The sequence below is a fragment of the Amphibalanus amphitrite genome, unplaced genomic scaffold, assembly GCF_019059575.1.
Source record: "Amphibalanus amphitrite isolate SeventyFive unplaced genomic scaffold, NRLGWU_Aamphi_draft 000988F_arrow, whole genome shotgun sequence".
Lineage (NCBI taxonomy): Eukaryota > Metazoa > Arthropoda > Thecostraca > Balanomorpha > Balanidae > Amphibalanus > Amphibalanus amphitrite.
In genome coordinates, this window is record NW_024882482.1 from 10,415 (window position 1) to 154,593 (window position 144,179).

The window sequence follows — 144,179 nt, forward strand, 5'->3', positions numbered from 1 at the left end:
TGAGCCACCTTCCTCAGTCCCTCGCGCTATAGAATATACACCAGTTAATTGTGGTTTTAACCAGCGCCTCGTTGAAGTCTGGTGGGTTCCTGGTTTCGCTTGGGGGGGGGGAGGGTCCAAAGAGGCAAGGGCCCCCTGTCGTATATCCGGTAGCAATAGTCGGATCGGAAAAATTCAAAAGGCATTCAAAAGAGCTTATCAAGATGCACAAGATACGATATCTTTGACCTCGATATTTACCCCTCGCGGGCCGAGGGGGTGCCGCCCCCATTAGTTTTTTTTTCGCCATAGCTCCAACCACGCTGACGATAGAGAGCCGAAACTTAACCCTCGCCCGCACATGCCATTTTCCCATCCAAGAACGCACATGGAGGGGGGGGGGGTGGTTGCCACCCCCGCGCCATTTCGTTCCTGTTGGAGATAGAGCTTAGCGGTAAAGACCAAAAAGATTCTTTGGGAAGGGACAAATGATACCCAGTTTTACCTTCTCAGGTCAGTCATTGACCTTCCAGGTCAGGTCAAACTAAAAAATGTTGCTGTTTTGGGTCACCGTTGGATATCAAGTGCGCTGCTTATCATATACCGATGACGATGCCGTTTTCTGGTGCCAAGCCAGCTAGAACCTCTTTGTCACACTACCAGACCAGATTTTTGCTGCTGAGGTCATTTCAGGTCAAGCTAGGTCAAGGTCAATTATATGTGTTTGTATGTCTGTGTGTGTCTGTGTGTGTACTGATGTGTGCACCGATTATTTATGTGTCCATATTACATGAAATCATGATCAGAGAAGCTGTTACCAAAAATGCAGTCAAAAAAACTTCACAAAAAGTAAATTCAGCTTGCCTAAAACGCAATTATCTTAGATGACCTAGGTTGACCTTGACCCTGACCTTGACACCTGTACATCGTCGAACAACATGTTCCATGATAGGTGGGAGGTAAGACTGGCAAAAAAAGGCCGAAATCAAGGTGTCAAAAGCTCACAAGGCCCATAGCAAACGCAAGATGTTGAGAATTGGCCATTTGGGTCATGACATGACCTAAAAAACAAGGTCATATCTCCGAAACCAAAAAACACAGAAACTTGAAATTTTCAGTGGACATCAAGAAAGGACAGAGGAGCAGGTATACGAAAAATCAGCCTTCTACCTCTAAAAATGTCGAGTGCAGAGCAGAAAGACTACCTGGGGGGGGGGGGGTGGCAACCACCCCCTCCATACGCGGGCGAGGGCTAACCTACCTGACCTTTGATTCAAGCTGAATCTTTTGACACCAACCGCGTTTTCAGGCCAGGTCTGGTCACTGACCTATGACATCATAAGGGAACCTCTGCACGGTCTTCAGATGTCGCAACTTCGCAACGCCCTCACTGCCAGAGGAGCTTTCACAGGGAAATAAAACTTGAAGGATCTAGTATCTATTACGAGTCTCACAACTTGTATATCTCGGATTTTTCCTAAAGGTCCTATGAGGTCAGGTCATTTTCGTGACCTCACCATATTATAAGTCAATGGAAAAATATCCAACTAAGCCGGGAACGATCTCCAACTATTCAAGCAACCAGAATCGTGATTTGATGCACGTCTTGCAAGGTTAGATGCGTCACGTTTGCAATGTTGACCTTGCGTGACGTCATTTATGACGCATCAAAGTCATATTAGTTTTTGTCAATAACCCCCGATCAAATTGAGCTAGCGAGTCGGGAAAGCCGCCAATGGACTCGGGAAGACCTGCCGTCGCGGGGTATTCACAAGAAATCATGAGGGGTATGTGGAAACCCGCTCCCCTCAACAATTGCCCAAGTTAAAAAGTGCAACTATAAGCAGCGTCAATAAATGAATGCATTATAGTAGCGAAGTTGATTCAGTGCATATTGCTCCAAAAATTTTCCTCTGTTTTGCACACTTGCCTTGCTTTGTGGATCTTGCACGGGGTCAGTAGATCGCTCCTCTCTAGCCCTATTAGTGGCAGGCTCCTGGCTACCCCTATTACTGGCAGGGGGGTCTGTTTACGACCCCCCTTGATATCCCGAGATCTAACGGGCCGATTTTCAAAATTCAAACGGCATTCGATTTCGCTCAACGTGATCTACATTTCTAAAAAAATAAAAATTAAAAATGTCAATAGGGGGGTAGAGGGGGGTAAAAACGGGCAAATTGCAGATACATTTTAGACTGTTTATCACGGCCAGGTTTCTGAACCAATCTTAACGCAACTTTTGCCGATCGATAGAGAATGAACCAGGAATTCACATGGTTCCTAAAAATATGCATTTTCAAAAATCATAGGCGGATACAGATCATTGAGATTGGGGGTACACAAAAAGTATAGTAAATAAGGTTTTTGTTGGTACTGTTTCTAAAAAGGCTGGTAATGGTCTTGTTACGGAGCGAGCGAAGCGAGCGGAGTCTCATACTGAATTAAGGGAAAATCCTGAGTATGAGCGGCCGGCCGGCCGGCCGTGGGGACGCTCTTTAAAGGCTAATATCTTAGGAACGGGACATCCGATTGACAAGCGGTCTTCTTTACTGAATGTCACTGGGACGTAAAAGTTCTGTGGTGTGATGGCCACCATGCGTTCTTGCCAACCACCGCACGTGGCGCGTGGTAAAGTTGGACATTTTTTTAAGAACCCCCAAAATTGCAACCTCAATAACGGCACAATGGTTGGGCCGATTGAATTGAAACTCGGTACACAGTTAGGTCTCCATCAGATAATTAATCTGCATGTGTTATGGTTGGGGTGCTACAGCACGTGCGCACGTGCAGGGGGCGCTCCCAGATCTCGAGAACGGCTGGGCCGATTGCGCTCAAATTTGGTACACGGTTGGGGACCAGTTAGTAGGGTGCCGTGCAAAAGTCAGTTTGGACCCCGCTTGCACGTGCGCACGTGCAGTGTGCCGCTTCCAGATCTCGAGAACGGCTAGGCCGATTGCGCTGAAATTTGGCACATCGCTAAAGACCGGTTAGTAGGGTGCAGTGCACAAGTTAGTTGGAGGTACCCCTCGCAATTTCGCACGTGCAAGGCCCATCCTCTCGCTCGCTCCGTTGGTCGCCCAAAAGGCGTTTTACTGGTTATGTTACAATTTTCTTATAAGAGAACGACTACAATTGTATTGGTCATGCATAGGCGGTGTCAGGGCACCTATGTTGGGAGGTAAAACATAACCCCCCTTTTTGGACGCCTGGATCCGCCTATTATAGCAAAAACGTGTCAAAAGAGGATGCACAATAACTTGGTATATGTTATCACATGATACCTTTCATTCACTGTTCGTAAAACTGGTGCATACAGTTATAATACATCAGCATCGTGATCTTCGCCCAAATGACTCGCTTCACGAATAGGACCCCCCAAATTCCCAGTGCTCTGGAGCCGCCCCTGGTAAAGTTATGAACTTGAAATTTTAAGGGAATGTGCTCAATTTAGTTTTAGGAAAAGTCAGAAAATTTCAGCATCGTAGCTTCAGAAGTTTCGGAGATATTCCCGAAAAACCTGAGGGGTGGATGAAAACAACCCCCCTGCCACTAATAGGGCTAGGTCGCACTGTGCGACGCCCGGACCCTCAATGCCAGTCTTGTCCCTTCCGACACACCGCGCGGTGCTCTTGATACTCTACAGGCGATATGGTATCTTCTGCACCCGATAAGGTATCAGTGTATCAACTGGGAAAGCCGTAATACGGCTCAGACGATAAACGCGAGGCCACTTTGAGGGGCGGGGACTAGTTTGTTTATTTGTTTATTTCACAACATCGCCAACAGGCAGTACCCATTGAGAGGCGAAGTCAAAAACATACGAATGCATCGAAAGAAAGAATAGATAAGAGTCTACTAGCTTTGCATGCTACATGCCTACACAATAAAAGCATATAGTAAAAATAAATATGGTGAAAATATACCTGCTATAAAAATATACCTAATATAAATATGATTAATCAATAAAAGTATAGACTAAGAACAAGACGCACTGTGATAAAAGTATACAGCATGAAGTATGATGGATAAAACACTATGTCAATGGCATCGCTCTCACATACTTCCTAACATGACCTTTGAACATACAAAGGCTCGTGTCAAAAACATCGGCTTTAGGAACATCGCGCAGGAAGCTGTTCATCATCTCAGGAAGCCGGTTAACCCTAGAACGCCTAGGGGGGGTTGTATCAACCCCCCCCTGAGGTTTTTTCGAAGTGCACGCTAAACGGCTGTCGTAGCGGGCTGAAATTTTTAATACCCTCTGGGGCAACCTTTGCGCATCTTTTGCCGAAAAAAATTGATCGGGTCATGTCAGGTCACGGAGTTATGACGTCATAAGAGGTACAGCCTCCGGCCGACAGTTACCAAACGTGTGCGCCGAATCCCTAGGTTTTCTGCCGGTGATACCCACATTGTTTGATGGATCATAATGAAACTTCCCATGCATGTTGGGGCAAGCATTGGCTATCGTGTGGTGCAAGAAAATTGACCGGGTCAGGTCAGGTCACGGAGCTATGACGTCACAAGAGGAACAGCGTCCGGTACTATTTTTGAAAAGCGCCCGAACCACTATTTTGCTAATTCTTGTCACCTCAATGGGAATATGCAGCAATATTAGCTTCTATAGGGAGCAAATGGACCTCCCAAATCCAAAAATACAATCAGATTTCAAAAATTTAAATTTTTGATTTTTCGAATTTCTGCCGCCGACTGTGACCTTGCCGACTTCCGGCGCTCCCAACGCGCCATTTTTAGAGCTAGGGAAACGAAATACATACCAAACGATAGAGAATTGATCAAGAAACACGATAGTAAGGTTTCAAGTCGATATCTCCCACCGTTTTGCCGCAATCGTTGCGCAAAGTTGAAAAAGTTTGATTTTTTCGGAAAATTTGACCTTTGACCGGTCATAAGTAGGTCAAATGTTGACCTAGGACCAAAAAATAAACCACCAATCGCGAGATCTCGTTGAGAGCAATCCGTTGTTTTTTCCGCTAAGCTCTACGACCTTCCGTTTCGAAACGCCAGGGGGGGTCGTAACAACCCCCCCCCCCTGGTCGTTCGTGTTATGAGAAATGGCCTGGTCGTGCGAGGGTTAAAGATTCCCGTCTTCACAGCGTTCACACGGGCATACGGAGTCTCAAAGAGCGAAAGTCGGCGTGTGGTGCGTCCGGGTACATGAAGTGAAAAACAGCTGAGGAGGTATGGCGTATCCACCTGACCGCGACAAACATTTCGTAAAAACATGATATCGTATTGCATGCGCCTGGCTTTCAAAGTGGGCATCTCAAAGACCTGCAGCAGATGTTCATAGGACAGCGAGCTAAACACAATGTTGTTTGATTTAGACGCCATCCACATAAGAAATTTGTGCTGTACTCGCTCCAGCCTCTCCACATGTGACTTTGCCGCGCCGCCCCAAATGACGCACCCGTACTCCAAGATGGACCCAATGTTCGCAAAGTACGTAGCCTGCAAGGTTTTCATGCAGAATTTTTTATTCGGGAGGCCAGTCTGAAAAGACCTAATCAAAACGCCGAGAGCTCTGTTTGCTTTTGAAACTATGTGGTTGATGTGGGCCAAGAATGTTAATTTTGAATCCAGCATTACGCCTAAATCACGTACTTCGGAAACGCGCCCTGATGGGGGGGGCCATTTTGGCCCCCCCCCCTGTAGTTTTTCTTTAATAGCGAGAAAACGGCGGCGCGCAGCGCCGCCAAATTTTTGGTACCTTACCGGGCATCAATTTGACACCTTCACACAAAATTTCAAGTCACAGGTCACCTCAGGTCAGGAGTTATTGAGGTCAAACTGAGGTCATGTTCGAGTAAAAATGAGCAAAAAACATGACATCTTGAAACGCTCACCAATTCTACAGTTAACAAGCAATTTTAAAGTTCTTTATGTGGTTGTGTAGACAAAAGACGGCGCTACAAAACTGCTATCTCGGATTTTCGAAATTTTGGGATTTTGACCCCCAAAAATAAAAAAATTGATTTTTTTTAGAAAAACTCAAAAAATTTCCAAAAAAATTTCGAATTTCGAAAAAAAACGGAATATATGTGATAGCCCCTGCGCTCTTCGATATACATACCAAATTTTAGATCGATACCTCTTTTTTTGGCCAAGTTATAGCGAAAAAACTGTTAAAAATTGATGACGTCAAATTTTTGAACTCAATTTTTAGCAATTCTAGACCTCGTAGGGCAAAACGGAGACCACCATTGAACTCCCCGTGACGAGCTGCATCGAATCAATACCCATTTTATGCAAAAATATCAACTTTGAAATTTGACCTAATTTGACCTGACCTTGACCTGACCTTGACCTGACCTTGACCAAAACGTGACCTAAGCTGGCCCTAAAGTCTGTCTGATCCACATAATCGCATTTGTCATGTAAAATGGACCATAAAACATGTATCATACGACACTTTCATATTGTGACCCCCCAGTGACCTGACCTCTGTGACCTGACCTGGTATCAGTGACCTCAAATAGCAAAATATGTGTTTGAAGATCATTTCCCCATCGACGATTTTCAATGAAATGCATTTTACACGATTTTACAACGCATTTCTTGAAATGCCTGTAAACGGTGAAAATTCGACCTTTGACCTGACCTGTGACGTCATCGGTTTGACCGAGGTCAATGAAATTGGGTCACAGGGTAGTTCCCCGTTGGGGCTATCCAACACCGTTTACTGCTTGTCGCTATGTTGCGTGGTTCTCGAGATCTGAGGGGGGGGGCCAAAATGGCCCCCCCCCCCCATCAGACCGCGTTGCTCGGCAGACCCCATCTGGGCGCGGGTTAATTGTGGTTTTACCCAGCGCCTCGTTGAGGTCTGGTGGGTTCCTGGTTTCGCTTGGGGTGGGGGGGAGGGTCCAAAGAAGCAAGGGCCCCCTGTCGTATATCCGGTAGCAATAGTCGGATCGGAAAAATTCAAACGGTATTCAAAAGAGCTTATCAAGATGCACAAGATACGATATCTATGACCTCCATATTTACCCCTCGCGGGCCGGAGGGGGTGCCGCCCCCATTAGGTTTTTTTTCGCCATAGCTCCAACCACGCTGGCGATAGAGAGCCGAAACTTAACCCTCGCCCGCACATGCCATTTTCCCATCCTAGAACGCACATGGGGGGGGGGGGTTGCCAACCCCCCCGCGCCATTTCGTTCCTGTTGGAGATAGAGCCAGGGGCGGATCCAGGAATTTTCGGGAGGGGGGGCGGCAAGTCGAAATAGGGGCGACCTGGCAATCCGGGGGCGCTCCATACAAAGGGGGCGCCAAACCGTCAAAATCGGGAGCTAAAAGCCCGCGCCGTGCTAGGGGGCGTTATCGCGCTCCCCAGTGGCGTATCCAGGATCTTGAAAAGGGGGAGGCCAAACCTGCTCAAGGGGCCCCACCCTTACCTTAGGGGCCCCAGTAGTGACGCACTTAACCCACGCCCAGGTGCGGTTCTGTGTCACTTTTACCATGTGAGGGAGCCTTTTTAACCCGCGAGTTGCTGGGGGGGGCGTTAAACGCCCCCACTTTTTTCGCCGGGCCATAGCATAAAAACGGCGCGCCGCAGGCGCGCCAAATTTTAGGTACCTGTAGGGAATTGATTGAAGTTCATTGTGACAAAGTTTCAAAAAAAAATCGGTCCGAAAAATTTTGAGATATTGAGGTTTTAGTGACGTCATGATTTCTGAGTTTTCGACCAAAAACGGCATATGTTCAAAAAATCATATAAAATCACAAAACAGACATACAGACATGCAGTAAACGCCATTAGACTGCCAATACCATGAACAATTAAATGGCTATCTTCGATTATTGATTATCGTTCCGCATTTTCCAAAAGCTTGAACTGAATCTTGGCAATTTCTCGTGACTACTTCACGACCATGATACATGCATTTCTTAAATTGAACTTTTTGAGCCAAACACGTACACATATGATAAAATGAATGCTACCATCGTGTTCTACGCCCCAAATTACCCATAAGACATGTGTCACGGGCTGCGAATATCAGTTTTGATTTTCGGGGACATGTGCCTACCCGGTTGACCTGACCTTGACCCTGACCTATGCTTGACTGACCCCTACATGAAGCTGACACTCTTGTAGGCCTTATATGATGGATTGTGCACCGTTTTGACAGAGTTTATGACGAGAGGCGCCCATTGCGAAGTCCTGAAGTCCATGCTACTGAAAGCCCGATTTCAGGTGTTTGACCTGACCTTGACCCGACCTGTGACCTCAAAATTCAACTTTAAAGTACTCATCTGACGCGTCTCGTCGCGTTCTTTCGTTTGCCGCCTCGTGCGTTTAGCTGCGCCTATTGGTTCTCGAGTTATCGGCTGGGGGCGTTTAACGCCCCCCCCCCCCCAGCAAACGGTGGGTGGCGAAATACCCCAGCAACTGCCGGATTAAGCACACTCGGCAATCTAAAAAAGAAAAGAAAAACATGAAAAAGCCATCGACATCGATAGCTCTGTATGAAGTGTAGGTACATACAATTTATTTCAGCAGTAGGCATACAGTTTTTTTTCTTTGGTCGGTGCCGGGGCCACTAAAGATTATCAAAAACAAAATGTTTTGTCAATTTTTTTACGATTGTAACATTTTTCAAAGGGCAGATGTCAATCTCTTAGTGTCTTGCGCTGGTTGAGGGCTGATACCCTTAACTTTAGCAGGGTCCGACTCGGGTTGAGCTCTGATCTAGACTCTGATGGCCATGGGTGTAGGAGCGCCAAAAATATTGGTGAAGGATGTCACCTGAACCCTCGGAGAAGTCACCTGAACCTTCGGAGAAGGTGCAGGACCTTACCGCAGTGGAGGGGGGGGGGGAATTTCGTCAACTCCTCCTGTTTTTTTTTTCTCGCAAATGTCTCACGCCATTATCATCTAATTAACGCCAACTTTTCAGTACATGCCTAAAATTGAATTTTTAGGTATCCAAGCATACCTTTGGATACCTATTACCTACCAAAGGTATCCACTATCCAAGCATACCTTTGGAACCTAAAGGTATGCTCCACTGCTCTTTTTTCGTGACCAAAGTCTTACAACTTTCCCACGAGTAAAAACAAGCCAATATATTTTGATATTCACGGCATTTACTGAGATTAACGGAAATTTCTGAGTATGAGCGGCCGGCCGGCCGGCCGCGGTCACGGTTCTGCGACGCTTATATCTCAGCAACCACTTGACCGATTTACACGCGATAATTTTTGTACGGTAGCTTCATTCCTTCTACCAAGTATTGGACTATTCCCGATGCATGTGGGTGACCCCTTATGCACGTGCCACGTGCAAAACGAAGAGGTGTCACTTTTGTAATTGTTGCAATATCTCGGTAACTACTTGGCCGATTGCGCTGAAAGTTGGCATGTAGGTAGGCACCCACTGGGCAATGCATATCCATGTGACAGAGTTGGGGTGCTGCTGCACGTGCGCACGTGCTGGGGTCGATTCCAGATCTCGACAATGGCTGGACCGATGGCGCTCAAATTTGGTAAACAGTTAGGGACCGGTTAGTAGGGTGCCGTGCAAAAGTCAGTTGGGACCCATTTTGCACGTGCGCACGTGCAGGGTGCCGCTTCCAGATCTCAAGAACGACTGGGCCGATTGTGCTCAAATTTGGCACATCGCTAGAGACCGGTTAGTAGGGTGCCGTGCACAAGTCAGCTGGAGGTACCCCGTCGAAATTTCGCACGTGCAAAGCTCACCCTCTCGCTCGCTCCGTTAGTCGCCCCAAAAGGCGTTATACTGGTTTATTAACCCGGCAGTTGCTGGGGTATTTCGCCACCCACCGTTTGCTGGGGGGGGGGGGGGCGTTAAACGCCCCCAGCCGATAACCCGAGAACCAATAGGCGCAGCGAAACGCACCAGGCGGCAAACGAAAGAACGCGACGAGACGCTTCAGATGAGTACTTGTTGAATTTTGAGGTCACAGGTCGGGTCAAGGTCAGGTCAAACACCTGAAATCGGACTTCCAGTAGCATGGACTTCAGGACTTCGCAATGGGCGCCTCTCGTCATAAACTCTGTCAAAACGGTGCACAATCCATCATATAAGGCCTACAAGAGTGTCAGCTCCATGTAGAGGTCAGCCAAGCATAGGTCAGGGTCAAGGTCAGGTCAACCGGCCAGGCACATATCCCCGAAAATCAAAACTGATATTCGCAGCCTGTGACACATGTTTTATGGGTACTTTGGGGCGTAGAACACGATAGTGACATTCATTTTATCATATGTGTACGTGTTTGGCTAAAAAAGTTCAATTTAAGAAATGCATGTATCATGGTCGTGACTCGTGAAGTAGTCGCGAGAAATTGCAAAGATTTAGCTCAAGATTTTGGAAAATGCGGAACGATAATCAATAATCGAAGATAGCCATTTGATTGGTCATGGTATTGGCAGTTCAATGGCGTTTACGGCATGTCTGTATGTCTATTCTGTGATTTTATATGATTTTTTGAACATATGCCGTTTTTGGTCAAAACTCAGAAATCATGACGTCACTAAAACCTCGATATCTCAAAAATTTTCTGAACGATTTTTTTGAAACTTTGTCACAATAAACTTCAATTAATTTCCTACAGGTACCCAAAATTTGGCGCGCCTGCGGCGCGCCGTTTTTATGCTATGGCCCGGCGAAAAAGTGGGGCCGTTTAACGCCCCCCCCCCAGCAACTCGCGGGTTAAATGGCGTGAATTGTGAAGAAGGTGGGCATAACACTTCATAACTGAAAGGATGGGGTAATTGGGTACCTGTTGCCGTTTTAGCAATAGCCTTTTTGTTCATCCCATTCGGCATTGCTTTTCTTTTTTTAACATTAGATCGACCGTCGAACCCAGTCGTTCTAGCATTGGTGAAGACCCTCACCTGCATTGCTCAAGATTGGTGAAGGATCCTTCACCAATCTAAAACTTTGGTGAAAGGTATCCTTCACCAAAGAGATACGTTGCTACACCTATGCGATGGCTCTAAGTCGCCCACATTGGCCTCATTCCGGCATCTGAAGGCTCATTCTGGCCTCGGAAAGACCAACACCGGCAACAGAGTGAACCACGCTGGCCTGCGGGCCCCATAATGGCCTCAGTAGATCCATGCTATGGCTGACCTCATACCCCCCCCCCCCCGCCGGCTCTTCGGAGTCTTTGAGTCAGTCTGAGGACCCTATACCGCTCTCGAACGCACGCCGGTCCCTAGAACCCCATGATGCCCCCTGAGGGTCCCACGCCGGCCTTTATAAGGGCCACTCCTACCTCAAGGGGCCCAAACATGCATAAGATCTGAAAAGTGGTTGCCGAGGCCCTCGAGGTGGCCTCTAATGGCCCGACGCCAGCCTATGAAGGCCCGCGCTGGCTTCTGAGGGCCCAGCACCAGTCTCTGAAGTCTGAAGTCAGATGACAGATGGCCCCACGCTGGCCGCAGATGGTTCACGCTGGTCACAGAGTGCCCAACACTGGCCTAAAGGGGCTCCGCATTGTCTTCGGAGGGCCCCAAGCTAGTCTCGGTGGCCAATGGGCCTCAATCTGACCTAAGAAAGCCCCATGTCGCTGGGCTACCCCACGCTGGACATAGACGGCCCCATGCTGGACATAGAGGGCAAACACTGGCCTTACAAGGCCTCACACTGGCCTTAGAAGGCCCCACATTGGCCTTAGAAGACACCACAATGGCCTTAGAGGGCCCACGCTGGCCTTAGAGGGCTGAGCGCTGGCTCCTTAAGGCTCTACACCAGCCTCAAAGGATCCCACGCTCAAGTACATGTAAGCTTTTTTATGGCCGCCAAAGCGACCTCTGAGGGCCCACGCTGGCATTTTAAGATAGTTTGACGCAGTTTGACTTTAGTTATGCTTGGGCCAGTACTTTGGATGAGGCCCTGAAGATATCGTTTCTCTTGGGACACTCAAGCAGGCACGTAGTACAGTCACCAGCACTTGCTACCCATCACCCCCGGACGGCGGGGGAGCAAGCTACCACCGCCCTTGCGAGACTAGCGCCGCCATGCGCCAAGAAATGGAAACACCACGTGACTGAGGCCACGTGAGGGCAGGGTCACGTGATGGAGGGGCGGAGCATAGTAGCTTTTGCGCCCGACACTAACTGAAATGCGGCGCTGTGATTGGGCGCTTTAGCATGAATGAAGCCCCGGCACCAGAATCCGCCGTTCGCCAGCCGTTCGCCTTATATGGAAGATAAGCCTGTGCGTTTCGTTGGTTTGAGAGCCACGGCACCATACGAATTGTGAGCCCCTTTGAACGGGTCACCGCCCGAGGCACTGAGGCGACGGCTGTGCCGGGCAAAGCCTAGCCTGGTGGGAGAGGTGGGCCAGGGAAAGTGCGATCGAGCAGCCACACTGAGACGTGGATTGGTATTATCTAACCGCGACAAACGCTACTAAACGATTCAGTTAAGAAGTTAGCGAGATAACCAGACCCAATAAAAAGTTTGTAATTCGATTTTGATTGACAAATGACATACAAGCCCGCTGTGATGGACCAAAAAAGGAGCTGAACAGTTCATACAACTTCTAAAAAGCTCAACGGTAAAAATTTAAAAGTCAAATGTTAAAATTCAGCCTGCATGTTTAAACTCGGGTCCAGCGCTGGTGCAGGAAGCTTATATTGCCAAGCTTGCAATTCCACTACATTGTAATATAACCAAGAGTTATGTGAGAGCAACAACTGAAAGCCTCCAGCCCCGTTGGGGGGGGGGGAGGGGGGCGCGAAACAGCCCCCTCTCCTTTTCAGTCGATATCTCCTAAAGTATAGCGTAGGTCGCCACCAAACTTTCAAGACCCCTCCGGGCATCATTTTACACCTTGTGAACAAATTTTTCCAGAGCTCTTATGAAAGGTTAGTCACAAATGACGTCAGAGTGACGTCATGTTCTGTCATTTTCGACCCAATAAAAGGTTTAGCGGGAGGAGCTGTCACGCTTACAGTTTTGAAGATAACAAAAAATAGGTATTCAAGATAAAAAAGATGTAAAATAAACAGCGCTACAAAACTGCCAACTCTGATTTCTAAACAAAAATTGCTTTCGACCATCAAAACTATAGAAGTATAACACCCCGAAAATACAGGGTGTCCCAGAAGTCTTGAAGCTTTTTTATTTTTGTCTTGTGACCTTGCTATGCCACCGATTAAGGCAAATAGTGCCTTAAACGAAAGAGAATTAACTGAAGTTTTGTATTTGCATGAGTAGAGCACCACTTTAGTCAGGTGGTCCCCGTTGTGAGTCGCACAAGAACGAGCGCGAGAGATCACGTTCTTCGCTGCCGCCAAGATCTCCCGATTTGCGAAACACCGGTGTCGCCATGGCCGTTGCTTGTCAGCTTCAGAGCCTTATTCCATGAAGCGAGCCAGGAAGCAGCGTATTGACCCCAGACCCCAAGAAAACATTAGCAACATAATGATTTACTGATCAGTGATCAGGAAGTCTTCTGAAATGTTTTCACGCATCCATTACGAAAATAAGGCTCAGCTGCTTGAGCGCGCTCAGGAACAGCCCATTTTAATCCTTTGATTCGGCGCATTATTATGGGGCTAAGACAAATATCAACCTGTCGCTGGCAAATATATGTCGTAAATGTTATTTGTGACAGGTTGATATTTGTCTTAGCCCCATAATAATGCGACGAATCAAAGGATTAAAATGGGCTGCTGCTTAGCGCGCTCGAGCAGCTGAGCCTTATTTTCGTAGTGGATGAGTGAAAACATCTCAGAAGACTTTCTGATCAGTAAATCATTATGTTGCCAATGTTTTCTTGGGGTCTGGGGTCAATACGCTGTTTCCTGGCTCGCTTCATGGAATAAGGCTCTGAAGCTGACAAGCAACGGGCATGGCGACACCGGTGTTTCGCAAATCGGCAGATCTTGGCGGCAGCGAAGAACGTGATCTCTCGTGTCGTTCTTGTGCGACTCACAACGGGGGTCACCTGACTTAAGTGGTGCTCTACGCATGAAAATACAAAATTTCAGTTCATTCTCTTCCGTTTGAGGCATCATTTGCCTTAATCGGTGGCATTGCAGGGTCACACGACAAAAATCACACGAGTCACACGAGAAAAATGTTTTCTTGGGGTCTGGGGTCAAGTAGTCAATTACGGGGTAGAAGGGATGTAAACGGCCTTCTATAACTGATCCCCCATGGCGAAGGGAATGTGCGTCCCATATAGAAGGGATGTAAACGGCTTCAGAGGCCGCCGCGCCAGGCTAGTGGGGAGGATCTTTAAGGACCTTGGGGTCTGGGGTGGGGGAACGGTCTTCAAGACTTCTGGGACACCCTGTACCAATAACATTCAAAATTAAAGCTGGACTATATGTTATAGAACTATCTGCTCTAGATATGCCAAACTTAAACTCGACAGTTCCATTTTTAGCAAAGTTATGGCAAAAAAAAACACTACTCAAAATGTATTACGTAAAATTTTCAAACTCAATTTTTAGCCGTCACAGAACACACAGAGCAAGCCAAAGGCCACCATTGGATTTCCCGTGATGAGCTGCATCGAATAGATACCCCTTTTATGCAAAATATCAACTCTGAAATTTAACCTTTTTTGGCCTGACCTTGACCTGAACTCTACCAGAACGTAATCTAAACCGGCCCCAATGGCCGTCTAGCCCACACTAGAGGTGGCATAATGTGGACCCGAGGACCCGGTCGAAAGAACCAGCCTGGACCCATATGGGTCCAGACCGGTTCCTGGAAATTTTCTGACGGGTCCAACCGGGTCCTACCATAAACTACACATCTTGCACACTATACATTATAGCAAAATATGAAGTGAATGAAGTGAATGTGCCTTTGCACACAGTAGCTCATGAGTATTTCCAGTGGGAAATAGGCTGTTTTACATGATGCAACTAATGATACCTACAACTAGTTTGTATTAATTGACTTTTGGGGAACGGGTCCAACTGGTTCCGATTCCAACTAATACCGGGTCCAACTGGTTCCAGAAATGTCCAGCCGGGTCTGGTTCGAGTCTGGTTCCCAAAATTTTCATCTTTTGCCACCTCTAGCCCACACCATTGAATTTTAAATGTAAAATTGACCATAAAACATGTATCACGCGACCCTAGCAATTAGCATAGTTGGGTTCATATTGTGACCCTTAGTGACCTGACCTCTTTGACCTGACCTGGCATCAGTGACCTCTTTAGGCAACATATGTATTGGGCAACCACGCTCCATCGATGTTTTTTGGTAACATGCCTTTTATTTGATGTGTTAACTGACTGTAACGCATTCCTTAGACTAAATCGGTGAAAAATGCAACCTTTGACCTGACTTGTGACGTCATGGGTTGCACCTAGGCCAACGAAACCTGGTAACAAGGTTCGATACTATCGAACGTTTTTCGAATTTTCAAAATCGGTCGGTAGCTTTCCGAGATCTCAGGTGGAGGACGAAACGGCTGCACCACCCCATCAGGTGGTAGGGTCCGCCAATAGCCCAACGGGGCGCGAATTATTTACTCATTCATACAGTGTCATCTATATTGAGAACACCTTTCTCATGCCATGACATGGTCCTCTCGTAATAGATCGAGATGAGGGGAGTGTTTTCACGCCTCCTTACGAGTATGCACGGCTCTAGTGTCATTGAGCTATCAACTGTCAGCGGTTTTCGGACAATGAAGGAAGGCTTTTAGTCGTTTTTAGGTAAGATCTTGGGTCAGATCATTTCAGTGGCGGATCCAGAGGGAGGGCATGGGGGCCATGCTCCCCCCCTTGGGATTCCCGGGGGCCCATCACGGAGTTTTTTTTTTAATTCATCACGGAGGTCACCGACGGGAGCTTAACCCGCGCACCGACGGGGGGGCGGATATCCGCCCCCCCTGAGGTTTTTCGCGAATAGCGGGAAAACCGCGGCGCGTAGCGCCGCGAAATTTGGTATGACTATTCCCTCATCAATTTTACACATGGTGTGCAAGTTTGAACCTCCTACCTTTTAAGGTCAGGTCACCAGGTCACTTTGAATGACCCAACCTCAAGTCACTTTTTTGCAACTTTGTCACCGTGCCAGAGCTACAGTAGATGTCGGAGGCCTTTGAAAGTCGCAGGATGCTATAAGGTCATTAGTAGCTACAATTTTTTTTTATCTCGGAATTTCGATATCGGTGACCTAAGGTCAGGTCAATTTCGCGACCTTCCCATTATAAGTCAATGGGGGAAAAATCAACTCCCTATTTTTACCACTAAAACGGGTCGGAATGGCCCCATATACCATACATGACTTCATATACGATCAACCTTCACTACCTTGAGGTCTGTTTTGCTGTTGGGCAGCTGTGAGGTCATGTGACGTCATCAAAGGTCACCAAAGGTTTTTGGCCAATAACTCCGTACAGGAACAAGATACAGCCGCGTGGATGGTCTCATTGTGTTCAGCTCGTCAAGACGCATCGAATGATATACATGATGACCTCGAGGTCACGTGACCTGAGGTCAACCTTTGACCTTGACCTTTCGAGGTCAACATATATATCATTCGATGCGGATTGACGAGAGAATCACGATGATGCCCTTAGTTTGCTCCTATCTTGACTTATTCGAAAGTTATTCGAGAAAAACTCTCTCCATATCTAGCGCCGCCATTTTGAATTTTTCGACCCCTGTGACGTCATATTTGACCTGACCTGAAAATGACCTTAGTAAAAATTGTAGATCTTGACCGTGCGTATCCGATGCCGTTTACCGCTTGTCGCTATCTTGCTTCGTTTTCGAGATCTCAGGGGGGGGCGGTCATCCGCCCCCCCCCCGTCGGTGCGAAGTTGGCGCAGACCCCCGTCGGTGCGCGGGTTAAACCCAGAGGTCTCCTAAGGGGGCACCATCCAGAAGGTCTATCGGAATAGGGTACCGTTTTCGGGGTCTCCCGGAGGCCCATTTCTGTCCCTCGCCTCGTTTTTTTTTTTAGTTTAGTCGAGTTTTTTAGTTTTTAGTTTAATATTGTCCATCTTTTTCCATCCCGAGGTCCGCGGGGGCACCATCTCGAGTTCTCAGGGGGCACTATCCCGAGTTCTCCGCAGGCACCATCCCAAGGTCGGAGAGGGCACCATCTCGAGGGTCCGGGGCACCATCCCAAGGTCTCCGGCGGCACCGTCGCGAGGTCTGAGGGCACCATCCCGAGGTCTCCGGGGGCACCATCCCAAGTTTCCAGGGGCACTTTTCCGAAATCCGAGGTCTGAAGGAGCACTCTCCCCGGGTATGAGGGGGCACCATCTCGAAGTCTCAGGGGCACCATCCCAAGGTCTCAGGGGCACCATCCTGAGGTCTCAGGGGCCGTTTGATCCGCGCCGTCCTGGGGGGGGGGCGTTTTTACGCCCCCTAGGTTTTTCGCGAATATCTCAAAAACGGCGACGCGTAGCGCCGCTGTTTTAGATGCACCCGTTCCGACATCTTTTTCGCACATGCTATGAAAATTTCAGATCTCGGTCATTCAAGGTCAGGTCACCATGTAACGTCAAGTGACCTTACCTCAGAAAAAGTTAGAAAGCTCGCTGTAGCTACACCGACTGAACGATCACTTTGAAACTTTCAGTACTTGCTTAGGGTAACAGTAGGTATGTATAAAATGGATATCTCGGATTTTTTTATATCTGAGTTGTGACCTAAGGTCAGGTCAATATTGCGACTGCTCCATATAAGTCAATGGGAGAAAATTGAAATGAGCCTCTTTTGGCCGAATGTCGTTCTACACCCTCTCAAACATCGGTTCATATGTAAACATGACACTCTGAATCGGAAAATTGCACATGTGCCCCCTTTGTGTGCCCCCGAGGTCATCTCAGGTCTTGAAAGGTCTTCAGCAGTTTTTTTTTACTATAACTTTTGATTTGACAGAGACGTGCTAGAGCGGTGAAAACACTAAACTAAACACTAAACCGTTGATCTGAGGTCAAATTTGAGGTCAATCAGAGCGGTGCCCTCTGGGGGCTAAACCGTTGATCTGAGGTTAAATTTGAGGACATGTTGGCGAAAGAGCGTTAAAAGAGCTATTGAATGCGCTTTTCCACGGCGCTGTAGCTCTATTGGTTCCAGAGTTAGCCGTCGGATGTTTAAAATCGTTGAAATCGACAAAATTTGACCTTTGATGAGCTCTGGTGACCTGACCTTTGCCCTGACCTTAAAATGACCGAGTGTTTTCCTTCTTATTTTTGACGCTCTTTCGATTGCCGCTTACCGCGTGTCGCTACGTGGCCCAGGAGCCGAGTTGGACGGAGGGGCGTGAAACGCCCTGCCCCCCTCAGCACTCGACGGAAAGTTCATGCCACCAACACGGCGCGGGTGAATTGTTATGTTAGCTAGCTCCTGTTGTAAGCTGTGGAGTCGTGGATCTGATCTTGAAGGAACTGGGCCTAACATTTCCATAGCAAACGTAAAAAAATGTTTAATAGGTGATGCAAAAAATATAATCTCTTTTATGAAATATTTGCGAAACCCTGAACATCATCCCCATTAGTGCCGAGCTCCCAACGACGATCATAAAAACGTCCCCATCCCGTCAGCGTGGGTTTATCATAAGGATGCTAAGATTTAATTTCCAATCCGAAGCTGAAATGATGGAAAGCAAATTTACATTTTACATACGAAACAAGCTGACACAACTAAATATTTTCTCTCTCGCTCCCTCTCACTGATTTACCCATTACTCTCTTTCTCATTTTACCCTTCCTGGTTTTCCTTTTCTGTCTCTCTTTTCTCTCCTCCCGTCCTTATCCCTTCCCTCCAGTCTTTCTTCTCTCTCTCTCTCTCTCTCTCTCTCTCTCTCTCTCTCTCTCTCTCTCTCTCTCCCCTCTCTCCCTCTCTCCCATCTCTCTCCACCTTTCTCTTCCACTCTCTCTCTCCTCTCTCTCTTTTTCTCTCTCTCTCCCTCTCTCTCCCTCTATCTCCCTCTTTCTCTTCCACTCTCTCTCTCCTCTCTCTTTCTCTCGCTCTTCCTCTCTCTCCCTCTCTCCCTCTCTCTCTCTTTCTCTTCCACTCTCTCTCTCCTCTCTCTCTTTCTCTCTCCCTCTCTCTCCATCTCCCTCTCCCTCTCTCCCTCTATCTCCCTCTTTCTCTTCCACTCTCTCTCTCCTCTCTCTCTCTCTCGCTCTTTCCTCACAATATTCTCGACTGCCACAGCGTTGTAGAACTTGTTTCCAGACAGGTCCAGGCTCTCCCCACTCCGCAAGCCCCAGCCCACACGGCTCAACCGCCCAAACACCCTCCGGCGAATGACCTCTGACCTCGGCGACCTGACCCCAGCCGACCGGACCGATCGCGTCCCTCTCCACGCCTCCGCCCCGCTTCCCCCACTACAACTGCGTAGTAATTGTAGCGTGTGCAAAGGTCACGTGACACTATTTACTCCTGCGGTTCGTTCGGCTGACAAGAGATGGCACTAGTGGTCTGTGGATCAGAGGCGGGGCTAGGTTCTGCGACTTCTTGGGGCAACTTTAGGGCAGAAAAGACGTTTTTTGGCTCCTCATCCCAAAATGCTTCGAACATACAAAAACAAGTTAGATAATCGAAAATCGGAGGACCAAACCGATCGTTTGACGTATCTTGCGCGACTGAGAATTGATCGGTCTTCAAACTACTGAGCAAAAACGAGGTGATTAGTAGCAAGTGCTGGTGACTGTACGTACCCAGGATTTCGCCCAGGAGGGGGCCGCCTGCTCTCAAAGGGGCCCACGAGTCACCCGGATGCCGCTGTCAACCCAGGCAGGGGCGTTTCCAGAACCTTTCGATGAGGGGATTGGGCACAGTGGGTCCGGTCCCCCCTTGCAGACGGGCCTCTCTGTCCGTCTGTCTGCCTGTCTGTCTAAGTCCTGAGAAAATGTGCAAAATTGGCAGGTAAAAATGTCATTTCTTGCTTGAGAAGTATGCATAAAATGCTCGGTATTTTATGAGGAAGTGAAGCGAGCGAGCGCCTCAGAGTCACCTGTGTTAGTCCCTCAGAGGTGTCGGTAAAAGGCTATCAGATGCGCTGGTGTGGGGTCCTCACAGCCGCCGTTGTGAGGGCCTTGGGGCTTAGAGACACTGGTGGGGGCCATCACTTAGGCGTGTGTGGGGCCCTGAAAGTTACTGGTGGCCCTTCATAGGCCGGCAAGGGACCCTCAGAGGTCGGTAAGAGGCCCTCAGAGTCGCTGGTAAGTGACCGTCAGATGCGCTGCATAGGGCCCTCGGAGGCGCCGGTGTGGGGGCTCTCAGAGCCGCCGAAGTAGGCCCTTAAAAGGCACTGGTGAGTGGTGTGGGGCCCTTAGAGGTGGCAGTGGAGGCCCTCGCAGGCGCCGTTGTGAGGGCCCTCAGAAACACCGGTGTGGGCCATGGGGCCATAGCAAACGGGTATGAGGCCCTTACAGCTGATCTCTCATTAGCCTTCAAGGACCCTCAGAGGCCGGCAAGGTCCCTCAGAACCTGGCGTGAGGCCCCTCTGGAGATAAGTGTGGCTACAGAAAAGCCCATGGGGTGTTCTCACAAGCCCTGTGGTCTCCTTTCCAGTTGAAGCGTTGCCAGCGCGGGCCCTCTGCCGCCAATTGGCACCGCAGGTCCTCTCGGGCCCGAGGGGACCCTAAACCCTATAACGGACACGTGCCCCCTCGCCCCTGGCCATACCATTGAATCCAAGTGATCACGGGCCGTTCAGGTAATCAGGGGCCTCTCAGATGACCAGGGGCCTTTCAATTGACCAGGGCCTTTCAATTGACCAGGGGTCTTTCAATTGACCAGGGGACCCTCTGATAACCAGGGGACGGTTATACCAGGGGCTTCACGGGTAACTAAGGGCCTTAATGTGGCTGCAGGGGCCCTTCATATAACCAGGTACTCCTGGGGTAAACATGGGCCCTTCAGGTGACCAGGGTTTCTTCAGACCACTGGCCAGGGGTCACCCAGGGGATCAGGGGCCCCTCAGGTAGCTAGGGGCCCTTTAGATAGCTAGGGGCCCCTCAGGTAACCAGGGACCCCTCAGATAACCAGGGGTCCCTCATAACAAGAGGCTCCACTGGTAACCAGGGGCTTCTCAGAAAATCAGGGGCTCTCAGGCAATCACGAGCCCCTTAGGTAATCAGGGGCCCCTCAGGTAAGCAGGGGCACCTCAGGAAACCAGGGGCCCCTCAGGTAACCATGGGCCCCTCAGATAACAAGGGCCACTCAGGTTACCAGGGCCCCCGTAGCCAGGGGCCCCTCAGGTAACCAGGAGTCCTTCAGATAACCAGGGTCCCCTCAGATAACCAGGGGCCCCTCAGATAACCATGGGCCCCTCAGATAACCAGGGGGCACTCAGGTAACCAGGGGCCCCTCAGCTAATCAGGGACCCCTCAGGTGACCAGGGGGACCCTCAGGTAACCAGGGCGCCCCTCAGGGCCCCCATGGCCCCCCTTGGGTACGTCACTGCACTCAAGTGACCCAAAGGGTCCACTTGCATGTTTGATGCCAAAGGGGGAGGCCATGGCCTCTTGGCCTCCCCCCTGGATACGCCACTGGCGCTCCCCCTCAGGTTTTTCGCAAATATCTGAAAAACGGCTGCGCGCAGCGCCGCCATTTTCAGCATACCTTATCATGCATCTTTTTTGCACATGTTGTAAAAATGTCTGACGCGGGTGATGGAAGGTCAGGTCACCAGGTTATGCCAAGTGACCTAGCCTAAGAAAAAGTTCAAATGCTTACCATTGCTATACCGACTGAACGATTGCTTTGAACCTTTCAGCGATTGATGAAAGCAACACTATTCATGAAATGTATATCTCGGAATTTCGATATCTGTGACCTAAGGTCAGGTCAGTTGTGCGACGTCTCCTTTAGGTAGGTAGGTATAATTAAGTCTTTGGGAGAAAACTGAAAGGCATCTCTTTTGGACGAGCGCCATTCTAGACAATATCAAGCATTGGGATACATATAAAATTAACACACTGAATAAGAACATTGCACCTAGTGTGACCACTCATTATGTCCCAGAGGTCATCCCATGTCATGAAAGGTCCGCAGCATTTTTTTTTTTTTTTTTACTAACTTTTGATAGATTCAAGCTAGAGCGATAAAAACACCTCAGCTGTGTTCAGCTCGACGATACGCATCGACTGCTATGCAGCATGACCTTTCCCGGTCAGGTCATGACCTTGACCTGAGGTCAAATTCTCAAAATTACCCTTCATAAGGTCAACCTTTAGTTTGTTCGACGTGTCTCGACGACAGAAACGCAATGCTGGCAAACGTAATGTCGAGACTCCCTTGAGTCAAAAGTTATTGCAGGAAAACGTTCGTAAAAAGGCTATTTTTAGAGTCTTTTGCCCTCTGAAGGCTAAACCGTTGACCTGAGGTCAAATCAGAGCGCAGCTTGCAGAAACACCTTTAAAAGGGCTATCGAATGCGCTTTTCTGCGGCGCTATTGCTCTATTGGTTTCCGAGTTATGTGCCGCTGCTTCGAAAACGGAAAAATGTTGAAACAGGCAACATTTTACCTTTGATGACCTCTGGTGACCTGACATTCGACCTGACCTAAAAATGACCGTTTTGTTTTCGTCCTGTTTTTTTTGACGATCTTTCGAATGCCGCTTATCGCGTGTCACTACGCGGCCCAGGAGCCGAGTTAGACGAGGGAGTGTGCCCCCCCCCCCCCTCCCCAGCAGGACACGGAAAACTCAGACCACCAGCACGGCACGGGTTAAAAGTCGTAGATGGGCACCGCTACCCTAGCAAAAGATATTAGCAAAAAGGTGACCTCCATTTACTGGTGCAGTCCTCCTTCTCCCGGTGATGCCCCCTCCTTTTTCTGGAAGCGTCTCACTTATGCTGGTATGCCTCACTTCCCGGGGGCGCCCAACCTCTGCTTGGATCGCCTAATCCATTATGGAGAGACCCACTTTGCTTAAGTCGCCTCATTTCTTCCTTCTAAGAACGACCAATTTGCTGTAGGCGGCCCACTTATCTGGGACGCCCATCTTCTGCTAGAAGTGCCCCTCTTCTTCCTGATGCGTCCCACTTCTACTACGAGTGCACCTTTTCTGTTAGGACGCCCCTTTGCTGCTGAGGAGTCTTTTCTACTGTGAATAGGGCGGCCCTCTCCTGTTTGGCGACCCCAAATTCTGCTGGAGGCGCCCCACTTCTGCCCAACTTTTGGTGGGGTGCCCCTCTCTTGCAGGGGGCACTTCTCTTTTGCTGGAGACGCCACTCTTGTGGGGGCGCCCTTCCACTGCGGGGAACGTCTTTCTTCTGCCAGAGGCACCCCTTTTCTTCTTATGGGGCTCCTGTTTTTTTTTTCTGGGGCGAGGCGACCCTCTGCTGCTCGGAACGGGGCACACCTCTCCTTTTACTGGGGCACCGCCCCTCTGCTGGGGTTGCCCTTCCGCTGTCATCAGGGGCGCCCCTCTTGGTAGAATATACTCCTTTTCTTTTTGTAATGGGGCGCCCCTCTTCTACCGGGGGCGCCCATCTGCTGCTGGGGCGTCTGTCTTCTGCCGGATATTGTCAATGGGGCGCCCATATCCTGTTTGGCGGGCCCAACCTCTGCTGGAGGCTGCCTATTTCTGATTAACTTTTGCTGTGGCGCCTCTCTTCTGCTGGGGCGCCCCTCTTCTGCTTGGGGCGCCCGTCTCCTACTGGAGAACCCTCTCTTCTGCTGGGGCGCCCCTCTTCTGCCAGTGGCACCCATTTTCTTATTATGGGGCTCCTTTTTTGCTGGGGCGCCCCTCTTCTCGGAATGGGGGCGCCTCTCTCCTTTTGCTGGGGCGTCGCTCCTCTTCAGGGGGACACGTCTCCTGCTAAGGGTGCCCTTCCGCTGCCAGGGGCGCCCCTCTTGAACAGAAGGTATTTTATATTCTTGTAACGAGACGCCCTCTTCTGCTGGGGGCGCCCATCTGCTGCTGGGGCGACTCTCATCTGCTGGGAATAGGCAATTGGGCGTCACTCTCCTGCTTGGTGAGCCCAACTTCTGCTGGAGGCGCCCTATTTCTGCTGAACCTTTGCTGTGTCGCCGCTCTTCTGCTCGGGGCGCCCTCTCTGCCGCGGGATATGGGCGCCTTTTTCGGATGGCGGGGGGGGGGGGGGGCGGCCGCCCCCGTCGCCCCCCCCTGGATCCGCGCCTGGATAGAGCTTAGCGGTAAAGACCAAAAAGATTCTTTGGGAAGGGACGAATCCAATGATACCCAGTTTTACCTTCTCAGGTCAGTCATTGACCTTCCAGGTCAGGTCAAACTAAAAAATGTTGCTGGTTTGGGTCACCGTTGGATATCAAGTGCGCTGCTTATCATATACCGATGACGATGCCGTTTTCTGGTGCCAAGCCAGCTAGAACCTCTTTGTCACACTACCCGACCAGAATTTTGGGCTGCTGAGGTCATTTCAGGTCAAGCTAGGTCAAGGTCAATTATATGTGTTTGTAAGTCTGTGTGTGTCTGTGTGTATACCGATGTGTGCACCGATTATTTATGTGTCCATATTACATTAAATCATGATCAGAGAAGCTTTTACCAAAAATGCAGTCAAAAAACTTCACAAAAAGTAAATTCAGCTTGCCTAAAACGCAATTATCTTAGATGACCTAGGTTGACCTTGACCCTGACCTTGACACCTGTACATCGTCGAACAAGTTCCATGATAGGTGGGAGGTAAGACTGGCAAAAAAGGCCGAAATCAAGGTGTCAAAAGCTCACAAGGCCCATAGCAAACGCAAGATGTTGAGAATTGGCCATTTGGGTCATGACATGACCTAAAAAACAAGGTCATATCTCCGAAACAAAAAAAACACAGAAACTTGAAATTTTCAGTGGACATCAAGAAAGGATAGAGGAGCAGCTATACGAAAAATCAGCCTTCTGCCTCTAAAAATGTCGAGTGCAGAGCAGAAAGACTAACGGGGGGGGGGGGGGGTGGCAACCACCCCCTCCATGCGCAGGCGAGGGTTAACCTACCTGACCTTTGATTCAAGCTGAATCTTTTGCCACCAACCGCGTTTTCAGGCCAGGTCAGGTCACTGACCTATGACGTCATAAGGGAACCTCTGCACGGTCTTCAGATGTCGCAACTTCGCAACGCCGTCACTGCCAGAGGAGCTTTCACAGGGAAATAAAATTTGAAGGATCTAGTATCTATTACGAGTCTCACAACTTGTATATCTCGGATTTTTCCTAAAGGTCATATGAGGTCAGGTCATTTTCGCGACCTCACCATATTATAAGTCAATGGAAAAAAAAATATCCAACTAAGCCGGGAACGATCTCCAACTATTCAAGCACCCAGAATCGTGATTTGATGCACGCCTTGCAAGGTTAGATGCGTCACGTTTGCAATGTTGACCTTGCGTGACGTCATTTATGACGTCATCAAAGTCATATTAGTTTTTGTCAATAACTTCCGATCAAATTGAGCTAGCGAGTCGGGAAAGCCGCCAATGGACTCAGGAAGACCTGCCGTCGCGGGGTATTCACAAGAAATCATGAGGGGTATGTGGAAACCCGCTCCCCTCAACAATTGCCCAAGTTAAAAAGTGCGACTATAAGCAGCGTCAATAAATGAATGCATTATAGGAGCGAAGTCAAGGGGTATTGTTCCAAACGATTTCCTCTGTTTTGCACACTTGCCTTGTCTCGGTGCTTTGTGGATATCACGGGGTCAGCAGATCGCTCCTCTCTAGGTCCGGCTATCCGACGCCCGGGGCCTCAATGCAAGTGTTATCCACGCCGACACCCTGTGCGGGGCTCGGGACACTTCTATAGCCGATACGGTATCTCTGCACCCGATAAGGTATGTACCTGCAGTGTATCAACTGGGAAAGCCGTAATACAGCTCAGACGATAAACACGAGGCCAATGGGAGGGGCGGGCGGGGACACTTGGCGATCATAAATACATAGTGTCACCACTGAGGCAGTGAAGTGGTGACGATTGTTGTGAGTTCTAGTTTCAGACGTCAGCTGATGTTTGTCAGCTGTTTAGTCAGCTGTCTGACACTCAACAGCTGATACCAGCCCATGGCTATCGTAGAGGGCGTTCAAATATGCCTCAGTTCATATTTGCCACGTATATGCCACAGCAGATTTTGTAGGCTGTAGATTGAAGATCGTAGGTTGAAGGTTGATAGACAGTACGTTTTAGGTAAGGTTCGGTCAGGTTAGATTGTGTTTCGTTCTATATTTTGCTGTAAAAAGACTAGTGCGACGATCGCGAGACGTGGACTTTGTGGCATATATGATATACACCGCTATCGTCTGATGCGGCTCATAAAAACGGTTGATTTTGTTCAGGATTGCGATTATTCTAAAGCCCCTCGTTCTCCCCCCCCCCGGCCCTACTTATAAGAAAACGAGAAGACAAGATGAGAAATCAGAAGACGCCAAGTCAAATTTGATGCGGTATCCTGATGGAAGTTGTACTTGAAAGTATTAATTAAGCATGATTTGCCTAAACTTTGTAAACCTCGCCTTTCTGGTCATAGCGGATATATGTATATGTATTAGGTCGTTCAATAAGTAACGAACAATCGTTCATAACTCCTTTATTTCTTTATTTAACACTTTCAAACTTTCACAGATTATAGATCAGACATTTCTGAATGCAGCCTTTGCCTCAAACCAGTCGCCGCCCGCCTGCACACACTTCTCCCAGCGTTCCGACCAACGCCGGAATTCCGCCCGGAAAAACGCGTTTTCCGTCTTTTTCACCCAGTTCATGACAGCGCACATGACTTCAGCGTCGGTCTCGAAGTGTTCACCACGGAGGCCATCCCTTAGGGGACCAAAGAGGTGAAAATCTGAAGGAACCAGGTTCGGACTGCAGGGCGGCTGCCGGCTGGGGCATGATATTCAGCCCTGTCTCGCGATCTCCTCGCGTGTGGCGTGAGACATGTGCGGACGAGCGTTGTCATGGTGTCATCCTGGTGGGCTTTCTTGAACCTGGGCGGACTATGGACAGCGGGCCGCTACATCACAGTCCTGCAGGAGACTGAGAAAAGCAATTCTGAAGAAGAGGCGCGGCTCGGATGTCAACAACATCACCATACACCATGACAACGCCCGACAGCACTTGTCTCACGCCACGCGCGAGGAGATCGCGAGACAGGGCTGAATATCATGCCCCAGCCGCCCTGCAGTCCGAACCTGGTTCCTTCAGATTTTCACCTCTTTGGTCCCCTGAAGGATGGCCTCCGTGGTGAACACTTCGAGACCGACGCTGAAGTCAGGTGCGCTGTCAAGAACTGGGTGAAAAAGACGGAAAACGCGTTTTTCCGGGCGGAATTCCGGCGTTGGCCGGAACGCTGGGAGAAGTGTGTGCAGGCGGGCGGCGACTGGTTTGAGGCATAGGCTGCATTCAGAAATGTCTGATCTATAATCTGTGAAAGTTTGAAAGTGTTAAATAAAGAAATAAAGAAGTTATGACCGATTGTTTGTTACTTATTGAACGACCTAATATATAGGAGTGTTCATGCCCTTTACCAACGAGTATTCTATTGCGGTTCGTTTTATAGTCCGTTTATGATTCCTATAGCTCCACAGTGTGCATATATCCCCCACTGTTGGCCAGTAAGCCTTATCAGAGTTCGATTATTGTCCTTCTATCAGTGACCATCTCTGGCGTCTCAAGGCCGGGGGCGGGGCTCTAGATAACATAGACGTCCAAACCGAGGATGGTGCTGAATGTAGCGCAGGTGTGCGGTGACAGCAGCGAATTCGAACAGATTCCACAAACAGGGTGTGGTGAGTGATAATATTGGTGGGGTAGAGCAACAGGCTGTCATAAGTCAAATATATCAGTGTGTTGGATAAGGATACTAGTGTTTAACCCTCGCCGGACCTATTAGTTTTCTACACACGCGCAGGCCGAGGGGGGGGGGGGGGGTGCGACCCCGTACCCGATTACGGTAGGTACCCGATTTAAAGGTGTCAGGTCAAACGGTGACCTCTGAGGTCAGGTCAAGTGGTCCAAGGTACGGGTTCGGTTTTTGGCAAATAACTTCGCAAAAAACAGCCACAGGGCCGCAATTTTGACAGCATCGTGTTCGCCTTGCTCAAGCGCATCGAACGGTATACTTTTTGTTTGAGTGAGGTCAATTTAGGGTGTTGTTTGGGCGTTGACGTCAGATGTGGCTCTAGATCTATTGGTTCCCGAGTTAGCCGTTGGAAGTTTCCAAAATTGTTGAAATGGACTACAATTGACCTTTGATGATCTCTGGTGACCTGACCTGTGAACTGACCTAGAAAATGACCGCATTGGTTCCGTCATGATTTTGGACGTTCTTTCGATTACCGCTTAGTGCTTACTGCGTGTCGCTACATGGCCAAGAAACCGAGTTAGATGGGGGGGGGACGTGAAAGCGTCCCCCCAGCACGACACGGAAAACACAGACCACCAGCACGTCGCGGGGTAACATCACGTGTCTTACTCCTACCCCCAGTAACGAAAAGCTATGTATTTTCACAATCATGATCAATGGAAATAACAATTTGTTTTTTTTTCGAAATGCTGTATCCAGCTGCGCAACATCACCCCACACACCGCGTAACCGCGTCACTTCCCCTCCCTCCTTCTGGCCTCTACCCTCCACCATGCCCCAGCTCAGCCGTCCGCGTGGCTGCCGAGTTCAATCGCGTGGCAGCGCTGCTGGCCGTCCCACGGATCCTGATCTCGGATCCGTGGGGACCATAGATCCAGCTCTTTAATTTGTCGAGAGATCCTAGGGATCATAGATCCGAGTCTAGTATTTTTGCTTGAAATCCAGTAGGATCATAGATCCTCATTTATTTTTGGTCAACATAGAAATCCCAAAAGATCACTCGTTGCAACTCACAAACATTCTTATGTAGTGCTTTTATGTGATAAGTGATAACACGTCATAATCCATAGTTTTATGGCAATTATTGAACATGGAAATACTTGGAAACCTCCCCCTTGGCCTAGTGGATAAGGCGTCCGTCTCCTAACTCGGTGGCAGCGAGTTCGCGGCCGGGAAGCTCCACGCCGTTGGACCAGCGTTCCTATATTAAGCCAGCTGGCAGCTGGCGAGACAGGGCCATGCTAGACCCGGGAGGACCGTGTCGCCATCTACCTGCGGCACGTTAAACTTTCGATCCAAATTATCACCGGTGAAACGGGCGCGGGCAAGGCGGGGTGGTGGGTCCGTGGTGTCATTCGCAACAAGCACTGCTTAGCGGGGCACCCGGGCCCATAGCCACCCATTCATCCATTCGGACAAAATTTCTAAAAAAAAAAACTGGTTTCAACTTTCAAATGTTGTTCATGGTGGGATCCACTCAAATCATCGAATCGATTCATGCTTTTGGTTTATCGTCAGATCCTGTGAGATCATATATCCAGGCTAAATTGTTCACGCCGGATTCGGTGGGATCATAGATCAGAGCACTATTGCATAAACATAAGATTTACTCCACCGGAGTAGATCGTAACTTTTTTACGAAACGGCTATACTCTACGAAGCGCCGTAAGGCGTAAAACCTGTTGCATAAAGGCCGTGACCTACTTCGTAAATATTTGGAAAATCTAGGTATGACGTCATACATGAATGAAAATAGTGCCGGATCTCAGCACGAAATGCAGAAGAATGGTGACAATAATGAAAGCGATTCAAGATCCAGTGTACTGAAATGTGTGAATCACGTTGTCTGGATAAGTGGTTCAAATCACCTTGAATTGATAGCGACTTTAGAAAACCTTTCGTACTTTTCAATATTCATCCGCCGTCCCACATCAAGCGGCGGTCGGCTTGGTAAACATTAAACAACATCGATCGCGGCATCTTGGGAGTGTGGGATATTCTAAGATCATAAATAATTTGCCCTCACTATGGGTTTCAGTCGATATTCTACATAAATTTGCATAGAACTGAGTGCACTGCATCCGTCTAGAACAGTGCCGTAGCTGCTACTGCCACCTTTCGCCAATTAAGCAAGCTGAGATTTGTACACTCGCCGTCCGGTGGTTGCTAGGTAGGTTACGAAAGTAAACAACATTCCAAAGAAAAATTTCGAGACAAGTGTCCAGTTTGGCTTGCAACATCGAGCAAGATCATCATTTGGTGGCTGAAAATGAAGAATTAAGCTAACCAGGGCCCAGATACAAGTAAGTTTTCTATTATAGCGAATGGTTAGGTATTGGTTAGTGAACAATTGTGGCCGTGGGTTCATTGGCGGCGACAGTTCATTGCACACTGCTCACTGCTCAGCCCTTTCAGACTGTTTCAGACCAATCGTGAGCTTTTTCAATAGTTAATGGTTAAAGCTAATGCCGCTACAATTCCTGAACTATATTTTTTTTTTTTGGTGTATTTTGAATTTGGCATCGTGTTTATTAGCCTCAATTACTCGCGACATTCCAATGTTCTGTCGCTTTTTCTTCACCATTATCTACAATTAGGTATGTTGAAATGCCATATCATATTGATATGGTGTCTTATCAGTAAAATCATCTAAATATCCGCAAAATTACGCTTAATTATGTATTTGCAAGCAACAAGCCTTCGCGCGTTGAATTAGTAGGCATAAAACAGAATGCATACCTAAGCTATTACAAGATGTACTTATTCGTCTGTGGGCTTGCGTGATATTTTTCAGTTTCAAACGTAAAAGGGCATGTCAGCATACATAGCATCTAGACACCTACTGGACTATTGTGAATCTGCCAGTGGATTGCTTATTACTTTCAGTTCACTGGCTTTAATTAAATGGCTAATTAAATTTAATTAAATGGCACTGGCTAAAATTGGCTTTAAAAAGTCAACTTTGCACCAGTATAGCAGGGTACAGACCTCTATACTTGCATACAAAGAAGTCTGAGAGCGAAGAGATACATGGTGTCATAAAAAGTTCATTATTCACTCAAGTCACTTTTCCGCCCCTGTCTATGTATCGCCTCTTTCCTGATTCCCTCAGTCGTCTCTCCTATTTCATGCTCTGTCAGCCACTTTGCCTTCGAAAATGATCTCCTCTCAATCCAATCGTTCTTGTCTTTCTGGTACTTACCGACATCTTTATTTCTGTTTCAGGAATTTCTATCCGACTTCGTGGAGGAGTCTTCTGACCACGGTATTCGGCTGTTCTACATGAAGGTTGAAGAATCCCGCTGGGTTCAGCCGACAGAGGGCTCTGATAAATCGCCGATAGATGGCGGATGCTACGCCAAGAGTCACTACCTTCGTTGAAATCGTCCTATCAGCAGCGTCTTATCCCGGTGTTGGCGCACTCGGGAAAAGGGAGGCTGTGCAAGCTCTTAGCTCAGCATCATTTGTTCCCTTTTTTAAAGAAGCGCTCTGCGTGTTACGATTACAGTGACATGTCAAGTTTACATGGGTCTCTAGCTCAACTTGAATCGCGGCCGTATCGGTGCACAACAGACGTTCTCTGAATATGTATGGTATGTAGTTACGTACTAGCCCTCGCCGGCACAGGCCATTTTGCGTCCTTCGACGGCACAAGGGTGGAGGGGGGGTTGGTACGACCCCCCTCGCCTTTGGCCCCTGATCGAGCTAGAGCTTCGCGGAAAAAAAACGAGCGTGTTGCCCGTCACGAGAGGAAGCCGATGATATCCAATTTTAAGGTTCTAGGTCATCGGGTGACCTTCCAGGTCAGGTCAATGACCCGAAAATCGGGGAAATCGGGACCTGTTAGGAAGTCGTAAAGTGTGGCTGCTATGGGGTTTTCCGGGGTGCTGATCACGAATATCGTGTTAGTTTTGATCAGTGATGATGTCTTTAAAGGGACTGTCCCACCTTAACATTAGATTTGAGTTGAGATAGCCATCTTGATGGACGTTCTTTGAAAATCAGTGCCGTGAAAACCGTTTCTCCAGCAATTACTTCATCGCAAAGAAATTTGAGTTTGATTTTGACATCTGTGCAAATAAGTGCCACAATGTATTGGTATTGGCACTTAAATCTGATGACGTCATCAGGCTTTCGAACGTCCGTTAAATGTTTGACTAAAACGTTTTGTAGCACGCGGTGGTATATGCTGCGTTGCGCGCAACAAATGCCGCACTTTTAAATAAAGTCGCTAGGAACAGCGGAGATCCCAAAAAGTAAACAAAAGTAAAAGTCTAATATCCTGAAAACCGGTGAATATTTTTCGGTGAAATTTGGTAGATATTCGTTTTCGCTCTTTCTGAACCGAGCGACATCACTTTCATGCCAATTCATAAACTTTTTTAAAGGTGGGAGGGTCCCTTTAAGCATTTAGGCCAGGTCGGGTCAGGTCAGGCCAACCGATAGGGGTCGTGACGGGTATTCGTAATACGTGTCAATCGCCTCTGACAGCTTCGTAACATGTTACGAAGGCACCAAAACTACTTCGTAAATGTTCAAATGGTTGCTAAATTCGAAATCAGCTTAAAAAAACTAGCCTAGAAACATGTTAGACTCGAAAAAGTGAACCGAGGTCACCAAAGGTAAATGACCTGACCTGACCTTCAGGTGACCTTGACACCCACCATAATGCATGGGAGCAACATCAAATCACATGTTTGAACGTTTGAAACCACGAAAAGCTTGCAAACACGCGGCCAATGCGAGCCGGCATACGCCGAATCGCGATTCCGGCCAAACATGGTCTCGGAAAAGAGGTCACAGGTCAAAGGTCATTTGGATCAGGGTCATGCAATTTTCAGGGTAGGTGTAAAATTGATCAATGCGAGGGTACTAAAAGTTTCGTCGCGATCGTCCGCTTTTTACGCGAGTTATTTGCGAAAAACCTTAGGGGGGGTTGCATCACCCCCCCCCCTGTGCCGGCGAGGGCTAGAATCTGAGGCGAGTGTGTTTGGATGTTCACTAAAATCGTCAACGGAATGTGGGAACCACAAATAAACATCGACACGGCTGATATGTTTGATGACTAATGCGTCTGCAGTTCCTCAAACGAGCTACGAGCGTGCTTTAACGTCAGTCACCACCGTTGTAGTACGATTGTCAGGTACGACCATGCTTATATCATGCTATTGCATTGGTTGAGAAATGAGAGGTGCGGTTGCAGTCTTTCTATAATTTGTTCGAGGATAAGAAAGCATCAGTGTGTAAAGGAGTTACCTTCATATGCATTCATAGCTGTATAAAGACTCAAAAAGTTGGAATTCGGCGTCAAACAGCTGCAATAGCCGACTTTCGGTTAAAATCTAAGAAGCCCACCCCCTCCGTAGAATATTTTACGATTTTTACACATTTGGCGCATCTGCGACATTTTCTGCGCGCTTCGGCGAACTACTTTTTCGTAAATCGTAGCTTTTATGCAACAGAAACCCCCAAAAGTTACGTCACGTGCTGGAGTAAATTCCTTACTCTCCGTACAATTTTCAAGACCTTTGTGAAACAGATTGGCGTAGAATAAGTACGATTCTAAGACAATTCGTAAAATATCTGGTGCCGTAACTTTTATGCAATAGCGCTCTGAACCTACAATTTGCCTCGAAATCCACTGAGATCAAAAATCAATCACTCGGATCCATGCACATGTCTGAATGTAACTACTGTAGCAATGTAACTACTGTAGCAATGTAACTATGCAGCAATGTAACTACTGTAGCAATGTTACTACTGTAGCAATGTAACTACTGTAGCAATGTAACTACTGTAGCAATGTAACTACTGTAGCAATGTTACTACTGTAGCAATGTAATTACTGTAGCAATGTAACTACTGTAGCAATGTAACTACTCTAGCAACGTAACTACTGTAGCAATGTAACTACTGTAGCAATGTAACTACTGTAGCAATGTAACTACTGTAGCAATGTAACTACTGTAGCAATGTTACTACTGTAGCAATGTAACTACTGTAGCAATGTTACTACTGTAGCAATGTAACTACTGTGCCCGGTCTTTCACAGAATGTCGGCGTCATCAGAGACAGCCGATGAAGCTCCCGTAATGGTGTCACACACTGAGACAAATGACGTCACCTGCGGCTCCAGTGACGTCACCAAAACATCCAGTGAAGTCACGTGTGAGGTGCTGGTCATTGGTGCCGGTATATCCGGTCTAACGGCTGCCTACGAGATTCAGAAACGGAACCCAAAAACTGAGCTCTGCCTAGTAGAGGCTAAAGGTAGGAGATGAGGGAACTACTGCCATAAAGGATTGTTGCAGAGGTTAGGTATTTGGCATTCCCATACCTGCTCCATTGCATGTTAACCCGCGCCCTGGTGGGGTCTGTTTATAACGCGACCTGGTGGGGGGGGGGGGGGGGCTATTTTTTGCCCCCCTCATATCTCCGAAATTACTGGATTGATCCACAAATTTCAAACGGTGTTCGAAAGGCCTGTCAAATTTGTCGAAGGAAACCAAATTTCATTGACCTCGGGGTCACCGATGACGTCACAGGTCAGGTCAAAGATGAAATGTTTCACCGTTCACGGGTCTTCTAGGGAATGCGCTATAACACCGAGGAAAACGCATTTTGTCGAGAATCAGCGATAGGGCGTCAGTTGCCTAGTAGATATGTTGCTATTAGAGGTCACTGACAATACCAGGTCAGGTCAGAGGTCAGGTCACCAAGGGTCACAGGTCAGGTCACATGAACCCAACTTTACTAGGGTTGTGTGATGCATGTTTTATGACCAATTTTTCATTTCCAACTCAATGGTGTTGGTTATAAGACTATCAGGTACGGCTTAGCTCACTTTCTGGTGAAGTTCAGGTCAAGGTCAGGTCAAGGTCAGGCCAAAAAAGGTCAAATTTTAAAGTTGATAGTTTTGCATAAAATGGGTATTGATTCGATGCAGCTCGTCACGGGGAGTCGAATGGTGGTCTTTGTTTTGCGCTACGGGGTCTAGAATTGCTAAAAATTGAGTTTGAAAATTTGACGTCATCAATTTTGAACAGTTTTTTTCGCTATAACTTAGCCAAAAAAAGAGGTATCAATCTCAAATTTGGTATGTGGATGGAAGGCGGTAAGGACTATCACATATGTTCCGGTTTTTGCGAAATTCAAAAAACTTTTTGGATTTTTAGATTATTATATCCAAAAAAAATATTCTTTAATTTTTGGGGGTCAAAATCCAAAAATTTCAAAAATCCGAGATAGCAGTTTTGTAGCCCTGTCGATTCTACAGCTTTTATGTCTTTATCATTTTTCTGTATTTGCAAAGCTATAGGCCTGACAGCTCTTCCCGCGAAACCCTTTTTTGGGTCGAAAACGGCAGAACATGACGTCACTCTGACATCATTTCCGGCCAACCTATCATAGCCTTTGGAAAAAATTTTGATCACAATGTGTAAAATTGATGTCTGGGAGGGTACTGAAAGTTTAGTGACGATCGGCGCAGCGGTTCTGGAGATATATCGAAAAGTCTGGAGGGGGGGCAAAAAATAGCCCCCCACCAGGTCGCGGGTTAAATCGAGACATCCAGGCAATTAAACGGCACGTGCACTGTACCACACTTTTCAAAGTTTAATGCAATGCTTTAACCCTCGCCGGCCGAGGGGGGGCGGGTGCCGCCCCACCCCCATAGGGTTTTTTCGCGATAGCTCTGAACACGCTGGCGATAGAGAGCTGAAACTTAGCATACCTGACCTTTGATCCAAGCCGCATCTTTTGACACCAACCGCATTTTTGGGTCAGGTCAGGTCACTGACCTATGACGTCATAAGTGAACCTCTGCACGGTCTTCAGATGTCGCAACTTCGCAACGCCCTCACTGCCAGAGGAGATGTCACAGGGAAATGAAACTTGCAGGATCTAGTATCCATTATGAGTCTCACAACTTGTATATCTCGGATTTAAAGGTCATATGAGGTCAGGTCATTTTCGTGACCTCACCATTATAAGTCAATGGGGAAAAATGAAAACTGCTATTCTGGCGCCGGGAACGATCTCCAACTATCTCAAGCACACAGAATCGTGATTTGAGGCACTCATTGCAAGGTTAGATGCGTCACTTTTGCAATGTTGACCTTGCGTGACGTCATTTATGACGTCATCAAGGTCATATTAGTTTTTCGTCAATAACTCTTGATCAAATTGAGCTAGCGAGTCGAGAAAGCCACCAATGGACTCAGGAAGACCTGCCGAATCGAATGATATGCGACATGACCTCTTTCGACCAACTTCGTGACCTGGGGGTGCTGACCTGACCTTGACCTGAGGTCAACACCTCAAGTTGACCTGACCCGGACAAAAAGTATATCATTCGACGCGCCTGAGCGAGGCAAACACGATGCTGCCAAAATCGCGGCTCTGCGGCCGTTTTTGGCGAAGTTATTCACCAAAAACTGAACCGTACCCTGGGGCATTTGACCTGACCTCAGAGGTCACCGGTTGACCTAGGACCTTAAAATCGGGTACCAATCTCTGCGTCTCGTAACGGCGCACACGCTCGTTTTTTTCCGCGACGCGCTAGCTCCACCAGGGGCGAAACGGCGAGGGGGGGTCGTACCCGCCCCCCCCCCCCCCCTCGGCCGGCGCGTATGTAGAAAGCCAATAGGTCCGGCGAGGGTTAATATTACAAGCCGTGTGGTTCAAGGGGTGTGGTTAAACACGTTGAACCACACGGCTGCTGACGTCACTATCATATAGTTGTGAGCTTTTTGGCAGGTATGGGAAACACCTTCCAGCCTTAAGGCCGGGAATTCAATAAATGTCACCTCGCTTTTTTAGCAAGATCACCTCGTTCCTAGCGGCCCTCGGATTTTTCGCTAAAAAACCTCGGTGACATTTATTGAAGCATCCCGGCCCCGGGCAGGAATATATTAACGCGTCCCACCAAGGTTATATAAAGGTCGAAGGTTATAGGAGTGTGCATCCAAGTGCGTTATATGTTGATTGGTGATGTGATTATTAGTCAAGTGATGATTAGTGTGGGGCGAAAGCCAGTAATGTAAACCGAATGTCTAGGGTAAAAAAAAAAACTGGTTAAAAGAACATATCAACGTCATGGAGCTGTTTGACTGTCAGCGGCGAATGCCAGAGAACAGTGGCATCGGTCTGCAGTTTTCACAATATCGTGGCATTTCCAGTTCCGTGCCGTTCAGTTTGTACTGAATTACCGTAAAGTGGGGCTATTTGAGACAGTGGGGCTATTTGAGACAGTGCGGCAGTTGCTTAGTAAAATTGCTGTAAAATTAAAACCGTTTGATATATTTGATCAATTTTTGCTCAGGCTGATGTGGAATTTAACAATGAATTCCATGGATAGGGTTTTTTGAAAATTTTAAATTTTTTGAAAGAAATTTGGCATTTAACCCGCGCCGGGCCGGGGGGGGGGGTGTTTGAACACCCCACCCCCTTCGGTTTTTCGCAGATATCTCAAAAACAGCGGCGCGGAGCGCCGCCGTTTTTGGCACACCTGTTCGTGCATCTTTTCCGCACATGTTCTAAAAAATTCAGACCCAGGTCGCCTTAGGTCAGGTCACCAGGTCACGCCAAGTGACCTCACCTCAGAAAAAATAGGAATGCTCGTCATAGCTACACCGATTGATCGATTGCCTTGAAACTTTCAGCGATTGATAAGAGCAACTATATCTACAAAATGTATATCTTGGAATTTTGATATCGGTGACCTAAGGTCAGGTCAATTTTGCGGCCTCTCCATTAGGGGAAGCCGGGGGAAGCCCGGGCGCGGGGGAAGCCCGGCCACCCCGTTTCCGGCTAAATTATTCACAATAAAATGCTCAACTGTTTGTCCTTTCAGCGTGGCAGCTAAGGTAACGCCAGCAAAAAAGTTAAGGCTGACAAAAATTGCATATTGTTAAAGTTATAGCGCAAAAATGATATTTTAAGGGTTTTTAGCTAAAAAGTGAGATATCTTGCACTGTTAATGTTATACCACACAGTACTAATATTTATACGAATGTTATGTAAGGACCGTTTAAGTGTTTGTAGTGAGGGGTGACGAGGCAGGCTGGCTTAAGTATGACATTTTTTTCGAATATCGCTGTTCTAAAATAAAAATTAGCACATTGGGGTAACCCCGGGCGAGTGGCCAAGCTTACCCCCAACCGAGAGCAATGCCACTAAACCACTGTTTTCCATGAGATAATAGGTACTGAGCAGGTTTGGTTTACACCTAGATCAAAGATAAATTTCGAAAATAAACATGTTATCATAGACAAAGCCAGTCATGTCACTTAAGGTTAACTAGGGTCAAACTACGTTTTTGCTGATAACGCGACAGACAATGAAGCTAGAGCTTCAAAAATGGTGTCGTTGTGTTGTTCTTCATCAGCCGAGTCGAATGATATGCAATATGATGCATTAAGGTAAAAAGAAAAAGAAATTTTAAGGAATTTTGAAATACACATTTTTTGTCAATTTTGCATCACGATTTTCATCGACCTCTACTGTATATGTTGTAGACGCTAGCTAAAATACCAGTAGTGACATAAACTCTAAGATGTCCAGAGCTAAGCTAATCAGTACCTTAATATTTCACTTTCCGTTAATATTTGGAAAACACATAATGGTTTCATCAACTCGTTGTAAAGCGCTGGGGAGGTGGCCGGCGTTACCCCTATGCCGGGCTTACCCCAGAAAAATCAACACTTTTCTAAAACTCGATTTTCTCAACCTTATACTTATTCCACGAAACCGAATTTTCGGGAAAACATGGCCAATGAACTTAGCTAGCTAGCAGGATATCAACATTTTATACAGCACGTATGGTATGTAATAAAAATGAAAAAGAGCTTACTATGCCGGGCTTCCCCCGGCTTCCCCTATAAGTCAATGGGAGAAAATTGAAAAGCGTCTGTTTTGCACGAACGCTATTCTAGACACTCTCAAACATCGAGATATAGGTACAATTGACACACTGAACCGGAAAATGGCAACTGTGACCCCTCGTTATGTCCCCGAGGTCATCTCAGGTCACGAACAGAATCTATCAGTTTTTCGCTAATAACTTCTGATAGAGGCGTGCTAGAGCGCTGAAAACGCCTTAGATGTGTTCGGCTCGACGTTGCGGATCGACTGATATGCAACATGACCTTTTCCGGTCAGGTCATGACCTTGACCTGAGGTCAAATTTTCAAGCTGACCTTTCAAGGTCAAATTATAGTTCATTCGACGCGTCTCGACGAGAGGAACACGATGCTGGCAAAAGTAATGTCATGGCTCTTTTGAGTCAAAAGTTATTGCCAAAAAACCACTTTTCGTAAAAACGGCTATTTTTGGAGTTTTTGCCCTCTGGAGGCTCAACCGTTGACCTGAGGTCAAATCTGAGAACATTACCCAGAAAGGTCTGTAAAAGGGCTATCGAATGCACTTTTCCGCGGCGCTGTAGCTGTATCGGTTCCCGAGATAGCCGTTGGCAGTTTCCAAAATGTTGAAATAGTCAACATTTTACCTTTGGTGACCTCTGGTGACCTGACCTTTGACCTGACCAAAAAAATGACCGAAGTGTTTTCGTCCTTATTTTAGACGTTCTTTCGATTGCCGCTTACCGCGTGTCGCTACGTGGCCCAGGAGCCGAGTTAGACGGGGGGTGTTCAGACACCCCCCCCCCCCGGCCCGGCGCGGAATCTCAGAGCACCGGCCCGGCGCGGGTTAAAGGGACAGTATCATCGAAAAAAAAATCCATGTATGGAGCTGATTTTTTTTTACTAGCATTTCTTATTTTTCTGAATCAGAAAAACATAGTTTGAGGACCGAACTCGGTGAATAATATTGCAACCACATTTCATTTTCATGATTCATTTTCATGAGCGAACCACCACTATACAAGCATGGCCGCCAGTTTGGAAGCATGCAAAATTACTACAGAACTGGCGCAGATAATACATTATTGACGCTACGCTTACGCGGTCGTTCTTCTGATTGAGTTGTCCTTAGGGAGAGGTAGCCTTAGGTATTGCCTATAAAAATATCACGTGACAATTGGAGGGAGTGACAATTGGACGTGACAATTGACAATGGGAGAAAATATCACGTGACAATCACGTGATAAACGTCATACATTGGAGGGAGATTGTGATTCAAGCTGGAGGAATTCCTTTGTTGAGCCGCTAGAATCCGAAGGAAACAGCGGAAATTGCCTACGACTATTTAATGAATTTAACGGTGATGAATAAGTGCGAAAAACGTTTTGGCTTTATAAAATTTGATGAAATGACCAGGGTAAAAGTTTTATTACTGGCGGTCAATTCAAAACGGCGCAAACATTTAAACAGTGAAGATAGTGAAGCACGATTCAAAGTGTGGTACACCTTTCGTACTTTGAGCGGCGATAGCGGGATAACGGTGTGGAGCTTCGAGGATCGGTCTTCAGTTCCCGGACCAGAAAGGTGGGGCCTATGCAATGTCAAATTTCATCAAAATGGTGATACTGTCCCTTTAATGAGAAATACAGAAAAAAACACAATTTGAGTTATACGAAAAGCACCCCTACCTGCAGCTTAACATGGTTGAAGTTTTAAAAACTTTGCAACCGAATCTATCGTAACTATCGTTTTACTTATGGGCTAAGGACATTTTACATGAAGACATTATACCGGGTGGCCCAGAAAAAACGTTCCCAACTTTAAATCAATATTTCTCAGAAAGTGATAAAGATGCAACATTGAAACTTCGAATAGTGAATGCGGCACACATTTTCAGTAAATGGTGTGATTTTCATGGTGTTCGGTAAATTACTTTTTAAACGGTTCGTGTTTCAAGCATGCCATGTAAAAATTACTTTTTTGTTCCGATGTTTACTAAAAAAATGTGAGTGAACGGGTCACTTTCACACCGCGGCACCGCGGCCTAGAGCCATGACTTCTACTGGCAGCTAGTCTCATTGATGGTTCGGGTCTCAGGATGACACATTCCCTCAGGCAACCACGATGGCTCTGTGCCAGCGGCATCGGAAGAAGTTTCCAGTTTTCTAACCATCTTGTGGCTCAAATGCTTTCCTGGCTGACATTCCTGGGAAAAGGTAGCTTTTCAACCGTTTTTTTTTTTTGTCATCTGCTGGCAATGTTGTTTTTCATAAGCTATTCTGTGGTCTTCTGGCACAGGAACCAGTCTGCTTTAGTTTGTTTTCCTTATCCGGTCGATTTACTGTTTGATCTACTGAAAGGAGGGTAATCAGCAGTAATCCATGCACCGTGCCACTCCTGCTCGAAACATGATTTGGTGTTGAAACGAATGGCATCCATGAGCACCATTTTGGCTCAGTATTTGAATATTTGGCACATAAGTGAGACAAAAATATTTAAAATAAGAACATACGTGTTGGTTTCATTCACGTGCTCTATTTTTCATTCTTTTTTATAACATGGGACGTCTAACCCAATCATCACTATCGTTTGACATCGGTAAAAAAAGCAAAATCGTCTTGCCTAATTCAACTCAAGATTGCCAGCTTGAAAATTATGGTATAGTGTTATAATTTGGCATACAAATGCGCAAAGAAATGGCGCAAACTTGATAAAAATTTTGGCTCGTTATTTGTACTCGTATTTGATATATAGGCCTCCAAAGTTCGGAACGTTTTTTCTGGGCCACCCGGTATATTGTTAGCGGTAGTGACAATTATGTAACCCGATGTCTCAGAATCCCGATGATACCCACCTCGTCAAACCTCAACGCATGCCAAATACAGCTGATGATTGTGTTGCCAAGGCCATAAACACAGGTGATATGATGCATCTTATAGACTTACCGCCATCTGCCTAAGGTGTATCAAACGTTCGACCTAAGGAACACCGGTGAATCGGCCATGGGTTCATGGTACTTTTAGCAGCAAGCAATATTAACACATTGTAACCTAATACGATAATCCAGTTTGTGACGGCATTAGTTACCTTTATGAATATGTGCATAGAATGTGTTTCATCAGTCACTGACGTGGTCGGTAATCGACCCATGTCTACTCTGGTTGACCATAAGCACCATTGAAGGTTATTTATCATACATACTAACTGTTAGGTGAGCCTTCAGTATACGTACTTGATGCAGTGCGGTAACCGGCCATTCGATACAACATGCAGTGATCTAGGAAAATCGGTATAAAAACAAAACCGTTTGACCTTTTTCTGTTATTTCTTCACAGGTTGATGTGCAATGGAACAATCAATCATGCATATCATTCTTTCAACCATTTTGGAAACTGCTTTCCCTTTTTTAATGCATTACGGTACGTTTAATGCAGTAGCGAGACTGTCTCAAATAGCCCCACCAACTTTCGGCCTATGTGTTTTACGTCGCCAGAAATAAACACAACAACTTTATTTGAAAATTTCACTGTCATTGACTAAGAAATAGTCCTAGATAATCATCCTGTGCTTTTTAAAGCTTAGGATTACATCATATTATGACAGCCCTAGCATAAAGTAATGCAATTTTTTAGCAGACCAAAATGCTAGGTCCAACGAAAAACGAAAAGTTTGATTATAAGAATTATTTTACTGTAGTTGAAAGAAATGCTTTTTGCTAGAAGTATCAAAATTTAATTTCCAATCGCATGGCATTAAAAGAATTATCCCTAGCTTGACCAATTTTCTTCAATTTCCTTGCAACCAAAACTGTCTCAAATAGCCCCACACTATGGGGCTATTTGAGACAGGCTTCAAGCATAAAAAACTTTATTTATGGTTAATAGCTGAACCAAAATTGACCTATCTGAAAGCGGTTACAGAGAACTACGTTTTTGCAATTTACATGCTATAGGAAATATCAACCGTTTTGAAGGGAAAGGCCAAAAACTGTAAAATCCGTTTCAAATAGCCCCACTTTACGGTACTCTATTCTGTTATATTTATTTCCTCTCTATGTAATTATGTATTTCTCCACCCAACTTCTGCACTCTGTGCTCTATTCAGTACTTCTTTCTTCCAGTTTCTAGAAATACATGATGCACAGCGTTCCTTCATTATGTATTCAATTGCTCCACTTTGTACGCTATTCGCTCTTCCATTCGGTATTCTATTCCTCCAAATTTTTATCGATTCCTCAGTCTGTATTTAATTTCTTTTTTGTACATACAACATTTTCGAAATGTATCCAGTTTGTAATACATTTATCTACTTTGTTTAGATGTAAACATATACCCCTCTAGCAGATATGTCAAATGGTTCCTCAATCTCAACTCAACATTCACACAATCCGTTTTTCTCTCTTGTCAGACCGTGTCGGCGGTCGAACCCTGGCCACCCAGATCCGGGTTAGAGAAGGTCAAACGGAGACCTTTGACCTCGGAGGTCAGTGGGTCGGGTCAACTCAGACCGACATCATGGAGATGCTGGATGAACTCGGCCTGGAGGTCTATCCGCAATACATTCAGGTGATGATGTGATGATCCGTGGATCACTTACATCAGGTCCATCCACAATACATCCAGGTGGTGATGTGCAATGAGCCGTTTGCTATTATATTCGTATGTCGCGGACTGTTGAGATATGTAGTGTTAGTAGTAAAGTAGTTAGATTTAAATAGATATCTTATACATCTAATTATTACATATCTATTTGTGTATCTACAGAAAAAATGTATGTGTTCAATGGGTGGACAAGTAACAAGTCAAGTGTCCTAGTTGCCTGGATAACTAACACGATAGAGAAGATAAACAATGTGTTGGTGGGACTGAACTATCCAAAAATACACATCAACATTGGACATGATGCTGGTGTTTGTACTATTGTTATAAGTTATAACCATATATCATCCTTACATATACGCAGTGGCCTAAATGCTGTTACAACTCTTAATTGTTTGAATGTAAAATTAAAAAAAGAACAAAAAACGAATATAATACACTTAGTTTTAATTCATTTTTTTTTCCACAACACTATGATTTTTACCTTCATCAGTTTTGCAAGCTGTTTGGTGTTGTGCTGTATCGTCTGATAAGTCTTAGAAAGAGCGGATATAAAATACAATATTTTTCATGTCTTGTTTTTATGAATAGTATTCAGTCGCTCGAGATAAACAATCTGAAAACTACACATAAACACAGTTTGGCTATCTCCACTGACCAAGTTTAGTGCATGAAATCACTTGATCTCCGTTCTCTTTTTCTTACGTTTGCCAAACTAAATCTCCCTTTTCCTCCCCCGTTTCTCCCCGTCAGGGTACAAAACATATGCAGTTGGGAGGTGACGCCATTCGACGCTACAGCAGCACGATACCCAACCTTGGCTCGTGGTGGGGCCTGGTGCAGCTGCAGCTCTTCATCTGGAAGGTAGGTATATACACGCGCTTTTTGTATTTTTTCCCGGCCTTTTTAACATTGCTGTCATGACTTTTGTCTTTTGGAATTTGATTTAGATAAGTACACAAGTACCTACCCAATTGATTGGAAAAGCCCACGGGGCTGTATTTCGTTGACAGCATGTCATATCATTTTCTTTACGATAGCATGAAATTAGCTGTTTCGTATCAGTTCCCCAAAATGCCCATTACAACATCACTAATACCCACGCAGCATCTCTGCTTGTTCACATCATCTTATCATGTTCCCATTTGTCTACCTTTGACCCACCTAAAACCTCCCTCAGGTGGATCGTCTGGCCAAAAAATGCTCTCCTCTGAGCCCCTGCAGTGACCGGTCGATCCGTGACCTGGACGGTGTCTCGGTGGAAGCCTTCGCTCGTCAGAACATCAGTAACACGGCCGCTCTGGAGGCCATCATTGCCGCGTGTAGGGTGATCCTAGGTAGGCGGGCCGCCCAGGGGATGGGTTTGAAAACCACTGAAGATGAGTTTGAGAACCACTGGTATGGTTTGGGTCTGAAGTTGTGGTTTGGGGTCGGTAAAAAGTAAGAATTTCGGCAACATGACAGTTTTTGATATCATCATATTAGCCTCTGGGATGAATAAAGTAAAGGAAGGAGGAACATGGGCTATGGTATACAAAAGTCATGGTAGTCTGTGGGATGATCAGTAAAGCGATGAAGGAACGTGGGCTATGGTATACAAGCAGTGTGGCCAAATTGGTATAGCGTTAGGGGGAGGATGTATAAAAAAAAGTCGTATGAGGATGTCACTATTTTCAAAAAAAAAAACTCGTCTTCAGCCTCATCTTAGGTGCAGTTTTTACAAGTAATGTGGAAAAACTATACCTGACGTCAAGTCCTGGTGAAAAGAAAAAAAAAGAAAAATATTGTCATTAAAGATGTAAAAAAAAAACAACATTGCAAGCGCGACAGTACGAGTATGACGGTGCGAATCGTACATTGAAACATTTATTCCTACACTAGGCATGCTTTCACAACAAAAACGTCATGATGATGTAATTTTAAAATTTCTGAGGATGTCATTATACTTTTCATTGGGGGTGACTTTCCCCGCAACATCACCAATTTGGCCACACTGTATACAAGTGGAGGTATCTGTAATGGACATTGTGTAAGCAATGTTGAGTTTATGAACCACTGGCTTGATTCTGGCTGGCCATCGAGTCGCTCATCATATAATGAACATTGTCCATAATTGGTAGGGTATTATGGGTTTGGGTTTCACTAGTCTGACCCGTGCGGGGTCATTCTCCCAGGCTATGACGCCAGCATGAGGGTTATGAGTTTGGGAACCCCTGCCCCAGGCTGTGATGCTAACATGGTTATGAGTTTGAGAACCCCTGACACAGTCTGTGGCGCCAACATGGTTATGAGTTTGGGAACCCCTGCCACAGGCTGTGATGCCAGTAAGTGATGATGAGTTTGAGAACCCCTGGCGTGACCTGTGTCGGGTCATTCTCTCCAGGCTGTGACGCCAATATATGCCAATAAGTTTGAGAACCCCTGGTTGACCCGTGTCGAGTCATTCCTCCAGGCTGTGACGCCAGCCGGGTAAGCGTGGTTCACTTTCTGGCCTATACCCACGCCGCTGGTGGACTCAACGCACTGCTAGAGGCCACACCAGGAACGGCACAGGAGTTCAAGGTCAAGGTCAGTGCGGGATCAGAGTTCAAGGTCAGCGCAGGGTCCAAGGTCAATGTAGTTAGATGGTTGAAAGTTCTTTTTTATAGTAAAGAGTTACTGGTCAGAGCCGTAACTTAGCCGAAGTGGCTAAGCAAAGTGGCGAAGTGGCTAGATCATGGTCTATGAGCAAGATAATGATACGTGTCTAGGGTCACTTCACAGTCAGTGAATGCAGTGAGTATGTATCTTTGTTCATATGCATGATTCTGTGTATGCCTATGTACATTGTAATGTAGTATGCAGGGGCGTAGGATCCTATACAGTTGGAGGGGGGGGGGCTTCAGCCCCCCCCAACTTGCTGGTCAGCCCCCCCCCCCCCAATTTGCCAGGCAGCCCCCTCAACATCATAAAACATGGACAAATCAAAGAAAGCTCAACTTGGCAAGGTTAAATGGTACAATTTTGGGTAGTAGTAAAGCAGGCGTCACGCTTCTTTTTGCAACCAAGGAGAGGCGCTGTAGGTTAGGCTGTAGGTTATAGGTTTTAGGTTTTAGGTGGTAGGTTTTAGGTGGTAGGTTTTAGGTTGTAGGTTGCAGGTTGCAGGTTTTTGGTTGTAGGTTGTAGGTGAGGTTAGGTCAGGTTTGGTTAGGTTTGGTTTGGTTTGGTTTGGTCTGATTAGTAAACATCTCTGGAGTCTGGGTATAGAACCTCTTTGCTTTACGACTACCCAATTTTGGGCTTAAAACTAACTGGGGACTTCGAAAATGTGCATTGCAATGCAATGGAGGGAGTAAATTTAATTTATATAATTACTTTCGAGTCATTAGAAAGAACATACTAGCAAAACAAAACCAGGAAGGTACACATAAAAATCAACTGTGGTTTTAGCAAGCCTGAAATAATCAATTGGTCAGCATGTTAGAACACCAGTAGGTACAGCAGGCGTCAGCAAGCAATTTCGGTTGCAGTATTTTACAAGAACCAAGCACTCTGCATATTGATATCACTCGAAAACTAATTGTATTCTTAATAATTCCAGATCGTGCACACAAACGAGCACACACAACCTTCGCGAAAATAATGCATCGGTTATCTCACCTCCCGAACGTTGTCACACCGTTTTTGTAACAAGACTAGTAAAATCATAAAAATAAATAGTCTTTATATCTATGAGTAAGCAGGCGTTCGATGTCTCTCGGACGACGAAGATTCTACGTCGTTCGGCCAATCACGTTCCATAACGAAGCCGAGCCCCCGCTGACCTTGAACGGGATTGGCCGGACGACGTAGAATCTTCGTCGCCCGAGAGACATCGAACGCGGGGTAAAATAGAGGTGATATCAAGGAAGGTGAAATATCGTCAGCTGATTATGTTTATGATTAGGTATGTCAAATCGGCCTTGGATCACAGTGGTCCAGTGGTCTTTGAGCAAGTCACAATTCAGGTCACCGCAGATCACCAGTGGGACCCCGGGAAAGTCAACCAGTATATATACGGTGCAGCTGCATCTCCAGGTCATTGAAGTCGTCCTGCAGGGCAGCTACTGTGTACCGGGGCGGCCGGTACAGGGAGCCGATGACGAGCTGACGTCCCCGATCAAGCTTAACCCGCGCCCAGCACGACTCCAGCCTGCTGTTGGGGCTTCCGGAACCAGCGATCTTGAGGTTGGATGTGGTTAAACCGGTCTTGGTAAGGATGGCCACGCCGCCGTACCCCCGTCCGTCGGGCCGATCCGTACGGCTGATGGTGTAGCCGGGAAGAACGACCTGGTGTACCTGTCTCCACCGTTGCGGAAGGAGGGTGTACACAGTAGCGGTGGAGGCGGCGTTGGAGGTTCAGTCAGCGGTGCCGACCGGGTAGCTGGGCAGGCGACTACCGAGAGAGATGCCCGGTCCTGTCGGCCTCTCCACCGGACGGACGGCACACGGGCGGGAGATCTACTGGACGAGTTCGGCTGAGTCCGCCCCTGCCGGTGCCACGCCACAGGGCGGCTAACCCGCGGCGGGTCTAGTGAACTGGGGAGGAGGGGGAGTGGCAGTGAGTCGCAGAGGGAAGGGGCGATGGTGGTGACACCCTGACATAACATGTGTTCGACGTATTTTGGTGACACCCTGACATAACATGTGATCGACGTATTTTGGAGGGTCTCAGCCAGGAGTGGAGGGTCTAGCTAGGAGTGGAGGAGTGGAGGGTCTAGGCCACGTGCTAGGAGTGGAGGGTCTCAGCCACGTCTCGGAAAGGAGCACGGCATCGAAGTCGCGACGTCGCAGCACGTCCGAGAGCTCTAGGAGTTTGGGCTTCAGGCTCTGAATGTTCAGTGCCGCGATGTGCAGACAGGCGTGTGCCGCTCCCCGCCCGCGGCGGCGGCGGCCCCTCTGTCCGCGCGCACCGCGCCGCCGCGGTCTCCTCCCTCTACCCTGCCTCGGTCGCGGCCCGGCTCGGTCACCGCCAGGTGAGTGACAGGTCGCTGCCTCGGGCGCTGAGAGGTCACGGGTCAGGGCCGGCGCTGTGCCACCGTGTGGTCCGGGCGCACCGCGGGGACGAGCCGGCTGCCGGGTGGTGACGTCACGCAGCAGGCAGCGATCCGACGGTTGCAGACGCTGCACTCTGCTGCGATGCACGGCATCCGTCCAGGGAGAGGGATCCAGCGCCGGCTGCGGGGCGCAGATGAGCACCAGCACTCGCACGACGGCGAGCAGGGTCAGGCACAGCGGGCCAGGACTCGATGCATGAGGAGGTTCAAGTCCGTCACACGTGACACGACCGTCACGCAGCCAAGTATCGTCCAGTGCGAAGATTCGGGATCAGTCCTGGGCTGTTAGTACCACTTTCACTCCAGATGCACATTGAAAACACACACACCGGATAGGCAAAATGGGTACACGGGTAGGAGCGAGCAGCGCTCGCGTCCGCACAGGGCGGCGCGCTCAGCTGAACTGGTTTATACTCAAGGTTCATGCATTCTCTCCTTTCTCTCTCTCTCTCTCTCTCTCTCTCTCTCTCTCTCTCTCTCTCTCTCTCTCTCTCTCTCTCTCTCTCTCTCTCTCTCTCTCTCTCTCTCTCTCTCTCTCTCTCTCTTTCTCTCATCTATCTCCTCTTCTCCATGTTCTGATTTATGATTCTGATCTCTCTTTGTTTCTTTTTTTCAGAGACGGTGATTAACTAGTCTCGAACAGAGGCGTCACGGACGGGATAGTTCGTCAGTCGCGACCGGAACAAATATGACGTCATTGGTAGTCAGGAACCAACGTCACGGACGGGATAGGTCGTCAGTCGCGACCGGAACAAATATGACGTCATTGGTAGTCAGGAACGGAAATTATGACGTCATACATAGTCAGGAATAAACATATTGTCAACAAAAGTCAGATAAAACTTATCACGTCATAACTAGCTGTGAGGAAATATGATGAAGTCGTCAACAATGAAGTGCTTACATGATGATGGATCACCACAAATAAAGAGGAAATAGATATCATGCCAAGCCCGCAAAAGTCTCGAGAAATTATGATTACGTCTGCAAACAACAGCCCGAGACAGACATAATGACGTCACGAATAGTCACGAGAAAATGTGATAATGTTACAAAAGTCACAAGCAACTGTGATTAGAACCATCAATGTGTAGTCAATTCAAAACAAGACATACCAGAATAGCACTGTATGTCTTTTCTGGCTGTCTGAACATTTTCCACCGATCATAGCAGAAAAGCATTTGGAACTCACTCATGTAACCGAGATTTCGAAGTTATGCTATAGCATAACTGTGCCGACATCGTATACGACGTCGGCACAACGTATCGGCATAAAGTCAACAAAACGTAAAATGACGGACCTTCCGGCAACCCTGCCAACGCCCGCTTGTACCGTTGCCATAGCGTCCTGGCCATGTTGTACCATAACTTACCGAAATGCAACGTTTTGACAACGTTGTACCAACGACATCCGTGAGCTGGACAGGACCCTGAAACCCAATGACAACTTCACTGTACCAAGTTCTAGCAGCGCCCAATTTTTACGACCTTTGGGTCATTGACTTGACCTGTAAAATCAACCAATGAACTAGGTCATGGACAAATCTGCGAAGAATCGGCCTCCTCTGGACACATGCAACATGCTCGTTTTTTCGCGAAGTTTTATTTTCGTTAGGAAAGTATCACTATCCAGTATCCAACATTGCTATCTGCCGTTATCGACCGTTAACCTACTGGATAATGGATATTGCCGAAAAATGGTAATGGGAAGATTCTGTCCCCCCCCCGCCGCGGGTTATATAGCAAAAGAAAGTATTGTTGAAGAAAACGATGTGCCGCCAGACGGCGCGGGTTATGGTCCGCGGCCGATATAGATGTCGCGGCAAACGCGTGCCTTTGCCCCATCTGTATTTCGTGGTTATTTTTTGCCTTGTTTAATGTTCTAAAATCAATTGGTGTTTTTTTTATTGATTTATTGCTTTTAAGGGTAGTGTTTTCTGAGGTGGAATTTGTGATTTGCTTGTTTTGTGATTGACCGTTTTTTCCATCTCTTGCTTCTCTTTTTTTGCTGTCGTGTCATTGTTGTTGCGTGTGATGGGCGGTTAGCTGCGCGCCCGATGTTCGCTTTTTGCTCAGTGGCGAATTCGCCTCGAGACTCGCCGCTGCGCGAGGGTGGCGCTAGTGTAGTAAGAGGGATAGCGAACCTGGCGCGCATGAGATATTCAGGCTTGTATACGTTTTGAGTGCGGCGCGCAAGATAGGAACATTAGTTTTTAGGGTGATTAAGGAGGTTTGAGTGGGACTTTACAGCATTTTGGTCATTATTTTAAAAGTATTGATATTCACGCTTTTGTAAGGCAGAATAGCCACCGCTCACATCGACAGACAGCGAGGACAAGAATCAGAATCAAGAGTCAAGGTTTTTTGGATTCTAGAAGAAGACGGCGAGGTCTATGTTGTAGCCCACATCCTTTTTAAATTACATGTTCTTTTGCGTCAGTCTGGTTTCACTTAGGCCAATCTTGTCGGTCTGCTTGATGTTTCTCATATCTTGGTTGTAATATAGATTGGAATTTGGATGTTTCTGCCTTCTTAATGTGGTGGCTTAACGAATTCCATTTATTTAGGACTATTCGTGAAAAAAACCTTTCCCTCGTCATCGTCTAGGGCTCTCTCTATCGTCTGGATAAAAATAGGCCCCGCCCATCCCAATCAGCTGCTGCATGACGAGTTGATGACGACAACCACTTACTTACCAGCAACCAATCTAGGGATAGCGTACGTGACAGTAATGGTGCAGCGGTTGCAAAATATTACATTGTTATTCAAACGGTTTTTGCTTTTAGGGCCAATTGTTGTGTTTGATTGCATTGAGATATGTCATTAGATGAGGTGTTGATGAAGGCAGGTATTTTTTAAATATTTTTTGACGATTTTTTGCCCTTGTTCTACTAAATAACTGAATCCGGGACCACCTGAAGTCTAAACCTTATTTTAGATAACATGTCAATGCTGTCTTGAAATGTGAAATTTAGACAATGGTAATAGGAATAATGAATAGCAATTTCACCAACAACTTGTTAATCTCTAGAAAGTGCAATTAAAATTAAAATCACTGTTTGCCACACTGCTCCGATCCTGGTCATGCAATTAATGTTCATGGGTGGTGTTTCACGGCAGAGCACTGCAGTGCGCTGAGTGTGTCAGAGCATTGGATTTCCATGGTAGTGTCAACAAACTTCACTCTGACGCTAAGCTATGACAGCATCCCAGAATGCTAGCACGCTGCGGCGCCAGTGCCAGCAGCATGCTAGCAGTATTTGAACTCAAACCTCTGTTCTTGGTAGGTACTTAGTTTTTCAGGACCTCTCTCACTCTGTTCCAAACGCGATTCATCATAAACTAAGAGATCACATGCAACGTCATTTGAGTGACGCTATGGCATGCCGTAGCAACCAGCGCACACAGTGTCTGGGTGGTGAAACAGGGGCAGGGCCATTATTAATCACATTTGCTTTACTTTGTTTCAGTGGAAACCTGTCTGCAGCACATGGGAGGAGCGCAGCAAAAGCCCATCATGGCAGTCGATCTCAACAGGAGAAAACCAGAAAGAGCATAGATGCTTAAAGATTGCAGTTGTACGTACTGCTGTTATCACCTGATGTGAGTGGCTGGCATTGCTCCTGGCAAGAACCACCTGCAAGTGATGAGATGGCGCCTTAGTCGTTGAGTGTGCTGCAGTGTGAGAGGCGCCCTGATCTCTACTTCGTGATGGGTTTCCATTGGAGGTTCAACTGAGAAGTGAGAACTGACTGTGGCCATGCTGGAGCATGCCAGTGGACCTTCACATGCTTAGGGCAGCTTTTGAACAGATGCTGACCATGGCATGTCCCATCCAGTTATCACGTGCGCAGAATGGTGGGGGAGGGCAACTCTGGGCTCTTGAGTCAGCCCTACTGCACAGGGGGTACAGATGGCCGCTTACATTTGGTGTGTCCTGCACCGCATTATCAAGCCCAGTCTGCTGCCACAGGCAATGGGTCGGGCTGCACTATATTAAAGGCAGACTATCTTGCAAAGGAGGCTGGCATCCTCTCCCATAATGACACACCAATTGGCAATCATCGCTGCGATGATCACGAGGGTGTCCGCTTATCTGCCATGGTGAGGTGGAGAGGCAGCTGGCCTGAGGGATGGTTTTACCTCATCTGAGGCCCCCTTTCCCCGCCTGCCAGGTCCGGTCAAACGACCGCTTCACAGTGAACGACTTGCAGTGGATGCCGTCCCACAGCGCAACGAGCGCGCCGACCAGAGGCGGCGGCCGCGCTCCCCCAGTCGACGGTCCCGGTGGACGTCGGCAACGCCCACCGCGCGACCATCAGATCGGATAAGAAGGGGCGCGAAGCGGCGCCAGGCGACGGGGAGCCGCCAGCAGGACCCTCTCGTAGAGGGCAGTTTGGGTCCGTTTGGTTTCCTCCGCTGGTCGCCCCAGCGGGGGCGGGCTCGAGGCCCACACCTCCCACCGCGTGAAGGCGGACCCATCCGAGTGGGCGAGGAGACATGGAGAGCGGCGGGCATCTGCCCTCCGATCGAGCCCATCCTCCCCCTGCCGGATCCACCGTGGGAACCGTCACCAACGGTTTCCTTCGGTTTAGACATCGGAGCCGCCATCCCAACCGCGGCTAGCGACACCTGGAAGAGGAATGCGGCATCCCAGCACGTTGCGGCGCTCCCGCAGTGCGCCACCTGGGTGTGGACCGACGGCTCGGCCACCGACGGCGTCCTGAACGGTGGCGCCGGAGCCCTGATCGTGTGGCCGGACGGAGAGGAACGCTCGGTCCGCGCCCCGGCGGGCCGCCTGTGTTCAAGCTTCCGGGCTGAAATGGTCGCCCTCCAGACTGCTCTCTCGTTCCTACTGGAGAACCCTCTTCACGCCGATGACCCCGTAGTAATCTGCACGGACTCACAGTCCGCCCTCGCCGCACTCCGAGAGGGCCCGGCCGCTCAGCACTCCCCGCTGGGAGGGGCCATCTGGAGAGCCCTCCGGGGCCTGACGGCGGGAGACCGGCAGGTCCACCTGCAATGGGTGCCCTCGCACTGCGGACTGGAGGGGAATGAGAGAGCGGACTCGATCGCCAAGGAGGCCAGCAATCTCGCCCAGGACCAAGCCCCCATCGACGTCCAGACGGCCTACCGGGCTGCCGCCAGAGTGGCGAGGGCCCGGACCATCCGAGCCTGGCCGGCCGGCTGGTTCCGCCGACGAACATGGGACCGCCTCCCGCCGGCCGTGGCCGGCGGAGACCGGTCGGCGGCGGTGGACGTACACCAGCTCCGCGCCGGCCACTGGACCAGCTCTACGCAGTGGCGCCACAGAGTCGGGCTGGCGCCCTCCCGGCTGGCGGGGTGCGAGCAGTGTGACGATCAACACTGCAGGGCTGCGCTCTGCCCCGTCTGCCGGGAGGAGGCGGACACCCCCCAGCATGTCCTCCTGCGCTGCCCGGCCCTGATGGCCACCCGACACCGACTGCTGGGATCCATCAACCCCGACCTGGAAGAGGTGCGGAGCGGCGCCATCGTGGCGGCCCTGGGGGCCGCCCACAGGTCCCTACAGAGCCGGACGGCTACGTCTCAGCTGTGAGACGGAGGGACCAACAACAACAACAACCATCAGATCGGCTCACGACCGCGCCGTCGCCGACCTACCGCATGACTGGTATCTGTTCTTGATGTGGGACCGACTGCCACCGCCGGTCGCGGAAGGGCATCGCTCATCGGCCATCGGCGTCCACCAGCTTCGCGTGGGTCACTGTTCGGGCTGCCACCAATACACCGAATCGGATGGAACCCTGTCGGCGAATGCCGGCGGTGCCCCGACATCGACTGTGCGGCGGCCAGTGCATCGCGTGCCGGGAGGAGGCTGGCACCCCCGATCGGTCATCGGTCACAAACCGTGTCCCAGCTCATGATTGCATCCAGCGCAGCTCTGTGAGATGTTCTGCTGCAGTCTGCCGCGTGTGTTGAAAGAAGAATGAACATGAGAAAACCTCAAAACTTTATGCCTATTAGTATTTGACCAGTATTGGAATAAGTTTGGATTTTGAGAATTTTGTGTCCCTGTGCTTGTGCCTGTGTGGAAAGGCATGCTTTACGGTGTACCATCTCAATTTGTGCGGCTGCTGACAGGCCATCTGGGTGCCAACGTATGTGCGAATCTGCGAATATGTTGTGTTTCGTCAGTCGGTATCGTTTTAAAAATATTGACTGCAATAGGCTATATAGCGTATGACGGTTCAGCCCAGCAGTAATAACTGACCATTGATTGGGCGAATTTTGTGTGGTGGTTCGCTAATACATAACCTAAATAGTGTTTTGCCGGAATCGTTTAGTAGCAGAACTGACCGGAATATAAGTAGAATGCAACGGTTTGAATCGTGAATTTGTTGAAACGATTGTTCTCTGAGACCACTGTGTAGCTTTTGACCTGAGAACCACCAATTATAACGACAATGGTGGAAGCAGTAGGCACTATAGGCACTGTAGGCAGCACTAGTTGGCACACTTACGCAAGCACACGACTTACGCAGTGGACATCTGCATCATGCATGTTAAGGTTTACTGGGAAGAGTGAGAAATTAGTCAGAATATAACTGCCACTAAGGAAAATAGGCGATATTCTGAGTTGGGGCGGCAAGGGGGAGGGGACGTATGGTCAGCTATGCCAATAATTCATTCTTGTTATGCAGCTGTGTAAAAGGGCGTCCGTTTTTTGGATGAGACCTTCCCCATGCCATTTCCAAGCTAAATCGTGGTGGAGAGTCTGGAGACCTCAGCCTCGCTACCCTGCGCGCTGCGCCACCTTGCGAAACATAAAGCAGCAGTCCTGACATCTACAGGCGTTACTTTTCATGAAAGCGCGGATGTGTTCGCGCTTATACGAAGAAAATTCTTCCGAGTATGGTTGATAATGAGATTGATTGTTGTCATTGATTTGATAATTCATTGGCAAAAGTACCCTAATAAATAGGTAAAGTAGCTAAAACTGTATCGTTTTTCCTTGGGAAAAAATGACGAACTCATCCTAAGACATCCAGATTATTGGATGCGTTCGTCAACTGTGAGTAGTTCAAGTTTCTGGAAAAAGTTGCTTGTGGAAAATCATAATACTTCAAAATATGCCTATTCTCGAATCATTCATGCATTTATGTGCATTGAAAAATGATTGTAAAGCAAAAGTGTAAAAGATTATTGTCAAATTATTTTCTTAAATCACAATTTACGAACGCACAAAACTCCAGCTTTTAATTTAGTGCGTGTGCGAATTGAGGTCAAGAAAAAATTATTAAAACTGTCCATATTCCTCTTAAAACAATGAAGGATGAATGAGGAAAACGTTTCTTTGAATGATTGTATATTGCTTTTTCTGAATTAAGCAAAGGTACCAAATTTTAAACTATTATTACATTTGCTCTCACAAAACCCATCACTTTTAAGCATGACGTCATGGCAGCCAAACTTACTAGCGCCATCTCTGGAGAGCATCTTTCAAAACGTCCAGACGATAGAGAGAGCCTCGTCTAGTGGTGGGGCTTGTGCAATTTCAGTTAATCTCACTCTGTTCGGTTTCGTTCGGTAAATAGTTCACACTCATGGAGCTGATGGAGGATTTTGTGAGTCTCGTCTCCCCGTTGTCTTTCTCTCTTCTAGGGTGGTAAGCCTAGCCGACTCATCCGTTCTGGATACTTTAACCCTTGCATTCCCACAATTCTTCTGATAACTGCTCTGTGAACTGCTTCAATCTTCTTCATATTAGATTTCTTATAAGGTAATAAGGGGACCAAACTTGGGGGCAAAATTCAACTTGAATTGTGAGGGCGAACAAATGTTTTGTATGCGAGGCTAAACAATGCCGGACTCAGCTTTTCAAATGTTCTCCTTACCATGCCCCAGCTGGCATATGCTCGTTGAGTGCATAGCTTAACCCTCGCCCGTATTGGTGTTTTTCCAGCCGCGAACGTATAAGGGAGGGGGGGGGGGTCTGTTGGACCCCCCTTGCCGTTTCGCCCCTGATCGAGCTAGAGCTTCGCAGAAAAAACGAGCGTGTTGCCCGTGACGAGAGGAAGCCGATGATACCCTACTTTAATGTCCTAGGTCATTGGTTGACCTTCCATCTCAGGTCAATGACACAAAAGTCGGGAAAATTGGGATTCCGTTAGAACGTTGTAAAGGGTAGCTGCTATGGTTTTTTTCGGGGTGCTGATCACGAATATCATGCTAGTTTTGATCACAGATGATGTCTTCATGCATTGAGGCCAGGTCGGATCAGGTCAGGTCAGGTCAACCAGTAGAAGTCCTGCCGAGTATTTGTAGTAGGTGTCAACCGCCTCTGACATCTTCGTAACATGTTACGAAGGCCCCAAAACTACTTCGTAAATGTTCATATGGTTGCTAAATTCGAATTCAGCTCCAAAAACTAGCCTAGAAACATGTAAAACTCGAAAAAAGATCCGAGGTCATCAAAGGTCAGTGACCTGACCTGACCGTCAGGTGACCTTGACATCCACCCTAATGCATGGGACCAACATCATCACATGTTTGAACGCTTGAAACCACGAAAAGACTGCAAACGCGCGGCTAATGCGAGCTGACATACGCCGAATCGCGATTCCGGCCAAACATGGCCTCGAAAAGTAGGTCACAGGTGAATGGTCATTAGGGTCAGGGTCATGAAATTTTTAGGGTAGGTGTGAAGTTGACAAACGCGACGGTACTGAAAGTTTCGTCGCGATCGACCGCTTTTTGCGCGAGTATTTCGCGGAAAATTGAGGGGGGTTCCGTTCGACCCCCGCCCCCTCCCCTACGGGGGAGGTCGAACGGACCCCTAAACACCCTAACGGGCGAGGTTTAATACGTTTGTTGAAATCCAGCGAGGAGTCAACAATAACTCCTAGGTCTCTTTGTTCGTTAGTGTTCTCCAGCTTAGTACCCATCAAGCGTGAAGATGGGCCTATCGGAAATCATTTGCTTGGTAGGTACCTAATCGAAGAGTCTGACACTTTGAGGCATTATAGACCATATCATATCTGTTATGTAAACTTCATAATCAACCCCTTACAACCTTAAGTTCCCACACTCCTCTCCTCCATCGTACTCTCGCCGTGTAGCTGCGCGCGCGTCGCCGCTCGGCATCACTCTTCCTCCTATGCAAATTCCTGCCACCAGATGTCACCCACTTCGCTGTCTCGAGGCGAATAGAGTTGATGTTGAGTTCAGAAGTTTGGTTTCCTGAACATTTGGTGCCGAAACCCGGGACGTAGAACCAGTGATCTTTGATCGAGTACTTCTGGATGTTTGGTGCCCAGAAGCAAGATAGTACTGCGCTGGTTTCGTCTATTCATACCACGCCGGTCGGTTTGGTGACGACATGGACGTGGAGAGATTGAAGAGAGCGCGCGCCGCGGCTAGGGGCTGGGCCACGCGATCGTGCAGGGCCCTCCAGCTGGCGTGTAGCGCTCCAGAGCCGGATTGCTATGAAATCCAAGAGTTGAAAGCCGAGGTCGAGCAGAGGTTGAGTGCGCTAGATTCGTCTCAAGCTGCGCTGGAAATTGAGTTTGATGAGTCGGAGCTGCCAGAAGTTGTGGAAGAGGCTGCTGACTTTCGCAGCGGTATCAGCAAGGTGCTACGCACTGCTGGTAAGCTTCTCCTTCGTGATATTGATCCGAACCTGCCTGCTCACTCTGGTGGGGCCTCCAATGCTGGAACCTCTGGTCTGCCGAGACTCCCGAAGTTAGACCTACCCAGTTTTGATGGGGACGTCCTGAAGTGGTTGAACTTCTGGGAGTGTTTTCAAGCAGCAGTTGGTGATAAGGAGGAGTTAGCGGACATTACTAAACTGGCCTATCTTCGGTCCCTTCTGCGGGGTGAGGCTGCTCAGTGCATTGCTGGGCTCCCGCTGACTGGTGCCAACTTTGCTACTGCCAGCAAGCTGCTGCAGGACAGGTATGGCAGGACGGATTTGATCATCTTTAAACATGTGCAAGGTCTGCTGAACATGGACAGAGCAACTGAGGATGTGAGCAGTCTCCAAAAGTTGCAAGATGAGCTTCAAGTGCATGTGCGGAGCCTTGAGTCACTTGGAGTGAAAGGAGACAACTATGGGGTTATCTTAACTCCACTGTTGCTGAGCCGGCTTCCCAAGGACATTTGCCTGGTTTGGGCGCGTGACAGTGTTGGCAAGGAAGGTGATCTGGTGTTCCTGCTGGAGGTGCTTAAGGCTGAGGTGAACTCCAGGGTGAAGTCTGGGGTTTACAGCGGCCTGTCTGCAGCTGGTGAGAAACCGACTACAGCTTCAGGAGTGAAGACCCGGCCAGTGGACCGGGACAGCGGTCGGAGGAAGAGGCTTCAGCAGCCTCGGTCTGGGGCAGCTCTGCAGGCTGCTTCCCCTGGTGCTGGTGCTGGGTGTGAGTTCTGCTCAGGGCCACACAGAGCTACTGAGTGTCCTGACTTCCTCAGCTTAAGTGTAAGCGAGCGACAAGACAAGGTGAGAGGAGCTAACTTGTGTTTTGTCTGCCTAAAGGGGGGACATCGAGCCAGACACTGTCTAGAGAAGTGTGCTCACTGCAAGGGTAGACACAATGTGCTCTGTTGCTACAAACATGTCTTTGACTTTACTCACAAGGGTGTGAAAGCTTCTGATGCTGTTTCAAGTGATAGTGCTCATGTGGGTTCAGGCAGTAGGCCTGCTGCCACTGCTTCATTGTCATGTGTACCCCCAGTTCAATGTAGCGTACTGCCTACTGCTCGTGTGTATGTGAAGGGTAGTAAGGGGGTAGTTGAAGCTACTTTGATGTTTGACACTGGGAGTGATCGCAGCTATGTCAGCCAGTCGCTGGTGAAAAGAGTTGGTGCAACTTGGATAAGAGCAGAAAGGAACACTTACTGTGCCTTTGGTGGGGGCAAGTCTGCTATCGCTGAGCGTCAGTTGTATGAAATGGAGGTGTCAGGAGCCAATATGGCCAGGCCGGGTGCAGTCTGTTTGAGGGCTATGGAGGTTCCTGTGATTTGTTCCCCTTTGCAACGTCCGCAGGTGCCACAGGAGGTGGTTCGCTCCTTGGGTGGTTTGGAGCTGGCGGACGGGAGATTCAGTTCTGATCGACACCTGTCTGTGGACCTGCTGGTTGGGCTGGACCAGTACTGGCAGCTGCTGAAGGACGGCCTGCTCCGTACTTCTGCAGGTTTGGTCGCCCAAGAGACGGTATTTGGTTGGACAGTCTCTGGCTCTGTAGCTGGCAGGCCAACCTTGTCCACCTGTCAGCTCCTCTTGCTTAACGATGTCTCAGATGATGCCTTCCGCAACCTGTGGGATTTGGAAGCCATAGGTGTTTCACATGATGATGATGAGTCAGATCCTGTTCTTGCTCATTTTAATGCTACAGTCTGTAAGAGAGATGGGCGTTACGAAGTCAACCTTCCTTGGAAGGAGGGGAGTGCTCCTCTGGATGACAACCGTGACATGGCGGCTGGTCGTTTGGCAGGATTGAGACGAAAGCTGGCTAAGGACCCTGTACTTGCAGAGCGCTATGATGCTGCTTTACAGGAGATGGAGGATGCCGGGGTTATTGAGGAGGTTCCTGGCTGTGAGCTGCAGACCTCGTACCCGGTGTTCTACCTGCCGCACCGGCCTGTCTTGAAGGAGGACAGCTCCACTACTAAGGTGCGGCCGGTATTCGACGCGTCGGCAGTGGGCCCTGGCGGCGTCTCACTCAACGACTGCTTGGAGGTGGGTCCGTGCTTGGTTCCGAGCCTGCTGGAGATACTTCTGCGCTTTAGGCGCTGGCCGTTCGCCATTGCAGCGGATATCTCAAAGGCTTTTCTGCAGGTTCAGCTGCGTAAGGAGGACCGGGACGTGCACCGATTCTTGTGGTGGCGTAACGGAAGGGTACGGGTGATGAGGTTCATGCGTGTCACTTTCGGTGTGAGGAGTTCGAGTTTCCTCCTGGCGGCCACTATCCGCCACCACCTGACACAGTGCCCGTCCTCGCCTCTGATTTCGGATCTGTCGGAGAATTTCTATGTTGACGATTACCTGTCTGGTGCTGACACTGAGAGTGACGCCTGCTCTAAGCTGAAGGAGGCACAGACTGTAATGGCAGATGCTGGAATGACGCTGACGAAGTGCTCGTCCAACAGTACACCAGTGTTTGATATGGTGCATGGCGTGTCGTCGGCTGAGTGCGGGCCCGTGAAGGTGCTTGGGGTCCGCTGGATTCCGGGTCGTGACGCATTCTGTTTTGACGGCGTCTGTTTGCCGGCAGATGTCGTTCCCACTAAGAGAGCCGTGCTCAGCTTCATTGCGAGGCTGTACGACCCGCTCGGCTTTGTCGCGCCATTTACAATGATGGCGAAGCTGCTCTTTCAGGACATCTGGCAGCTGGGTCTGGAGTGGGATGCCGTACTGCCAGATGACCTCAGCCTGACCTTTTCGCAGTGGGTGAAGGGTCTGACCGAGTTGAAGGAGTTTGAGGTCCCGCGCTGTTTCACAGAGAGGCCTTGGAATGATGGAGAAGGTGTTGAGTTGCATGCATTTGGCGATGCGTCTCCGAAGGGCTATGGTGCCGCAGTATACCTGCGTGCCGCTCGTGAGGATGGATCATACGCCGCTTCTCTCGTGATGGCTAAGGGGCGTGTGGCTCCTCTAAAGGAGCTGAGTCTGCCGCGGCTGGAGCTCTTGGCTAGCTTGATGGCTGCGCGTCTGCTCGTGTTTGTACGACGGGCTCTGAGACTGCCGGAGAGTGTGGTTCTCCGCTGCTGGACTGACTCCATGGTTGCCTTGGGATGGATCCGCGGGGATCCCAGCAGGTGGAAGCAGTATGTTTCTAACCGGGTAACAGAGATCCAGCGGTTGACCAGCCCTTCGAGCTGGGCTCACGTGGCGGGAGAGGAGAACCCGGCAGACTTGTTGACCCGTGGCGTGTCGGCGAGCAGCCTAATCGGTTCTGACCTGTGGCTGGTTGGGCCCGAGTGGCTGTCCTCTTCGGCAGGTCGACCGCCGTCTGCAGACGGTGACGACAGCGCTTCACCGGAGGCGAGTCTTCCGAGGGAAGAGATGGCGCTGCTGTCGAGATCTGGCAACCCCACAGCTCTGTTTGAGGTGGAGCGGTGGGGATCGCTTCGTAAGGCGACTCGCGTCGTGGCGTGGGTCAAGCGGTTTGTGTTCAACTGCCGCAACCCTGGTCTGAGGCGACAGTCTGAGCTGTCTGGTGATGAGATTGCAGAGGCCAGGACAGCTCTGGTGAGGGACGCGCAACAGGCTGCGTTCCCAGAGGAGGTGAGTGCTGTGGAGAGGGGCAGGCCACTGCCCAAGAGCTCACCTGTCCGCGATTTGACGCTTTTCATGGGCGATGATGGGCTTCTGCGCATTCGGGGTAGGATCCAGCTGTCCGATTTAGCATATGAGGCGAAACATCCGGTTGTGTTGCCAAAGGGACATGTATCGGAGCTATTGGTGCGTGATCAGCACGTTGTCATGGGTCATGCGGGCGTCTCGGCTCTCATTACTGCGATCCGGGGAGCTTACTGGGTTGTTGGGCTGCGTTGTCTTGCTAAGCGGGTAAAACGCAGTTGTGTGGACTGCCGGCGGCAGGACGCTCCGAGTTGTAGCGAGCCAGCCGCTCCGCTGCCCGAGACCAGGGTCACTGAGGCGCCGGCATTCGCAGTGACTGGCGTGGATCATGCCGGTCCGGTGTTTTGTGTAGATTTTCCAAGGAAGAAGTTTTACATTACGTTGTTTACGTGCGCTGTTACGCGGGCCGTTCATGTTGAGCTAGTCGACTCGCTCTCTCAGGAACAGTTCATGCTGGCTTTACGGCGTTTCGCGGCCAGGAGGGGTATGCCGTCTATCGTTTATTCAGACAATGCTAGGACGTTTGTAGGCGCTGACGTTCTGTTACAGAATTATTTCGGTCATTTGGCTCCCGAGTGGAAACTGATAGTGCCTCGTTCCCCATGGTGGGGAGGATGGTGGGAGCGGTTGATCCGCTCCGTAAAGTCGGGGCTTAGACGGTCACTGGGGTCGCGCTGTCTCACTAGGGCCGAGTTAGAAACTGTTTTGTTTGATATCGAAGCGTGTGTCAATTCGCGCCCGCTGACCTTTGTGGGAGATGGTCTGGACTGTAGTAACGCTCTGACCCCTAATCATTTTCTAGTGGGGCGCGGCGCTGGCTTCCAAAGCAAGGTGTTAGAGGATCCGGACAGTGTGTGTGCTAAGGCGCTGTCTGAGAGAGCTAGACTTTGTGAAAAGCGTGTAAATAGATTTTGGTCCGTTTGGGCGAGGGAATACCTCCAGAGTCTGCCCTGCTCAGTTAGGAAGTTTTCAACCCGTGGCAAGCTTGTCGTGGGCTCAGTAGCAGTGTTCGCCACGGGCCGGGCCAGCCCAACGGGCCATGGGCCGGGCTGGGCTACGGGCTGGGCCGGGCCCCCAAATATCATTAGTTAACGGGCTATGGCCGGGCCGGGCCAAGAGCTTTGTGGACTATGGGTTTTGCGACTAATGTCAATTTAAGAAAATTTGGAAACTGATGCAAACAAAACCCACTGGGAAAATACTAAAACTAAACCAAATTTCAGCAATGTGAAAGAAAACCTACTTCATATTGAATTTTGGGAATCTTGAGAATTATCCAATATCACATCATGTCACACATAGGAGGGTTTTCATAAAAATTCCGAAACCAAAAAGATCAGAGAATCTCTAGCATCATTAGTTTGTTAATAAAAGTTAAAATGTAGTTATCAGAATAACTTACTTAGCACTACAACTCCAAAAACTAAGAAGCCACTCAACAATGATGGGCTACAGGGCTACATTAAGTTTAACACTTTTATATGGCGATAGTGAGACAATTCCAACAGTCTTTTTTCCTTCACCGACGGCTTTTTAACGAACAGAACCTTAAAAGGATACTCACGAAACACACTGTAAGTAACGTTGAATTCTACAGAGTATTTCGCGATGAAAGCTTCCTTAAATGTCCATAAATTTGTCAAAATAAATCACAACAACAACCCCGCCCCCTCTCAACAAGGCAATCATGGCGCTATGTTTATGTGGCGGCATCTATAGGTGGTAGTATACACCAAGATTACTTTACTACTCGTATACACAACAGTATATCAAATAAATACGTTTTTTAAGTTAGTATCAAGCTGAAAAACAAAATGAAACAAATAGAAAATAAAACCAAGATCACGAAGTCTGAAAACTCGAACGAAAAACAAAATAAGAACTTGATTATATATGTTTTATTATACAATTGGTCAGAATCGCTACCTGCCGCAGCTGCGACAATCAAGAAGTGTTCGCTCATTTTCAATTGATGGTGATGATGCGTAAAAGTCGCAAAAGTACCAAATGACATTTCAAACTTACCATGTTTTCTGCTTACGCTGCTAGCGATATCCATATCTTGAAAAGAGCCTAACATAAAATAGCAAGGAAAGCAGCAGATAGTTGTCCACAGAGATTCGGTTGACACGTGGGCATGAATTGAAAATAGATTAAATCAGTTTTGCTGATAAATGGATGGATTTTCTCTTTTGTGGAAGACAGTGCTAAAGCTAGTGTCACCTATTCTGTATGCTTTCTCAGGCTTTTGATATTGCAGCATCAATGGAGTGAATTTAACAGCAAGGTCAATCCCAGACATGAGACAGATTCATCAATTCCCATAAGTCAAGCTTTTTTTCTGCTGGTAAGTGCTGGGAAGTATAGAGTAAGTTGCAAATACTTCCTTCAAGTATGCATTAGAGTCACCAATTATGCATGATAATGTTCACACACATCAGCTTGCAAGATAACTTTACTCATAGAATGTGGTTAATATAATCATGTTAACTTTTTATAGGTGTGTAATCATGACCTAATTGACTGAGGTGCTTGCTGTTACTGTTAAAATTTGTGCCATAGGTACTTGAAATGATTATATTCATTGAAAAGAAGGGAGTCATGATTGTCATGTTAATATTCATGCAATTTGAATTGTTCTCAAAATAGTGTAATCAATCATACTTATTATAGCAATAGACTAAGACAATAACTAGATTGCTATTTTTGACGGGCCGGGCCGGGCTGGGCTTGGACATTTTGCCAAGAGCGGGCTACGGGCTGGGCCGGGCTCTGAACCCATGGGCCCGGGCCGGGCTGGGCTGGGGATTTTGGGGCCCGTGGCGAACACTGCTCAGTAGTCTTGTTGGGTGAGGACAATGTGCCGAGGATGCGATGGGTGACCGGTGTTGTTACTAAACTGTTCCCTGGTAGGGACGGCACTGTTAGGTCCGCCGAGGTTCGAACGGCAAAGGGCCTGAGAACACGCGCAATCCAGCGGCTGCACGATTTGGAGCTGGGAGCACAGCTGCAAATTCCCGATGCTTAGGATAAGTGAGTGACGTGCAGCGCTGTGCTCGTTCATCATATTCAGTCGCTCGTTGATGTTATCTTTCACAGTGTGTTAGGGTTGCTCGTATGTCTTGCCAGACTGTTATGCGTATTGGTTAGTTGTGTGAAGTAGTTACTTCAGGTGGGGAGAAAATGTTGAAGAAAACGATGTGCCGCCAGACGGCGCGGGTTATGGTCCGCGGCCGATATAGATGTCGCGGCAAACGCGTGCCTTTGCCCCATCTGTATTTCGTGGTTATTTTTTGCCTTGTTTAATGTTCTAAAATCAATTGGTGTTTTTTTTATTGATTTATTGCTTTTAAGGGTAGTGTTTTCTGAGGTGGAATTTGTGATTTGCTTGTTTTGTGATTGACCGTTTTTTCCATCTCTTGCTTCTCTTTTTTTGCTGTCGTGTCATTGTTGTTATGTGTGATGGGCGGTTAGCTGCGCGCCCGATGTTCGCTTTTTGCTCAGTGGCGAATAGAGTTGATGTTGAGTTCAGAAGTTTGGTTTCCTGAACAAGTATGGAAAAATATAGAAAAACGATATAACTTGCATGCATTTATTGCGAGCAATCACAAGCAGCAAAAGCATCATCATGTGAGTGAAGTGTAGAATTCTTGTCCTGTAAGAAAAAAAAACGCGTAGTTTATTCACCTTTCTCCGATACAGGTGTCCTAAAAGTATGTCTCGTTTGCATACTTTCGCGCTCATACATCACTCACACATTTGTAGACAATGTGGGAAAAGCCACTTATCCCTTATCCCTAGAGCCGTACATAGCATCGGTACTTAGCCATTAACCAGCGCCCTGGTGGGGTCTGTTTATAACGCGACCTGGTGGGGGGGGGGGCTATTTTTTGCCCCCCCCCCCCTCGTATCTCCGAAACTACTGGACGGATCCGCAAAAATCAAACGGCGTTCGAAAGGCCTATCAAATTTGTCGAGGGAAACCAAATTTCATTGACCTCGGGGTCATCGATGACGTCACAGGTCAGGTCAAAGATGAAATGTTTCACCGTTCACGGGTCTGCTAGGGAATGCGCTATAACACCGAGGAAAACGCATTTTGTCGATAATCAGCGATAGGGCGTCAGTTGCCTAGTAGATATGTTGCTATTAGAGGTCACTGACAATACCAGGTCAGGTCACAGGTCAGGTCACCAAGGGTCACAGGTCAGGTCACATGAGCCCAACTTTACTAAGGTTGTGTGATGCATGTTTTATGGCCAATTTTTCATTTCCAACTCAATGGTGTTGGTTATAACTTATAAGACTATCAGGTACGGCTTAGGTCACTTTCTGGTGAAGTTCAGGTCAAGGTCAGGTCAAGGTCAGGCCAAAAAAGGTCAAATTTTAAAGTTGATAGTTTTCCATAAAATGGGTATTGATTCGATGCAGCTCGTCACGGGGAGTCTAATGGTGGTCTTTGTTTTGCGCTACGGGGTCTAGAATTGCTAAAAATTGAGTTTGAAAATTTGACGTCATCAATTTTGAACAGTTTTTTCACTATAACTTCGCCAAAAAAAGAGATATCAATCTCAAATTTGGTATGTAGATGGAAGGCGATAAGGAATATCACATATATTCCGGTTTTTGCGAAATTCAAAAAACTTTTTAGATTTTTCGATTATTATATCCAAAAAAAATATTTTTTGATTTTTGGGGGTCCAAATCCAAAAATTTCGAAAATCCGAGATAGCAGTTTTGTAGCACTGTTGATTCTACAGCTTTTATCTGTTTATCATTTTTCTGTATTTGCAAAGCTATAGGCCTGACAGCTCTTCCCGCGAAACCCTTTTTTGAATCGAAAACGGCAGAACATGACGTCACTCTGACGTCATTTCCGGCCAACCTATCATAGCCTTTGGAAAAATTTTTGGTCACAATGTGTAAAATTGATGTCCGGGAGGGTACTGAAAGTTTGGTGACGATCGGCGCAGCGGTTCTGGAGATATATTGAAAAGTCTGGAGGGAGGGGCAAAAAATAGCCCCCCCCCCCCCACCAGGTCGCGGTTACACTTGTTTCTCACGTCAAACAGTTTCTGTTACATTTGTTTCTCACGTCAAACAGTTTCTATCACATTTACACCCAACAGCAAATTTCAACAGCACACGCCATGTGAATATACAGTCTCTCACAAAAGTACCGATACCCGGTAAATGTGAGGGGCGGAGAACCGCCGGTTAAACTCGCCCCGCCCCCTTCCCCTCGCTATCGTCACCCATCCCCAGGTCAGGCAGTTCGGTGGCCCTCAAACTTGGTAGTCCTCCCTCGGTCGGGTTTGTTGACACCGCCGCACCGTGTATCGATACGAGACACTGAGCGCACTAATAGCTTTTCAGTTTTCACAGGCGTCGTTCGAAAGGTAAATGACATTGGTGCGTTCATTCTATCGATTCCGTAGAGCAGGGTACTCTGACACTTTGTTAGATCAGTCTGTCCTAGCGGATGTGTATAGCAATGTCTTATACCAACGCCTTGGAAAAGTGTACCTATTCTATAAACTCGGTATGTACCATTAGGTTGCTGATATATTTCGACAAGCCGGGACTGGATAAGGCAACATTGACGATCATCTAACTGTGCATCTTATCCATAGTTTTATTCCCTAAGTCACACAATCTCTACAATTGCTCACATCATTTGAATGATTTTCACCGAACAATCACGTCATTGTTTCTCATCATACATGATACAGAAAACACATTAGCAGAAGCAGCATAGTAAGAACAAGCAGGCGTTATATTCGACCCCACCGTGTTCACCCGGTGCACGCTGGTGCTGAAGGAGCGCAGCTTCACCAGCTCCCAGTTGGTGATGAAGCCCGGCAGACTGTCGTCCCATTTGTCCGTCACCTCGGCGTCTTGTCATGCGAGGGTGAACAAGCCTGCCGGGCGGAGTATGTATGACGTCATTATACGTCTAGTAGTTTGGACTGGACTAAATTCTGCTATGGTGTATGTTTCAGCACCTTGCCTACAATGACATCCAGTCTGAAATGAGGATCACCCTGAAAAGGTATAACATAACCAAACCTATCCAAGTAATTTCGGACCATTTGTCTCCATTCATAGAGATGTTTCACATAAGCACTCTCATGTTGGATGCTACCAAGAAATGGAGCAGTATTACGTCACTGGATTGGCACGCTAGGATATCTGCACTTCGGGATATGACCTGCAAGTCCATGCCGCTAAATAGTGAGCGTGAGATACCTATATTTATTTGCATTCCGCTCACCTTTCTAAGTTATGGGTAGCAAGAAGCCAACGACCAAGCACTCAGGTGCAAAATTGGGGACATAATGTTACGTCAAATGGTCTATACTATCTGTTCATCGTCCTGCAACTGCAAGGTGCTACACCTGCTGTCATCCTGTGGGGAAATACGCTGGTGCTGCCACCTAGCTCAAAGGTGCTGCCACCTGGTGTACTCACCGAGAATGATCACCGCTGATACCGCTGTAGGTGTCGGCGAGTCGTTATAAGTGATAATCCCATCTAGTATTCGGGGTTCCACGTAACCTTGATGTTGCCGGTATTAGACGGTTTGCTCAGTTTGACATAAATGGCTACTGTGGATAAGACAACGAAAAGAAAGGTTACACGGCATAACAACTCATACGCCTTGTTTTTAATGTGACGTTACATATAGGCCTACACTTCATTCCGTCGTAACCATCCTCAAGGTAGTCAAATCCTTATCCTCCCTCCTCCGCCACCTGTTCCGGGCTGGATAAACTTTATCCCCAAGGCCTTTATCTCGTGCGGGTAGCTCCCCTAGGAGCAGCTCGTAGCCGGGTGCGGTGGCTGTTATGGGGCTGGGTGGTCTGTCCATGTGATGGGCTCAGCCCCGGCGGGTCACCAGGGTGCCTGCCCAGACCAATGCCTCCCCATAATTCCTATAATCTTTCCGGCTCTGAAATGTCTCGTTTGACCGAAAGAGCCTAACCTAACAAAAACAAAACAAGACATTACACATCATAAGTTCGGACTTCTGATGTGACGCCTCACAATGGCGCAAACAGCACAAGACCGGTTGCGTGCCCGATGTTCCATGCAGTAACTATAAATGCAGAAGTACGACCGTAACCGGAATTCACATGACTAGCAGTTGCCACCACACACTTGCACGCTATACATACATACCTTATACACAGAGCTGCACAAATAAACAGTGAAGACCACAGTAAGGTGAACATGTCAATAACATCAATTCATACCACACACCGTGTCAGAGCTCAAGCCATACCAATTAGCTACCTAAATACGATTGACGTCATCTTACTATACTAGCTAACCTATCAATAAAGTGCTTGGTATTGTCCATGCTCGAACAACCATTCACGCCACAGATGAGGTTATACTCATATACATATGAATGGCATCACTATCAGTTTATATCAGTTGTGGCGTCATATCAGCGTCATGTGCTCATCTCGACCCGTTGAGAGGGTGTACGACAGCGGCTCCTAGAGGCCGGTGGCGCCGTGCCGTCTGTTGTGGGACTGATCAGAGGCGCTGGGCGGCGCCGTCACTCACCTGGGACGATGAACCACAGTGTTCTCCCTGGGACGATGAACCACAGTGTTCTCTGTCTGCCGTCATCCTTTTCCCCCAGGTCTGCCTGGACCAGGGCGTCCAGGACCGTCTGACTGAGCTCATCCGTTGTTAAAAGAAACAGCTGCTCCAGTCTCCGACAGGTAACCACCAGTCTGCGACACAACAGGACACAGGCCAGTCAGCGACACCAGCCGGCCGACCGGCCGTCTGGAGGGGACGGGTCCGGTCTCCACAGGGCCAGTTCAAGTCAGGTCCGGTCCGGTTGGGGTTCGGCGTTCGGGTCCGGTCTGAGACTGGGGTCGATGCGGTAGACAGTGTGCTAGCTGATATAATATTACATGCAATTATACACATGGATGATTATAGCATTGTGCAGTGTGCACGTAATGGATACAACAATAGAACTCTGCATAATGATGTATTGATACTACAAAGTATGGCCTGGGTATGTAAATGTATGCAATAAATGGTTTTGCTGTGTAAATTTAACCCGCGCACCGACGGGGGTCTGCGCCAACTTCGCACCGACGGGGGGGGGGGCGGATGACCATCCCCTTGAGATCTCGAGAACGAAGCAAGATAGCGACAAGCGGTAAACGGCATCGGATACGCACGGACAAGGTCTACAATTTTTACAAAGGTCATTTTCAGGTCAGGTCAAAGATGACGTCACAGGGGTCGAAAAAGTCAAAATGGCGGCGCTAGATATGGAGAGAGTTTTTCTCGAATAACTTTCGAATTAGTCAAGATAGGAACAAACTAAGGGCATCATCGTGATCCTCTCGTCAATCCGCATCGAATGACATATATGTTGACTTCGAAAGGTTAAGGCCAAAGGTTGACCTCAGGTCACGTGACCTCTAGGTCATCATGTATATCATTCGATGCGTCTTGACGAGCTGAACACAATGAGATCATCCGCGCGGCTGTATCTTGTTCCTGTAAGGAGTTATTGGCAAAAAACCTTTGGTGACCTTTGATGACGTCACATGACCTTACAGCTGCCCAACAGCAAAACAGACCTCAAGGTAGTGAAGGTTGATCGTATATGAAGTCATGTATGGTATATGGGGCCATTCCGACCCGTTTTAGTGGTAAAACAGGGAGTTTATTTTTCCCCCCATTGACTTATAATGGGGAGGTCGCGAAATTGACCTGACCTTAGGTCACCGATATCAAAATTCCGAGATAAACGAATTGTAGCTACTAATGACCTAATAACATCCTGCGACTTTCAAAGGCCTCCGACATCTACTGTAGCTCTGGCACGGTGACAAAGTTGCAAAAAAGTGACTTGAGGTTGGGTCATTCAAAGTGACCTGGTGGCCTGACCTTAAAAGTTAGGAGGTTCAAACTTGCACACCATGTGTAAAATTGATGAGAGAATAGTCGTACCAAATTTCCGCCGCGGTTTTCCCGCTATCCGCGAAAAACCTCAGGGGGGGGGGGCGGATATCCGCCCCCCCCCCGTCGGTGCGCGTGTTATACGTGAAACAAGTGCTTCGGTCATAGGCAAAATAAAATACATGGCTCTACATACACACAGGCATTGCTATTTGTGTTGGTCTGGTCTGGTCTGGGTCTGATCTGGGTGTGGTCTGGGTGTGGTCTGGTCTGTGTCTGGACTCTGGTCTGGTCTGTCTGGTCTGGTCTGGTCTCGTCTGGTCTGAGTCTGGTCTGGTCTGGTCTGTGTCTGTGTATGATCTGTGTCTGGTCTGGTCTGTGTGTTAGCTAACTGACCTGCTGACCGCCGTGACCGGTATATCCGTACAGAGTTCACTGGGCGCTCCCAGCTGTATCTTACGCAGCTGGGAGCAGCCGTGGAGGGCGGCCAGTGAGGCGTCAGTGATGGCGCCGGACAGAGTGTCGTCAAGTGTGACGTCTTCCAGGCCGGTGAGGGCGGACAGCAGCCTCTGTAGGGCCCCGGCAGTGACACGCAGGCAGTCTGGGAAACACAGGCACATACAGACATGGTAGGTGAATGGTGTGGGAAATGACAGACATTATGCATATTGACAGCAGCTGCGCAATGCGCATACAGCAAAATACGTTATCAGCACAGTCAATAGCATTGTAAGTGAAACTGGATATATTCATTTAGAGTCACCGTGGATATATTCACATAGCTGGTGAGTAACTGTGCTGCTGATCACTTTTATACGTGTCCCCTAAACGTCACCACACCACTCCGCACATACTAATCGTGAGTGGCATCATACCCATTGACATACACGTCGTCAGCGGTATTAACATGACCGAACATACCACACATACACACATACAAACATATACGCATTGGTGACGTAATTGCCAATGCTGTCCATAGTCTATATGCCTATTGTTCCTTATTTACTGGTATGGTGCAACCATAGTGTAATGTAATACATAGGTATTTATTACACTATCGTGCAACCATGCATCGTTACTCAATGTTTATCATTATATCTAACTACTCGATGTCAATACCCTGTTCGGCCACTACTGCTCACCATGTATGACTTTTCAGAAATATAGCACGGTATGTAATCGACACAACTAATACCAAACAGCATCGTACATGAAAGACATATTCAAATATATTTGAGTGGATATATCCACTCCTGATATCGTCATATAAACCGTTGTCATCACACTACTCTGACGTACCCCCATGACCTGTCCCATGCATATGTTCCCGGTTCACCTCTGCTGGGACGGTGTTACCATGCACGACTACTCGGTGTCATCACTATACCTAACCATTCATACCGATAACCCGTCCGTGTCACCGCCACTCACTGAACATGGTCAGCTTGGTAACCCGTGGTCCCAGCTCCTTGGTCAGCTGGTTGATGACGTCATCTCCCGCCCTTTGTATGACGACATTTAGCCCATGGTCGAGCCGTCTTACCAGAGTCTGCGGCTTCCCCGTCTCCCCCGGTCCTGTCGGAGAGAGAGCTGTGTCAGCTGACTGCAGTCGGACGGAGCTGCCGCCGGGATGGGAGGCCGCTGACATTATGGTATCAAACACGGATATAGACGACACTTATACCTGACACAGCCGACACTGACACCAACACAGCCGACTTGACTGCTGAGCAGTTTTGCATTGCCTGTGCTTATGCGGTGCATTGCTATTGGTCAGTACCTTTACCTATAATAATCTGTAAACAAACACATAAATTGTTCAATTGTGCACTTGGAAAGTATGAAGGTGACCTCTGACCTCAACATGATGATTTGAGGAAATTTATCTGAAATATAATGTAACACAATGCAGGTAGAGTGCAAAACGACTGCAATTGATATACCTACAAATCTGCTGTAATGCTGATAATGCCTAATTGATACATGAGAAAGGCTACGATACCCCCATTGAAATTTGATAAAAATCGGATGCTTTGCTAAAACCGTTATTAAAAAATATTGCAAATGATGCTAGGTATTATAAAACATATATCTTCAGCTACAACTGTCTGCTCCCTTCTCTCCAGTCAGAATTGAACTTATTCGGTTCCTCTCTCTGCAGGACCTCACCGAAAACGTCCAGCCTTCCCAAAGACGGTGGAAGTAGTCGCACCCACTGCCCCGTTGAGTCGGAGGGTGCAGTCACGGTCAGTTCCTCCATACCCTCGGAATTCTGCAGGATGTTCGTCAGCGATTTCTCGCTCAGGCCCGGCGGGAAACATAGCTTCTTTATGCTGAAAACATAGCCATTGATGTCAGGATTAATTGAAGCGGTCATCTGTTGCTAACTATCAATCGTTAAATAAGCATAGCCATAGCGCTATAAGCATTAACTAAGCAAGCGCTACCCTGCAGAGGGGAGGGAGGGTTGGACAGAGAGAGAGGGGAGAGAGAGAGAGGGGGAGATAGAGGAGAGAGAGAGAGGGGGGAGAGACAGACGGACAGACCGATAGACAGACAGACAGACAGACAGACAGACAGACAGACAGAGACAGAAACTGAAAAATCAAAAATGTACACAGGCAAAGAAGATGCTGAAGACCACTGCAAGACAGACGCACAGATAGAGACAGCAGAAAGAAAGGGAGCCCTGGATAGGCCACACACAAATGGGTAAAGGTGCATGGAAGTGAATCTCAACCTACACATGGCAATGCTCACCCCATCGTCGGCGGCTGCACTAACTTGTTATTCTTAGACTCGAGCAGCTTGTTAAAGGCAGATACCTCCGCATCTAGTGCCACTTTGGTTTTCATCAGAGCCTGTTGCCTCTCCTTTTGCTGCTGTATCTCCTCCTGTTGACGCTTTATCACATCATCTTTGTCCTTGCTCGACGACCGCTCGTGATCCAGCTGCCGGGAAAGGTCAGGTCATTAGTCACATCTCAAGTCAGAGCATATGGTAAGGTGTGGGAGCAGAGGCCAAAGATGAGGTAAGCTCAAAACTCCGAGATCATATGTACGTTTATATATAACTATGTCAGGATTAGCTAAGGTCAATGCCCGACAGATAGGCTAACCTTCACCTGTATAGTGTGTGTGTTTGTGGGGGGGGGGGGGGGGGTCGAATGGACTCCCCCTCGGTATTTCTTGAACACCATAAAGATGCGGGGGTTGCGACCAGGATAAATGGTGGTTTCTGAGCCTGGCCGCAAACTTGGCTATCTCAACTCAAAACTAATGTTAAGGTGGGAGGGTCCCTTTAACCTTCGCCGGACCTATTGGTTTTCTACATACGCGCCGGCCGAGGGGGGGGGGGGGGCGGGTACGACCCCCCCCCCTCGCCGTTTCGCCCCTGGTGGAGCTAGCGCGTCGCGGAAAAAACGAGCGTGTGCGCCGTTACGAGACGCAGAGATTGGTACCCGACTTTAAGGTCCTAGGTCAACCGGTGACCTCTGAGGTCAGGTCAAGTGCCCCAAGGTACGGTTCAGTTTTTGGTGAATAACTTTGCAAAAAACGGCCGCAGAGCGCCGATTTTGGCAGCATCGTGTTCGCCTCGCCCAGGCGCGTCGAATGATATACTTTTTGTCCGGGTCAGGTCAACTTGGGGTGTTGACCTCAGGTCAAGGTCAGGTCAGCACCCCGAGGTCACGAAGTTGGTCGAAAGAGGTCATGTTGCATGTCATTCGATTCTGCAGGCCTTCCTGAGTCCATTGGTGGCTTTCCCGACTCGCTAGCTCAATTTGATGAAGAGTTATTGACGAAAAACTAATATGACCTTGATGACGTCATAAATGACGTCACGCAAGGTCAACATTGCAAAAGTGATGCATCTAACCTTGCAAGGAGTACATCAAATCACGATTCTGTGTGCTTGAGATAGTTGGAGATCGTTCCCGGCGCCAGAATAGCAGTTTTCATTTTTCCCCATTGACTTATAATGGTGAGGTCACGAAAATGACCTGACCTCATATGACCTTTAGGAAAAATCCGAGATATACAAGTTGTGGGACTCATAATGGATACTAGATCCTGCAAGTTTCATTTCCCTGTGACATCTCCTCTGGCATTTTTTTTTTTGAATTTTGCTCCCGACAGGCCGAGGCCCTGGTCGGGGTAGGGGGAAGTTACTAGCTGGCAATTAGCCAGATCTTCCGTTTTACTTTACTTTAATGCCGGCTATGTTATTCCGGCCCAAGGCAATATCAAGAGCAAAGTTTACGTTAGACCGGCTCATGTGACGTCCGGTGGAAGCAAGTGCAAGGGAAAGCCAGAAAGGGTGCCAGAGTGGCAGTACCGAGAGGATTTTGAGTACTTACATGTCTTGTTGCTGTATCTTGATGCTGAAATGTGGTAGTGTTGTAATGTGTGCTGTTGTTGTGTTGTGAGTTTCACAAGGAAAGTCCTAACTAGAAAAACCTGGTGCCTATCTTAGAGGGCAAAACCTGTGCGCTTTTGCCAAATTGCACAGGAAAAATCCCTTTGCTTTGATATTACGTTACGTTATATCGCTAATGTGTAAGTGTGTTTGTGGAGCTATCGCCTTCATCCACTCCCGGGGGCCATGCATGGCAAGCCATCTAGGCCACGCCCGGGGTGTCCGGCCAGATAGCTAGGGATAGACCCGCCCACGGTGGGCAGGTCCCGATTGCCGCCGCCGCCGCCGGAGGGACGCAACGCGCGCGCTCGCAAACGTAAACGAAATCACGGCGCAACAAGAACAATTGAAACAAAGACAATCACGATGAAAACATGAGAAAAAACCAAGAGAAACCAAGAAAAATCACGTGTGCAAGGAGTTGGGGGGAGGAGCCCGCCGCCGCGTGCCAATGGTCCCCGCGGCGGCGGCTGGTGCCCGTAAGCTCGGGGCTCCTACAAAACCCCACCAAGTGCTGGGTATTTTGATGAGAACGGACGTTTCAGGCTCCTGTGACGTGGCAGTCCAAATAGACTGGTCGTTGCGGACGGCATTGTGCCGACTCCTCTATTGTCTCCAAGCAGTTGGGGGGGCAGAGGAGCCCGCCGCCGCGTGCCAATGGTCCCCGCGGCGGCGGCATGCCCGTAGGCTCGGGGCTCCTTAATTGACATGGCCAGTATCGAATTCTTCAGGAAATCAGAAAAGATGGAGTCCCGCGCCCAGAACCGCTATCGACGGCTTGCCGACCACGGAACTGAGCGCGAGACTGCTATATGGATCGTTCAAGTTTAGTATTGTGTAGAAAAACGAAAAGAAGGTCAAGTAGGTCTGGATTTGAATCACCAAGAAGAGTAGGGAGCGTCATTGGAAGTTGATTAGTAATCGTATATCTTTTCATCGGTTGTCTTTCAACGTCGTATAGGGGGCAATGCAAAAGAAAATGTTGGATTGTATATCTTATATTACATCGATGGCATAGAGGAGGCGGAGTTTGCTCGAAAATATAGGTATGTGTGAGTTTCGTGTGGCCGATCCGGAGTCTTGCGAGAATCACTTCTTTTAGTCTGGTATTCTGATTGGATGAGGGCCATGGTTTGAGAAGGGGTTTGATTGGGTGGAGGTGATAGTGGGGATTGATGTGCCAATCGAATTGTACTGATTGTTTGAAGGCGGCGAATAGTGAATTTAGGAGGTCGGATGCCGGGCATGGGAGCGAGTCGTTTGGAGGGTCCTGGAGACTTTTCTTGGCGGCTCGGTCCGCTCGCTCGTTGCCCGTGATGCCTGCATGACCCGGTATCCATGTGACCTTGATTTCGCGATTTCGATTTTGAGTTATTAGTGAGTTAATTTGTTTCCTGATGTCGTGGATGATAGGGTTTGATGAGTTGTGTAGTGTGTGGAGTGATTGTACCGCTGCCCTCGAGTCGGTACATATCATGATTTTGTCGATGCTTCGATTGGCAATGTGGTGAAGTGAAGCCTTGATTGCGTATAGTTCGGCGGAGAAAACAGAATGATGATTGGAGAGGCGGAATGATTGGGTGAAACCGTCGATGCAGAAGGCGGCGCCTGTTTTCCCGTCGGCGCAGGAGCCGTCCGTATAAATGAATTTGTGGTCTGGATAATCGTATTTAAATTGGAGAAAGAGGCTATGCATTTCTTGATTGGAGATCTCACGTTTGGTGTCGTCGAAAAGAAGCATTGTTTCTATGTGATTTTGTGTCCAGAATGGACTAAGAGGTGGGGTAGGTGTTACCTCGTGTGGGGTTATCTTGTAGTCCCTTAGAATATTTTTTTATGTGTCTTCTTATTGTAGGGTACCCGTATTCTCTATGTGTTATTATATTATTTTCTGGAAGGTTCGTCATTATGTTGTATTTTATTGTGTTTGGTTTCGCTAGAGATTTTATGTAGAAGCGGAGAAGTTGATATTCCCGGCGACGTTCTAGTGAAGGAATATTGGCGTCAGCTTGGAGATTCATTGTTGGAGATGTGCGGAGACCGCCTGTGATGGTGCGTAGAGCAGAGTTTTGGATACTCTCCAGTTTGTTGCTGAGAGTAGTGGATATATTGGTAAATAGAAAGGCATTATAATCCAGGACCGATCGAATCAGGGATGTATATAGGTGTGTAAGTGTGCGTCTGTCGGCGCCCCAATCTGTGCCGGCGATAGCTTTCAGTACGTTGCGTCTACGTGTGCATCTTGATGAGATGTCTTTAATGTGTGCATTGAAGGTAAGTCTCCTATCGAGAGTTACTCCTAGATATTTGAAGATATTTACTGTCGGTATTATTTGGCCTTGCAATTGTGTACGAATGCGCGGGTTAATATGTTTGGATTGTTTTGAAAATGTCATAGTGGCCGATTTTGTTGGTGCTATAACGACTCCCCATCGTTTGCACCAGGAGTTCACGTCATTAAGGGCTATTTGGATGCGATTGTGAGCCGTATCGACACTGTGATGGGTGGCCCAGAGGGCCAGGTCGTCGGCATACATTGAATATTCTACGTTGTGGGCTGTTTGACTTATGTTATTAAATATATCATTGATGAAAATAAGGAAGAGTGTCGGGGAGAGCGGACTCCCCTGTGGGACTCCGTGGTCCATTTTGCGTGTGGGTGAGCATATGTTGCCTATTCTTACTTTGAAGGTTCTGTTTTCCAAGAAATTACTTATAAAGGCAGCCATTCTGCCCTTAACCCGCGCACCGACGGGGGTCTGCGCCAACTTCGCACCGACGGGGGGGGGGGGGGGCGGATGACCGCCCCCCCCTGAGATCTTGAGAACGAAGCAAGATAGCGACAAGCGGTAAACGGCATCGGATACGCACGGCCAAGATCTACAATTTTTACAAAGGTCATTTTCAGGTCAGGTCAAACATGACGTCACAGGGGTCGAAAAAGTCAAAATGGCGGCGCTAGATATGGAGAGAGTTTTTCTCGAATAACTTTCGGATTAGCCAAGATAGGAACAAACTAAGGGCATCATCGTGATCCTCTCGTCAATCCGCATCGAATGATATATATGTTGACCTCGAAAGGTCAAGGTCAAAGGTTGACCTCAGGTCACGTGACCTCGAGGTCATCATGTATATCATTCGATGCGTCTTGACGAGCTGAACACAATGAGACCATCCACGCGTCTGTATCTTGTTCCTGTACGGAGTTATTGGCCAAAAACCTTTGGTGACCTTTGATGACGTCACATGACCTCACAGCTGCCCAACAGCAAAACAGACCTCAAGGTAGTGAAGGTTGATCGTATATGAAGTCATGTATGGTATATGGGGCCACTCCGACCCGTTTTAGTGGTAAAAACAGGGAGTTGATTTTTCCCCCATTGACTTATAATGGGGAGGTCGCGAAATTGACCTGACCTTAGGTCACCGATATCAAAATTCCGAGATATACAAATTGTAGCTACTAATGACCTAATAATATCCTGCGACTTTCAAAGGCCTCCGACATCTACTGTAGCTCTGGCACGGTGACAAAGTTGCAAAAAAGCGACTTGAGGTTGGGTCATTCAAAGTGACCTGGTGACCTGACCTTTAAAGGTGGGAGGTTCAAACTTGCACACCATGTGTAAAATTAATGAGGTTATAGTCATACCAAATTTCGCGGCGCTACGCGCCGCGGTTTTCCCGCTATTCGCGAAAAACCTCAGGGGGGGGGGGCGGATATCCGCCCCCCCCCCCCGTCGGTGCGCGGGTTAATGCCAATATTGTGTATTTTTATTAAAAGTGTTTCATGGTGTACCCTGTCAAATGCTGCTTTTAGGTCGAGAAATAGCGTTGCGGTGACCTTATCATTGTAAAAACCTTGCTGAATTGTGTCTATTATGTGGATTATGCTGTCTGCTGTAGAACGGGCTGGGCGAAAGCCGTTTTGGTGTTGTGAAAGGAGATTGTTGGACTCTAGATACACCCTGATTCGATTGTTGACCATTCTCTCGACAATTTTAGAGGCACAGCTTGACAGGGATATAGGTCTATAACTAGCTGGATCGGTGTTTGGTTTATCTCGTTTAACCCTCGCCGGCCGAGGGGGGGGGGGGCGGGTGCCGCCCCCCCCCATAGGGTTTTTTCGCGATAGCTCCGAACACGCTGGCGATAGAGAGCTGAAACTTGGCATACCTGACCTTTGATCCAAGCCGGATCTTTTGACACCAACCGCATTTTTGGGTCAGGTCAGGTCACTGACCTATGACGTCATAAGTGAACCTCTGCACGGTCTTCAGATGTCGCAACTTCGCAACGCCCTCACTGCCAGAGGAGATGTCACAGGGAAATGAAACTTGCAGGATCTAGTATCCATTATGAGTCCCACAACTTGTATATCTCGGATTTTTCCTAAAGGTCATATGAGGTCAGATCATTTTCGTGACCTCACCATTATAAGTCAATGGGGAAAAATTCAAACTGCTATTCTGGCGCCGGGAACGATCTCCAACTATCTCAAGCACACAGAAATCGTGATTTGATGCACTCCTTGCAAGGTAAGATGCGTCACTTTTGCAATGTTGACCTTGCGTGACGTCATTTATGACGTCATCAAGGTCATATTAGTTTTTCGTCAATAACTCTTGATCAAATTGAGCTAGCGAGTCGGGAAAGCCACCAGTGGACTCAGGAAGACCTGCCGAATCGAATGATATGCGACATGACCCCTTTCGACCAACTTCGTGACCTAGGGGTGCTGACCTGACCTTGACCTGAGGTCAACACCCCAAATTGACCTGACCCGGACAAAAAGTATATCATTCGACGCGCCTGAGCGAGACGAACACGATGCTGCCAAAATCGGCGCTCTGCGGCCGTTTTTTGCGAAGTTATTCACCAAAAACTGAACCGTACCTTGGGGCACTTGACCTGACCTCAGAGGTCACCGGTTGACCTAGGACCTTAAAATCGGGTACCAATCTCTGCGTCTCGTAACGGCGCACACGCTCGTTTTTTCCGCGACGCGCTAGCTCCACCAGGGGCGAAACGGCGAGGGGGGGGTCGTACCCGCCCCCCCCCCTCGGCCGGCGCGTATGTAGAAAACCAATAGGTCCGGCGAGGGTTAAGGATGGGAATGACAATGCTCTCCCTCCAGGAGTCTGGGAAGGTGCCATCAACCCAGAGTTGGTTAATAGCCGAGAGAAGTTGATTTAGGCCGAAATCGGTTAGTTTTCTGAAAAATAGGTATGCTAGTTTATCTGGGCCTACCGAAGTATTGCCAGATTTAGAAATTGCAAGTTGAAGTTCATAAAGGGTAAATAGGTGATTGTAATGCTCTGTATTGTCGGAGTGAAAGGTAAGTGTTGCTAGTGTGGTGCTGAGTTCGTGGTGAAGTACTTGCGAGAAGCTGTTTTGTGATGAGGTGGATGCGTAGTGGGCTGCGAAATGTGTTGCTACTGTGGTGGGTTCTGTTGTGAGTGTATTGTGTATAAACAATGATGGTATTTTAAAGCTTGGCGTCTTTTTATTTTTGAAACATTTTATATATTCCCATATCTTGGATGTGGGAGTGAATCGGTTGAACTCGCTTGAGAAGTTTTCCCAAGCTTGCTTTTTGGCGTTAACCCGCGCCCCGTAGGGCTACCGGCGGACCCTACCACCCGTAGGGGGGGGCCGTTTCGGCCCCCCCCTAAGATCTCGGAAAGTTACCGGCCGATTTTCAAAATTCAAACGGCGTTCGATAGCCCCACCCGGGAACTACCTTGTGACCAAATTTCATTGACCTAGGTCAAACCGATGACGTCACAGGTCAGGTCAAAGGTCAGATTTTCACCGTTCACAGGCAATTCAAGAAATGTGCTGTGAAAGCGAGTAAATTGGTAATTTATTGAAAACCATCGATGGTACATTGTTCGTCAAACACATACTTTGCTATCTGAGGTCACTGATACCAGGTCAGGTCACAGCGAGGTCAGGTCACCGGGGGTCACAATATGAATGTGTCGTGTGATACATGTTTTATGGTCCATTCTACACGACAAATGCGATTATGTGGGTGAGGCAGCCTTTGAGGCCAGCCTAGGTCACGTTTTGGTGAAGGTCAGGTCAAGGTCAGGTCAAATTAGGTCAAATTTCAAAGTTGATATTTTTGCATAAAATGGGTATCGATTCGATGCAGCTCGTCACGGGGAGTTTAATGGTGGTCTTCGTTTTGCTCTATGAGTTCTAGAATTGCCAAAAATTGAGTTTGAAAATTTGACGTCATCATTTTTTAACAGTTTTTTCGCTATAACTTAGCCAAAAAACGAGGTATCGATCTGAAATTTGGTATGTAGATAGAAGACGGTAGGCACTATCACATATATTCCGGTTTTTTCGAAACTCAAAAAACTTTTTGGATTTTTGGCGAATATATCCAAAAAAATGCTTTTTTGATTTTTGGGGGTCAAAACTCAAAAATTTCAAAAATTCGAGATAGCAGTTTTGTAGCCCTGTCAATTCTACACCTTTTATGTCTTGATCATTTTTCTGTATCTTCAAAGCTGTAGTCCTGACAGGTCTTCTCGCGAAGGTCTTTTTTCGGTCGAAAATGACAGAACATGACGTCACTCTGACGTCATTTGTGGCCAACCTATCATAGCCTCTGGAAAAATTTTTGGTCACAATGTGTAAAATTGATGCCCGGAGGGGTCCTGAAAGTTTGGTGGCGATATCTCCAGCCCTTTAGGAGATATCGACCGAAAAGGACAGGGGGGGGCCGTTTCGGCCCCCCCCCTACGGGGCGCGGGTTAAGTATGGTGTCTTTACAATTTTTAATTTCTATGCGGAGTTCTGTTTCGTGTTGGGGGCAGGGGAACTTCCGGCATCGCCTGAGGGCTCTGCGCCTTCTGGCGACCGCGTTCTGACAACTGTCACTCCACCAGGGAGCGTGTTTGTACCCGGGCCTTTGGCCGGTAAGTGGAATGTTAATATTTGCAGCTTCGTTGATTATGTCTAAAAGATGTTGTATATCAATGTTATTATTGCTAATATTTACGTTGTTATTGTTATATTCCTCTATGTATTTGTCAATGTAATCTTGAAAGCCGTTCCAGTCGGCCTTCCTCATGTTCCATTTTGGAAGGAAGAAATCGTTTTGACTCCTTGAAGAGGACTCTCCTACTATGTGAAGAGGGTAGTGATCGCTGAAATATCTATCGATTTGGACTTGGGCCGAGAAGAGAAGACTAATGTCAGGGGATGCTAGAACAAGATCTATGACCGAAAGTTTGTTAATACCATTTTCAATTCTGTAATATGTCGGTGTTTTGTCGTTGATACATATGAGGTCATGCGCATCCATGATGTTGTTAAGTATGTGTCCGCGCTGTGAGGTGTATTGGCAGCCCCAGGCAGTATGGTGTGCATTAATTAACCTTCGCCCTGGTGGGGGGGGGGCCATTTTGGCCCCCCCCTGTGGTTTTTCAGCGATAACTCAGAAACCACTTGAGTTAGCGCCCTGAAACTTTGTATAGCTGTTTATTCAACATTTTTACATCATGTCCTTTTTTGGGGGGTTCGGGTCAGGTCAGGTCAGGTCACAAGGTCACCAAAACTGACACCACCTCTAAAAAAGTTCAAAGCTCTCTCAAAGGCACAGCTTTTATCCGATCGATGTAAAATTTACAGTACTTGAAGATGTCACCCAGCTCTACAAAATGGCTATCTCGGATTTTTTATAAATGTGACCTAAGGTCAGGTCAGGTCATCGCTGCTCCCCATTATAAGTCAATGGGAGAATCGAAAAGTAGTTGTTTTTCAGCTAAATCGGGCGTGATTGTTCCTTTATTTCGTTATTGAAGTGTCTTGGGTCAGCAAATCACAGCCCATGTGAAACCATTTGCTTGTGACCTCGCTGAGGTCACGCTAGGTCATCTCCCTGGTCACCAGAGGTCACCAGCGGTTTTTCTGCACTTACTTGTTATTGAATAGAGATAAAGACTCCGTTCGACGTTTATCGTGTTTGTCTCGTCAATGCGGATCGAATGATATGCAGCATGACCTATTTCGGTAAGGTCATGACCTTGACCTGAGGTCAAATTTTCAAAATGACTTTTCGAGGTCAAACTATATATCATTCGACGCGTCTCGACGAGCCAAGCACGATGGTGCATGAATCGTTTCTCTATTTTCTCGTGAATGCATGCTATAGTTAAAAACATTTTCAACGAAATTTGCCAAGTTGACCTTGCATGACCTCTGTAGGCCAAACCGTTGAGCTGAGGTCAAATCTGACGAACCTTGGCGAAAGAGCTTGAAAAGAGCTATCGATTGCTTTTTTCCGCGGCTCTCTAGCTCTTCTAGTTTCCGAGCTACAGCGGAATATGTCCGGCAACACCGAAAACACTGAAATTTGACCTATGATGACCTCTAGCGACCTCAATATTGACCTTAGCGAAAAAATGACCGAAATACTTTCGAACGTACTTGTTATGGGCTTTCGTTTGCTTTTTTCCGCGTCTTCCTAGCCCTCTTCGTTTTCGAGTTAGACGGGGGGGGTCATTTTGGCCCCCCCCACCAGGGCGAAGGTGGCTCAGACCCACACCAGGGCGCGGGTTAAAATCACCTAGTATCAATTTAAGGGAAGGAATTTGTTGGAAAAAGTGATCCAGTTGTTGAAAGGTTACATTATGGGTTGGGGAAAGGTAAAGGGATATTACGTTAATGTCTCGCTGTGCAATTTTAATGGTTGTTGCAACGTAATTTAGCGTCGAATTGAAGGTTATTTGTTGATGAATTAGATTGTTAGATACATACAAAGCCGAGCCGCCTCGGCGGGGTTGTTCATTAACCCGCGCGGGGCTGGGGTCTCCAGCCGAACGCGCGGGGCTGGGGGGGGGGGTAAATTTTACCCCCCCCCCTGTTATCTCCCGAACTAATGGTCCGATTTGGAAAATTCAAACGCCAATCGAAAGATCTCATCACGAACAACTAAAAACATGTACTTAATTTTAAGTTTGAGGTCAAGGTCAAGGTCAGGTAAAGGGTACAAATTGCAAGTTCCTACAGTATCGGCCTTGCACCGTAGTTGCCGAAGAATGGAGTCATGGACTGAGACTGATCGCCCAAAACGTGTTCTTAGGCTACCAAGACAATATTCGTTGCATACAATATCATTCAGAGGTCAAGGTCAAGGTCAGGTCAGGTCAGGTCAGGTCACCAAAAACAAAATATAGAAAAGGGCATGTGCGACACATGTTTTATGGGCCATTTTACTTATAGAATTCAGTAGGCACACTTTATAAGTGATATGGACCACCTCTGGATGAATTTCAGGTCGAGGTCAGGTCAAGGTCAGGTCAAGTGAGGTCAAATTTTGAAGTTGGTTGTTAGGGCCTAAAAAGGTGTCTATCTGATGCAGTTTTTCACGGCGAATCGAATGGTGCTATTTTGGTTTCCGTACAAGGTCTAGAACTTCCAAAAAAGTCATTTTTCCAAAATTTGTGTGTGTCGTGACGTCATACAATTTTGAATAACTCCCACATTTTTGAACCGATTCTGCTAAAACTTGGTATGTAGGTGCACATAGACCACTTCTCTGACATATATTCCGGTTTTTTCGATAAACCCAAAATTTTGGATTTTATAGTTATTTTCCCAAAAAAGTCAGTTTTTTGAAAAAATTTGGGCCAAAATCCAAAATTTTCAAAAAACCGAGATAGCCATTTGATAGACAAAGTAGAATTACGTATATCCTTTTTTGTTACGTCTTGATTCCTCTAAAAATGAAGATGTTAGCGGCGTTTGAACTTTTGCCGTTTTTGAGGCGAAAATGGCGAACATGACGTCACTAAAACGTCAATTTCTCAAAAAATTTCCGACGGATTTCGCTCAAATTTTCAGGGAACGTGTCAAATTGATGTAAGAAAAGGTACTGAAAGTTTGGCGGCGCTGCGCGCCGCCGTTTTTGAGATATTGCAAAAATTCGCGAGGGGGGGTAAAATTTACCCCCCCCCAGCCCCGCGCGGGTTAACGTTATCGCAATACAGTGAATAGCCGAAAATGTTGAAGTTATAGTTAATTGAATCTGAGTCGAGAAATCTGGTCTCCTGAATGGCGGCTACTAATGGCTTTTTGTTTACCATATATTCACGGAATTCCCCCCAGTGGCCCACAAGGGATCTTGTGTTCCACTGGAGAAGAAATTCCTCCGTGTGTTGTGACATTTTAGTGTTTACGTAGCGCTGACCGGGTGAGCGGGCCGGACCTGGCTGTCTCCAGCACATCCAGGTCGGCCAGGCTCAAAGGAACGGTGTTGCTCCGGCGGAGCGGTGGAGTGGCGTGGGGCGGCGGTGAGGGGGTGGGGGCGCTGACTATGGTGGTGTCTAGATCGTCGAGCTGTAAGGAGACAGTGTCGGCCTCTGACTGGCCGCTACTGAGGCTCTCCGCGGAGCTGCCTGAGTGTTTCGAGAGGCGGGACGGCCTTGGAGCGGGGTCGTCAGTGTCGGTGTCGGACGGGACGCTGTGCGTGGAGGGCGAGGCCTGAGGGGCGGCCGGTGAGGACATGGCGCCGGCTTCAGGGTCCTCGGCAGTGCGCTTGGGAGCGGGTGGCACGGAGCGTGCCGGTGGTGAGGCCACCTTCTGGGTCGCGCCTGGGGCCGGCAGGGGCGGCCAGTCGTCCCCGGCGAGAGGGGCGGTTGCGGTGTCGGTCGGGCGGGCGACGGCGGCGGCGGCGGCGGCCGGGCGGGCGGCGGCGGCGGCGGTCGGGCGAGCGGCGGCGGCGGCGGTCGCGGAATGAGTGGGAGGGGACCCGGTGTCCGACGGCGGGTGAGGGGCGGGGAGCAGCCCGTCGGGCCGCTCCTCCCGCCTCCCGGAACCGCGTGGCTCCGTTGGGCCGACCGTGGCCTTGGGCCCGGTGCTCCGCGCGGCTCAGGCCCGGGTGACCTACGCCCGGGTGGCCTACGCCCGGCTGACCTACGCCCGAATTGCCTACTCCATCGAATGTCTACGCCCGGGTGACCTACGCCCGGCTGACCTACGCCCGAATCGCCTACTCCATCGAATGTCTACGCCCGGCTGACCTACGCCCGGCTGACCTACGCCCGAATCGCCTACTCCATCGAATGTCTACGCCCGGGTGACCTACGCCCGGCTAACCTACGCCCGAATCGCCTACTCCATCGAATGTCTACGCCCGGCTGACCTACGCCCGGCTGACCTACGCCCGAATCGCCTACTCCATCGAATGTCTACGCCCGGCTGACCTACGCCCGGCTGACCTACGCCCGAATCGCCTACTCCATCGAATGTCTACGCCCGGCTGACCTACGCCCGGCTGACCTACGCCCGAATCGCCTACTCCATCGAATGTCTACGCCCGGCTGACCTACGCCCGAATCGCCTACTCCATCGAATGTCTACTGCTCCCCTCCTGTCCGATTAACGAGTGAAGATTTCGCATTCCAAAGTGACCCTTCCGGGGGAACCGGCACCCGCAGGTAGGTAACAATGGGAAGGGTCGGAGGGACCGACCGCCGCGCCGCATGGTGACAGGTGATTCCCGGGACGTCCGAGCGTCGCCTTTCAGACGCATCGCCGCCTTCCCCCCCCCCCCGCCGCACCGTGCCGCGCCGCACAAAGCAGACGGACCCTGTCGCGGAGCGAACTACCCGACCAGGCTGTCATCATCGGTGGAGAGCCTGAACTGCTTTTTTTTTAATCGTTGAGCTGATCAAGCTTGAGTAGCCATGCTTGCGTATGTCACGCTTCAGCCCTGCTGTGAGCCATGTTTTATGATTTCTCATTTCAGATCTTTACAATGATCTTAGGTAGGAAGAACCGTGAGAAACGCCCCTCCCCTTAGCCCTCACCGGTATAAGGGGGGGGGTCGAACAGCCCCCTCTCGGTTTTCGCAAATAACTCGCGTAAAAACCCGCTGATCGCGACGGAACTTTCATTACCCTCGCGTTCATCAATTTTACACCTACCCTAACAATTTCATGACCCTGACGCAAATGACCTTTGACCTGTGACCTACTTTTCGAGACCATGTTTGGCCGGAATCGCGATTCGGCGTATGTCGTCTCCTCTTAGCCGCGCGTTTGCACTCTTTTCGTGGTTTCAAGCGTTCAAACATGTGATATGATATTGCTCCTATGCGTTAGGCTGGGTGTCAAGTTCACTTGAAGCTCAGGACAGGTCACTGACCTTAAATGAGCTCGGTTAACTTTTACATGTTTCTAGGCTAGTTTTTTTAGCTTAATTCGAATTTAGCAACCATATGAGCATTTACGAAGTAGTTTTGGTGCCATGGTAACATGTTACGAAGCTGTCAGAGGCGGTTGACACCTACTACGAATACCCGGCAAAACCACTACTGGTTGACCTGAACTGACCTGACCCGACCTGGCCTAAAAGCATGAAGACATCATCTGTGATAAAAACTAACATGATATTCGTGATCGGAACCCCGAATAACCCCGTAGCAGCCACACTTTACGACCTAACTGGTCTCGATTTTCCCGACTTTTGGGCCATTGACCTGGCTTGGAAGGTCAACCAATGACCTAGGACCTTAAAATTGGGTATCATCGGCTTCCTCTTGTCACGGGAAACACGCTCGTTTTTTCGCGAAGCTCTAGCTCGATCAGGGGTGAGACGGCAAGGAGGGTCCAACGGACTTCCCCCGCCTTTATACGTTTGCGGCTGTCAAAACACCAATACTGGCGAGGGGAAGTGTGTCACCGCTAGACTAGTTATTTGACCATATACTTTTAGGTATTTATCTATATTTATTTATTTACGATCTCAAGCCTCCACGTGGTAGATTTTAAAGCTTACGTCATTGCACAGTATGTCTTAAAAGTACCGCGCAAAGTAGCAGTGGATCCATCAAGCCTGACCGAGGAAGGACTGCTAGTCACCGAAACAATGGATATCCTCGTCCATTCCTCAGGTCAATTGGTTCGGTGACTTTCAAATTATAGCAGGCCCTTCCTCGGTCAGGGTTGATGGATCCACCGTCACTTTGCGCGGTACTTTTAACCCTCGCCCTGGCAGGGCATTTTTCATAACACGGCCTGGCAGGCGGGGGGGGGGGGGGTCGATGCGACCCCCCTCGCGATTGGCTCCTATGGCACCTAGAAACACCAAATTTGGTAGGTAGGTGGGCCCCCTGGAGTTCTCACCCCTGTGCAAATTTGGTTGCTCTAGGTCAATATTTAGGGAGTTTTTGGGGGATATAAATGTAAAAATTTCGCAAAAATAGGTCAAATGTTTTTCGCTTATAACTTTTGATCTAAGATTGAGCAAAAAGAAAAGCAGACTGTACATACATTGGAGTGTTATGCATACATACATAGGTACAAACCATGGTCACAAGTTCATCGGTGCAAAACTCACAGCCTATATAACGCACTATTCCATATACTGTTTTAAAGACCTTATCTTTCAACCATTAAACAAAATAATGCATAAAGCACTGATATGCTGCATTCGAGCGTGAATGAGCTTTTCCAAGACATTTCGAAACGGGGTGTTTTATATTACCGTTATGGTAAGACGCTATACTTTGGTTGTCACCTGATTATGTGTTTCGTTTGCATAGAAAATGCAACTAATGTTCCGTTTTCGTATGAGTGTCAGTAACGTGGCCTTCGGATAATAGGTTTAGACGAAGAACCGTTTCAAAAACAAACAATACTTAAGCGTTTGCAAGCAAGGTTGCCTAGCGCAATATATAGCCCCACTGCAAAAGGAATGTTTTAAACATTTTCGTCATCTATTTGCCCCAATTAGCAACAATGCATCGCAATATAGCCACTTCTGGATTGTAAAGCATTTTAGCATGTAAAATGGTAGGTATATGGATGTCTTCGGAGCCAGGTGTCAGTGCATTTTGTGAATTTTACAGTGATTGTTTGTAGCGCGATATCTGATGTCGGTCATTTATCTATCAGTATGTCTGTCATTTAGCACTGCTTTAACCCGGCAGTTGCTGGGGTATTTCGCCACCCACCGTTTGCTGGGGGAGGGGGGCGTTAAACGCCCCCAGCCGATAACTCGAGAACCAATAGGCGCAGCGAAACGCACGAGGCGGCAAACGAAAGAACGCTACGAGACGCTTCAGATGAGTACTTTTAAGTTGAATTTTGAGGTCACAGGTCGGGTCAAGGTCAGGTCAAACACCTGAAATCGGGCTTTTAGTAGCATGGACTTCAGGACTTCGCAATGGGCGCCTCTCGTCATAAACTCTGTCAAAACGGTGCGCAATCCTTCATATAAGGCCTACAAGAGTGTCAGATCCATGTAGGGGTCAGTCAAGCATAGGTCAGGGTCAAGGTCAGGTCAACCGGGTAGGCACATATCCCCGAAAATCAAAACCGATATTCGCAGCCTGTGACACATGTTTTATGGGTAATTTGGGGCGTAGAACACGATGGTGACATTCATTTTATCATATGTGTACGCGTTTGGCTCAAAAAGTTCAATTTAAGAAATGCATGTATCATGGTCGTGAAGTAGTCACGAGAAATTGCCAAGATTCAGTTCAAGATTTTTGAAAATGCGGAACGATAATAAATAATCGAAGATAGCCATTCGATTGCTTATGGTATTGGCAGTCTAATGGCGTTTACGGCATGTCTGTATGTCTATTCTGTGATTTTATATGATTTTTTGAACATATGCCGTTTTTGGTCGGAAACTCAGAAATCATGACGTCACTAAAACCTCGATATCTCAAAAATTTTCCGACCAATTTTTTTGAAACTTTGTCACAATAAACTGCCATCAATTCCCTACATGTACCCAAAATTTGGCGTGCCTGCGGAGCGCCGTTTTAATGCTATGGCCCGGAAAAAAGGGGGCGTTTAACGCCCCCCCCCCCCCAGCAACTCGCGGGTTAAGTGAATACTATTTACCTTTCTAATGACGGTCACGTTGTAAGGAAGCCTCTACTTGGTAAAAAAAAAAAAATCCGAAGGCCATCAGTGCGAAGTTATCTTTTGCAGAGAAATGAAACTTGCAGGAAGAAGCAGTCTTCCGAGTCTTCTCAACTTGCAGGTAGCTACATATCGGATCGTAAGGGACACTGTCTCAGGCGACCTTATGACCAGCTCACTGAGGTGTCTCTTTCATCGCACCTACTGTTGGCGTTTTGCGGCCGCTAGCATGAATTATATACCTACCCAAAAATAACTGAAATTCAAACGCAGTTTATGGTGTATCATTCAAGAGGTAAATGTTCTACATGCACATACACAAACGAAGCAATGAGGTACTCAATTAACCCTCGCCGGCCGATGGGGGGACGGCGGGTGCCGCCCCCCTAGTGTTTTTTCCGCGATAGCTCCTAACACACTGGCGATGAAAAGCTGAAACTTGGCATACCTAACCTTTGATTCAAGCCGGATCTTTTGACATCAACGGCATTTTCGAGTCAGGTCAGGTCACTGACCTATGGCGTTATAAGTGAACCTCTGCACGGTCTTCAGATGTCGCAACTTCACAACGCCCTCCCAGAGGAAACTCACAGGGCAATGAAACTTGCAGGATCTAGTAACCATAACGAGTCTCACAACTTGTATATCTCGGATTTTTCCTAAAGGTCATATGAGGTCAGGTCATTTTCGTGACCTCACCATTAAAAGTCAATGGGGAAAAACGAAAACTGCTATTCTGGCGCCGGGAACGATCTCCAACTATCTCAAGCACACAGAATCGTGATTTGATGTACTCCTTGCAAGGTTACATGCGTCACTTTTGCAATGTTGACCTTGCGTGACGTCATTTACAACGTCATCAAGGTCATTTTAGTTTTTCGTCAATCACTCCCGATCAAATTGAGCTAGCGAGCCAGGAAAGCCACCAATGAACTCAGGAAGACCTGCCGAATCGAATGATATGCGACATGACCTCTTTCGACCAACTTCGTGACCTGGGGGCGCTGAACTGACCGTGACCTGAGGGCATCACCCTAAGTTGACCTGACCCAAATAAAAAGTATATCATTCGACGCGCCTGAGCGAGGCGAACACGATGCTGCCAAAATCGTGGCTCTGCGACCGTTTTTTGCGAAGTTATTCGCCAAAAACTGAACCGTACCTTGGGGTACTTGACCTGACCTCAGAGGTCACCGGTTGACCTAGGACCTTAAAATCGGGTACCAATCTCTGCGCCTCGTAACGGCGCACGCGCTCTTTTTTCTGCCACGCGCTAGCTCCACCAGGGGCGAAACGGCGAGGGGGGTCGTACCCGCTCACCCCCTCCCCTCGGCCGGCGCGTATGTAGAAAAGCAATAGGTCCGGCGAGGGTTAAAGGGACCCTCTCACCTGTATTAAAAAATTAACCTTCGCCCCAGTGGGGGGGGGGCATATGTTACCACCCTGTCGCGTTTTTTGCGTGTGAATAAAAAACCGCGGCGCGTAGCGCCGCGCCGCTTGGGGTACCTTTTGGTACATCAATTTTGGACAATGTGTGAAATTTTTGACCCCAGGTCATGTCAGGTCAGGTCACCAGGTCAAGTTAACTGACCAAGCCTAAAAAAGTTTGCAATCATGTCCAGCCTGCAGTGTTTGTCAGAAAGGTTTCACACTTGGTGGATTGCATGATGTTATAGGCGCCTACAATTTGTATATCTCGGATTTTTTATATCCTTGACCTAAGGTCAGGTCAGTGGCGTGACCTTTCCATTACAAGTCAATGGAGAAAAACGAAAATGCCTCTAGATCCGTGTGTACGCATAGGAGCAGTCCAACTATTTCAGAATCACAATGATTTGGACCACTCGTGATGACCAAGGTGTCATTATTGCTGATAGCCTCTCGAAAGGTCATCCGAGGTCATTTGAGGCTACAAACAGATTTTTGTCAATAACTCGCGATTGGAAAGAGATAGAACGCTGGGGATGGTCTCAATGTGTTTGTCTTGTTGAGACGCATCGACTGAATGCAAGATGACCTTTTCCGGTCAGGTCATGACCTTGACCTGAGGCCAAATTTTCAAGTTGACCCTTCAAGGTCAAATTATAGTTCATTCGACGCGTCTCGGCGAGAGGAACACGATTCTGGCAATATAAATGTCTTGGCTTTTTGTAGTCGAAATTAATTGTCGAAAAACACTTTACGTAAAAACAGCTATTTTTGGAGTTTTTGCTCTCTGGAGGCTAAACCGTTGACCTGAGGTCAATTTTGATTATGACCTTATCAATAGAAGAGTTCAAAAACTATCGATTGCTTTTCCATGCGTTTTTCTAGCTACCATAGTTCCTGAGATAACGGCATGTTTTCTGAAAAATATAATGACCATTCGCAAATTTTGACCTTTGATGACCTCTGGTGACCCCAATATTGCTCTAAGATGAAAAATGACCGAAATACTTTCAAACGTACGCATTGAGAGCTATCGACTGCTTTTTACCACGTTTTTCTAGCCCTCTTAATTTTGAGTTAGAGGTGGGTGACTGGGTGGTAACATATGCCCCCCCCCCCCATTAGGGCGAAGTTGGCTGAGACCGCCACTGGGGCGCGGGTTAAAAAATTGACATAAAAGTGATAAACCGTTGTTCAGAAAGAGCAAAAATTAATATCTAGAAAATGTCATCGAAAAAGATAACCATATGCAGCAGGCTCTTTTCCGGTCAGGACATGACTTTTACCTGATGCTAAGTTTTCTAGTTACATTTTTAAGTTCAAATTGTAAGCCATGCGACGTGTTTCGACGAAACAAACACGATGGTGCTAACATGAGTATACATTCACTGAATCATATGTTGCTACAGAACAAATGTTTCGGCAAAATCCGTCCGTTTAGCTGTTTGGCCTCTGTGGTACAAAAGCCATAGACCCGACGTCATATCTGAGGCGAAGTTGGCGAAAGAGCTTTAAAAAAGCTATCGAATACGCTTTCTGTGTCGCTGTAGCTCTTATTCGTGTTTTACGGGTCGCTAAGGTAAAACGTTTACCGACGTAACGCTAAGGTATGCTTTCGGCCCCTGATCGAGGCAGAGCTTCGCGGAAAAGTGAGGATGCTGCCCGTGATGAGAGAAAGCCGATGATGCTCAATTTCAAGGTCTTGGCAGGGTCAACTTAGGTCAACGCCCAAAAGTAGAAAAAATCTGGCCAGCTAGAACTTCGTGAGCCGTAGCTGTTATCGGGGTCCCGAGTACGAGTTTGATGTTAGTTTTGAACAAAAATGATGCCTCCATGCATTTGGGGTAGATCGGGTTGGGACAGGTCAGGTCGACCAGCAGGCTTCCTGCCGGCCATCTAGAGTGGGTGACAACCACAAACGATAGCTTCGTAACATAACAACCATTTATCAAAACTACTTCTTATGTTCAAATGGGCGCTAAACTCGAAATAAGCTTCAAAAACTACACTAGTAAGTGGAAGCAAATAAAACTTAAAAAGTGAACCAAGGTCATCCATATTCGAATCAGGGCCAATAAATTTTTAGAGCAGGTGTAAAATTCATTAACTCGAGGTCACTGGAAGTTTCGTTGAAATATGCTGCTTTTTGAGCGTCTTATTCGGAATGCCCGAGAGGGGTCCGCCATCTGACCCATTTCCCCTATGCAGGCAGATCCGAGGGTAGTCAGGGCTAAGGCTAGCTAGGTACCTCGTAGTTACTGATACGTCATCCGACGAATCGACTGCAACCATTATTTTGACAATCAGACGAACGCTTGGGTCAGTTTTGGCGCGCTCACTCATTTGAAAGATAAAAAGGAACTAGAATAGTGGCTACTTTAAAATATTGTCATGCTGATGTTCCACGCCCACAGCTTATTGACGCATAAGCAATAGGGACTAGGGAGCTCTTCAAGCAATTCTGAATCTGACCTTGTATTTGTTGACGTTTCACTGACATGATAGCTAAAAAAAGCATACTCAGCATCACCAAAAGTGGGAGGTTGACCCCCCGTTCTGACGAGTGGGGAGGTGCGACCCCCGCGACCCCCCCCCCCCCGTCGGCGACGCCCGTGTTTTTAAGGTATAAAACTTTTCCTTTTGTTTATCCTTTGGGCCTCTACTGTTCTTGCGACGTCATTTGAAAGCAATCATTTGATAACTTTACCCTCGCCCGCACATGGGGGATAGTTGCCACCCCCCCCCCCGTAGATTTTTGCTCTGCACTAAACATTTTTACAGGTAGAAGCCTGATTTTTTGGTATAGCTGCTGTTCTATCTTTTCTCAACGTCCACTGAAAAATTCAAGTTTCTGTGGTTTTTGGTTTCGGAGATATGACCTTGTTCTTCAGGTCATGTCATGACCAAAATGACGAATACCCAATATCTTGCGTTGGCTATGGGTCTTGTGAGCTTTTGACACCATGATTTCGGCTTTTTTGCCAGTCTTACCTCCCACCCATCATGGAACATGTTGTTCGACGATGTACAGATGTCAGGGCCAGGGTCAAGGTCAACCTAAGTCATATAAAAACATTGCGTTTTAAGCAAGCTGAATTTACTTTTCGTGAAGTTTCTTTGACTGAATTTTTGGTAAATGCTGCTTAATTCTTGATCTCGTGTAATAGGGACACCCAAACCAATCGGTGCACACATCAGTATACACACAGACACACACAGACATACAAACACATATCATTGACCTTGACCTAACTTGCCCTGAAATGACCACAGCCAGCAAAAACTTGTCGGATAGTGTGACAAAGAGCTGTTCTAGCTGGCTTGGCACAAATACGGCAGCGTTATCGGTATATGATGGGCACTGCACGTGATATTCAAACGGTGACCCCAAACAGCAACATTTTTTAGTTTGACCTGACCTGGAAGGTCAATGACTGACACAATGTGGTAAAATTGGGCACCATTGGATTCGTCTCTTCCCAAAAAAATATGTTGGTCTTTACCGCAAAGTTCTATCTCCAGCAGGAACGAGATGGCGCGGGGGTGCCCCCCCCCCATGTGCGTTCTATATGATGGGAAAATGGCATGTGCCGGCGAGTGTTAAAATTGCGGTATATGTTGCGCGCAATTCCGTATATGCAGCTATAGCAGTGATTGTCTTATATCAATGTTTTAGTAAATCGCTAGATCTGCGCTAACGTCACAAATTTTAAGGGAACATTCAAATGCATTAGCCCTTTAGAATTCGAAAACTGCAGGTCTTGAAATAAAATATCTCCGAACTAAATCTAGCAGTGGCAGGCTCCTGGCTACCCCTATTATGCCTGAAACAGACTCCGTGAGACAGACAAATCCGTGAGTTTGCAAACTCCCTAGGGAGTTTGCAAACTCCCTAGGGAGTTTACAAAATCACTAGGGAGTTTGCAAACTCACTGACCGGTCAGGGAGTTTGAGAAATTCCAGAGCGATTGGGCCAAATAAAATCAAGTGTGTAAGATGAGGGTGGCATACGTGCCGTCCGTGATGCTAAAACAAAGGCGGCTAGTGGTACGGCCTATGTAACCGTCGCGCGCTGACAAAAAGCTTACAGATCCTTAATTGTTTTACCGGGAAAAAATGCTACTCGCAGCTATGTAAAGGGGAGGTTCGGAGCAACGTGCTCCTCCGCTCCGTCGTTTCCATCCTCAGGAATCAGGACACTGAAATCCTTCTCCTCCACGCCGAAACCCCCACTCCGGGCTGGACAGGCACCTTTATCTCATGCAGGCTGCTCCCTTGCACCCCGTAGCCGGGTGCAGAGAGTGCTGGGCAGGGACGGCGCCACAGGGGGGCAGGGGGGCAGCCGCTCCCCCCCCCCAACTCTGAACACTGGGGCCCTCTTTCAGCCAGCAGGTCAGGTATGGACGGAATACTCTCTGGCTATGCAGAAAAAAAGACTTCTGGGCAGAGCTGTAGAAATGACTTGAGGAGTGGGGAATCAAGCCAAAGGGGGCCTTCTCAAGGTGCCGCCGCCAAGATAAAACTTACGGGCTTTGGCCCATGTTTTGGAAAAGTGCCCAATTTAGCAACAAAAAAGGTGAAAGAAAATCATTTATTTTCTATGTTGGGTGATTGTGGCCCTGTCCTATCTTCCCAGGCTGTAGAAAAGGCCCGGGCCAAAGAGGGCCCATGCCACGTCTGAGAGGGCCCATTCAATATATGAAAGGGCCCAGGCAAGGTCTGGGAGGCATCATATTATGCCTGAGAAGGAGAGGGCCCATCCCAGTCATGACAGGGCCCGCATCGGGATGGCCTTTGGAAGGAGCGCCAGAGCATGTAAAATGCCTGAGAGGGCCCACACCAGCCGTGACAGGGCCCATATCAGTACTGAGAGGGCCCACAGCAGGGCCCATAACAGTACTGAGGGGCCACCACAAGTTATGTGAGGGCCCGTACCCTGACATATTACTGAGGGTTATGTCAGTCAATGGCAATCATGGAAGGGCCCCCAGCAGTACTGAGAGGACTGTTGCAATGACTAGGAGGGCCCTATACCATACCTGAGAGGGCCCATACCACTCATGCGAGGGCCTGCAGCTGTACTGAGAGGGCCCTTGCAAGAACTGGGAGGGCCCGTGTCATGCCTGAGAGGGTCAATACCAGTCATTAGAGGGCCAACAACAGTGTTGAGAGGGCCATTAAAAGGTCTGGTAAGGTCCTTAGAATGTCTAAGAGGGTCCATACCAGGCCTCAGAAGCCCCCTAGTAGTATAAAAAGGTCCATATCAAGCCTCTGAGGGTCCCTACCAGTCAAGAAAGGGCCTTTACCGGGCTCCAATGGCCATGCCAAACTGAGGATCTACCGAACTTCAGAAGGCATATACTGGGCCTCAGGGGCCCAAACCAGGCTTCAGAAAGACCATATCAGGTCTCAAGGGACCAAGCCAGGTCTCTGACGTCTCTGCTAGGCCTTAGAAGGTTCATAATAGACTTAATGGGGACCTGACAGGTTTCCGAAGGCCCAGACCAGTCCGCGGAGGGCACCTACAAGGCCTCAGAAGGCCAATTTCAGGCCGCATAGATCCTAACAGACCTCGGAAGTCCCGCATCAGGCCACAAAGTGCCTACATATATCAGGCTTCAGAATGTCCATACTAGGCCTAATGGGGCGTAACAGGTCTCCGAATGCCCATTCGAGACCTCAGAGGGCCCATATCCAGTCTCGGGGGAACATAGGAACTAGGCCTCATAGGGTCCCTATGATATCGCAATCGTCCGCGAGTACGCCGCACTAAACCCTGGCCGCCGGTCAACCTTCCGGGTCAACCGTACCATACTTAAGAGGGCCCATACCACTCATGCGAGGGCCTTTAGGTCAACCTAAGGGCATTACCCGAGGCGCCGCTCCTGTGTCATGCGTGTAGGTAGCGGTGTTTTTGGGCCGCCCTGTCGAGCCGAGCTCCTGTTTGAGCTACTGTCCATCCGAGTCACTTTCCAGCCGGGAGGCGGGGCATGATAAAGTCGAGTATTGAAAACACGTTTTTGTTCAGAATTTTGGCTGCTCAGGCTGATTCAGATTGTTTACGTGGAATTCGTCGGTCAGGATAGTAAACAGCTTCCAACAAAAAAGGTTACTTATTCATGTTACCACAAGAACAATGTCTTGCCTGTTGTCGAACGGCTCCCTCGGTTTTTCGCGAATTACTCGCGTAAAGAGCGGCTGATCGCGACGAAACTTTCAGTAACCTCGTGTTAATTAACTTTAAACCTATCCTTAAAATTTCATGACCCTGACCCTAATGGCCTTTGACCTGTGACCTACTTTTCGAGACCATGTTTGGCCGGAATCGCGATTCAGCGTATGTCGGCTCGCATCAGCCGCGCGTTTGCAGTCTTTTCGTGGTTTCAAGCGTTCAAACATGGGATATGATGTTGCTCCCATGCATTAGGGTGGGTGTCAAGATCACCGGGAGGTCAAATCAGGTCATTGACCTTTGATGACCTCGGTTTTCTTTTTTCGAGTTTTACATGTCTCTAGGCTAGTTTTTGGATCTGAATTCGAATTTAGCAACCATTTGAACATTTACAAAGTAATTTTGGTGCATTCGTAACATGCTACGAAGCTGTCAGAGGCGGTTGCCACCTACTACGAATACCCGGCAAAACCCTTACTGGTTGACCTGACCTGACCTGACCTGACCCGACCTGGCCTAAATGCATGAAGACATCATCTATGATCATTATTAACATGATATTCGTGATCATCACCCCGAAAAAAAGAAACCCATAGCAGCCACCTTTACGACGTTCTAACATGCCCCGCTTTTCCCGACTTTTGGCCATTGACCTGACCTGGAAGGTTAGCCGATGACCAAGGACCTTAAAATTGGGTATCATCGGCTTTCTCTCATCACGGGCAGCACGCTCGTTTTTTTCTGCGAAGATCTAGCTTGATCAGGGGCGAAACGGCAAGGGGGGGGGGGGCCAACAGACTCCCGCCCCCTATACGTTCGTGGCTGGAAAAACACCAATACGGGCGAGGGTTAAGAGTGTGTCCTTTAACACAAAAGTTATTGTGTATTTGTGTTATTGTGTATTATTGGGTTTCTGGACCTGTTGATGGTATGCAATAAATACAAAATAAATACAAGTGTAGAAGGTAACGGTTGTGGGAATGGTAGGTCGTTACAGGTCTTGCGGGTTTTAGCGGTAGGTTTTGCACCTAGAAAATTTAGTGTACTTCAGGTTATATCTTCGTCGTCTTAAGCTTTTAAGTGTTGAAGATGCGATCGACTTGTTGGGTAACAAGCCGGCCATGATCGTGTAAAATTACTTCATTGTAGATCGATTAGTTTCTGAGATATAACCGGAAATGTAAAAGTGCCAAACCTACCGCTTAATCTCGCGAGACCTGTACAAATAAAGGCTTGCATAGTATTGACGGTATTGACGATATTTCGGAAAGTTTTGGCCCCCATCTTGTTTGGGCCCTTTTTCTGAAAACCTGCCCCGCAAGGCGAAATCCGTGGCGCCGTCCCTGGTGCTGGGGGGGGGGGGGGGTCCTGGTCGGCCTGTCCATTCGGACGGGCTAAGCCCCGGCGACTCTAGGCCCTAGGGTGTCTGCCCAGACCAATGTCTCCCCCTAATTCCTATCATTCTTCCGGCTCTGAAATGGTCTTGTCAGACCGAAAGGGCCTAACCCAACAAAACAAAAACAAACAAGCAGCGTGCGCCAGTCGCAGCTGGGCTGGCTGTGCAGCGCCGGCTCTCGATGACACGTCTATGGCCGAGTGGGAATGGGCGTGAATTGGTGCGTGTGCCTGTACTATAGCATAAGTGACCAACTGAGCTGTTTCTACTTTGATATATTGAGCCTGACTCTGGAATAGCCACACTTGAGTGGAACGGATCTAATTGGGACGTGAACTAAATAAATGTATGACTAAATAAAGCGGCGGTACATGCTTGGATAGATCACTGAACAGTTTAAAATAGAAAAGGTATTTATGGTGTGCATATGATCTATAAGCTTTTTGTCAGCGTGCGAGGCCCTACAACTAGCCGCCTTTGTTTTAACATCACGGACGGCACGTAAACTCCCTAAGGGGAGTTTACGCAAACTCAAACTCCCTAGGGAGTTTGCAAACTCACGGATTTCTCAAACTCCCTGTAACATATAGGTATATAGTGAAGCGGACCAAGTAGCATATATTCGTATGCTACTTGCTCTTTACTACATACCTGTCGAATATATCTACAACATTTTTCAACTGCTCACCACGACCATGTTTTTTTAACCAATTTTGAAATAATTACTGCCGATCGATGCAGAATGAACCAAATATTAGCATGAATCATAAATATAACCATTTCGAAAAAAATAAAAGACGGATACAGGTAATCGAATTAGGAAGCACACAAAATGCAACATAAATCGGTTTCTTCGTTGGTGATATCACGAAAACGTGTTGGCAATAGTTTAATTATGTTACAAAAATGCGTGATAAAATTACTCAAATTAATTTGAAAATTCATAGATGGCGTCAGGGTACCGAAGTTGGCAGGTGAAATCGATCTCCCTTTCTTTTCCGGGGTCCACCTATGATCCACCTGGCACCTCTTGTTCACAAAAAATGTTCATTTCAATCGCTATTGCATTTGTTATTTTACACACTTAACGTCATGATCTGAGTAGAAAATATTCGCTGTGTGTAATTACTTTCCAACCTTCCAACATTCACTGGACGCGCCTAGATATTTTCTTAATATATAGCTTGCAAGTGTTCCAGAACTTAACTGTCCCGTAGCCTGTCCCGTAGCTCAGTTGGTAGAGCATTGGACTTCCGGTAGTGAGAGCCCGGGTTCGAGACGCTCCGGCGCTCGATATTTGAGACTCCTGACGGGGATGGTTTGCGGTTGGTGGGAGCAGCCGCAGCCAGTTGAAGTCAGTTGAGTGGGGCAGGCCGTGTCCGGCTTTGAAGGGCACGTTAAACTTTGACATCTAAATTCTCCCGATACCCGGAATTGCGCGATCGGACGGTAGGGGTCGGGGTCTACGCAACAAGCTCTGCTTAGCGTGGGCTCCGGCTCTGTCAATCCGTCCATTCAAACATTCGAGCTAAATTTATAAAAAAAAAACTGAATTGAGTCACTGCAGGACAATCTAACTATTACCAAGCCGCTCATCAAATGCTACGTTGCATATCAATATCACACACCTTTTTTGGACGACTAGATCGTGCTATTATAACCCTCGCCCTGGCAGGGCATTTTTCGTAACGCGGCCTGGGGGGGGGGGGGTGATCCGACCTCCTGGCGTTTCGAAACTAAGCGTCCTAGCGCTTCCCAACAAAGACAAGTCGATTGCTCTTTACGAGTATTCGCGACTGGTGATACCTATATTTTATCCTAGGTCAATATTTGGCTCCGTTTTGGCTAGTCAACGATCAAATTACGGGGAAAAGCTAAAATTTTCCAAGCTATTTAGCCAATAATGGCAAATCTATGAAAGATATCAACATGAAACTTTCACGACCGTGTTTCTCAATGAATTAGCAACAAAATGATGCATAGTTCACTGCAGTTCAGTCATTACTGGCGTGACATAGTCCCCGGGAACACGAGAGTCACACCCGCCGCTGGCGAGGACGGTCCTAATTGACCTGAGGTGACCTTGTAAAGATCGAGGAACAATTTTGAAAGCATTTAGACGAAGATTGAACCACAGATTCGGATTCAGGACCTCAAGAAACCCCACTAAACACAGACATGCGAGGTCGATGACCTTTGTTGACCTTAGAAAGGTCAATATACGATGTAATGTTTCATGTCCTGTCAAAATCTGACATAAGTCACACAGAATAATTTCGTTCTTGTCGATGGGATCGCGTCCAGTTACGCCAGATGTACGATTTTGTCAAAAAGAGTCGGAGGTTTTACCTATTGTGAGGTCATAGCTCGGTGACCTGACATGACCCGAAAATATTTTTTACCGAAAGATTGAGCTGAAAGTTAGCCTGTAGGTAGGCACCCACTAAGCCATGCATATTCATGTGCCAGATTTGGGGTGCTGTTGCACGTGCGCACGTGCAGGGGTCGATTCCAGATCTCGAAGACGGCTGGACCGATTGCGCTCAAATTTGGTACACGGTTAGGGAGCAGTTGGCAGGGTGCCGTGCAAAAGTCAGTTGGGACCCAGTTGGCACGTGCGCACATGCAGGGTGCCGCTTCCAGATCTCGAGAACGGCTGGGCCGATTGCGCTCAAATTTGGCACATCACTAGGGACCGGTTAGTAGGTCTTGGGGTGCAGTGCACAAGTTATTTGGTGGTACCCCTCGCAATTTCGCACGTGCAAGGCCCACCCTCCCGCTCACTCCGTTGGTCGCCCCAAAAGGCGTTTTACTGGTGTGCACGATTACTTTATAAAAATGCTGAAGTGTTGCAAGTGATTGACAAATATTGTCCAAAGCATGCTGCCTTTGTCCAACCAAATTACGATTTGGGCATAGGACAAAATCGGAATTCTGAAGGTACAAAATCCAATTTGCACCACTCTTACAGATGTGGTAAGGTTGTGATAGGTTTTACCGAACGGAGATATAGACGATCTGTCAACTGACGAGAGAAGCCAACCTCTGTCAACTGGCTGGTGTGCAGCAAGCAGATATTGATATTCTGCAACGGTTATTTTTGTTGTTGTTTTAATCTTTCTTCAATAAGGTACCTATGTTAGAGCTGTTGTGCCTATTTGTTTATCCACCAAACAACATCGGTGATAGCCAGATAACTATTTCATGGCGTGCAAAGAAAGACTGTTCAAGCTACCCAACGGTCGGGTTATTTGAATACACCGTCACTTGACGGAGAAGCAAGGCTTTACTTCACATTTGTCAAAAAAATATGTTCAACTTGAAACTTGATGCACTATGGCAATGACTCTTGTCAAGTTGTTGGAAAAGTCAAGGCTGTTCAAGTTGTTCTTAGGACAAAAATAATTTATTTCATTGGCTTCCACTCGCCAAACCCGCTTTCCCTATAGCTCAATCAAGGGATGAATCACTGGGTGGTTCTTTCGACCCCTCCTCACCCTCCTGCAATTGAAGATAGCCGTTGGCAAAGACACTAATTCGTGCAGGGGCTCATTTTCACTTGTCCTTTTAATGTAATCGGTGACTTAAGCCAGCCGGCCAAATGAACAAAAATCCATACAAACCCAGGTGATGCCACGGGCCCACGGCCCTCATCCTTGTCAGCGTCCACTCCCTCGGCGGCGGCGGCGGCGGCCCGCCGTGCCGTGCGCCGCGGCATGTTACCTCTCGCCGCGCCAGGGGCCGCGGGGCGGGACGCTACCCCCCGCTGCGCCAGGCGACCCCCGGGCCTGGGCACCGCCGCGGCGGGCGACGGACGACAATAGAGCAAACAAAGGATGGGGCCGCCAGTCAGCCGGCGTAGTGAATGGGTAAATCCTTACTCGATAATACAGCAGGGACTGCTCCACGAACACGGACAAGCCGTACGGTAGTAGACATTCGATGGAATAGGCGATTCGGGCGTAGGTCAGCCGGGCGTAGGTCACCCGGGCGTAGACATTCGATGGAGTAGGCGATTCGGGCGTAGGTCAGCCGGGCGTAGGTCACCCGGGCGTAGACATTCGATGGAGTAGGCGATTCGGGCGTAGGTCAGCCGGGCGTAGGTCACCCGGGCGTAGACATTCGATGGAGTAGGCGATTCGGGCGTAGGTCAGCCGGGCGTAGGTCAGCCGGGCGTAGACATTCGATGGAGTAGGCGATTCGGGCGTAGGTTAGCCGGGCGTAGGTCAGCCGGGCGTAGACATTCGATGGAGTAGGCTATTCGGGCGTAGGTCAGCCGGGCGTAGGTCAGCCGGGCGTAGACATTCGATGGAGTAGGCGATTCGGGCGTAGGTCAGCCGGGCGTAGGTCAGCCGGGCGTAGACATTCGATGGAATAGGCGATTCGGGCGTAGGTCACCCGGGCTGATCCCCTCCGCGCGGCGGTTCTTTACTTCCGCGCGGTGCCACTGCTTGGCGTCCTCCGCGATAGGGCACCGGCGGTCCCACGCCGGGTGGGGACCACCGCAGCCGGGGCACTGTTCGGGCCCGCTGCACTTTTCCGCGCAGTGGCGGCGGAATAGGGGGTGCAGGGGGTGCAGCTGCACCCCATCGAAAAATATGGGGGTGCAAACATATCTTTTTGCACCCCCAAAATCCGTACAAGGGGCCCGTCGAACCATCCAGTACATTTTCTCCTGAAAACCAGTGATCGGGAAACGAACACTGTTGTGGAATCATCCGGGATGTCCAGTTATGGTCAGGAGCGCCCCATGCTAGGCTTTGGGGCCCCTACACCGGCTAGAAGTGTCCCGAGCCGCGTTTGGTGCTCCATGCGGCATCTGAGGGCCCCCACGACGGCCTCAGAGGGCCCTTTATGACGATCTCTGAGGGCTCCCACGACGACCTCTGTCCCCTGGGGCCCTACAACGGCCACTAAGGGCCCTCATGACGACCTCTGAGGGTCCCACAGAGACTCCAGGCCCCCAAGGAGACTCCAGGGGCTACGCTGGCCTCTGAGGGCCCCTATAACGGCCTCTGAGGGCCCTTACGATGATATCTGAGGGCTCTCACGACGACCTATGTCCCCTGGGGCCCTATAACGACCACTAAGGGCCCTCATGGCGACCGCTGAGGGTCCCACAGGACTCCAGGGGCCCCGCTGGCCTCTGAGGGCCTCTACGACGGTTTCTGAGGGCTCTCGTGACGGCCCTAGACCCAACTCAAGTCTGAGGGGGCCCATTTGGCTTCAGACGGCCCAGCGACAGCCTCTGAAGGCCCCAACACAACTAGGCTGCAGGGGCTATGCTGGCATCTGAGGGCCCTGGAACGGTCTATTGAGGGCCCTAACGATGGCCTCTAGCGGTCTTACCAAGGCCTCTGAGAGCCCTGCAAAGGTATCTGAGGGCCCATGAAGACCCTTACTATGGCCAAGGATCCCCGTGACGACCTCTGATGATAATCTCGAAGGCTTCTAAGGGCCCTCACAACAACTTCTGAGGACCCCAGGACGGTCCCTGAGGGACTGAGGGCCCTGAAAACGACCTCTCTGGGCCCTCATGATGGTCTCTAAGACCCAACGCAAGCTCCAAAGGCCCACGCTGGCGTCTGAGGGCCCCACGACGGCCTCTGAGGGCCTCGACGCAGGCAGGCTCCAGAGGCCATGCTGACCTCTGAGGGCCCTCTTGACGGCTTCTAGGGCCTAACGAAGGCTTCAAGAGCCAACGCTTGCCTCTGATGAACCCTACGACGGCCTCGGAGGGTCTCAACTCAACGCAGGCAGGTGCCAGGAGACATGCTGGCCTCTGAGGGCCCCGCAGAGTTCAGATTCAGAGGATCCAATGTTCCTTTGTGGACCTTACGAAATACGAAGGTCTCCGAGAGCTCACGCAGGCCCCTGGAATTCCACACTGATTCTCAGGCCCCATGTCGGCTTGTTGAGGCACTTTATCTGCTCTTGGTGCCCCGTCGCCGGCCTCTGAGAGTCTCAATGTCGGAACTTATGGGGCCATGGGCCCTACACCGGCTTTTATGGTCCCTATTGACTCTTGGGACTCATGACCAATGAAATGTGGGTCTAAGCGGCTTCTAAGAATCCCCATGCTGGTTCTAGTAGCCGCCAGCCGAATATTTGGGCTCACATGCGAGCTCCTGGGACCCCGTGCATACCCCAGGGGTCTACCTGCCTCTAAGACCCCACGCATACTTTTAGGGCTCAAACGCTTGCCCCTGAAGGCCCCACTGAGACCTCTTTCCTCTATTCAGTCCTCGATACCGGCTCTTTAGGCTAAACATCGGCTCCTGTGGCCTCCATCCCGGCTTTGGAGGGCCTCCATACAGGCTTTTTGGCGTCCGATGGCGATGCCGGTTTCTGAGAGCCCTCAAAAGACTTTCGAGCCTATACTGCCTTCTGAAACCTTTCAGCAACTTTAAAGGGACCGACCCTGATCGGAGGACTCATTCAGTCTGAGGAGTCATGTAGGTCCCTGGAGGAGTCTCTATGTGGACGGTTTCCAAGGGGCTTCTAAACACGGTCTTTTTGGAACGGTCTCGTAGGGCCCTCAATGGTCCACTGCCGATCCAGAAAAGTGGTTTGAGACGCTGCAGGTGGTGGCTAGACTAAAAGATTAGCCGATAAAAAACTAGCTGCATTTACTTCTTTATGCTTTCATTATTTGAGTTAGGGAGGTACCCACACTGCAATTTCGAACCTTTTACAGAACTTGTGTGTATAGGGATGGTTTTCCAAAATCCTCGTTTTTCATAAAATCAATAATAATCACTCAAAAAAAAAAAAAATGAAGGGGGCCCAAAACTTCCAGAGGGGCCCCTTGTGAAAACTTTGCACCCCCATCCAAAATTACCTTCCGCCGCCACTGTTTCCGCGTCGTGCGGCCCGCCGCAGCGGCCACACATGGGCTGGCGCCGACGGCAGGCGCGCTTCGAGTGCCCGTAGTTCCAGCACTTAGTGCAGGGGCGCGGGGCCGGGACCCAGGGGTCCACGGGCACGGAGAGGTACCCGCATCGGATGGCCTGCGGGAGGGTGCGGCCGCTGAACGTGAGCCGGACGGTGGGGTTCGGCCCGAGGTTTTTGACGTCGCGGGATCGGAGGCGCTGGACCCGTACGACGCCTTGTGTCTGTAGTTCCTCAAGGAGCTCCATGTTCGTTATCTCGGTGAGGGCGTCGGACCGGACCGACCCCTCGACAGAGTTCAGGCGGGTGGCGAGGCTGATGGTGACTGGGGTGCCTCTGAAGGAGGCCGTTCGCATCATTTTGAGGGTTTGGGTTTCCGACTTTGTTTCGATCAAGAGGGCGCCGCTCCTGAGTGCCTTTAGTGAGTTCACCGGTCCGATGTACGCGTCGATAGACCGGCGGAGGGAGAAGGGGTTCGTGTGTCTGAAACTTCCCTCCTTCCTTGCTACCAGCAGGAAAGCCGGTCCCTCAGGGATGGCCTGGGAGGGGGGGAGCTCGGCGGGCTCCTCGGAAGGGTGACCTGGTGCAGGGTCGGTGGTCTCAGCCATGGCGAGAACGTGAAAAGGAAAACGAAATTTGGTGCAGATATGTGGTGGTAAGTAAAGATAAAGAATCACTAGCGGGCGGAGCCGCAAATTTCAAAACTAAACACCGACCCGGATAAAAAAAATTGGGCGAAGAGGGCCGGCGCTGCCGGTGGCCTCGGATGCCCCCAAACAACGACAAAGGAGAAGAGAAAGGAGGGGGAGGGAGGAGGACAGACGCCTCAGAGAGTGGGAAAAGAAGTGGAATAGAAAACCAACTATTTGACCTACCTACAATTCTCCTCTGGCAGTGAGGGCGTTGCGAAGTTGCGACATCTGAAGACCGTGCAGAGGTTCACTTATGACGTCATAGGTCAGTGACCTGACCTGACCCAAAAATGCAGTTGGTGTCAAAGGATCCGGCTCAAGAGCGTAGTTTTAAAGCTAGATCCAATTTCTTAACATCAGTGCACTACAAATACACGTAGCTATCAAATTGCTATCTCAAATTTTCAAGTTAAAATTTTGAAAAATGTTTTTAAAATTACAAAAAATATAGGTACTTTTTGATTTTTTTTTGCAAAAAACGGAAAATATGTGATAGAAAACACACTGATGAACTACTCTAGCAAGTTTTAGCCGAATATCTTCAAAAATAGCCAAGTTATTTGCTTTTTTGTCAAAATTTTACAATTATATACTTTTCAAAACCATTTTTCAGTACGTTTTTTACATCGTAAAGAAATATACCTACATAAATGGTACCATTGTGTTCCTGAGCTCAAACTGCATCTTATATGCCCTTTTTTTGAAAAAAATCATTTCCAAAATTTAACTTTTCTGACCTGAAATTGACCTGACCTCCTGTAAATTCAGCTTAAAATGACCTTAAATGACACATACGACATTATTTTCGAAATCTACGCGTAAAATTGACCATAAAACATGCGTCACGTGACCGATACATGATATACAATTTTCGTGACCTAGGATGATCTGGCCTTGACCTGCAAAAATTCAAAGTAAAAGTTCGGTACCATCAGGGTATCTAAGGCATATATGCGTAACCAAAAATGAGCCTGATCGGATTTGTCAGCCGGCGACAAGAGCCTAAATTGTGAACAAACAAAAATGCCGATAATTTTTACTTTGACCTGACCTGTGACGCCATCGGTGACCTCGAGGTCAATGAAAATAGGTTTTACGCGACAGTTTTTCCAGCGCTATCAGACGCCGTTTGAATTTTGACGATCGGCTTGGTAGTTTCGGAGATAAGAGGGGGAAGCCCTGGAGAGTCCCCCGCCCCCCAGTCACTCGCGTTATGGAAAATACCCCAGTCATGCGCGGGTTAAGCTTTCAAACATGGGATATGCTGTTGCTCCCATGCATTAGGGTGCGGATCATGGTCACCAGAAGGTCAGGTCAGGCCATTGACCTTTGATGACATCGGTTCACTTTGTCGAGTTTACATGTTTCTATGCTAGTTTTTTAGCTGAATTCGAATTAAGCAAGCATTTAAACACTCATTAAGTAGTTTTGGTGCTTTCGTAACATGTTACGAAGCTGTCAGAGGCGGTTGCCACCTACCACGAATACCTGGCTGGTTGACCTGACCTGAACTGACCTGACCTGGCCTAAATGCATGAAGACATCATCTATGATAATGACTTACATTAGCAGCTACGCTTTACAACGTTCTAACAGGTCCCGATTTTCCCGACGATTGAGTCATTGACCTGACTGGAAGGTCAACTGATGAACTAGAACCCTAAAATTAGGTATCATCGTCTTTCTCTCGTCACGGGCAACACGCTCGTTTTTCTGCGAAGCCCTAGTTCGATCAGGGGCCAAACGCGAGGGGGATCGCACCAACGCCCTTGTGCCGTCGAAAGACGCAAAATGGCGCGTGCCGGCGAGGGATAAGCTTCAATCAATTCCCTACAGGTAAGCCCCGTTCCCTACATTCCCTACAGTTTGGCGCCGTTTTTATGCTAAAGATCGGCGAAAAAATTGGGGTGTTTAACGTCCCCCCCCCCAGCAACTCGCGGGCTAAGGCAGTGTACCAAATTTTGCCGAAATCGGCCCAGCCGTTCTCGAGATCTGGAAGCGGCAGCCTGCACGTTTGCACGTGCAAACTGGATCCCAACTGACTTTTGCACGGCACCGTTCTATCTGCCCCTAGCCTTGTATCAAAGTTGAGCGAAATCGGTTCAACCGTTTTCTAGATCTGGAAGCTACCTCTGCAGAGCACGTGCGCACGTGCACAGGTAGCTTACAAACCCAACCATACAAATGGAAATGCATTGTCTGGTGGGTGCCTATTGGGTGCCTACTGCCTACCCAACTGCAAATTTTGCCGCAATCGGCCAAGTAGTTACCGAGATTGCAATTATTACCAAATCTGGCATCTCTTCGTTTTTGCACGTGGCGGTGGTACGTGCATGATGGTCACCCACATGCATCGGCCATAGTCTTATGGTCGGGAGCAGGCAAGGAGCTACCCTAAAAAATTACCGCAAGTACATAAATCGGTTCAGTGGTGTTGCGGATATATGTATAAGCTTCGCAAAAGCGCACCCACGTCCGGCTGGCCAATCATACCCGGAAATTTCTGCTATTCTACGTAAGACTTCGATTGCTTCGCTCGCTCGTAATAACAGTCAGGCTATGTATTGCACTATTCCTATACGGTATACAACCTGGAGGCCCTGCTTGCAGGGGATGAAGTGGCTAAGCGGTCGAAGACTTACTGTGCGCTCCATTTCGTGCAAGCGCTTCTTCAGTGAGGCGTTGGTCTGCTCCAGGTCGCTGGTTTTGCTGATGAGGTCGTCATTGCGCGCTTCAGTCTCGCGCAGCCTGGTCTCCGTGGCCGTATTAATGGCGCGCGATTCCTTAAATAGATTTGTAGAGTGAAGATGGGGCGGAACGTGAGGGCAAATGTGCCGCGAACGAAGGTCTATGGGACGCAGACTTCATGTCTGACACACGTAGGACATGCACTGGCGAATCAAAGAAACGTGGGACAATTGTGGGATTTACCTCTTCCAAATTGCCGAAATTCATGAAATTTTCTCAATTTTCCCCAACATCGAAAGAATAGCTGGTTGGCAATTGTTATGGTAAAATTTCGTTTAAACTGCACCTCAACGATGCTAACCCGAAGTGGACAGCAGAGGTAAGTTACCTTCAGGTCATCCTCCGCCCTCTTCTGGTCGACCAGCGCCTGGTTCAGTCGGTCCTCCAGTTCGCGCACCTGAGCCCTATCCAGTGGCACCTGCGTCTCGACGCCCTCCTCCTGCTCTCGTGGCACCAGCCTGGCGGCCAAGTACGGATAGTGTTACACAGCAGCCCGTCCCGTGCGTATGTATGTATGTATGTATGTATGTATTGACGATCAAGAGCAATCCACAATCGGCGTGGCGATTACACTCCGAGTCCGAGCTGGTTGAAGATAACACAAGAAATACCTACACAAGAAAACGCACACACTTACGGATACGAAAATGCACAGCGCGAACGCGCGAACGCCGAACGCCGAACAGCGTAACCGGGACAAAGCACAGAAGTAGTGACCAACACTTCGAGGCTTCCCCACACAGCCCTCCAGCCACCGACCCAGACCGGTGTTATAAGGTGTGGGAAGGCCGTGCCGCTTGACAAGTAAGTGAAGCGGCACAGTCTACCGGTACCAGGCAGCTGCTGCCAATGCTGAGCCATATGAAACTGGTGAATAAAGAGTGGAACATCAACCTGCCCCCGGCCCCCGAGTGTAGTAAGTACGGGGACCCACAGTTGCTACTGTACACGAACCCCAACTCTAGCCGTCTGTCCTGTCCAGAAACAACCGATAACATTGATATCGACTGCCGGTCCCTGTACAAGGGCAGCTGAGGTTTTCTGTGCGTGCCCTGCAGCCCTCTGACCAAGGCCATCTATAGAAGGTACAGTCACTCCCCCGCCGACCAATCAGAGACAGATCCTGAGTGACGTCACCCCTGATGCTCGAAAGGGGTACTCCATTCCTTTACAACGTAAAAATGACTAGCTTCATTTGAAGATTGTTGGTGACACTCTACATATATCGCTCAACCATTGATGTCATTGAAAAGTCCAGCTAATTTTCTAGCGATAAAAAAGAGCAGCAATATACTAAGAAATGGCCGGTTTTGAAGATATAGACGATTTAAAAACTCTCTGCAGTTGCAGGAAAGCAACGTAAAATGCATCGAGCTTATATTTTTACTATGAATAAATCATTTTTCAGTAAGTTTTCAGATATGGTATCGATTTATGCAACAACTTTATTACAATATTTTTATTACTTGGAACTTTATTCAAAATAATATTTTCAAAAATGGCAACTGTTGGCAAGTAGCTTTGAAGCGATTGTGGCGCGCCGCGCCATTATTGTCCTGAAGCCCCCATATGATGTCATCAAAAGTAGAGTGACATGGGCCTGCCTCTGACAGCTTATCGTTGTTCCCTGTGAGGGTACCCCTATCCGCACCCATTTTTATCCACCCTTCCAGGAGTCAATTTAGGGCATTACACTTCGCAATTCATTCTGGAAAGTAGTAACACTCCACGACTATTCGCGTACCAGTGCACGCAGCCAGTTCCCCCCCCCCCCCTGCTACTCCCAGTCTTACCCCTGCTGCCTCCCAGTCTCACCCCTGCAGACGGCCGAATGGCGCTGTAAGCCGGCGGATCTCCTGCCGCAGCTCCTCCACGACCACCTGGCGAGTGGAGCGCTCCTCGACCATTGCCTGCTGCAGGCGAACCACCTCACTATGCAGTGCGGTGTTCTCCTCCTTTTGTCTTTTCATCTCCGTCTTCAAATTAGTCACCTCGCTCTTACATCCCTTCGTCTCTTCACGTTGATTGGTCATTTCTTCGCGCAGAGCCTTCATTTCTTCGCGCAAAAAGTTCATTTCTTCACGAACAGCTGCGATTTCCATCTGGAACACATGATTCTAGGCATCTTAATTGTTCAGGTGTTATACATGAAGAACGAGCGCATGAAGCATGGTGTTACGGCCCACCGCCACGCAGGGGTGGTGGGGGACAGAGACGGGGGTCTATAGATAGAGCCCTTTCTGAATCATATCAAATACTTGTTCGGCACCCATATGGTGTTTTTACATAGCATACATTCATGAGTGTCCAAACTAAATATGAGCTTCATGTGACTTAACTTCTCAGCGGCCAGAGCACAAAGAGTAAACACCCATAAATTATGAAAATGTTTACTTTAAACTGACCTGTGACGTCATCGGTGACATTGAGGTAAAAAAGGGTTCGCTCTACATTCTAACAATGCAATCGAATTCGAATGCTTTTTGAATTTTAAAAAATCGAGACAGTTCTTTCGGAGAGAGGAGAGCTCTGTTGAGCCACCTTCCTCAGTCCCTCGCGCTATAGAATATACACCAGTTAATTGTGGTTTTAACCAGCGCCTCGTTGAAGTCTGGTGGGTTCCTGGTTTCGCTTGGGGGGGGGAGGGTCCAAAGAGGCAAGGGCCCCCTGTCGTATATCCGGTAGCAATAGTCGGATCGGAAAAATTCAAAAGGCATTCCAAAGAGCTTATCAAGATGCACAAGATGCGATATCTTTGACCTCGATATTTACCCCTCGCGGGCCGAGGGGGGTGCCGCCCCCATTAGGTTTTTTTTCGCCATAGCTCCAACCACGCTGACGATAGAGAGCCGAAACTTAACCCTCGCCCGCACATGCCATTTTCCCATCCTAGAACGCACATGGGGGGGGGGGGGTGGTTGCCACCCCCGCGCCATTTCGTTCCTGTTGGAGATAGAGCTTAGCGGTAAAGACCAAAAAGATTCTTTGGGAAGGGACAAATGATACCCAGTTTTACCTTCTCAGGTCAGTCATTGACCTTCCAGGTCAGGTCAAACTAAAAAATGTTGCTGTTTTGGGTCACCGTTGGATATCAAGTGCGCTGCTTATCATATACCAATGACGATGCCGTTTTCTGGTGCCAAGCCAGCTAGAACCTCTTTGTCACACTACCAGACCAGATTTTTGCTGCTGAGGTCATTTCAGGTCAAGCTAGGTCAAGGTCAATCATATGTGTTTGTATGTCTGTGTGTGTCTGTGTGTATACTGATGTGTGCACCGATTATTTATGTGTCCATATTACATGAAATCATGATCAGAGAAGCTGTTACCAAAAATGCAGTCAAAAAACTTCACAAAAAGTAAATTCAGCTTGCCTAAAACGCAATTATCTTAGATGACCTAGGTTGACCTTGACCCTGACCTTGACACCTGTACATCGTCGAACAACATGTTCCATGATAGGTGGGAGGTAAGACTGGCAAAAAAGGCCGAAATCAAGGTGTCAAAAGCTCACAAGGCCCATAGCAAACGCAAGATGTTGAGAATTGGCCATTTGGGTCATGACATGACCTAAAATACAAGGTCATATCTCCGAAACCAAACAACACAGAAATTTGAAACTTTCAGTGGACATCAAGAAAGGACAGAGGAGCAGGTATACGAAAAATCAGCCTTCTACCTCTAAAAATGTCGAGTGCAGAGCAGAAAGACTACCTGGGGGGGGGGGGGGGGTTGGCAACCACCCCCTCCATACGCGGGCGAGGGCTAACCTACCTGACCTTTGATTCAAGCTGAATCTTTTGACACCAACCGCGTTTTCAGGCCAGGTCAGGTCACTGACCTATGACGTCATAAGGGAACCTCTGCACGGTCTTCAGATGTCGCAACTTCGCAATGCCCTCACTGCCAGAGGAGCTTTCACAGGGAAATAAAACTTGAAGGATCTAGTATCTATTACGAGTCTCACAACTTGTATATCTCGGATTTTTCCTAAAGGTCATATGAGGTCAGGTCATTTTCGTGACCTCACCATATTATAAGTCAATGGAAAAAATATCCAACTAAGCCGGGAACGATCTCCAACTATTCAAGCAACCAGAATCGTGATTTGATGCACGCCTTGCAAGATTAGATGCGTCACGTTTGCAATGTTGACCTTGCGTGACGTCATTTATGACGTCATCAAAGTCATATTAGTTTTTGTCAATAACTCCCGATCAAATTGAGCTAGCGAGTCGGGAAAGCCGCCAATGGACTCAGGAAGACCTGCCGTCGCGGGGTATTCACAAGAAATCATGAGGGGTATGTGGAAACCCGCTCCCCTCCAGGGGGCTGTCATCCCGAGCTTTCCTATGTGCCGGGCGCCCGACTGTTTAACATTACCCGTGACGTCACCGGGGCGTACACTTGTCAGCTGGCCTTCCCCGCAAGTTTGGCCCTGAATACGATTTTGAGGGTCACGGTTGTAAACAAGTTCCTTTCCGGAAACGTTCCGGAAACGCTGGAAACGTTGTGATCCTTTTACTTTCCGGAAATTGCTTCATTACTACTTTGCGTCTAAAATCACTTTAACCCTCGCCGGCACAGGGAGTTGAGTTGATGCAATCCCCCTAAGGTTTTTCGCGAATAACTCGCGTAAAAAGCGGCTGATCGTGACGAAACTTTCAGTACCTTCGCATTGATCAATTGTACACCTACCCTGAAAATTTCATGACCCTGACCCAAATGACCTTTGACCTGTGACCTACTTTCCGAGACCATGTTTGGCCGGAATCGCGATTCGGCGTATGTCGGCTCGCATTAGCCGCGCGTTTGCAAGCTTTTCGTGGTTTCAAATGTTCAAACATGTGATTTGATGTTGCTCTTATGCATTAGGGTGGATGTCAAGGTCACCAAGGTCAGGTCAGGTCATTGACCTTTGGTGACCTCGGTTCACTTTTTCAAGTTTTACATGTTTCTAGGCTAGTTTTTGGAGCTGATTTCGAATTTAGTAACCATTTGAACATTTACGAAGTAGTTTTGGTGCCTTCGTAACATGTTACGAAGCTTTTAGAGGCGCGAGGGGGGTGGGGTCGTACCAGCCCCCCTGCCGTCGAATGACGCAAAATGGCCTGTGCCGGCGAGGGTTAAGCAAAGGCTACTTAACGCTTTCCTAATTGTAAAGTGTTGCATTGTCTGCATGGTGAGGAGAACGCTTACCGCTCAGAAGGGCGGTGTGTTGTGAGGAGGGCGCCGACAGGTCAGGAGGGCGATGTACGATGAACGGCGACGCTGACTGGTCGGCAGGGCGATGCATGGTGATGAGGGCGCTATGCGTTGCAAAAGGCGCAGGCTGGTCAGGAGGGCGCTGAACGCGAAGATGTCGCCGACAGGCGTGAGGCGAGGGCGCTGACAGGTCAGGATGGCACTGCACGGTGATAAGAGCTGCGACAGATCTGGAGAACGCTGTCCGTGAAGAGGGCGCCGACAAGGCAGCAGGGCGCTGTATGGTGGGGAGAGCGCCGACAGGTCAGGAGGGCGCCCATGGTGAGGAGGATGCTGTACGATGAGAAGGGCACTATACGAGTGAAGAGGGCGCTGACAGGTCAGGAGGACACTGTATAAAGAGGAGGGCGCGGACAAGGTGAGGAAGGCAATGTACGGTCAGGAGGGCGCCGACAGGTCAGAAGGGCCGTCTACGGTGAAAAGGACACCGACTTGTCAGGAGGGCGCTGAACGTAGCAGGAGCCGGTCTGGAGGGCTTTGTATGGTTAGGAGGCCGCTATACAGTGAGGACTGCGACAGGTCAGGAGGGCACTGTACGGTGAAGAGGGCGCTATAATACGATAGGCGCTGCCAGGTCAGGAGGGCGCTGACAAGTGTGGAGGGCGAGACAGATCAGGAGGATGCTGTGTGATAATGTCCATGAGGGCGCTAACTGGTCTGCCCGGAGGGCGCCGAATGTGAAGAGGGTGCCGACAGGCCAGGAGAGCGCTGAAGGGCGAGAAGGGTGCCGACAGATCAGAAGCGCGCCGAGCAGACAGAAGGGCGCTGAAGGTGAGCCGAGGGCGCTAGATGGTCAGGTGATAGGGAGTGGATATCCGGCATTTCAGGATTGTGGGTGCATTTTCACCCACAAAGAGATATAAAATTGCGTTAGGCGGCACGGGCGGACATCGATAGCAGCGCCTCTATCGGTCACTAAGGAAAGCTGGGCTGTAGGCGACGAAATACCGGCTGAGTTGTCACAAGTTAAATAGGTTTATATACATCCGTCTTGAGAAAAAGTTGAACTTTTGCCTTCAATATTTCTACAGGCAATTTTAGAAGTGCCCTCACATAGATTACAAAACCGTTTAAATTATTTTATTCACTTCAAGCCTTCCCTATTGTTCTTGATGATGCGGGAACTATTTATAATTAGTGTTTCTAGCTTAGTAAAAGAACATATTGTGCAAACGATGAAAAAAGCATAAATGGAAGATTTTAAATGCAATTTTCTGTAACAAATAATGGCAAATTCTCTACACATCAAGGAAAAGGTGCATGCTAACTGATTATCTAAAGTTCTTGGGGCCAGTTGGTTTCTTCTTTTCTTACGTCGCCCCAATGGCCGCGAATACACTTGTGATAACGCCTATCGGTAAATCTGGGCGCCAGTACCGCATGATGACGTCGCAATGGCTTACCGTCGAGGGCGACTAGAGTGCTGGACACTGAAAAGGCGCCATCGGCGCACAGAATGATCGTGGAAGGCGCTGCATCCAGGGCGCCTTCGGCGCCTGGATGGCGTCTTTCCAGAGGGCGCCTGCTAGATTTGGGAGGGGCTAAAGCCCTAGTGTGCCCCTCCCCCTTGGCTGCGCCCCTGAGTCCTTTGTCTAGCGATTTTCGAAGCATGTATCGCGTCCGTAGGGGCCTTGGGAGCTGCCGGTGACCACAGGGGCCTTATAAGGACCCTGATGACTCGGGAGGGTACCGTAGGCCGTATACGGCTTACGGGTCCCGAGTCATGTGGGCCATATCACCACAGGGCACCGCATCTTTTTCGAGATAAATGACCGTTCTTAAGCGTGTCGCATTTTCCTGAGCATGATCTGGCGTTTACAGCCTGACGGCCCCTCTCCTGTCCGGCTGACAGCTTACTGACAAGCCACCTGGCGATCGCCAACTCAACCCTAATTACGACGTTGTCCGATAGGTGGCGGGGTCATACAATCCCAGTCAGGACAAGGGATTCTCATTATTATTTTGCTATCATATTTTCCCCCTTTTAAAGTCATTTAAAAGCGCTATTGCACAAGTAATTTTTCGATTAGCAGCGATTCCAGCGGCCGCATCAGGGTCCGGATGGAGCCAGGGAGCGTATGCTCCGGTGACGTCACCGTAGTGTTGCAGATTTGTAACATTAGCGAGCCCGGACGATCTTACCTAACTTATACGGCCTTGCTCCCCTCAACAATTGCCCAAGTTAAAAAGTGGAACTATAAGCAGCGTCAATAAATGAATGCATTATAGTAGCGAAGTTGATTCAGTGCATATTGCTCCAAAAATTTTCCTCTGTTTTGCACACTTGCCTTGCTTTGTGGATCTTGCACGGGGTCAGTAGATCGCTCCTCTCTAGCCCTATTAGTGGCAGGCTCCTGGCTACCCCTATTAGTGGCAGGGGGGTCTGTTTACGACCCCCCTTGATATCCCGAGATCTAACGGGCCGATTTTCAAAATTCAAACGGCATTCGATTTCGCTCAACGTGATCTACATTTCTCAAAAAAAAAATAAAAATTAAAAAATGTCAATAGGGGGGTAGAGGGAGGTAAAAACGGGCAAATTGCAGATACATTTTAGACTGTTTATCACGGCCAGGTTTCTGAACCAATCTTAACGCAACTTTTGCCGATCGATAGAGAATGAACCAGGAATTCACATGGTTCCTAAAAATATGCATTTTCAAAAATCATAGGCTGATACAGATCATTGAGATTGGGGGTACACAAAAAGTATAGTAAATAAGGTTTTTGTTGGTACTGTTTCTAAAAAGGGTGGTAATGGTCTTGTTACGGAGCGAGCGAAGCGAGCGGAGTCTCATACTGAATTAAGGGAAAATCCTGAGTATGAGCGGCCGGCCGGCCGGCCGTGGGGACGCTCTTTAAAGGCTAATATCTTAGGAACGGGACATCCGATTGACAAGCGGTCTTCTTTACTGAATGTCACTGGGACGTAAAAGTTCTGTGGTGTGATGGCCACCATGCGTTCTTGCCAACCACCGCACGTGGCGCGTGGTAAAGTTGGACATTTTTTAAGAACCCCCAAAATTGCAACCTCAATAACGGCACAATGGTTGGGCCGATTGAGTTGAAACTCGGTACACAGTTAGGTCTCCATCAGATAATTCATCTGCATGTGTTATGGTTGGGGTGCTACAGCACGTGCGCACGTGCAGGGGGCGCTCCCAGATCTCGAGAACGGCTGGGCCGATTGCGCTCAAATTTGGTACACGGTTGGGGACCAGTTAGTAGGGTGCCGTGCAAAAGTCAGTTTGGACCCCGCTTGCACGTGCGCACGTGCAGTGTGCCGCTTCCAGATCTCGAGAACGGCTAGGCCGATTGCGCTGAAATTTGGCACATCGCTAAAGACCGGTTAGTAGGGTGCAGTGCACAAGTTAGTTGGAGGTACCCCCTCGCAATTTCGCACGTGCAAGGCCCATCCTCTCGCTCGCTCCGTTGCTCGCCCAAGAGGCGTTTTACTGGTTATGTTACAATTTTCTTATAAGAGAACGACTACAATTGTATTGGTCATGCATAGGCGGTGTCAGGGCACCTATGTTGGGAGGTAAAACATAACCCCCTTTTTGGACGCCTGGATACGCCTATTATAGCAAAAACGTGTCAAAAGAGGATGCACAATAACTTTGTATATGTTATCACATGATACCTTTCATTCACTGTTCGTAAAACTGGTGCATACAGTTATAATACATCAGCATCGTGATCTTCGCCCAAATGACTCGCTTCACGAATAGGACCCCCCAAATTCCCAGTGCTCTGGAGCCGCCCCTGGTAAAGTTATGAACTTGAAATTTTAAGGGAATGTGCTCAATTTAGTTTTAGGAAAAGTCAGAAAATTTCAGCATCGTAGCTTCAGAAGTTTCGGAGATATTCCCGAAAACCTGAGGGGTGGATGAAAACAACCCCCCTGCCACTAATAGGGCTAGGTCGCACTGTGCGACGCCCGGACCCTCAATGCCAGTCTTGTCCCTTCCGACACACCGCGCGGTGCTCTTGATACTCTACACTAGGCGATATGGTATCTTCTGCACCCGATAAGGTATCAGTGTATCAACTGGGAAAGCCGTAATACGGCTCAGACGATAAACGCGAGGCCACTTTGAGGGGTGGGGACTAGTGATGTCAATTATAGAAAACCGGGATACCGAGATACCAAACCAAATACGAACCCAAACCGAGGAGAAATACCCTAAACCAAACCAACTTTGGAACAATAAGGAAATACCAACTTTTTACCGATTTCTTAGCCTCTTGTACATTAGGAGGGTTCATAATTCCAACAAAATACCAACCACATTAGGATTGAAATACCAAATACCAAGCTGGTATCGGTTTGGTACCTATCAGTATACTACCAGTATAGCGCCTTTTGGGGCGACTAACGGAGCGAGCGAGAGCGTGAGCCTTGCACGTGCGAAATTTCGAGGGGGTACCTCCAGCTGACTTGTGCACGGCACCCTACTAACCGGTCTCTAGCGATGTGCCAAATTTGAGCACAATCGGCCCAGCCGTTCTCGAGATCTGGAAGCGGCACCCTGCACGTGCGCACGTGCAAAATGGGTCCCAACTGACTTTTGCACGGCACCCTACTAACCGGTCCCTAACCATGTACCAAATTTGAGCGCCATCGGTCCAGCCGTTCTCGAGATCTGGAAACGACCCCTGCACGTGCGCACGTGCAGCAGCACCCCAACTCTGGCACATGGATATGCAGTGCCTAGTGGGTGCCTACCTACATGCCAACTTTCAGCGCAATCGGCCAAGTAGTTACCGAGATATTGCAACAATTACAAAAGTGACACCTCTTCGTTTTGCACGTGGCACGTGCATAAGGGGTCACCCACATGCATCGGGAATAGTCCAATACTTGGTAGAAGGAATGAAGCTACCCCACAAAAATTACCGCATGTAAATCGGTCAAGTGGTTGCTGAGATATAAGCCTCGCAAAAGCGTGACCACGGCCGGCCGCTCATACTCAGAAATTTCCGTTATTCTACGTAAGACTCCGCTCGCTTCGCTCGCTCCGTAAAAATGTTTGTATCCGATTGTCATCTGAAGCGGGGACACTTGGCGATCATAAATAGTGTCAGCACAGTGTCAGTGTGATCATAAATAGTGTCAGCACAGTGTCAGTGTGATCATGAATAGTGTCAGCAAAGTGTCAGTGTGATCATGAATAGTGTCAGCACAGTGTTAGTGTGATCATAAAAAGTGTCAGCACAGTGTCAGTGTGATCATTACGGAGCGAGCGAAGCGAGCGGAGTCTCATACTGAATTAAGGGAAAATCCTGGGGGACGCTCTTCAAAAGCTAACATCTCAGGAACGGGACATCCGATTGACAAGCGGTCTTCTTTACTGAATGTCTCTTGGACGTAAAAGTTCTGTGGTGTGATGGCCACCATGCGTTCTTGCCAACCACCGCACGTGGCGCGTGGTAAAGTTGGACATTTTTTAAGAACCCCCAAAATTGCAACCTCAATAACGGCACAACGGTTGGGCCGATTGAATTGAAACTCGGTACACAGTTAGGTCTTCATCAGATAATTCATCTGCATGTGTTCAGGTTGGGGTGCTACAGCACGTGCGCACGTGCAGGGGGCGCTCCCAGATCTCGAGAACGGCTGGGCCGATTGCGCTCAAATTTGGTACACGGTTGGGGACCAGTTAGTAGGGTGCCGTGCAAAACTCAGTTTGGACCCCGCTTGCACGTGCGCACGTGCAGTGTGCCGCTTCCAGATCTCGAGAACGGCTAGGCCGATTGCGCTGAAATTTGGCACATCGCTAAAGACCGGTTAGTAGGGTGCAGTGCACAAGTTAGTTGGAGGTACCCCCTCGCAATTTCGCACGTGCAAGGCCCGTCCTCTCGCTCGCTCCGTTGGTCGCCCAAAAGGCGTTTTACTGGTACTGAATTAAGGGAAAATCCTGAGTATGAGCGGAGAAGAGCGTCCCCCGGCCGGCCGTGGGGACGCTCTTCAAAAGCTAATATCTCAGGAACGGGACATCCGATTGACAAGCGGTCTTCTTTACTGAATGTCACTTGGACGTAAAAGTTCTGTGGTGTGATGGCCACCATGCGTTCTTGCCAACCACCGCACGTGGCGCGTGGTAAAGTTGGACATTTTTAAGAACCCCCAAAATTGCAACCTCAATAACGGCACAACGGTTGGGCCGATTGAATTGAAACTCGGTACACAGTTAGGTCTTCATCAGATAATTCATCTGCATGTGTTCAGGTTGGGGTGCTACAGCACGTGCGCACGTGCAGGGGGCGCTCCCAGATCTCGAGAACGGCTGGGCCGATTGCGCTCAAATTTGGTACACGGTTGGGGACCAGTTAGTAGGGTGCCGTGCAAAAGTCAGTTTGGACCCCGCTTGCACGTGCGCACGTGCAGTGTGCCGCTTCCAGATCTCGAGAAGGGCTAGGCCGATTGCGCTGAAATTTGGCACATCGCTAAAGACCGGTTAGTAGGGTGCAGTGCACAAGTTAGTTGGAGGTACCCCCTCGCAATTTCGCACGTGCAAGGCCCGTCCTCTCGCTCGCTCCGTTGGTCGCCCAAAAGGCGTTTTACTGGTAAATAGTGTCAGCACAGTGTCAGTGTGATCATAAATAGTGTCAGCACTGGGGCAGTGAAGCGGTGACGATTGTAGTGAGTTGTGGTTTCAGACGTCAGCTGATGTTTGTCAGCTGTTTAGTCAGCTGACTGACGCGCGACAGCTGATACCAGCCCCTGTTGGGCTATCTTAGAGGGCGTTCAAATACGTCACAGTTCATATTTGCCACGTATATGCCACAGCAGATTTTGTAGGTTGAAGATCGTAGGTTGAGGGTTGATGATAGACAGTACAGGTCCCGCGGGTTTTAACCCGCGCCCCGTTGGGGGGGGGGGGGTCATTTTGCCCCCCCCTCCCTAAGATCTCGAGAACCACGCAACCTAGCGACAAGCGGCAAACGGTGTTGGATAGCCCTATCAGGGAACTACCTTGTGACCCACTTTTATTGACCTAGGTCAAACTGATGACGTCGCAGGTCAGGTCAAAGGTCCAATTTTCACCGTTTACAGGCATTTCAAGAAATGCGTTGTAAAATCGAGTAAAATGCATTTCATTGAAAATCATCGATGGGGAAATGTTCTTCAAACACATATTTTGTTATTTGAGGTCACTGATACCAGGTCAGGTCACAGAGGTCAGGTCACTGGGGGTCACAATATGAAAGTGTCGTGTGATACATGTTTTATGGTTCATTTTACATGACAAATGCGATTATGTGGGTCAGGCAGCCTTTGGGGCCAGCTTAGGTCACGTTTTGGTCAAGGTCAGGTCAAGGTCAGGTCAAGGTCAGGTCAAATTAGGTCAAATTTCAAAGTTAATATTTTTGCATAAAATGGGTATCGAATCGATGCAACTCGTCACGGGGAGTTCAATGGTGGTCTTTGTTTTGCTGTACGTGGTCTAGAATCGCTAAAAGTTGAGTTCAAAAATTTGACGTCATCATTTTTGAACAGTTTTTTCGCTATAACTTTTTTTCGCTATAACTTTTTTTCGCTATAACTTGGCCAAAAACGAGATATCGATCTGAAATTTGGTATGTATATAGAAGAGCGCAGGGACTATCACATATATTCCGGTTTTTTCGAAATTCGGAAAATGTATTGATTTTTTTTAGTTTTTCTAAAAAAAAATCAATTTTTTTGATTTTTTTTTTGTTAAAAACCCAAAATTTTGAAAATCCGAGATAGCAGTTTTGTAGCGCCGCTTTTTGTCTACTAGACCATATAAAGAACTTTGAAATTGCTTGATAACTGTAGATTTGGTGAGCGTTTCAAGATTGCATGTTTTTTGCTCATTTTTGCTCGAACATGACCTCAGTTTGACCTCAATAACTCCTGACCTAAGGTGACCTAAGACTTGAAATGTTGTGTGAAGGTGTCAAATTGATGCCCGGGAAGGTACTGAAATGCCCCCCCCCCCCAACGTTGCGAGGGTTAAGCGTAGGATTTGCCTTTCCGGCTATATCTTTTTGGTCTTCAGCTTTGTAGGCTTGAAGATGTGGCCGATTTATTCTTATAGCTCCCTTCCATGATCATGGAAAAAGGTTTGATCGTATGCCGGCTAGTTTCGGAGAAATTAAAAGAAAACCTCAAAATTCGCCGTTTGGGGCATTCTGACCGCGGCTTCCCTGCAGTCGCCAGTGGCGCAGCCAGGGGGGTCAGAGGGTCAGCTGACCCCCCCGAAATTTCTGTCAGGGGCCCGCTCGAGAGAGAGAGAGAGAGAGAGAGAGAGAGAGAGAGAGAGAGAGAGAGAGAGAGAGAGAGAGAGAGAGAGAGATAGAGAGAGAGAGAGAGAGAGGGAGGGAGAGAAAGAAAGAGAGAGAGAGAGAGAGAGAGAGAGAGAGAGAGAGGGGAGAGAGTCCTAACCTAATCGAACGAGCCCGCTTCACGAGAAATGCCTACTGGGACACCACGGGTGAGGGGTCGTCCTAGGGCCCCGAGTGGATGGGCCCGGGCCCCCGGTGGATGGGTCCGGGCCCCCGGGAGAACGGGCCCCGAGCCCCCGGGAGAACAGGTCTGGGCCCCCGGGTGGATGGGGCCCCCGGTGGATGGGCCCGGGCCCCCGGGAGAACTGGCCCGAGCCCCCTGGGTGGATGGGGCCCGGCCCCCGGGAGAACGGGCCCGGTCCCTTGAGAGAACAGGCCCGGGCCCCCTGGTTGGATGGGGCCCGGGCCCCGGGCGGCGCATTTACAAACTGTATACACGCCTTCGGAGCGCCAATCATATTGCACCAGCCGCTGGCATGACGTCGGCCATGACGTCAGAGAAGGGGCGGAGCGAAGTTGGTTAGCCAGCTGTTTTCACAGCGCGGCGGGCGGCGCAGTGCGGCGAGCGCGCGATTTTGTTTGTTAACAATCGTTGCCAAGGCCGTATTGGTATAGATGGTTGCAGCGTGATTGATTTCGATTGTTTGATTGATGTGATGCGACGAGTATCATGGATGAGGATAGCTACTTACGATAGCATAACACTATGCAACAAAAAATGAAACATTTTCTGTTCCTGGAAAGCGACCGAATTTTTCTTATTCATTGGGTCCTATTATAACCGAAATGGGCATTTGTTTTGATCTGAAAATGTTTTTCCGGTTTTCAGAGACGATTTTCGATTTTTGGCCCCGAAATTCGGTTTTTGACCCACCGTGTCCGATGTAATTGAGTAATCGACTCGCGGTAACTTTCATCGCCTTTCTTATGCCACAAGCTTTCGAATGATATCTGGTTTTGCATATTTGCGTGCAAGAATAACGTCATAAATCTATGTTAAAGTAAGAAAATGTTGAAATTTTGTAAAAATTTGACATTTTTTTTCGATTTCATTTCAAAATAGAGGAAAAACTAAAGGTCCTATCCAAATTCTGAGCCCAGTTCCTTGAAGAGCATTCAATTTCCGTTTGGAAGGTACCTTTTTAGTGCATTTTATCGGATTCCTGTGGCGTCCAGATTGAGTTAACCTAAACACATATCCTAAGTCATATCACATAGCATTAACCTGATAACGTATGTTAACGCCATAGGATCAACGAGGGGTCAACTGAGGTCATGTTGTTGACCCCTTGTGACCTCGGGTCACACGCAGGAACTTACTTTTGAGCAGTCCTGTCGCTCAGAATCTTGATCTGTACCTCCATTTGTTAGAATGATTCTTCATGCACTGAACACATATGGTCATGGAAATGGCTGGGGGCCCGTTTTTCAAGTGACTCAATCTGGACGCCACAGTAAACCGATAAAATGCACTAAAATAGTACCTTCCGAACGGAAATTGAATGCTCTTCAAGGAACTGGGCTCAGAATTAGGATAGGGCCTTTAGTTTTTTTCTCTATTTTGAAATGAAATCGAAAAAAATGTCAAATTTTTACAAAATTTCAATATTTTCTTACTTTAACATAGATTTATGACGTTATTTTTATACGCAAATATGCAAAACTGGATATCATTCGAAAGCTTGTGGCATAGGAAGGGCGATGAAAGTTACCGCGAGTCGATTACTCAATTACACCGGACACAGTGGGCCAAAAACCGAATTTCGGGGCCAAAAATCGAAAATCGTCTCTGAAAACCGGAAAAAACATTTTCAGCTCAAAACAAATGCCCATTTCGGTTATAATGGGACCCAATGAGTCCAAAAAAATCGGTCGTTACTCAGGAACAAAATGACTGTTGCATAGTGTAATTGGTAAACACAGTTGCCTGCAAAGTTTGAATGTCAATCAGACCGATCCTCCACCAAGCGCCTGTGGCCAAGTGGCTATGATCCTCGAATGTCACCTAGAGGACCCGAGTTCGATTCTCGGGGCGGCGAGTTTTTCTCATGAGCTCCGACGTCTAATTGAACGGTTTTACGTAAGCCTATAAGTAATATAAAGCAAACCCCTCTTATTGACGAACACGGTTGGCGGCTCACACGCATGTTGCAGGTCAGAGTGGGTGGTATGAAACGACGCGTCTCGACCGTCTCCGTGTTGTTTGCTAGGTGTGCACGCTGTCAGTGCACGGGTTTTGTGCATTTCGCCGAAAATCATTCTGGATTCTAATGAAGTCGGACGTCTAAATAGGCCGACTCGGCGGCGCTCTGAACGGCAGACGGCTTAAAAGATCAACTTGAAACTTATACGCCCGTCTAGAGGCATCGATTTTGGCGAGGCACTTTTCGGATCTCTAACTATGCTCCAAAATGCCGAAGATCCGAAAAGTGCCTCGCCGAAATTGATGCCGCTAGACGGGCGTATAAGTTTCAAGTTGATCTTTTAAGCCGTCTGCCGCTCAGAGCGCCGCCGAATCGGCCTATTTAGACGTCCGATTTCATTAGAATCCAGAATGATTTTCGGCGAAATGCACAAAACCCGTGCACTGACAGCGTGCACACCTAGCAAACAACACGGAGACGGTCGAGACGCGTCGTTTCATACCACCCACTCTGACCTGCAACATGCGTGTGAGCCGCCAACCGCGTTCGTCAATAAGAGGGGTTTGCTTTATATTACTTATAGGCTTACGTAAAACCGTTCAATTAGACGTCGGAGCTCATGAGAAAAACTCGCCGCCCCGAGAATCGAACTCGGCTCCTCTAGATGATATACGTGGATCATAGCCACTTGGCCACAGGCACTTGGTGGACAATTGGTCTGATTGACATTCAAACTTTGCAGGCAACTGTGTTTACCAATTATGCTATCGCAAGTATAACTTGGTCTTTCGGATGAACTATTTTCCCAAACAAGATCAGGGGTTTTAGCTAGTTGTAAATATTCAACACAACATTACAATTTCTCATCGAGTAGGTAAGCTCCACGATCCGCGAGTCTTCCGCTCCGCCCCTGCACTTGACGTCACCTGCCAAGCGCCGCTACAGCCTTTCACTCCGCCCATTGGCATGACGTCACGGCTCGGTCCCCGAAGACGTGTATACAGTTTGTAAATTTGCCCCCGGGCGGATGGGGCCCGGACCCCCGGGTGGATGGGGCCCGGGTCCCCCGCCGGATGGTTCCGGGCCCCCGGGAGAACGAGCCCCGAGCCCCCGGGAGAACGGGTCCGGGCCATGGGTGTCGATTTGTATACCTTTGGGGGTGCTGCAGCACCCCCAATGCTCAAATGAGCACCCCCAATGGTTTTCCGGGCACCCCCCAATGATTTTGTCCCTCAATAACTCCCAATAACTCTGCTTGAGGAAAATAATTGTTCTGCAGTCTTTCACTTCTAAAAATGAAACAATTACGCAATTTACAAGGCATGAAATAAAGATGTAAAGAAAAGAAAAGTTAGTTTTAACCCTTGCCCATGTGGGGGGGGGGGGGGGTTGGTGCAACCCCCCTGAGGTTTTTCTTAGCTACACGCCGAACCGTTTCAGATAGCCTGCTCAAATTTTCAGTACCTTTTGGGGCATCCTTTGCGCAACTTTTGGTATTTTTTTTTTTTTTGTCAAGATCTGTAGTTTATAGTTATGTGTAGCTCTGTGTGACCTGCTGAGACGCCGCGTGGCCCAGACGCGCCTGGGGGACGCCGTCTGGCCGACACTGACAAATGTGTCCAAGGGGGGTGTCCTGTTACATGTGTGGCGACGGGGGCGCCGAGTCGCGGTGGTAGCGGCGCCGGGTCGTGCGAGAGGGTTGGCAGTGTGGTCGGAACGGTCGCAGGAGAAGCACCCAATACACTCGACTACAAGCTATTTCGGCACCATGCCTAAAGTGAAGGCATCTGCGAGTGCTAGTGCTGGTGTGACGCCGACGGCAGCGGAGTCCGGCGGAAGGGCCACTTTCGACCCTCGGCTAATACCCGAGTTCAGTGGCGAAGGGACCGGTGCGGACATAGTGGAATGGTTCACCCGTGCCGAGGTGTTGAGCAAGCACCATGGGGTGAATCTGGCGCTCGTGCTGCCAGCACGACTGACTGGCGGTGCCTTCGCGGTCTGGCTGCAGATGTCAGAGGAGAGCCGCCGCTCCGTGGACAGCGTCAGGGACGCGCTGTACGACGCCTTCGCCATGGACCCGCTGGCGGCCTCCGACGCGTATGCCAGCCGCCGTCTCCAGCCGGGCGAGTCGGCCGACGTTTATCTGGCGGACCTGCGCCGTTTGGCCACGCTGCACGGTGGAGTATCGGAAAAGGCCCTCGCTTGTGCCTTCATCGCTGGACTGCCGGACACCGTCCGCAGCGCGATTCGGGCCGGCACTCGAGCAGAGGCGCTGGACCTGGCCAGTATTCTGACGAGGGCGCGGGCAGTGCTCAGCGACGAGCGCACCTCCACGGTGGCGGCTGCGACCCGTGAGCGGGCCGACGGAACGAGCCGCCGTAAACCGATGGAGCGCAGAGCCAGCCGCCCCCCGCCGCGCTGTTGGGTATGTGACCAGGTGGGTCACATCGCAAGAAGGTGCCCAAACGGTCGGGAGACCGCGTCAGCGCCAGCGCCGTCTCCCAATCAGTAGCGCGCACACTTCCGGTCGTGTGGATCAGCGTGGACGGGCGTAAGTGCCGTGCTCTAGTGGACACGGGCTGCACGGACACACTCGTTCATGCTGGAGCCTGCTCGGACTGGTCACCGCGCCCGGTCAACATGATGACCGTGAACGGCGGGACGCTGCGCTGTCTGGGCATCGCTGAGATCACCGTGCAGCACCGGGAGAACCGGGCGAGCCTGACGGCCCTGGTCGTACCCGATCGGCCGCTGGGCATGGACGTGGTGCTCGGTATGTCTGGTATTGTGGCACTGGGCGGAGTGTGTGTGAAGATGCCCAATGGCGTGGAATTTGGTGCGGCAGTGGTGCCGGCAGCGGCAGCGGCGGTGGCGCCGACAGTGGTGACGGGGGCGGTGCCGGCTGTGAAAGCAGCGGCGCCGGCGGTGACGGCGGCGGTGGCGTCGGCGGTGCCGACGGTGGTGACAGGAGCGGCGCCAGCAGCGACGGCGGCGGTGGCGGTGCCGCCGCTGGTGACAGGGGCGAAGCCAGCTGCTGGGACAGTGGTGCCGGCGGAGACGGCGCCGCCAGCAGCGACGGCGGCGGTGGCGGTGGCGACGCCAGCTGTGCGTACAGTGGCCCCTAAAGTCGTGGGAACGGCGGCCGCGGTGCAGGGCGAGACGGCGGCGGCAGGGCCGGTGACAAATGGGGCAGTGGTGGCGGCCAATGCCAAGGCCGCGGCAGGGACGGCGCCCGTGACGGGGGCGGGTCCGGTGAGAGGGGCGGCGCCGGCCGCCGGTGTGGACCGTGGGGACCTGTCAGTGGACGCCGTGGATTTTACGGCCCGGTTTTCGGCGGACAGTGGCGAGTGGACGGTGGCCTGGAAGTGGACAGACGGAGAGAGCCCGGACCGCCTCCACAATACTGTCGCCCAGTACAAAGTGCCGGACGCGGCACGGCCAGCCTATGACGAGGAGCTGGAACTGTGGGCTCGAGAGGGGTGGCTGCAGCCATATGACGAGCGAGTGGACGGCCCAGCGCGTGGTCTGATACCTCTGATGGCGGTTGAACAGCCCAACAAGGACAAGGTGCGGCCGGTATTGGATTATCGCGAACTCAACGGCACGTCACCGCCCATACAGCAGACGCAGAGGTGTGCGCAGAGCAACTCCGTCGCTGGCGGCGGCACGGCTCACGATTGGCAGTGCTCGATCTGAGAAAGGCCTACATGCAGCTCCGGCTGGACAGACGGCTTTGGCCATACCACACCGTACGAGTGCGCGGTCAGCTTCACTGCCTGCAGCGCATGTCATATGGGCTGAATGTAGCTCCGAACATCATGAGATCTGTGGTGCAGGCTATACTTGAGCAGAACGAGGCGGTCAGCCGGGGCGTTCTCCCGTACGTTGACGACCTTCTCGTGAATGAGGACGTCATCTCCGCGGAGCAGGTTGCAGAGCACTTCTCCCGGTACGGCCTTGTCTGCAAGCCACCGCAGCGCCCGGCTGACGGCGCTCGAATGCTGGGGCTGCAGGTGAGCTGTTCGCGCTCGGGAGAGCTGCAGTGGCGCCGGGACAACCCCGTCGGCGCACCGCCAGAGGTGATGACGCGCAGGGCGCTGTTTGCATGGTGCGGCCAGCTGGTTTCCCACCTTCCAGTGGCCGGCTGGCTGCGTCCAGCTGCGGCTTGGCTAAAGAGACGGGCTAATGCTCTCAGTCAGGGCTGGGATGACCCCATCGATGACGCGGACCTGCGCGCTCAAGTCAGCCAAGTGGCTGAAAGGGTGACCTCCAATGACCCGGCCCGTGGACCCTGGAGGCTGACGGGTGAAAAGCTGACCGTATGGACAGACGCCAGCAGCCTCGCCTCGGGCGTCGTCCTGGAGGATCCGGAAGGCGGCGTAGTGGAGGACGGGAGCTGGCTGCGGCCGGAGACTAAGGCAGCCATGCATATAAATATGGCTGAGCTGGACGCGGCGCTCAGCGGCGTCAACATGGCGATCGCGTGGGGGATCAGAGTGATCGATCTCCGCACGGACTCGGCGACCGTTCATAAGTGGGTCGGTGACGCACTGAGCGGCCGGTCGCGTTTCCGGACAAAAGCTCATGCCGAGATGTTGATTCGCCGACGGGTGGACATCATCCGTGAGCTGGTGACTGAGTTCCAGTTGACGATCACCATCAAGCTGGTCAAGTCAGATGAAAATCCGGCGGACGAGATGACACGCGTGCCCAAGGAATGGCTTCGAGCCTGCAGGGCAGAGGAGGAGACGGCAACGGCGACAGGCGCGGTGCCGGTGGCGGCTGCAGTGGCGCCGGACGGAGAGTCCACACACCCCGACACGGCTGCAAAAATTCGAGCGGTGCACGAGAACATTGGACACCAGGGTGTCAGGCGCACGCTCTGGTATTTGCGGCGTGACGGAGAGCAGTGGGCCACTAAGCCAGCGGTGCGCGCAGTGATTCGGACGTGTGACGTGTGTCAGTCAATCGACCCGGCACCGACCCGCTGGCGACACGGGTCACTGGGCGTTCAACTGACCTGGGAGCGTCTCGCCATCGATGTCACACACTACCGTGGCGATCACTATCTGACCGTGGTCGACTGTGGTCCGTCCCGCTATGGAATATGGCGGCGATTGCGCCGGTCAGATGCGGCCGAGATCACTGCTCATCTCGAAACCGTCTTTCTGGAGCACGGGGCGCCAGCAGAACTACTTCTGGATAACGCCACTGAGTTCCGTGGTCGCCGCATGGGAGCGTTCGCGGCGAGGTGGGGCGTGACCCTTCGGTTCAGGGCGGTACACGAGGCAGGTGGGAACGGCATCGTGGAGCGTCATCACCGGACGATTAAAGTGATGTCAGCTCGGAAAGGGTGTGCCATAGCTGAATCGCTTCATCGCTACAATATGACGCCCCGAGATGGCTCGCAGCCTGAGAGCGCTCCCGCCGCCGGCGTGTTCCGCCGTGTCGGGCGTGACCTGCCGGTGACCGGCGCCGGCGGACACGATGACCGGCCGCCGCCGGCTCTCCCTGCAGACTCTGAGCGGAGAGCCGGCTTTAGGGAGGGCGACCTGGTGTGGGTGCGGCGCCGCGGGCCCGCGACCCGCTGTACTGACGTTTCCCGGCCTGGCACCGTCACACGCATCGTGACCGACCATCTTATCGAAGTTGACGGTGCTCCGTGGCACGTTAGGTGCGTGCGCCACCGGCACACGGGGCAGCTGGCGGCGGCCGATCCCCCAATCGAAGACGACAGTGAGCCGGCTTTGTCGCTCGGTGCGTCAGAGCATTCATCGGCAGTCAGCGAGACTGATCCCTCTGTAGAGGTGGAGCTGCCGCGGCCGACCTCTGATGAGCCACCGGCTCAGAACAGTACTGAACCGCGACGTAGCGCGAGAGTGGGGGCTCCGCCAGAACGCTTCGGGGTAGTAGTACCGAATAATATCGGCTAACTGCTGTAATGTATTTTGTCTTTCGCGTTGATTGTGTCGTATTTTGTGTCTCAAGTGTCTGATGTAGGTGTCCTAGTGTCCTAGTGCATTGTGTCATATTGTGTGTATGCATTGAGATGTGATCTTAAAGATCAGGGGGACGTGTAGTTTATAGTTATGTGTAGCTCTGTGTGACCTGCTGAGACGCCGCGTGGCCCAGACGCGCCTGGGGGACGCCGTCTGGCCGACACTGACAAATGTGTCCAAGGGGGGTGTCCTGTTACATGTGTGGCGACGGGGGCGCCGAGTCGCGGTGGTAGCGGCGCCGGGTCGTGCGAGAGGGTTGGCAGTGTGGTCGGAACGGTCGCAGGAGAAGCACCCAATACACTCGACTACAAGGTCATGTCAGGTCACGGAGTTATGACGTCATAAAGGGAACAACCTCCGGCCAGATTTACGCTAAATTGAAGATTGTTTCACATTGGTATAAATGCCGACTGACCTGACGCACTGATGGATTGTTTTAGAATCACAACTGGCTGATTTGACATTGACACAATGTCCGTTGACATTTTGAAGGTCACTAAAGGTCAAGGTAAGGTCAGTGACCTCTGTTGACCTCTAATGACTTCTTGCACTTGTATGCCTTTTCGGGGTATTTTGATGCCCTGAATTCGAATTTGCTATCCATTTCAGGCATCGTCGTTTGTTTCTTGTTGTTTATTTTGGGCCAGGGTCAGGTCAGTGACGTCACACGCCTGACGTGACCCAATGCACAAATGACCTTGCAGACTTCCGATGCTCCCAACGCATCATTTTTAGAGTTATGACATCGAAATATACACCAAACGATAGAGAATTGATCAAGGATCACGATAGTGAAGGTTTCAAGTCGATATCTCTTACCGTTTTGCCGCAATCGGCGCGGAATTATGAAAAAGTTAGATTTTTTTCGAAAATTTGACCTTTGACCGGTCATAAGTAGGTCAAAGGTTGACCTAGGACCAAAAAATATACCACCAATCGCGAGATCTTGTTGAGAGCAATCCGTTGGTCTTTTGCGCTAAGCTCTACGACGCTTCGTTTTCAAACGCCAGGGGGGTCGCACCAACCCCCCCCCCTGCATGGGCGAAGGTGGCAAAACACCGTTTACGGGCGAGAAGGGCAAAAAAAGACGTTAAGTTGCAAAGACACTGGTGTGGGTCCGTCGTACACGTGGTTTAGGGCCATCACAGGCGCGCGTGGGGCCCTCAGAGCTGCTGTTACGGAACGGACCCTTCATAGGCCGACAAGAAGATATCAAGATGTCACCGGTGCCTTCAGGAGCCTTTTGAGGTGTGGGGTTCTCAGAGACTGGCATGGTGCGCTCAGACGCCGCTGGGACCCTCCGAGTCACCTGTGTGGGGCCGTCAGGGTCGCGGGTAACTGACAAGGGCCCTCAGAACCGCCCATGTAGGGTTTTTAAAGGCATTGGTGTAGGGCCTCAGAGTTAGGGGTGTGGGGCCCTCAGAGACGCCGGTGTGGCGCTCAGGGGCGCCGGTGAGGGCCCTCACAGTCGCCGTTATAGGGCCGTTATAGGGGCCGTTTTAGGGGCCCTCAGAGAAATGGTAAGGGGCCGTTACAGGCGGGTGTGCAGCTCCTAGAGCTGGCCCCCTATAGGCCGGTTAAGACCCCAGAGGCCGGCAAGTGGCCCTCAGAGGCTGGCTTGGGGCCCTTATGAAGAACTTAATGTTGGTACTTGTGGGCCCATGAGGTGTTCTTACGAGCCCTGTGGGGCCCTTCTGAGTCCAAATATAGCAAACGTGGAACCTCACCGGCCAATTGGCGCCGCAGGGCCCCTCAGGCCCGAATAACTCGATGGGCCCCTGAACCTGATGGGGGGGGGGGCATGTGCCTCACGGGCCCACCTGGCTACGCCACTGAGGAAAATCGTAAACCCATAAATATCGAAATGCGATCACCTGTCATTTTTTTCAACGATTATTGTGATCGTCTGATTAACGCCAGAGCCTCGTAGCTATACCGTTGCCTCCCGCGCAATGTCCGCCCCTGTGGACCGCAGGGGCTGCTGCACCGGTGCTAATCGCGGTCACCGGTTTGTCACCTTATTACAGAAGTGCCGGGGCTGCTGCCGAGCTGCCGGCAAATGTACGCGTTTTTTTCGGAAAGATGTTTATGTAATGAGGTAGCCATTAGCCAAGTACTAGGACGAGCAGAATGATTTTGAAGAACGTTCAACCTTTGGGAAATATTAGTGGAAATCCCGGGATTATCAGCACCTTATGGTGCTACCCAACCATGCCTTGTTTCGGTTATGCCCCATGGCAAAGCTGCAATCTTTCACCCGGTGCAGGGGTTGAGCACCCCCAACCATTTTGAAAAATCGACACCCCTGGTCCGGGCCCCCGGTGGATGGGGTCCGGGGCCCCGGGAGAACGAGCCCGAGCCCCCTGGGTGGACGGGGCCCGGCCCCCAGGAGAACGGGCCCGGGCCCTTGGGAGAACAGGCCCGGGCCCCCCGGTGGATGGGTCCGGCCCCGGGTGGACGGGTCCGGCCCCGGGGGGACGGGGCCGGCCCCGGGGGGATAGGACTCGGCCCCCGTGTGGATAGGGCTCGGGGCCCCGGGTGAATGGGGCCCGCTAGGGTGACCCGCTTGCTCCGCAACGCGAATAAGGGGTCTTTTCGATCGGTGGGCGTTTGGTTGGTCGTATCCGTGGGTTATGTATCCATTTCGGTCGATTGCCTTTTGACAGCTAAGCATTTTGGTTTGGGAAAAATATCCATCGCATCGAGGTGCTCGTGTCTGATAACAATGCGATCTACTATAAAACATTTCAAGTGTAATGTGTATTATAACATAGGTTGACGTAGGTTATTGAAAAATGAAAGCCATTGATGAATTACTATTTAGAGGTTTGAAACATTTATATTTGTAAGAATATTGTTGCCCGTCATGCAAAAGCTATGATTGGATATTGGACAAAATTTGATGTTATTTCCAACTATGCCATTTTCAATTGTCAAACGTACCAGGTTGTGCAGCAATACCCGCGTAATTGCTGCACCCAACAGGCTTTGTTTGAACCCGCTCCGCCTGACAGTCACCATTAAGTCCAAAATTGAAAATACGTCCGAAACGTCAATTTTTCAAGCATAAGTGCCCTCATGGGTGCACGTGGCACGTGCCATCCCTGCACCGCTGATTATTCGATAGCCCGTTCGATTCTCATACACGATACTGTGTTCCCCATGCCGATCGGACCCACGGTTACCGAGATACTGCACGGAGACCAGACCCGTGTCGGGCAAATTTAGCCATTTTCGCTTAATTTTGCAAGCCAATTTATACATGTAAAGTCTATAACGCGAATTTGCACTTTTTGAGCACGCGCCATGTGCTCACCACCAGCCCGATCGAGCTGAGACCCCTCAGAGGCACATTGCCCAATGCCCATCCTTGTTCTATAAGTTGCGCAATTTTCAGCGCACTAGGTGCAACGGTCTGGCCCAGGGCTGCGGAGTCGATGGATTTTAGGGTGACTCCGACTCCGGCTTCAAAAATCGACTCCGACTCCGACTCCAGCTCCGACTCCGGATGGTTCTAATAAAATCCATATTCTGATATTGAAGTTCATTCAGGTCAGGTCAGGTCAGGTCAGGTCAACCAGTAGGGGTCCTTCCGGGTATTCGTAGTACCTACGTGTCAACCGCCTCTGACAGCTTTGTAACATGTTACGAAGGCACCAAAACTACTTCTTAAATGTTCAAATGGTTGCTAAAATCGAACTCAGCTCCAAAAAAACTAGCATAGAAGCATGCATAACTTGAAAAAGTGTACCGAGGTCATCATAGGTCAATGACTTAACCCGCGCGGGGCTGGGGGGTTAAATTTTACCCCCCCTCGCGAATTTTTGCGATATCTCAAAAACGGCGGCGCACAGCGCCACCAAACTTTAAGTACCTTTTCCCACATCAATTTGACACGTTCCCCGAAAATTTGAGCGAAATCTGTCGGAAAATTTTTGAGAAATTGACGTTTTAGTGACGTCATGTTCGTCATTTTCGCCTCAAAAACGGCAAAAGTTCAAACGCCGCTAACATCTTCATTTTTAAAGGAATCAAGACGTAACAAAAAAGGTTATACGTAATTTTACTTTGTCTATCAAATGGCCATCGCGGTTTTTTTGAAAATTTTGGATTTTGGCCTAATTTTTTTTCTCAAAAAACTGACTTTTTTGGGAAAATCATTATAAAATCCAAAATTTTGAGTCTATCGAAAAAACCGGAATATATGTCAGAGAAGTGGTCTATGTGCACCTACATACCAAATTTTAGAAGAATCAGTTCAAAAATGTGGGAGTTATTCAAAATTTTATGACGTCACGACACACAAATTTTTTGAAAAATGCCTTTTTGGGAAGTTCTAGACCTCGTACGGAAACAAAAATAGCACCATTCGATTCGCCGTGAAAAACTGCATCAGATAGACACCTTTTTAGGCCTTAACAACCAACTTCAAAATTTGACCTCACTTGACCTGACCTTGACCTGACCTCGACCTGAAATTCATCCAGAGGTGGTCCATATCACTTATTGAGTGTGCCTATTGAATTCTATGAGTAAATGACCCATAAAACATGTGTCGCATATGCCCTTTTCTATATTTTGTTTTTTGGTGACCTGACCTGACCTGACCTGACATTGACCTCTGAATGATATTGTATGCAACGAATATTGTCTTGGTAGCCTAAGAACACGTTTTGGGCGATCAGTCTCAGTCCATGACTCCATTCTTCGGCAACTACGGTGCAAGGCCGATACTGTAGAAACTTGCAATTTGTACCCTTGACCTGACCTTGACCTTGACCTCAAACTTTAAATTAAGTACATGTTTTTAGTAGTTCGTGATGAGAGCTTTCGATTGGCGTTTGAATTTTCCAAATCGGACCGTTAGTTCGGGAGATAACAGGGGGGGGGGGGTAAAATTTACCCCCCCAGCCCCGCGCGTTCGGCTGGAGACCCCAGCCCCGCGCGGGTTAACCTGACCTTCAGGTGACATTGACATCACCCTTATGCATGGGAGCAACATCAAATCACATGTTTGAACGCTTGAAACCACGAAGGACGGCAAACGTGCGGCTAATGCGAGCCGGCATACGCCGAACCGCGATTCTGGCCAAACATGGTCTCGGAAAGGTCAAAGGCCATTTGGGTCAGGGTCATGAAATTTGTAGGGTAGGTGTAAAATTGATCAACGCGAGGTTACTGAAAGTGACGTCGCGATCAGCCGCTTTTTACGCGAGTTATTCGTGAAAAAACTTAGGGGGTTGCATTAACCCATCTCCCTCCCCTGTGCCGGGGAGGGTTAAAACTTCTTATGAGCGAATTCACGTAATGAAGAAGAATAAAGGCACAATCTACTGCAGTAGCCAATAGATGATTTAGGACAGGCACATGGGACTACTTATTTCTTGTCCGACAGAAGCAGGCAACAGTTCCGATTGCATATATGCTATGCTGCATATTGCGGAAGGGGCACATTTCGGCCTCGAAAGATACGAATTCATACGTCATAGTAACATATTTCTGTCGTGGTCAATTTGCGCAGAAATGGAACACCGGGTGATTACCGAGCTATGGTTCTATCCAAATTTTCTGATTCAAACTCGCTCAGGGTTATCGTGCAGTTAAAGGGGCCCGCTCAGCAGAATGCGTATGAAATATGGAGATTCTGAAAAATGGGTGGGGGGCCCGCACACTAGGGTGCCCGCTTTGAGGGCGATGACCCCCCCCCCCGCCCCCGAAACGAAATCCTGGCTGCGCCACTGGCAGTCGCCTATGACTACAGTGGTGCCACCCAACGGGTAGGACGCTGAAACACAGAGGGATGAATGAATCCAGCGCGTGGTGAACGGTGGATAGAGGCGGGACTCGGCAGAGGCTATCACTGCGGCCCGTGCAGGGCGTCCTTGGACAGCGGGCGAGCCTTCGGGCGGTGAGGCCAGAGGTCACGACAGCCAGGCGCTGTTTGGCATGAAGGGAGGGGAGGCGCTCGCCTTAGCCAGCCTCGCCTCAGCCAACTCAGCCGGTTTGGTGGTAGTGGTGGTGGTGTGTGTGTGTGGGGGGGGGGGGAGGCAGGCGAAAGGGGCTAGAACGAACGGGATAACATAGAATGGAGATGTCGTGCCATGGTCAACTTACAATATTGTTTACCTAATAAGCATTTATTAACATTACGAAAGAACTCGGCATATTAACCCTCGCATGTGTGCGGCGTTTTCCAGCTTCTAATGTGTAGGGGGGGGGGTCGGTTGGACCCCCCCCCCTTGCCGTTTGGCCCCTGATCGAGCTAGAGCTTCGCGGAAAAAACGAGCGTGTTGCCCGTGACGAGAGGAAGCCGATGATACCCAATTTTAAGGTCCTAGGTCATTGGTTGACCTTCCAGGTCAGGTCAATGACCCAAGGTCGGGAAAATCGGGACCTGTTAGAAAGTCGTAAAGTGTGGTTGCTAAGGGGTTTTTCGGGGTGCTGATCACGAATATCGTGTTAGTTTTGATCACAGATGATGTCTTGAAGCATTTAGACCAGGTCGGGTCAGGTCAGGTCAGGTCAACCAGTAGGCGTCATGACGGGTATTAGTATTACGTGTCAACCGCCTCTAACAGCTTCGTAACATGTTACGAAGTCACCAAAACTACTTCGTAAATGTTCAAATGGTTGCTAAATTCGAATTCAGCTCCAAAAACTAGCCTAGAAACATGTAAAACTCGAAAAAGTGAACCGAGGTCACCAAAGGTCAATGACCTGACCTGACCTTCAGGTGACCTTGACATCCACCCTAATGCATGGGAGCAACATCAAATCACATGTTTGAACGTTTGAAACCGCGAAAAGCTTGCAAACGCGCGGCTAATGCGAGCCGACATACGCGGAATCGCGATTCCGGCCAAACATGGTCTCGGAAAAGAGGTCACAGGTCAAAGGTCATTGGGGTCAGGGTCATGAAATTTTCAGGGTAGGTGTAAAATTGATCAATGCGAGGGTACTGAAAGTTTCGTCGCGATCGGCCGCTTTTTACGCGAGTTATTCGCGAAAAACCATGGGGGGGGTCCATCCGACCCCCCCCCCTACACATGCGAGGGTTAACCCTCGCCCGCACATGGGGGGGTGGTTGCCACCCCCCCCCCAGGTAGTCTTTCTGCTCTGCACTCAACATTTTTAGAGCTAGGAGGCTGATTTTTCGTATAGCTGCTCCTCTAACCTTTCTTGATGTCCACTGAAAATTTCAAGTTTCTGTGGTTTTTGGTTTCGGAGATATGACCTTGTTTTTCAGGTCATGTCATGACCCAAATGGCCAATTCTCAACATCTGGCGTTGGCTATGGGCCTTGTGAGCTTTTCACACCTTGATTTCGGCCTTTTTTGCCAGTCTTACCTCCCACCTATCATGGAACATGTTGTTCGACGATGTACAGATGTCAAGGTCAAGGTCAAGGTCAACCTAGGTCATCTAAGATAATTGCGTTTTGGGCAGGCGAAATTTACTTTTTGTGAACTTTTTTGACTGCATTTTTGATAAAAGCTTCTCAGATCATGATTTCATGTAATATGGACTCATAAACAATCGGTGCACACATCAGTATACACACAGACACACACAGACATACAAACACATATAATTGACCTTGACCTAACTTGACCTGAAATGACCTCAGCAGCAAAAACCCGGTCGGGTAGTGTGACAAAGAGGTTCTAGCTGGCTTGGCACCAGAAAACGGCATCGTCATCGGTATATGATAAGCAGCGCACTTGATATCCAACGATGACCCAAAACAGCAACATTTTTTAGTTTGACCTGACCTGGAAGGTCAATGACTGACCTGAGAAGGTAAAACTGGGTATCATTGGATTCGTCTCTTCCCAAAGAATCTTTTTCGTTTTTACCGCTAAGCTCTATCTCCAACAGGAACGAAATGGCGCGGGGGGGTGGCAACCACCCCCCCCCCCCATGTGCGTTCTAGGATGGGAAAATGGCATGTGCGGGCGAGGGTTAAATTGAGAAATATACAGATGTTATTTATCGATGTTACCGTTTACTTTTAACCCTCGCCCCCGGGGGGGGGCAATTTGCCCCCCTGTGGTTTTTCGTAAAATAGCAAAATCACTGCGGCGCGCAGCGCCGCCAAGTTTTCAGCACCTTCCCGGGCATCGTTTGACACCTTCACATAAAATTTCAAGTCTTAGGTCACCTTTGGTCAGGAGTTATTGAGGTCAAACTGAGGTTATGTTCGAGCAAAAATTAGCAAAAAACATGAAATCTTGAAACGCTCACAAAAGCTACAGTTAACAAGCAATTTCAAAGCTCTATATCTGGTCGCGTAGAGAAAAAAACGGCGCAACAAAACTGCAGTCTGGGATTTTCAAACTTTTGAGCCTTTGACCCCCCAAATTAAAAAAATGGTCTGTTATAAAATAACAAAAAAGTGTTTCGAGTTAAAAAAAAAATGGATTATATATGATAGTCCCTGCTCTCTGCGATTCACATAACAAATTTTAGATCGATGCCTCCTTATTTGGCCAAGTTATAGCGAAAAAGCTGTTCAAAATTGATGACGTAAATTTTTTAACTCAATTTTTAACAATTCTAGACTACGTAGCGCAAAACAAAGACCACCATTAGATCCCCGTGACGAGCTGCATCGAATCGATACCTATTTTATGCAAAAATATCAAATTAGAAATTTGACCTAATTTGACCTGACCTTTACCTGACCCTCACCAGAACATAACCCAAACTGGCCCCCAAGGGCTGCCTGACCCACATAATCGCATTTGTCATGTAAAGTGGACCAGAAAACATGCATCACATAATAGTTACATATCTTCATGTTGTGACCCTCAGTGACCTGACCTGGTGTCAGTGACCCCAAATAGCAAAATATGTGTTTGACGAACAATTCCCCATCGAAAATTGTTATTCATCGATTCTTTATCGATGAATGACATGCATTTTACTCGATTTTACAACACATTTCTTGAAATGCCTGTAAACGGTGAAAATTCGACCTCTGACCTGAACTGTGACGTCATCGGTTTGACCGAGGTCAATGAAATTGAGCCAAAAGATATTTTCTCGCTGGGGCCATCCAACACCGTTTGCTGCTTGTCGCTATTTTGCGTGGTTCTCGAGATCTTAGGGGGGGGGGCAAAATGCTCCCCCCCCAATGGGTCTGAGGCTCGGGGGACCCTAACGGGGCGCGGGTTAAATGACAGAACTGTTCTCAAGAAATAACATTACAGTCGCCTTCCGGCCTCGGCTAAAACTTTGGACGACTACCTATGAATCGATACGCTGCCGGCTCACCCCGCCCGCTGACTACGGGTGGCCTTGACCGTTCAATGCCGGTTGGCCAACGGCCGAGGTCGTGCGCTGGTCAGCACGCAGAGAGGACGGGACGCGGTACTGCACATTGTGAGTGACCTCTGGCCTTTCCCCGTCCCCTGACCGCATGCCGTGTCGCCGGCCCAGGCGATAGAAACCGGTTTTAGCCTCTACGCAGGCTGCCACTCTAACCCTTCCCTCCCCACTTTACTATGTGCCGTAGTACGCGCTCGCGAGTAACTGGGCGGAGCAAATGGTCACCGATACAGAGGCGGAACTGGTTGCCCTCCCGCTCGCCGAGCGACCTACCGCTAAAACCCGCGAGACCTGTACCTACACGTCTTGCAAGGGCTTGTGTAGGCATGCTTCATGAGCTTGAGAATCTATAGCCCATTGCAATGTGCTTTCGTCTATATGTTTTAACTAAAAACAACTTATTATATAATATTTGGTTGCATTTCATTAAAAGTATCCACGGCCGGCTGACGGCTGGCTGCCCACAGTTTGCCACGGCTGTGGGCGGCTGTGGCTGTGGAGCCACGTCTGTGGAGCGGCTAGGCTGTGGAAAATTGCAGCCGTGCAGAACTCTCCCCACCAGGACACCGGGCAGCCACGTCCTCCCCCCGCCACCGCTGAGCCGGTCCACTGCAGACACAAACACAGCATCGCCTACGGCCACCTGACGACCAACCGTGTGCCGATCGCGATACAATTTCTGTTTCGCCTGAGTCTGCCGCACTGTCGCACCTAAATCAGGCACTAGAGCGTTCAGCGGTGTTCGCATACGCCGCCCCATAAACAACTCTGCCGGTGTAGCGCGAGTCGTGGTATGGGGAGTCGATCGGTAATGAAACAAAAATCTCGAAACTTTTGTGTGCACAGATCCCGACTGCTTCTTCTTGAAACTGCGTTGAAAAGTTCCCACGGCCCCCGGTCAACAGACATGGTAGCCCAAATCTAGTCGGATATGAAAATTCTTCTAAATCCATAGACTTTAATGCTAAATTGACTATATTTGAGAGGGTTTTATGAAGATACATGACCAGATACAGAAAAAAGCGAGATGCTATCTTGTAGAATAAATCGTCTACTATCAACGACTTTTGAAGTGTTTTTCAATCTGAGGTACGGAAATTGTGTTCCCAAGAGACTAAAATTAGCCATGCTTTACATTAGACCCAACGGCAAAAATTCGGAATTTGACGAAATAGGCCATTTTTACGTCTGATTAATGAAAATTCTAGACAGGATATATAAAAACCCGAGATGCTATCAGGTGGGAAATTTCATTGTCTATTACCGCTTTTTGAAGTGTTTTTCGATCTGAGACCGGCAAATCGTGTTCCCAAGAGACTGAAAGTAACCCTGTTCTACAGCAAGATAATGGCAGAATTTTAATATTTGATGGAAGATATCTTAGGTGATAAAAACCTTACTACTAATTGCAATGCTTCATTGGAAAGCTCAACACTGGCACTATCATCGGTCTTTGCATTGCTATTTCACAGAACAACAAAAAATAACGTTTTGAAGCCTTTGAATATTGACTTACTTTTCATCGACGGGCTCGATCCCCATCACCACCAACAATTTTCCGGGAAGTCAGGATTTTGCAGATATTTAAGCCGAATTGTAGAGCTGTGTTAATACTACGGCACTTAAATACACATTTTAAGAAAACTGCTTTTTTCTTAGCATGAGTTAGGTCTCAGAAACAGCAATATGTCAATATCATGAGGAAAAATAAGTGAAAACGATCGCGCAAGAGAGTATCCTTAGCTCCCTAGCAACCACCTAGCAACGTAAGGCAAAATAGTAAACAACTCCTGTTGTTATCAGGTACTCAGCCTTGGAAGCACACTAGACGGTCAATATACTGGGCTTCATACTGAATTTTGCATACCAGAATGAATGTTTCCAACTAAAATTATTTTTTCGCGAAATTTATCTGTGTTGCCCTACTATTTTTCGTAAAACCGAGATATACAAACTTCATGATATCAAAAATAATATTGTGATAATGAAAACCGCCATATAAAACAAGATAATTGCTGAGATCATGCCTACTAAACTTGGTCCTACCCCCTAATTCAATATACCCTGAGTTCCCACACATTTTTCAGCTAAGCCATTCGATTTCATCTCGCCAATTAAACAACACAACAGCACAGTGCAGTGGTGTGAGCCAGCGTGACGTCACGACAACACACGTGACGTCACCACAGCGGTACCGCCGGCACGGTGACAGCGGTTTACCGACGGCTGGACAGTGGTCTCGAGCGTGATAAATCGCGGATACTGAACAAACCTACTGTCTATCAAAGCAATGTCAACAAACGTAGCAATCTGTGCCTAAATCAAATGACAGGCCTTCAGGTGGCGACTCAAACAATAATCAGTCTGACACGGCGGTAAAGTACCCGCGGACCTGGCCCCATTGTTTGTTTGTTTTGTTGGGTTAGGCCCTTTCGGTCTGACAAGACCATTTCATTGCCGGGAGGATGATAGGATATAGGGGGAGACATTGGTCTGGGCAGGCACCCTAGTGAGTCGCCGGGGCTGAGCCCGTCCGGAGGACAGGCCACCCAGCAGAGGTGCACAAACCTTCCTACTTGCCTACAATGTAGGAGACAGGAAAGAGCCGAAGAGGGTAGCCGCGAGACAGATTTCAGTTTGTGTTTTCTGTACAAAAATGACTATAAAACAGCTAACTGGTAGCAATTGGTCGGTACAATCAGCTGTCAACGGCATTTGGTCATTACATTTCTTTACGTGTCTTCAAAAACAGTTCCTACAAATCTCCTCCATGAGACACCCACGAGACAGTTCCCATTGGATTAACATTGTGTCTCATGAGACACCGTGTAGGTAAAATGTAGGATGAAAAACTGCGAAAGTGGTGGGCATGTTTCGAAAAACGGCGCACAAATTCTTGGGGCGCCTTAACAAAACTCCTGTTCGAAAATGGGTTCTGGTAAAGTTTCGTCAGCTGGTTTCCATAGCAACCGCCATTCGTGGGACAAGCTGACGCCATTTGCTAGCGCGTTGCGTGGTAACCAGCTATCGGTGTCAGTTGAATTTGAAAGATAATTGTAACAGTGAACAGCTCGCTTCAGTTGCTGTACTGTGCTGTGGATGTGTGTCTTGTGCAGTGTAAGCAAAGTGTATAAGGACTTTCACATTATATTTTGTGATGTGATGGTGTGGTAATAGAAGGTTGTGAGCTCCAAGTGGAGTTAAGGAATTGCCAAAGAAATGAAAACTCTGCATGGGCCGGAAATCTGCAGCCTGCACATCTATAAACTCTTCATAAGAGGTTCGTGGCAGGGGGCATTTTGGGGAGCGATTATGGAGGTGCTGGTAAGTAGGTAGGTACCCAACCTAATTGGCTTGGTGAGAACTGAAACTGAAAGTCAAATGAATTGTGAAATTGCTTTACCTATCCTATCTGATCACTTCTACTTATTTTTTTTTTAAATTTTCCATTCATTTTGATTGATAAAGAACAACATTGAAAGATGCTAACATGCAGGTAACTACCCACCTAGCTCTAATGTAAATAGGTACCTAATAATTTCCTTCAAAAGAATATATGGCTCTTCATTCTTCAATGTACTTGAGATTTAGTAATTGAAGGCATCTCACTACATTTTGAACATTACCTAGGTATAACTTCCCTAAACTGCATGACAAATTTTCAATTTCCTTGTTGTAACACCAATACCACAAACATTCATCTGGGCACAAGGCTCACAACCTCAAATTATTCATGTTTTATAGACAGGTACCTATACAGCAAAAATGCAACAGATATGTGATTATTTTAAACATAGGCTTTGTGTTCAGTTGTGTAGGTATATAATAATTTTGTGGGTGGAAAATGTGTCATGAATTGTCTACAGGTCTGTGTAGAATTGTAATTAATATGATTATAGAAAAAGGAATGGTCAGTTAAGTAGTCAAC

General features: G+C 48.8%; 3 protein-coding genes across 3 annotated transcripts; 2 read left to right on the forward strand and 1 right to left on the reverse strand.

Annotated features, from left to right (window-relative positions):
* The first annotated feature begins 27,586 nt into the window (after positions 1-27,586).
* LOC122368902 lies at positions 27,587-53,847 on the forward strand. Its single transcript, XM_043343221.1, has 8 exons — positions 27,587-27,660; positions 33,790-34,007; positions 43,004-43,161; positions 43,948-44,058; positions 44,375-44,531; positions 45,647-45,762; positions 52,948-53,418; positions 53,671-53,847. Exons 2-8 carry the CDS (start codon positions 33,791-33,793, stop codon positions 53,845-53,847), a joined length of 1,407 nt encoding a protein of 468 aa, XP_043199156.1. The 5' UTR covers positions 27,587-27,660; position 33,790.
* An 18,486-nt stretch (positions 53,848-72,333) lies between these two features.
* Positions 72,334-111,295, reverse strand: LOC122368903 (lamin Dm0-like). The gene is made up of 6 exons (XM_043343222.1): positions 111,013-111,295; positions 109,526-109,655; positions 109,092-109,232; positions 73,312-73,502; positions 72,721-72,884; positions 72,334-72,347 (listed from the first exon to the last, which is right to left on the reverse strand). Exons 1-6 carry the CDS (start codon positions 111,270-111,272, stop codon positions 72,334-72,336), a joined length of 900 nt encoding a protein of 299 aa, XP_043199157.1. The 5' UTR covers positions 111,273-111,295.
* A 17,445-nt stretch (positions 111,296-128,740) lies between these two features.
* LOC122368904 lies at positions 128,741-130,855 on the forward strand. Its single transcript, XM_043343223.1, has 2 exons — positions 128,741-130,214; positions 130,440-130,855. The coding sequence occupies exons 1-2, from the start codon at positions 128,741-128,743 to the stop codon at positions 130,853-130,855; spliced, it is 1,890 nt and encodes a 629-aa protein (XP_043199158.1).
* The last annotated feature ends 13,324 nt before the right edge of the window (positions 130,856-144,179 follow it).

What these genes read in the sequence shown, in the direction of transcription:
- LOC122368902 (XM_043343221.1), top strand. Translation starts at nt 33,791, where the DNA reads ATGTCGGCGTCATCAGAGACAGCCGATGAAGCTCCCGTAATGGTGTCA. An exon ending in TCTATCCGCAATACATTCAG is followed by an intron (nt 43,162 to 43,947) that starts GTGATGATGTGA and finishes TCTCCCCGTCAG; the next exon opens with GGTACAAAACATATGCAGTT. An exon ending in CGCGTGTAGGGTGATCCTAG is followed by an intron (nt 44,532 to 45,646) that starts GTAGGCGGGCCG and finishes TCATTCCTCCAG; the next exon opens with GCTGTGACGCCAGCCGGGTA.
- LOC122368903 (XM_043343222.1), bottom strand. Translation starts at nt 111,272, where the DNA reads ATGAACTTTTTGCGCGAAGAAATGAAGGCTCTGCGCGAAGAAATGACC. An exon ending in GGGCGGAGGATGACCTGAAG is followed by an intron (nt 109,233 to 109,525) that starts GTAACTTACCTC and finishes AATCTATTTAAG; the next exon opens with GAATCGCGCGCCATTAATAC. An exon ending in TGCACGAAATGGAGCGCACA is followed by an intron (nt 73,503 to 109,091) that starts GTAAGTCTTCGA and finishes CTTTCCCGGCAG; the next exon opens with CTGGATCACGAGCGGTCGTC.
- LOC122368904 (XM_043343223.1), top strand. Translation starts at nt 128,741, where the DNA reads ATGAGATCTGTGGTGCAGGCTATACTTGAGCAGAACGAGGCGGTCAGC. An exon ending in CAGGGCGGTACACGAGGCAG is followed by an intron (nt 130,215 to 130,439) that starts GTGGGAACGGCA and finishes CTCTCCCTGCAG; the next exon opens with ACTCTGAGCGGAGAGCCGGC.